The sequence below is a fragment of the Panthera onca genome, chromosome D3 (assembly GCF_046562875.1).
Source record: "Panthera onca isolate mPanOnc1 chromosome D3, mPanOnc1 haplotype 2, whole genome shotgun sequence".
Classification (NCBI taxonomy): Eukaryota; Metazoa; Chordata; class Mammalia; order Carnivora; family Felidae; genus Panthera; species Panthera onca.
In genome coordinates this window covers 29,627,035-29,771,213 of record NC_138350.1, presented here as the reverse complement: position 1 = coordinate 29,771,213, position 144,179 = coordinate 29,627,035, and the positions used below count along the sequence as shown (strand labels likewise).

Genomic DNA, 144,179 nt, shown 5'->3' with positions numbered 1-144,179 from the left:
CTGATTATGGCAGGTGATTATGTAGATTATGGCTACATCTACTAATATTAATAGAAATTAAAATAGAAAAATTTGAATGTATTAATTCATTAACAAATAATAAACCTATTTGTTATTAGTTAAGATGTTTGTAAAAGTAACTATTTTAAAACAAAAATCTTAGTGAAGAGAGTGGCATTATTTTACATTTTGGCAAATCTAATGTCAGGCTTTCTGGAAAACAGCTGGAGTCTCATTTCTGGTTCTGCCTTCAATCTGTTTTGCTGTCACGCATTATGAGTAGCCTCTGGAAAATTCCACTGTATTATCATGAAAGAACAAGAGTGAAAAAAGTAGATAACACCTTAAATAATGATGAAAATAGTTTGTTTTGCAGACTTCCTCAGAGGGAACTGTAGAGATCTGGAGACTACACTTGTAGAATTAATGCCCCAGAGTGGGAAAACTCCATGCCTTGAGCCTCACAAACAAGCTCTTGATACTATACTCAAAAGTATGCTGGATAGAGGCAGCTAAGGCTTCAAGGGTTATTTTATGAGAGGTTGAGGTGGCCTGGTTGATACTACCTTCCAAAGTTAGGAATGGACTTTAGAATGTTCATTCAACTGATTCATTCAATGTGTATTTATTTAGTACATATTCTATGCCAGGAACTGTTTTAGAGGCAGAAGATATACCAATAAACAAAATAGACAAAAGCCTTGCCTTCATGAAGCCTCCCTTCTGCTGAAGAAGATTACACAATGAACAAAATAGTAAAATATATAGTATATAGGAGCATGGTAAGTACTGTGCAGAAGAATAACGCAAAGAGGTATAGGGATTGTTGGAAGGATTTGCAAATTTCAGTAGAAGGGACAGAGAAGGACTCATCTGAGCAAAGGCAGCATTTGAGCAAAGACCTGAAGGAGGCGAGAGAGCCATTTGGTTATCTGGTGGAAGAGCTTTTCTAGGTATTTGAAAAATTAGTTTTTAAAATTTATTCTCACTTTAATTAATATGTATTCTTTAATCCGGCATCGATTATATCTGGCAGTAGCTGCAAGCATAGAAAATAAGATCTGAGAACTAATGTTCATTCAGGGTCTGTCATGGACCAGGTATTCTGCTAGGTATTATAGGTATTATATATGAAGCTTGGTACCTTCATTAATGTTTACAGTTTAGTGAAGACAAAGTATGCACGTACAATTCCTGCAGTTGTGGTGTAGCAGTTCTTAGGAGGAACAGTAGTCGGTTTGAAGTTGCACCAGCAGAGGCTTCTATGCACCTGATCTACCTGAAGTTTACACCTCTTACAGTGAACTGATGTGTGAAAGGTACTATTCTTTAATGTAGCAGAAAGTAAGCCAGGAAGTTAGTAACACCTAATCGCACCTTTTACAGAGCACTTGAGTTTACAAAGCGTGTTCGCTAATTAATCCATTTAATCTTCATAACCATTTTCAGAAGTGGGTATTCTTCTTAGAAGTATTATTGCCTTTGTGCCATGGAAAACAGGCTCGGAAGGCTACATAAAGTGGTTATACGGTATATTGCGGGGTCTTTGAGCACAATGGAAGCTCTGTGGTACAACTTAATACGTTTATTTAAAGTAGCACTGGGACGGACCTGTGGGCAGAAAGGGCTGTACTTTTGCTGTATGAGCCTCGTGGTTATATCCTTAGTGCTCAGGGAGGAGGAAACGCGCAGGGAGTATTCCATCATAAACGTTTTTCTCTGAATTTCTACTCATAAAACCACTTTCACAAGATTTCTCTGGTGATTATCATTCAGTTGCATATTTAAAAAAATTTTTTTACAACATTTATTTATTTTCAAGAGACAGAGTGTGAGCGGGGGAGGGGCAGAAAGAGAGAGGGAGACACAGAATCTGAAGCAGGCTCCAGGTTCCCAGCTGTCAGCGCAGAGCCCCGCGGGGCTCAAACCCACCGACCTTGAGATCATAACCTGAGCTGAAGTCTGACGCTTAACCGGCTGAGCCACCCAGGCGCCTCGCACTCCCTTCTATATTAACAATTTGTAAGACAGGCAGCCATGAAACCCTTTAAGAATGTAGCAACCAGCACATATTTGAACCTTATCAAAACTATGCTGGCTATACGTCACCCTTGTGGGCTAAAGTTGAACATATTTTTCCTTCTATCCCTCATCAGGTGGAGTTGGGGACTTAAGATAATCTGCCTTCAAACACAAAGCTTTTCCTACTGCAATGCAGCTGTTGTGAGCAGCTGCTGAAATTAAACAGCGTTGTGCTCTGCAACTCAGCCCTTTCCCAAGTATACCACTGAAGGGCGGTCAGGTTAGGACCGGGGAATACTAACAGGCGGCAAAGCAGGGCGAAATCACCCATGGCTCTTCCACTCTGCGCTTGCGCAGAGGAGGAATTAAACTCCCCGGAAAGACGCCTGGGACTCTGAGTTTGCGCCGGCGCAGAGCGTCCTCAAGGCGGAATTGGGGCGACCCGGGCTCCTGCAACTTAAACACCGGGGAGAAAGGAGGGTGGCAGACGTGCAGCGGTGCGCAGGCGCGGGCACTTCTCTCGGGTGAAGGGTTGAGAGCCGACCTGGGCGGCCAGCAGGGCTGAGAGCGGAGTAGGGTCAGGATGGACGAGGACGTGCTGACCACCCTGAAGATCCTCATCATCGGCGAGAGTGGCGTGGGCAAGTCCAGGTGAGGCGAGCCCGCGGGCCGTGACGAGCGCAGCGGGTCTCTTGCTGCCTCCGTGGCCTCTGTCTGCTGGGCCGCGACGGGAACGGTAAAGGCGGCGGGCCAGGCTGGGGGCGGGCTCCGCGGGTTCTTCCCGGCCTGTGGGCCGCGCGGTCCTGCGGCCCCTGTCCTCCCAGCGCCCGCCCGGTTCTCGGCCTGTGCCAGGCCCGACTTGTCTGGATCGCTTCTCCTCACGTCGCGCCGAATAAACAATTCCGAGGGCCGCCGCTCCGCCAGCAGGTTTGCTGCCGACGAGCCTAGGGCGTGGCAGGCGGGTTTGGCCCGAGTGAGGCCGAGTGCGAAGCCGGGTCTCAGCCCCTGGGGTTCGTGCGGCGGCGTGCAGCGGCGGCAAGCGACGGAAGCGTGCTGTGGCGGCGGCGTGCAGCGGAATGCGCGTCGGCGGCTGCCTGCGGCATAGTGCGAAAGAGGCGTGCGGCAGCGGCGGCGTGCGACGGAGGCGTGCTGCGGTGGCGTTCGGAGGCGGCAGCGGCTGCTGGCCGGAGGTGCGGGTTGGCTGCGCAGCGGGGCGTGACGTCACCGGGCGCTCGCCCCCGCCCTCCCGAGGTGCAGCTGCGGAGCCTGAGAGCGGGCACGTACGCAGTCTGGGCTGAGAACGCAGCGCGCGCGGCCATGGTCTCCGGAGCCTCCGCTAAGCGGGCGCAGGGCGCGGGAGTGGTGGGAGGGCAGCCCCGGTCCCCCGTCCCCAGCGCTTGGCTGACCGGCTGTCCCCTCCTCTCGTCCCACAGAGGCGGACACTAGACGGAGGCTGCTGCGAACCGTCCAGAAGGAGGTGGGTGCCGGAGGCGGGGGCGGGGTCGCGATCCTGGGGGAAGGGTCTCCGAAGGAGAGGTGGCCGGTGGTGGCGGCGGGAACGGCCATTTCCGGTTTGGGGCTCACTTGGCTGGGTATTTATCTGCCGCGGAACTGGAGGTGGGTGAGTTTGGGGGTTGGAGTATAGGGGGACTCTGGATGTTTTTATGCTGTGTGCAGGGGCGGGTGCAGCGGGAGGTTCCCCCGGGTGTGGGGCACCCTTGGATATGTCTGCCTAGGTCCTCCTCTTGTGGAGGAGCCGGTGGTTGGATCTCAGTAAGGTGAGGCAAGCGCCTGGGGGTGCTGACTGGGTGTATTGGGTGGTGGGGGGCTGAATGGAGCTGCAGAAGGAAGACCAGACTTCAGAAGGGGGGAAAGGTTCACTGTGGAAAAATGCCCCTCATCCCAGATCTGCCCTTTCCCGCAAATTCTCAGTGCTTGGAGCCACCCCCAGGACAAGAGACTCCCCCCATCCCCCATCCCTGAAAGCCCCTGGCAAGTGGGTTACTCCATTTGTGGGCTTGTCCCCTGCTGTTTTGGCAGGTGGGTTTCCCTTACCCCCTACCCCACCCCCACATGCAGTCAAGTGAGAAGCAAGCAAGGTTCAACTGTCCCTCTGCCCCTTCCCTCTCCTTGGGGCCAACTGGGAGCCCAGTCCAGCCTTTAGTTTGTAGCCCTGGACTGCCCGCAGAGGGGAGAATCCATACTGGTTGGTTCCTGGGAAGCGTTTAGATGCTTGGACTGTGTGTGTGCGTGTGTGTAAAGCATGCACACGCCTATGTGGGTGAGGACATGTGGCTGTGAGTGTGTGCCTCTGAGCATGTCTGTGCATTGGTCTGGAGATATCCAAGTATATCTTCTTTTTGCGTGTACATGGGTCTGTGTGTTTATGTGTTTTCGTGAGTATGAGGTGTATCTGTGTGATGCATGAGTCTCTGTGTACATGGGTGAGGCCGTGACCACGTATGTGTGATTATATGTGTGTCTATCGCCTTCCTTATGTCACTTCACATCCTGGGACCCCGTCACTGCTGACCTGACTCACCCCTGTATCTTGAGTCTTCAGCCTGAGACCACAAATGCCCTCAGACCTTGGGGGCTGGCCTCATATCTGTGCCTGTGTATGTGTGTTGAGGGTGTCCGCATCTGGTGTCAGCACTGAGCACCAAGAAGCCCCTCCCCGCCTGGTGGCAGACAGCCACCAAAGGACAGGCTTGAAGCCTGGACCTGTTGTTGCCCCTCCCTGCTCAGAAAGCTCAGGCATATGTCTGCATATAGGTCTCTAGGTGTGGCATGTCCCGCGTTGTTGAAAGAATCAGCTCCAGGGCTGGCTGTACATTCTAGCATTTCTTTTTTTTTTTTTTAACGTTTATTTAGTTTTGAGACAGAGAGGGAAAGAGCATGAATGGGTGAGGGTCAGAGAGAGAGGGAGACATAGAATCTGAAGCAGGCTCCAGGCTCTGAGACGTCAGCACAGAACCCAACGCGAGGCTGGAACTCACAGACTATGAGATCACGACCTGAGCCACAGACGCTTAACCGACTGAGCCACCCAGGCACCCCTCATTCTAGCATTTCTGAATAAGGTGGGATGTGTGGAATTCTTCAGAAAGGCCCAGATGTTTTCAGTTTAGCCCTCTTAGAGGCCCTGTGGGGACCTGAAGAAAGCTCTATGTAGATAGACCACCTTCCAACAAAACATACAGACCTACAGTATTCTGATGACTGTGTTAGGGGAGGGTGTCTCTAGCACCTCCCCCAAAAGCCTTCAGGTTAAAATCCTGCAGACTCTTTGTTCATTGTTTAACCAAAGCTAGCTGTAATATGTGCTCTGCAGATGTTTGCAACTGGAATGGCTGTGTTTTCAAGGAAATGGTTGGCTGTTCAACTGGGAGTGGGGGCCACAGGCAGAAGAATGTGTGAACAAGGCATCTGCCTCTGGGCAGGGCTCCAGCTGGGACCCTGGTCCCAGCTCTCCCAGCAGCTCCCTCGATGCCCTGGACAAGTCCTTTCCCCTCTCAAGGACTCAGTTTCCACATGTGGAGAAGGAGCGTCCTTGGAGGTCCCACCCATGTCAGTCTAGTTTGGATTATTGGCCGAGGGGTGGGGGGGGGGGTGGGGTGGGTATATTTGCCCCTGGTGACCAGAGGTGTGGGCCTGCATCCTCTCTCCTGGAAGCAGCCGAGTTTGGGGCATGGAATGAGCTTTCTGCCAGACATGAGGCCAAGGCCATCGCCTGATCAGAGGGACCTGTGTGGCATCCCCCTTGGTGCCTCGGGGGGGCAGGGACAGAACCTTGCAAATTTGAGCAAAAGGCCTCTAGCGCCCATTGACTCCAGATCTGCAGTCTTAAGGCACGGCTTACAGTAGTGAGTTGGTGGCTGATTCTGAATTCTGAATTTCTTGGGGTACATCGTTTCAGGAATCAGAACTTCCATTTCCTGGGGGCTACTCTGTGCCGTACCCTGTGTGTACAGGTAACTTTCTGAGGTGAGTGCGATTGTCCCCACTTTACAGACAGAGAACCCGAGCTTTGAGGGGAGGCGTGAGTTGCTCAAGAGCACACAGCCGACAGGGTGCGGAGCCAGGGACTTCACCCCCAGGTCTGTCTGACATCAGAGCCAGGCTTTTACCTGTCATAACCCAAGCGTGTCCATCCACATCTACGCAGCACTGCAATGTCAGCATGTGTGGTGCCATGATTTTGATCGCACGGATCGCCTCCACTATTGTCAACATCTTGCACGACAGTGGTCCATTTTTAGTAGTATATATTTTTCAGTTCCTTTCTTTAGTTTTGAGCGAGAAAGCATGCATGTGTGTGAGCAGCAAAGGGGCAGAGAGGGGAGAACGGATCCTGTGCTGTCAGCACAGAGCCTGATGTAGGACTTGATCCCATGAAATGTGAGGTCATGACCTGAGCTCAGATCCAGACGTGGACGCTGAACCAACTGAGCCACCCAGGCACCCTGACAACAGTGGTGCATTTTATATGGACACTAACTCATCATTTTCAGGCAAAGTCTCTAATTTGCATTAGTGTTCAGCCTTGGTGTTATATGTTCTATGAGTTTTAACAAATGTGTAATGATGTGAATCCACCTTTGTGGTATCGTGTGAAAGAGTTTCACTGCATCAAAAGTCCTCTGTGCTGTGCCCCTTTATCCCTACATTCACCCCAACCCTTACCTCCATAGTCTTGCTCTTTCCAGAGTGTCATATAGTTAGAATCATACAGTGGATATCTTTGAATGTTTAGAAAATTAAATTCCCCGGTAATTGAATGTAGGCATTCAAGATATTCTTTGCCCTTTGTTTTGTTTTGTTGCTCATCAGTAGAGGATCTGATGATATATGCCTTCCGTGAAAAACATGATTTCTCTAGATGTGTGTCACCTAATGGGGACATCATGAACCACTACATAGCACTCACATTGGGATCATCCTCCTGTGTGATGTGCGGTGGGTCTAGATAGACTCTCTAGCAATGGAAGGAGACAGTCTCAAGAGGTTAGAACTTTATCAAACTGAAATGCCAAATCCTTCTTCCTTAACTTCCCATTGGAAATAAGGCCAGGGAGAGTCTGTTTGCTATGGTTTGGCCATGCTGCAAAGTACAATAGCTATAGAGCACACTTTGTGAGGGGGTGTTTCGTCCTAAAACTGAACAGTCTGTACTGAAGGGCTGGGGAAGTTGTGCCGTGTTAGAGCAAAATGAAGATACTCTCTTTTAACTCCTCTAGTAGTGGAAGTCCAGAAAAATCATGCTAGTTTCAGTTTGACATTGTCAGCTTAGGATAAACATTCACCTAACGATACCATTTTCCTCCAACGTCATAGAGTCGGTCAGTGATGGTGATTGTAAACATCAGTTCACCTGTAGGTGTCAAATTCTGATAAAACCCATTCTTGCTTTTGGTCAATATAGAGGAGAAGGTAAGATTTCTCAGTGCTTTAAGCCTACCAATGGTATAATTACCATTCAGTGTAGTGTGGTTTCCAGGTGCGGTCCCAAAGGAATACGTTTGAACAAATCATTAGCCATACACTTGTAATTTCCTGTATTTTTCGATTGTTGATTTAACATGTATTTTGCTTTCTTCTTTAGGAGCAGATAAGAATGCTGAGGAAGACTCTATAACCAGGTAGGATTTTTATGGATTTGTAAAAATGACATTTGCTGGGGCACCTGGGTGGCTCAGTCGGTTAAGGGTGTGACTCTTGATTTCAACTCAGGTTTGTGAGTTCAAGCCCCATGTCGGGTTTTGCGCTGACAGCCTCCTTGGGATATCTTTCCCTCTTTCTGTGTGCACTCACTCTCAAAGTATAAAGGAATGAAATGAAATGAAACAGAAAATGAAATGAAAGGAAATGAAATGTATGAAATGAAAATTATGTGTTTCCTAAGGGAACGCAGAGAACAAAAGCAGTTGTTGAGTGTTCTACCCTGGACGAGACAGTATACCCTATGCATAACATCTGTTAAGTTATATAGTCATCGCATAGCTTTGCAAAGTAGCTGCATTATTGTAGCCTACTTTTTATTACTTTGGCAAAAGTGGTTCAGGGCAGTTGATTACTTGCCCCATGATTCCATAGTTAATGAGTAGCTGAGGGGGTTGCCCGTCAGCTTATGTAGCTTCCACATCCATTCTCTGGTTCCTCAGCAGCACTGAGATGAAGACACAGATCCTAGGGCAGATCACCTCAGAATGTCAAAAGTAATGATGTCGGAACTCTAATTTAGGTTTTCTTAAGAAACCAGGTTAGTGCAAGTATTTGCCCTTATATGTTTGACCGCTAGTGCTAACAAAAGTAATTAGTGCAGTGGTAACTAGTCCCTTGTTTTTACCATCAGAGATTGTAGGGTGGATGTCAGCTATGGCCATGGTGTCACGGCTTTTACATAATAAGCAAGATCTAGTCAGGCAGCTCCTTACATGTGGTGATATCCCCTCTTCTTGAGACAAATGAGTTTTCTGTAAGGAAAGGATATCTAGTTGTAGGCCATGTTTCGTTAATTAAATTCAGCCTTTATTTGGAGGATATTGCTTTATGATTCTCTGTTGCCTAAGTTCCCAGTCTGGTTTCCCTTTGGGCCAGTACCCTTGACTTGTTCTAGGAAACTTTTTCTTTTTTTGGAGATGTTTTTTCCCATGACTTTTCTGTACTGTGTTTTTGCCTTTTTACTTTCTTCTCTGGTTTTCTTGGTATTTCTCTTTTTTCCATTAATTTTTCCACTTCTGCCATCTAAGGACTCTCCATTTTTCCAGAGGCCAAATCAAAAGCAGTTAGAATCTCAAGATTTAGGGAACCTCAGAGATTAATTCATCAAAATACCCTCTTGTACTTCAGCCTATGTTTAACCTCCTTGCCCAATGGTTGTTTCCATGGAGAATTTGAAACTCAAAAGAGATTGAAGTGACCTATTTGGATATGATAAGTGACAGAAATGAGATTTAAATTTGGGTTCTTTTCTTTCTTTCTTTCTTTCTTTCTTTCTTTCTTTGATTTGTTTCTTTGTTTCTGTCTTCACCTTGCAGGCAAATGTTTCAATAATAGAAAGCTGGGGAGCGGGTCTAATGAATACAATGAAGGAGAGTAAGAATCGAATTAGCAGAGGAGACCAGGTTTCAAGAAGAACAACACTGAATTGGATAGGAATAAGAGTTTTAGAAAAGATGTCAGAATATGGGGGTTTATGCCAAGTGAGATAAAGGTGAATGACGGGAATGAAGGACCCAGGATTAGGGGAGATGCTTAGAAAGGCATATTCAAATAGAGAGTTCAAGAGGGTCCTGACCAGGTTTCTGCTTTTGTGTCTGTTGGTTTCATTGAAGGTGCGAGCATACTTCAGATTTTCTGTTGAGAGAGATTAAAAATCATTTGAGCTGCTGGGAAGAGTCTGTTTACAGCAAAGAGAAGTATGATATCATCTACTTCCACCCCCACTTAGGGAGGATGGCTTAGATCCTCTCAAGGAATTGGGGTTTGGATGTGGAGATTCTGAACAACAGAGATGTATGGCCCAAGGCAAGCTGTCTCCTCACTCCATCTCTATTCCTAAATCTGTGATGCCCTTCCCATGTATCTGTAGGGCTGGGCAGGGGTAGGACTGACTTGTCAAATCAGTAAGGGAGCTTCATCTGGATAGGTGATAACATGCCTATGTTGAGGTGACTGTGTGGATGACTGAGACTCCCAATTAGCTCCTGTTCTCCAGGAGCAGGACATGGCTCCTACCCTTGGTCATTTGAGCCCATCCTTGTTGTAGGAGTCTATGCCTTCATAGGCTAAAGATTGAAAGTTTGGAGAATGCCACTGAACCTTGCTGAAGAGGGATGTAGGAGTGGGAGCTCATAGGGAAGAAAATATTCAGGCCATGTATAGAGAAATAGAGGCACAACTACCGGGACCATTTTGATCACAGTCTCTCTCCTTGGGTAGCTGAATGCCACTGAAGGGTTGGAAGGTCTTGCTAGTTATTATGGACCTCAATAAGGCAAGACCACTGTAGGAACAAAGTTGGCCTTGGGAACTTTTAATCTTTTAATCTCTAGTTAGTACTTCCACTCATAACATAGAAACCTGAACCTTGGTATATTTACTTAAACATAGGTCTACCTGACACACAATGTAATGTGTGATGCAACAACTCTGGATGTTCCTCCATGCTCGCCATAAGTGTAGCTCCCGTCTGTTAATGTATAATGCTATTATGATATCACTGACTAGATTCCCTATGCTATACCTTTGAGCCTTGTGATTTATTCATTCTATGACTGGAACCCTGAACTTCCCTCTCCCCTTCACCAATTTTGTCCATCCCCCCACCTCCCCTCCCTTCTGGCAACAGTCAGTTCTCTGCATTTATGGGTCTGTTTCTGGTTTTTCTTTGTTTGTTCATTTGTTCCCTTTTTTAGATTCTACATAGAAGTGAAATCATATAGGATTTGTGTTTCTCTGTCTGACTTATTTCACTTAGCCTCATACCGTCTAGGTATATCCATGATGTTGCAGATGGCAAGATCTCATTCTGGTTTATAGCTGCATAATATTCCATTGTGTGTGTCTGTGTGTGTGTGTGTGTGTGTGTGTGTGTGTGTGTGTGTGTTTGTGTGTGGTCTGTTCATGTATTGGTGGACACTTGGGTTGCTTCCATATCTTGTCTATTGTAAATAATGCTATAATAAAGATAGGGGTGCATATATCTTTTCAAATTAGTATTTCCATTTCCCTTGGGTAAATAAATACCCAGTAGTGGAATTACTGGATCCTATGGTATTTGTATTTTTAATTTGTTGAGGCCCCTCCATACTGGCTTTCACTGTGGCGATACCAATTTACATCCCATGAGCAGTGCACAAGGGTTTTTTTTCTCCACACTCTGAGCAACGCTTGTTGTTTCCTGTGTGTTGAAACTGAGCCATTCTGACAGATGTGAGGTGAGAAGTCATTGTGGTAACTTTTATACATTTAATTTTCAACCATTTCAGAGAATTCCCTGCCTGTCACACTGGGTTGTGGAAACTCAGACTGGGTCTTCCCTGGAGATTTCACAGGTTAGGAGAGATGGAGGCAAAATAGAGAACTGAAAGATTTTTTAAAACAGGGTCCAAATTTTGAGACCTGTACTCTGGAAACCCTAAAACACTGATGAAAGAAATTAAAGATAATGGAAAAGAAGAGAGAGAGACATCTGATACTCACAGATGGGAAGAATGTATATTTTTAAAGTGTGTACACTACCAAAAGCAATCTACAGATGTAATGCAATCCCTGTCAACATACCAACAGCATTTGTCACAGAGCTAGACAAGCAATCCTAAACGTTGTACAGAACCACAAAGACCTTGAATGGCCAAGCAGTATTGCAAAAGTGGAAAACTGGAGGAATCACAATCTCAGATTTCAAGTTTTATTCCAAAGCTGTAGTAATCCCAACAGTATGGTGGGTACTGGCGTGAAAAATAGCCACATAGCTCAATGGAATAGAACCAAAAACCCAGAAAGAAATCCACAACTGTATGGGCAGTTAATCTTCCACAAACAGGAAAGATTATCCAGTGGGGAAAAGGTAGTCTCTTCACCAAATGGTGTTGGAAAAACTGGACAAGCCACATGCCAAAGAATGAACCTGGACCAATTTCTTTACCATAGACAGAAATAAAATCAAAATGAATTAAAGGCCTAAGAATTAAAAGCAAAAATGAATTACTGGGACCTTATGAAGATAAAAAGCTTCTGCACAGCAAAGGAAACAACCAACAAAACTAAAAGGCAACCAATGGAATGGGAAAAGATATTTGCAAATGACATATCAGACAAAGGGCTAGTATCCAAAATCTATAAAGAACTCACCAAACTCCACACCCGAAAAACAAATAACCCGGTGAAGAAATGGGTAGAAAACATGAATAGACACTTCTCTAAAGAAGACATCCGGATGGCCAACAGGCACATGAAAAGATGCTCAACGTCGCTCCTTATCAGGGAAATACAAATCAAAACCACACTCAGATATCACCTCACACCAGTCAGAGTGGCCAAAATGAACAAATCAGGAGACTATAGATGCTGGAGAGGATGTGGAGAAACGGGAACCCTCTTGCACTGTTGGTGGGAATGCAAATGGGTGCAGCCATTCTGGAAACCAGTGTGGAGGTTCCTCAGAAAATTAAAAATAGACCTACCCTATGACCCAGCAATAGCACTGCTAGGAATTTACCCAAGGGATACAGGAGTACTGATGTATAGGGGCACTGTACCCCCCAATGTTTATAGCAGCACTCTCAACAATAGCCAAATTATGGAAAGAGCCTAAATGTCCATCAACTGAAGAATGGATAAAGAAATTGTGGTTTATATACACAATGGAGTACTACATGGCAATAAGAAAGAACGAAATATGGCCCTTTGTAGCAACGTGGATGGAACTGGAGAGTGTGATGCTAAGTGAAATAAGCCGTACAGAGAAAGACAGATACCATATGGTTCCACTCTTATGTGGATCCTGAGAAACTTAACAGAAACCCATGGATGAGGGGAAGGAAAAAAAAAAAAGGTCAAACGGTGATTTTTCTAATCCCATCATTCCATCTACATTTCTTATTTACAATTCTGTAAGGAGGAGGTATCTTTTTTTGTTTCTTTCTATCAATATGTACTCACAGTGCCTCTAAATGTTTAGTCAGTTATACCAAGCATTACTTAGCTTTTGTGTGGCATATTAACATTTACCGATTTACTTTTATGTGTGTGAAAAGGAGTCATTTAAAACACTAGTAATTTAGGGACACCTGGGTGGCTTAGTCGGTTAAGCATCGAGCCTTCGCTCAGGTCATGACCTCATGGATCGTGAGTTCGAGCCCCGCGTCGGGCTCTGTGCTGACATCTCAGAGCCTGGAGCCTGCTTCAGATTCTGTGTCTCCCTCTCTCTGTGCCCCTCCCTGGCTCACACTCTGTCTCTCACTCACTCTCAAAAATAAAATAAAAACATTAAAAAAACATTTAAAACACTAGTAACTTAAAATCCATTTTAATTTGGCTTTTATATATTACTTGTTCCTTTAAAAAATTGGTAGTAAAACTTCATTTCACTCAGAACATGCCTAACAATGGATAGTGAGGAGAAGGGTAGTAACTGGCAGGAAAATAAATTTGCCTAGAGTTAAAGTTTTACTAAGGGAATGATCCATATATAATATAAAGCCATCTGTCCTCATTTCAAACCCAATTGGAATCTGGGGACTATGATAAATTATGTGTTGTCCTTCCTATTAAAAAGACTTTTTCTGTTTTAAAAACAAATACTGAGATTGTGGCATACTGATGAGTATATACATAATTTGTTCCCCAGAGGGCCCTAGGTCTTGAAAAGTATCTTTTACATTTAGGCATCAGATTATTTTCTGCCTTAGGTTATAACTAACATACACATGAGTTTTTAAAATAAAAGCAATTAGCCCATTTGCTATAATGACCTGGTAAAAATTAGTGCATTGTGGAAAATTAGTATCTTACCAATAAAATAGTAAGGAAAGCATACTTTCATCTTTCAGTAATATGGTGAGACACTCAAGTTTTTGTCTTGTATAAAATATCCTAACATATTTGTTAGATTTTGAGTCTGAGGATGGTACAATAAAGTTGGCGTTTTCTTTTTTTCCTTTCTGGCAGTTGGCCAGAGTAACAACAAAGAGAGGGAAAAACTAAAACACATACGCTGTATTCCACTAAACTAGAAGAGAGCTAAAAACCCTAGGCCACAAAATAGGCGGAATGTCTGCCAAAAGCAGCGAGAATAAGCAGGCTGCATGTGGGAAGTGGAGCGAGGATACCACACCTATAGAGCTTGGAACCAGCAAGAGATGCTTCATGAAACCGAGAGGCCCACCCTGAGATGCAAAACCAAAATCCCTTGTTTGCAAAAACAACGTGGGCTTTTAAAGCTGATGGCAGGAGTTTTCCTGTACCTGGTTTGATTCTAAGAAATTGGGGCGATGAAGCCAAACAGCCTTTTTTTGTTTTTGGCATTTTTCTGTCTCTGTAGCAGTGGGGAAGAGATGTCTTTGCATCCTGAAAACCTCAGGGCTGCTTGTCTCCAGTGGCTGTTGAGAATTAAAAAAAAAAAAAAAAGATTCTCATGGAAAACCCTGAATCAAGACAAAGTTTTTCTGGTCAGGAACTGGAGTCACTATGGCCTTCTTCATGAACCTCTTACCAATAGCTTATCCAAAAAACCCCCAACCTCCTTTAAAGATGAATTAACAAAAAGATTTCAGCTGAAAGGCCACTCCTACCTTTCCAGAATCAAAAAGGAAGAAAGTAGCAGAAAAACCAAGGACAGATAAAGCATACTCAACAGAAAAAATACTTCTGTAAGGGAGTTGAAAATCATGTCCAACCATTTTGTTAATTTAAAACACTTTTTGGAAGTATTTAGCACTGAGAGCACAAAGCAGTAATAGAAGAGGTCAGGGAGGAGATAGTGTAGCCACATGAGAAAATTCAATGTAAGCTGATTGAGCAGAAAGAAAAATAAGGTAAGAAAATAAAACCATCGCTGAAATGAAGGTGAAATTAGAAGGATCACAAGGGACAGTAGAGACTGGAAAACAAAATAAAGGACAGGGAAGCTAGAAATGGAAAAAGTGGGTGGCATTTATCAAAGTGAATACAAATCTTAAAACACATTAGAGAAAATGATGTGGAAATCAGAAAAGGAGATTCAGCATATGTGTATTTGAATCTTAAAAGAAGAGATAGAATGAGGCAACAGATACAAAGGTATAACCCAAGGTAATTATTTCTGACATAAAAATAAATACACACACACACAAAATTGTAAGAATATATTGAACAGGTTTTTTGTTTGCTACGTAGGGGTGTTTGAAAGAAAAAGGCATAAAGTTTCTTTTTCTGCTGTGGTGAGGCCATATGATGGTACTTAATTGGCTGCATAAATAGAACTAATTGAAATGTAAGCATCGGTTAGATCTTGTAGAAATTAGTTACACTAATTTCATATAATTTGATTACATGGGCAAAATTTGCTTCATGTTAAAGTTTTTATTTTTATTTTTAATTTATTTTAAGTTTTTGTTTTTTAATTTACTGTTTTAGGTAACTTACCCTTGAGTAGAAAAAGTGCTTTAAGTAAAACTTTTTTTCAAATGAAAAAATTAGAAAATTTAAAACAAGTTGTCTACTTAAGATAGCTCACAAACTGTTCCTTAATCTGGTTGTAAGACATAATTGCTAAAATATATGAAAATGGTTTGAGGTTTGATACATTTCAATGTAGACAAATTTGGGTTGTGATTGGTTGACTTAGGTCAATGATTCTTATTACTCCCTTGTTAAGCTTTTAAAAATATTAATGAGTGTGCCCTCATATTACCTGTGTTTGGCTTCTAAGGACAAGCGGTCAAATCTGTTCCATCCACAAGTTACCTTATGGTTTGGGCTTACTTAACAAAATGACAATTTATTTAAAATAGTGACTTTATATATCTTGTTTAATGCCATAACACAAACTTGTTAAATTATTTGGAAATATTAGGTAGTTAGAAGAAAAATGTAACTATTCTGTTTCATGTAATTTCATTCAGTTAAACATTTTAATTGGAGTAAAGCAATAAAGAGGGCTCTAGTATTTCTGTATTTAGAATAATGACAAATGGTCTTCATCATATGTAAATAATTTCTTTTTTTCTCTTTTACTAAGGGTTTTATTGGGAGAGAGTATGACTTTTTTCATATGCCTTGTCAGCACTGATTAATGGTTGATAGACTTTTTAATACGGAAGGGTTCTTGCTTTCCTAGATAGGTCTTTGCTCATATTTTTGACATATTTCTGGATTATGTTGACTAATAGTTTAGGATTTTTACATCTGTTTTTGTACACAAGATAGTCTTTATTTTTTTAAAAAACAGGATTTTATATTAAAGTTGTACTGGTTTATAAAATGAACGTTTTCTATTTTTTAAAATTGTCGTTGTTAGCTTCAATATTGGAACTATCTGTTCTGTAGAGGTTACATTTTAACTGTGAATCATTCTGATCCTTCTCCCTTCTTTACCATTTTAACCACTTCCGGTTTTCTATTTCTTAGGACAGCTTTGGGAGTGGAACTGGGAAAGCCTCCCAACTTATCTCTTAATTGTTTATGTTTTTCCTTCATTTCTAAACTTGGATGTTTTTGTAGTCTGTCTTTTCTTAGGAACATATTTATTTAATTGTTTGAGAAATTGCTTCATTTTTTTTCCTTCTTCCTACTTATCTTTTGGTTTATTTTGTTAGTTTCTTATGATGAGTATTAAGTTGCCTTCTTTTTAGTTCTTATTTAATAAAGATATTCTGGAAGAATAAGTTTGCTGTGCCCCATAGGTTTTAGTAGGGTGTCTAGTACTTTTTCATTGCACACTAGATAGTTTGAATTTTCAGTTTAGCTTTCTTTGAACATTTGAATTTTTTTATTTTTATTTTTATTTTTTAAGTAGGCTTCATGCCCAGTACAGAGCCTAATGCATTGTTTGAACTCACGACCCGGAGATCAGGACCTGAGCTAAGATCAAGAGTCGGATGCTTAACTGATTGAGCCACCCAGGTGCCCCAAACATTTGAAATCTTTGATTTAGTTGATTTAGGGATGTGTTTCCTAAATTCCAGGCTATTTTGTTGTCACTACACAGACCTGTGTAGACTCGGTAAAAGGCCTAGCGCCATGCACGCACCACAATAGAAGCCCAGGCCTCTGCACACGATCATAGATGGGTATACGTGTAAGCAAAGCTGCCCAGAGCCACGCATGCATACAGGCCCCAGAGGCCTCTCCACACGGTCACGTACATGTGTACACAATCCCGGCTCAGGTACACGCAGGAAGGACAACCAGGACCGGGCACACACCATAACACAGATGTACACGCCCATGCACTCCCGGGAGCTGTAGGTCACACAGTCCCATGCACACAGCAGAACATGGGCGCAAACATCCACGCACACACCAGAACCGGACACGCGGACCCTGGCACACGCCAGACACACACACACACACACACACACACACACACACACACTGACCCGCCCCACATGCCATCGCACACACAGCAGCTCAGGACTAGCCTGGCCATGGGCCAGCGCATGCACGGTCACAGGCAGGGGGGCGCATGTGCCCAAGCACACACGCACACGCGCGCGCACACACACACACACACACACACACACATTTGATTGCACACGCAGGAGGCACAGAGCAGTGGCCAGAGACTGCGGCCTGAGGCGCCCAACGGCCCAGCCCAGCACGGCTAAGGGAGGGGAGGAGGACCCGGTGGGGGGTGGGGAGCTCCTATAGGAGCTTGAATGAATGAATGAATGAGTGAGTGAATGACTTTCAGCCCCAAGGAGCATCCCTGTTCTTTTACCCATTCCTCCTCCCTTTCCATCCCTGTGGGAGGAGACGGACCCTCCAGAGGGTAGCCTCACACCATGGAGGGATGGTCACAGGGAACCTGCTTGGCCACACCTGCCAGAAGGGCAGGGGAAGTGAGGCTTTGGGCGGGGCTAAAGGAGGCATGGTAGAAGAGTAGTGGACCACCCACCTGTGGTCTAGAGTGGGACTGACATGGGCCCACAGCCCTGCCTGTAACCCAGGAAGTTAACGGGGTCCCAAAATACTTTTTCTTGCACCGCCCCAAAATACTTTTTCATGCCTGGATGCCCAAGACAACCACGTCACTGGTGTCCTGGCCTCCAGGGCACGCTCCTTGTGGCCCACTTATTTTCGTTTTATCTAGAAAAATAAAGTTGGAAATAATCATTCACACACCCTAATTACTCCATTGCTTTCTGAATTTAGAGCCGGTTTGGCTCTAGACTTTGGCTCCTGCTGAAGGAGGAATCCTCTGGGAGGGGCAGGGTGAGGGCCAAGGCAGGAAGCCAGAGTCTGCACTGACACTGGGGCCTCCTCGGGGTCTGCCCTCCACTTGCCCTCTCCTAGCAGGCTGGGAACTTCCCAGAAGCAGCAGCCCAGATGGGGGTCTGAGCGAGGGAGGGTGGCCAGAGGCAGTCTCCAGGATTCTGGTTTACCGAGACCCATAATGGATGACTTCCCAGGCTGTTCTACCCCACCTGGACCTCTGAGTCATAATAATTTGCTGCTATTTATCGAGCACTTACTATGTGCTGGGCGCTGGGCCAAGCACTTTGTCTGCATCATCCCAGCTATGCCTGCTAACTTCCCTTGAAGCAGGTACTATTATTCTCCCCATTTGGCAGTTTGAGGGTGCCTGGGGGCTGGGGCTCAGGACCGGGAAGTGGTGGGGCTGGGATTGTGCCCAGCCTGTAGGACCCCCAGAGCCCAATGGGGCCCCCTGGATGGGCGCCTCGGTCACTCAAAAGGGAACGGTCTCTGAAGCCTGGACGCCCAAAACAACCACGTCACTGGTGTCCTGGCTTCCAGGCCACCCTCCTTGTGGCCCTGATTGCCACTCCCTTCTCCCTCATAGTCCTGGGGCTCTGTCTCTGGAAGCCCCGTGTAGTCTCACCTGGGCGGCTTGGGGAAAATACAGATTTCCCAGGTCCTGCCACACCCTGCTGACTCATAATCCCACTGCGGGAGAGGGGGCTGGAAACCCAGATTTTAAAATGTTGTCCTGGGGATAAAGAGGCCTGTGGACTCCCAGAACCACTGCCCGGCCCAGTGGAGTTCAGGCAGCTTTAAGAGACTCCCTTGCACTTAACCCAGATCCCTATGACCCTGCCCCCGCTTGTGTTCTCAGCCTCTGCCCCCTGCTACCCTAACCCAGCTCTGCACACACCACACCACACTGACCCCCCACGCCCCAATTTGCCTTTATCCAGGCACCTGCTGCTGCTGTTTCCTTCTGGAAACAGGTCCCAGCTGGCCACAGACCCCACAGAGCTTGTGTAATACTCTGGACTGGTCGATCGCGGCCCCGCTCTTGCTAGCCCGGGCCTGGCACGCAGCCTGGGGGAATCATGGTGGGTGAGTGATGGTGGCCGGGGAAGGCGGAACAAGGGAGGGCTGCCCATGACAGGTGGGGCTTCTAGGCTGGGCGCACAGGCACTCTCTGGGGGCCGGCACCAGCCCTAACATGCAAAAGGCATTTGATGACTTTCTTAACTGCTTAATGAATGGTGATGAGTCGTGTGACAGGTGAGGGCCACGTCCGGAAGCAATGCAGATTGGCCGGTTGAAGTGAAAGATGGAGAAGGTGCCTTCCAGGCCATCTCAGAGGACTGTGAATATTAATGGTCCTAACTCATTTATGTCTCGGATGGGAGTGAGGGGCTGGTGTTTTCTTGCTTGATTTTATTTCAGTATCTCAGGAGCTCTGGGAGGGGGTGCTGATGTAATCCTTATTTTGTTCAACAGAAACTGAGCCCTAGACAGGTGACTTAGTAGGGTCACACAGCTGGGAGGGGGTCCTGCAGAACGGAGCCTTGCCCGTTGTGCGAAAAAAAATCAATGAGTCTGCACTCTACAGTTTATGAAGCAGTAACACATTATCTCAGTTGGTTCTAGCTGTGGCTTGGAGGTGTGGCTCTACGTTTTCACCTATGCCCACATCCCAGGGTCAGAAAACCTGCATCCAGGGGCCTTCTGTGTCTGTAAGGGGTGGTGGTGGGAAGAGATCCCCGCCTCTGCGCTGGCGGGAGAGAGAAACAAAGAGGCAGTGTTGGGGGCTCTGGCACATAGTAGGTGTTTGGGGACCCCTGTGGTCAGTTCAGGCAGAGCCAGCTCTGGTCCCATCTGGACCTTGGAACAGCCCAGATCAGTCTTCAGTCTTTGAGCCAAGGCCCACAGGGTGTGGGTGACGGGTCCAAGGTCATACCTGCCATAAGAACTAGAGCAGAGGGTGTGAGGCTCCTCCACCACAGTGGGGAGGTCCAGGGAATGGGTCAGGGGGATTCTGTCTGTGCGGGATGACCTCTGTCGGAGTCAATAAACCACAGAGCCTGGCCCCAAAGGGTCCCCAGGCAAACCCCTCTCGGGAGTGTCCAGGACTGCTGTGGGGCCTGGCGTGTTATTGCTGTCACAGAAGTTTGGGGCCATACCTGAGTAGGGGCAGTGGTCCTGCAGCCACCAGTGGGGGATGTAACAGACTCTGTGGTCTGCCTCCAGGCACTGGCATGTGGGGAGGGCAAAATGCACCAGCACCCCACCCAGACTAGAAATCCAGGTGCTGGCTTCCCCCACACACACCTCCCTCACCCCGCCCCGCCCCGCCGCCAGGCCTTTGCAGATGCTATCCCTCTGTCTGCAGTGGCCTTCCCCTCCTCTCCTGGCAGGTGCTGGCTCATCCTTTAAGACCCCTCCAGGAAGCCCTGCCTGACTCCCACCCCAAGGGCCAGGCTGATCCGCCCTGCCAGGATTTCCATTTGGCTGCTCCACAGGATGCTGAGAACCTTGAGGGCCTGGTCTGAGATGCCAGTGGAGTGGACAGGGAAAGCAGCTGTAAGGTGCAGCCCAGTTCAGGTGACTGTCCCTGCAGCCCACAGAAGAGACCAGGCTGGGGAGCCTTGAGGCCAGATAGCTAGCCAAACATGCCCATTTCACAGAGGGAACGTTGAAGGCCTGAGGTGCTTGGGACTGACCTAGAGCACCCTGGGGAGTGGGTGGTAGTCCCTTTGTGGCTTGTAAGAGGAGAGCCCAGTGCTGTGTGGCCGTACTCCCCCCCCACTCCGGTCCCCAGCTGGAGCATTTGTCTACAGGATCCAGGTCAGGTCTGGGGGGGATGGGAGAAGCCCAGGAGAGCAAAGTCCCCAGGACTCAGGTCTGCCCTCGGTCTTCCCATGTGGAGGACAAAGCTCCTTAGAGAAAATGCTTGCTGTCCTAAAGCTGGCAGGAAATGCACATCGATAGCTCATTCCAGCAAGAAGATGCGCGGGGGGAAAAAAAGCCTGTGAGAACTTAGGCCAAAATGTTAGCCCCGGGGATGGTGGGCGATATTAGCCTTCTTACGCTGTGATTTTCACATTTCCTAGGTTGTAGGTGAAACCTTTATAACCAGAGAAATGAAGTTACCATGGAAAGGAGAGAGGTCTAAGAAAAGGTGCCCTGAGAATAGCCAGCTCCCCATTCATGAGATTCTGGGGTCACCATGTGTGAGTGGCTTCCAGAGGGACCCTGGCCCCGGGCCCATCCCCCAGAACAGGCGCGCCTGGGGCAGACAGCTTAGCCCGTGTGTCTCTCTTTCTCGGAATTTGGGTCAGCGAGAGTCCAGACCTGGGGCTACTGGGATGTAGAACACCCAGAATTCCATTCGAACCTCTGCTGTCCTTCCTGTCGTGTGGGTTAGGCCTCAGGGCCCTCGCCTTCCCACTTCCACCTGGAAAGCCAGCCCACCCCACCCCAGGCTGTCCTCTGCCCCTCCCAGCCAGAGGTGGCCCTAGGGCTATTTCCTTCACCTCCATCTGGGTGCCCAGGTGGGTGCGTAGCACTGTTGACAGCCTTCCTTACCGACTCCGGCCCCGAAGTGCCTTTCCAGGGGGTCCTCCTACAATGTAGTCAAGTTCGACCTCGTGCAAATGGTCTTTGGAATCACAGCTGAGCCCTGATTCTGGGTGAGGATTGATCTCCGTCCCCCATATACCTAGTACAGAGCCCTCATTCATTCGGTCAGCTGTTATTCAGCCAAGTACCAGGGCCCAGGCTAGGTGCCAGGGGCATAGATCTGCTGACTTGAGGGTGTAACGTGTCTGTGTTTTTGAGCACGTGTTTTGTGCGCATCACCTGCACGCACACACAGCGTGAGCATCTCTGTCATATGTGAACTCTGGTCTTTGAGGCTGTGACAGTGTGTAATCCTGCCGGGACTCTGGGCACACCTGGTTAATTCATTCTGCAAGTGTTTAACAGACACCCACTAAGGAAGTACCAGGCTCTGACCCCAAAGAAAAATGACCCAAGGTCTCTGTCCTCGGGAAGTGCCGTCTTGGGGGTTGTCGCAGTGCGGACTGGTGGGGGCAGAGGCCGGCAGGGCTGGGGGTGGTCAGAAACGTGGTCCTGGAGACACGAGGAAGGGTGTTCCTGCCCAGCCGTGAGGATGATCTCCAGTATCCTCTTCAGACCAGTGATCTGGGGCCTGGGGCAGGCCTCCCCAGCCATTTTCATGCCCTAAAGCAGCCCCAAGGGCCGACGGAACCGGAGCTCCAGGTGGTGACCCATGGGCCCCGACTGCTGGGGGCTGGGAGAGAATACAGGGAATGAAAATGAAGCATGTTAGCTGGAGAACCTGCCTGGGCTGCAGACCTTTCTGAGAGGCGAACTTGGGGACCAGGCACCAGAACACAGCACCTGGAAAGTAGAACCCCGTGATCCAGACCAGAGAAGCGGGATCATGGAACTTAGAGGAGGAAGATGGAGCAGCAGAACTAGAATGTGGGCCTTCTAGAACCTGGAACACTCAAGTCAGCCAGAAGCTGGAAGATCCAGTCTGTGCCCCCGGTAGTCAGTGGGGGAAACTGAGGTCCGGCAGGAACGGGGAGGCCTTGAGCATTGGGTGAGCTTCAGTGGCACACACGCGGTCTCTGCTGAGCCAGGACCTCCCTACAGCTGGCTGCTGCCTGACCTCGGGCGAGTCCTGTCCCCTCTCCAAGCCTTTCCCCCTCTGTGAAATGGTCACGTGATGGTGAGACAAGATGGAGTACTTCACCTGGTGCTCAGGCTCTCCCGGCAAGCTAGTGGCATGGCTAAGGCCTGGACCCTGGCCACCTGACTCCTGAATGACTCTGTCCCCTTGTGGTGATGGTCTGGTCACTGCTGTTCCTTTCTCTTTTTTCTCACACTCAGTGGGACATTTGGGCACTTGCGGCCCTTTTCCGGAATGCTCTCGGGATCTAACAGAGGGAAAAGACTAATCAGAGGAGCAAGAACAGACTGGCGGCTCGATATGAAGGAGCAGGGGCCTGGTGCCTACAACCCTGCGTGGTGGCCTGTGCCATTTGGTGAGAGCTTCTTGAGTGTCCCCCGGTGGAGACGGTCGGGTCCTGAGTCAAGGGTGCCGCGGCCCCTCGAAGGCAGGGGTGGGCAGAGGTGGATTGGGAAGGGAAAAGAGAAAGGGCTCATTGTTCCAGCACCATGGAGGCTCTCCAGGTGCACCTGCTCCAGGCCACCTCTCCTGAAGGAGGTGGATGACCTTGCTTGGGCTCCCAGAGAGCTGGAGCTGTAGGATCTGGGCCAGGAGCAGCCTGGTCACTTCCCCAGATCCCTTGAGGCGGCGCTACCAGCCCCCGCTTTTCTGCCTCCAAGAGAGCAGGATTCCAGAGTTGGGGGCGGGGGGCGTTGGAGCCAGGGTTCCAGCCCATCCTTTGAGGCAGCAGCAGCCTGGCATGGTGCCAGGCATTGAGCACCCAGGGGGGAACTGAGATCCCTTCCTGTTTCCCCTCCTTCCTTGCCGGGTCTCCTCCGGACCATCAGCCATCTTGCTCAGAGAGCTTGGAAGGCTGGAGTCCTTCCCCGTGTCTCTGCTCTCCACCCCTTCCCTCCCGTTATGGGGGACCCGTCGAGTTCCTGTACATGAGCCACCTCATCGGGGTGTGCCTTGCCCAGGCAGGACTAGATGTTTTCCAACCCCAGACCAGTTCTGAGAGCCCAGCAGCACTGACTGCAGGTGCAGGTGTGTGGATTTGGGGACGGAGGGGCGGGGTGTCGTTTATTCATTCAACAGGCCAAGGTCAGCGCCTCCTTTGCATCAGGCTCTGTGCTGGGGCCCCAGGAGAGTTGGGCAGCACGACCCAGTGTGGGGTGAGGAGCCCTGGGGGGAAGGCCAGGGGTGAGGCAGCTCAGTCCTTCCTCAGTCCGGGGGAAGTGCAGTTCAGTTGAGCCTCCCTGGGCGAGAGTGAAAGATTACATGGAAACTTGGAGCCTCCTAGAGGATTTGGACTTTATCCTGGGAGCAGGTGTTCCAAGCTGAGAGGAGCAGCATCAGATGTGGCTTTTTGCTTGGCTCAAGCCAGGAGCCCCTTCCCTGGCAAGGCTGCTGTTGTCCAGGTGAGCGTGGATGGTGGCGCAGGCAGCGTGGGCCAGTGGCACAGGGGGCCGGGTGGGCCTCTTTGGGGTTTTCCATATAGAGTATCATGTCATCTGCGAAGAGGGAAAGTTTGACCTCCTCCTGGCCGATGTGGATGCCTTTTATTTCTTTGTGTTGTCTGATTGCAGAGGCTAAGACTTCCAATGCTATGTTGAGTGACAGTGGCGAGAGTGGACATCCCTGTCTTGTTCCTGACCTTAGGGGAGAAACTCTCCCATTTTTCCCCACTTAGGATGATATTAGCGTCGGGTTGTTCATATATGGGTTTTAGGATCTCGAGGTATGCTCCTTCTCTCCCTACTTTCTTGAGGGTTTTTGTCAAGAAAGGATGCTGTGTTTTGTCAAATGCTTTCTCTGCGTCTACTGAGAGGGTCCTATGGTTCTTGCCCTTTGTTTTCTTGATGTGATGAATCACGTTAATTGTTTGGCGGATATTGAACCAGCCCTGCATCCCAGGTATAAATCCCGCTTGGTCGTGGTGAGTAATACTTTTCATGTATTGTTGGATCCGGTTGGCTAATATCTTGTTGAGAATTTTTGCATCCACGTTCCTCAGGGAAAGTGGTCTATAGTTCTCCTTTCTAGTGGGGTCTCTGCCTGGTTTTGGAATCAAGGTAATGCTGGCTTCATAGAAAGAGTTTGCAAGTTTTCCTTCCATTTCTATGTTTTGGAACAGTTTCAAGAGAATAGGTGCTAACTCTTCCTTAAATGTTTGGGAGAATTCCCCCTGGAAAGCCATCTGGCCCTGGACTCTTGGTTTGTGGCAGAGTTTTGATTACTAATTCGATTTCCTGACTGGTTATGGGTCTGTTCAAATGTTCTATTTCTTCCTGTTTCAGTGTTGGTAGTGTATATGTTTCTAGGAATTTGTCCATTTCTTTCAGATTACCCATTTGATTGGCATGTAATTGCTCATACTATTCTCTTATTATTGTTTTTATTTCTGCTGTGCTGGTTGTGATCTCTCCTCTTTCATTCTTGATTTTATTTATTTTGGTCCTTTCCTTTTTTTCTTTTTTGACCAGACTGACTAGTGGTTTATCAATTTTGTTAATTCTTCCAAGGCACCAGATTCTGGCTTGATTGATCTGTTCAACTGGTATTTTTGTGGGGTTTTTTGTTTGTTTGTTTGTTTGTTTGTTTCGATAGCATTAATTTCTGCTGTAATCCTTATTATTTCCTGTCTTCTGCTGGTTTGGGGTTTTATTTGCTGTTCTTTTTCCAGCTCCTTAAGGCATAAGGTTAGGTTGTGTATCTGAGATCTCTCTTCCTTCTTTAGGAAGGCCTGGATTGCTATCTATTTTCCTCTTATAACCACCTTTGCTGCGTCCCAGAGATTTTGGGTTGTGGTGTTATCCCTTTCATTGACTTCCATATACTTTTCAATTTCCCCTTTAACTGCTTGGTTGGCCCATTCATTCTTTAGTAGGATGTTCTTCAGTCTCCAAGTATGTGTTACCTTTCCCAATTGTTTCTTGTGGTTGACTTCGAGTTTCATAGTGTTGTGGTCTGAAAATATGCACGGTATGGTCTCGATCTTTTTGTACTTACTTAGGGCTGATTTATGTGCCAGTATATGGTCTATTCTTGAGAACGTTCCGTGTGCACTGGAGAAGAATGTATATTCTGCTGGTTTAGGATGAAATGTTCTGAATATATCTGTTAAGTCCATCTGGTCCAGTGTGTCATTCAAAGCCATTGTTTCCTTGTTGATTGTTTTGATCAGATTATCTGTCCATTGCTGTGAGTGGGCTGTTGAAGTCTCCTACTATTATGGTATTACTATCGATGAGTTTCTTTATGTTTGTGATTAATGGATTTACATATTTGGGTGCTGTCACATTTGGCCCATAAATGTTTACAATTGTTAGGTCTTCTTGGTGGATAGACCCCTTGATTATGCCATAATGCCCTTCTGCATCTCTTGATACAGTCTTTATTTTAAAGTCTAGATTGTCTGATATAAGTGTGGCTACTCTAGCTTTCTTTTGTTGACCATTAGCATGATAGATGGTTCTCCATCCCCTTATTTTCAATCTGAAGGTGTCTTTAGGTCTCAACTGGGTCTCCTGTAAAAAGCATATAGATGGACCTTGTTTTTTTATCCGTTCTGTTACCCTATGCCTTTTGATTGGAACATCGAGTCCATTGACATTTAGAGTCAGTACTGAAAGATATGAATTTATTGCCATTATGATGCTTGTAGACGTGGAGTTTCTGGTGGTGTTCTTTGCTCCTTTATGATCTTTGTTGCTTTTGATGTGTATACATATACATATATGTATATGTATATGTATACATGTATATGTATATATATGTATGTATGTATATGTAATTTTTTTTCATCTTCCCTCAGAAAGTCCCCCTTAAAATTTCTTGCAGGGCTGGTTTAGTGGTCACAAATTCCCTTAATTTTGGTTTGTCTGGGAAACTTTTTCTCTCTCCTATTTTGAGTGACAGCCTTGCTGGATAAAGAATTCTTGGCTGCATTTATTTTTTATTTTATTTGTGTAATGTTTATTTTTCAACGTTTTTTATTTATTTTTGGGACAGAGAGAGACAGAGCATGAATGGGGGAGGGGCAGAGAGAGAGGGAGACACAGAATCGGAAACAGGCTCCAGGCTCCGAGCCATCAGCCCAGAGCCTGACGCGGGGCTCGAACTCACGGACCGTGAGATCGTGACCTGGCTGAAGTCGGACGCTTAACCGACTGCGCCACCCAGGCGCCCCGCGTAATGTTTATTTTTGACAGAGAGAGAGAGAGAGCATGAGCAGAGGAGGGGCAGAGAGAGAGGGAGACACAGAATCCGAAGCAGGCTCCAGGCTCTGAGCTGTCAGCACAGAGCCTGATGGGGGGCTCGAACTCACAGACCGCGAGATCACGACTAGAGCTGAAATCGGACGCCTAACCGACTGAGCCACCCAGGCGCCCCCGCACATTTTTCTGCTTCAGCACACTGAATATATCCCGCCACTGCTTTCTGGCCTGCCAAGTTCTTGTGGGTAGGTCTGCTGCAAACCTGATCTGTCTTCCCCTTTAGGTTAGGGAACTTTTTTTTTCCCCTTGCTGTGTTCATGATTCTCTCCTAGCCTGAGTATTTTGTGAATTTGACTATGATATGCCTTGTTGATGGTCGGTTTTTGTTGAATCTAATGGGGGTCCTCTGTGCGTCCTGGATTTTGACGTCTGTGTCTTTCCCCAGGTTTCGTACATGTTTTCCGCTATGATTTGCTCACATTACCCTAATACCCCTATTTCTCTCTCTTCCGCTTCTGGGACCCCTATGATTCTGATGTTGTTCCTTTTTAATGAGTCACTGGTCTCTCTAATGCTTAAATGGTGCTCTTTTGCCTTAATCTCCCTCTTTTTTTCTCTGCTTCGTTATTCCTTCTAAGTTTGTCCTCTATATCGCGGATTCTCTGTTCTGCCTTGTCCATCCTTGCCGCCACTGCATCCATCCGTGATTGCAGCTCAGTTATAGTATTTTTAATTTCATTCTGGCTATTTTTTACGTCTTTTATCTCTGCAGAAAGGGATTCTAATCTATTTTGGACCCCAGCTAATATTCTTATTATCGTGATTCTAAATTCTGGGTCAGACATCTTGCTTCTATCTGTGTGGGTTAAATCCCTGGCTGTCGTTTCTTCATGCTCTTTCTTTTGGGGTAAATTCCTGCTGAATTCTGTGGTTCAGGTTGTGCAGATTGTTGTGTTAGTCCTCCAATCAGTGTTCTAGGTGTGTAGGATGGTTTCGTGTTGGCCTGGCTGTATTTCATGGATGGAAGACACACACAAAACTTCCATGGTCTTCTGCCATCTTGGCCCCTCCCCCATTCACAAATATTTTAAAAACTTATCTCAGAGTGCCTGGGTAGCTCCCTCGGTTAAGCATCCAACTTAGGCTCAGGTCATGATCTCACAGTGTGTGAGTTTCAGCCCCACGTGGGGCTCGCATTGGGCTCGCCACTGTCAGCGCAGAGCTGGCTTCAGATCCTGTCTCTCTCTCTCTCTGCCCCTCCCCTGCTGGCTTGCTTGGTCTCTCTCAAAAATAAACAGTTAAAAAACCTATCTCAATAGATGTGAAATAAACATCTGTTAACATTCAATATTCATTCATGACAGAACTTAGAAAACTAGTATTATGAGGGAACTTCCTCAATATACTTGTAGCAGAAAGACCCTAAGTGACTCCATAATATCTGCCCTTTAGTGTTGTCACCTTTTGTTTATAATTCTTTTCTCTTAAGATCTGTGACTTGACTCTAGCTATTAGAATATGGCAAATGTAAAGGAATGTTGCAGACATAATTAATTCAGTTAATTCAGAGTCAATCAAAAGGAGGATTATGCTAGGCAAACCTGATCTGATCACGTGAACACCCTTCAAGGAGGACTGAGCCTTCTCTGAAGTGACATTCTCCTTGCTGGCCTCCTAAACTAAGCGGCCACATCAAGGAAGTCTACGTGGCCACGAACAAGGAACAGCCTTGCTCTAGGCTGAATATTGTGTCCCCACTCACCAAAACTCATGTGTTAAAACTTAATGTTCAACGTGATAGTATTTAGAAGTGGGGGATTTGGGAAGTGATTAAGTCATGAAGGTGGAGCCCTCATGAATGGGATTAGTGCCCTTATAGAGGAGGGCTGGGAGAGCTCCCTTGGCCCTGCGCCAAGCAGGAAGACCAGCGTCCATGAACCAGGAAGCAGGCCGTCGCTGGACACTGAATCTGCCAGTGCCTTCATTTTGGACTCCCCATCCTCCAGAACTGTGAAAAATAAAACTTTTTTTCACAAGCCTATGGTATTTTGTTAGAGCAGCCCAAAAGGACTAAGACAAGTGTCTGGGAATGCTTAGGACCTAAGCCTCCAACTAGCCGACAACTAGCAAAGAGCTGTGGAAATGAGTCCAGTCATACAGTCACAAGGAAATTCTCTTAAAAACAAACGCAATGGGCTTGGAAGCAGATTCTTTCCCATCGAAGCACCCAAATGGGGAAGCGCCGTCTAGCAGACACCTTGGGAACAGCCTTGTGAGAACCTGAACAAAGGACCCAGCTAAGCCATTGCTCAGCTTCTGACCCATAAAAATGTGAGATACATGTGTGTGGCTATAAGACACTGTGTTGATGGTGCTCTATTGTAAACGGCAAGAGCAAACCAAGAGACTGATAAAAGATATACACTTAAAAAAACCCCACTATCTACATAGTTGTAGAAAACTAGTTTTACATGTTGCAATTTCAAGAAGACATGAACACTCACTATCCTCACATTTACTCGTCATTCTTGTAGTAGGAAAGGAAAAAAAAAATGAAAGCTCTAGGAATTGGAAAGAAATGAAAATGCCACTATTTATAGATTGTATGTCACTACATGCCCCAAATCCAAAGGAATCTGCAGATAAAACACTCAAGTAAGAAACAATATATTGTGGGGAATAAGCTTAGACAATTAAAAGACTAGTTGTTTGGAAAAATCAGTATAAGAAATGTCTTTCCTTACAAACTATTGGCAGATTCAATGCAATTCCAATGAGAAATGGCTTTGGAGAGCTTGCCAAGTTGATTAAAGAAGACCTGTGGAGCCCTTCCTTCCTTTCTTCTTTCTCATCCCCAACAGTTTAGTTCTCAGTCCTAGAAACAGAGGCATGGAGTTGTGGGGGTCCAGAGTGAGGTACTGGAGCTTAGACAGAATGGGGAAGGCATTACGTGTGGGACAGTCACCCTGCACAGTGTTGGAGCTCAAGTGAGAGCATGCCTGAAAAGTGAATGATATAGAATAATGAAGTATCACAGACTGGACAGGGTGGGGAGGCATCTGCACAGGGGAAGAATAGCCCAGCGTGGGTTTTCAGAACCTGCAGGGGGGCAAACCATCTGCAGAAGAGGTGGCCTGGCACAGGGTGTCTGAGAAAGGAGATATGTACATGTCTCAAAGTACTTCCCCACAAAATACTAAATAATTGGAAAGCGGAAAGTTAACATTCCAGGCGAGAAACCTGGCAGATACTACCTCTGGTGGCCAACATTAACATCACCAGTATTGGGACAAATCAAAATTGTAGGTCACATGATAGGATGCAATGAAAAGAGTAGGTTGTAGCGATACTCTTGCTAAAAATGTATGATCTGAATTTTACCGTAAGGAAACCTAAGAAAAATCCACATTGAAAGACATTCCACATTACTGGAATTGACTCGTCAAAAGGTTAAAAGTCATGAAAGTCAAGGAAAGACAAAGGAACTGTTCTAGAGTGAAAGAGACTAAGACACACAACTGAATTCAATACATGGCTCTGAACAGGACCTTCCTTGGTATTGCGTATACTACAGATAAGTGAGCAAACTTAAAAAGAATTATGAGGAATAAATGATAGAATTATACTGAACCCTTGAACAAAAGAGTTTTAATGGGTGCACTGACTACATACAGATTTTTTTTCAGTACTGGAAATGTATTTTCTTTTATAAATTTCTTCATGGTATTTTTTTTCTGTAGCTTTATTTTAAGATTATAGTACGATACATATCATATACAAAAGATCATTGGTAGTAGCAGTGGTTAAGTCTTTGGGGGTCAAAAGTTGTTCATGGCTTTTTGACTGGGGGGGGCAGGGGTCAGAGCCCTTAACCCCATTGTTCAAGGGACAAGTGTATTAGAGTTAATGTTCTGATTGTGAAGGTTGTATGGTAGTTATGTGGAATGTACTGACTTGTAGGATTTAAATGCTACAGGAATCAGGCATCCCATTAGCAATTTACTTGCAAATGGCTCTGGGGCGGGGAGGGGGGGGGAGTTCTTTGTTTGTTTGTTTCTCTATTTTTTCTTTTCTCTAACTTTGTTTCCAAAAAGCAAATCAAAAATAACTAACTAAATAAATAAATGAAAAGGTGAAAAGCCTTAGGCAAATCTTACTTCTCTATGTGGAAAGAGCTATGAATCAGTGTTGACAAGTAAAATTATAAATAGGTTTTATGGCACTATAAAAAATTGTAATATGTACAAACATTGGCAATAGCCATAGCAGGAATACATCAAACTAACGTCTAAATCTTTAGGCCCACATATAGTGATAAAAATTGGAAAATACAAAAAAGCCATCCATGAACACTACTGAAGTATTAATGACAACTTCGTTGTTTGGGTGCTGTTCAAACAGCAGGGAGTGGAACAGTCTGATGTATGTCAAACCCTCTAGTGCTGGTTTCCACGTACAAAATGTGCTTAAAAGTTAATGAGATGCCAAGAAACATAGTTTAAAATATTATACAGATTTTCATTACACACATGTAACACAAAAACATTTTCCTTTAATCAAGATTTTGCCATATAGTGTGTTCAATTGGGAAACAATGAAAATGTTTTGTAAGCATCCAGTAAATTTTTTCTATTTATTTTTCAAATCATATAATTTTTGTTCAAAATCTGTACATATTCTCGTGATGCTTTCCATACTGGATCTTGATTTAGAATTGAATCATCAGTAGATACTAAAGGAGTTCTACAGGATCCTCGTTCAACTTCGGTAGCAGCTGAAAAGGAAAAGAAAGAATTATCTTCTTTCTCCAAAATGCTTTTCACTACAAGTCCTTAAAAAAATAAAGGAAAGGAAAGGAAAGAAAAAGAAAAAAAGAAAGTTGGGGCCTTTATGAAAAGGTGTTAAGAAAATTGAAAAATAACTACGTACAACGGCAATATGAAACCCAAGATTAGTATTAAATATATTTTGCTCAGGGTTGCACACTGAATTAATTGCTATTGTGGATAAATATCAGAGTTTCTGGTTTTTTCTTTTTTTTTTTTTTTTTTTAAATTTTTTTTTTCAACGTTTTTTATTTATTTTTGGGACAGAGAGAGACAGAGCATGAACGGGGGAGGGGCAGAGAGAGAGGGAGACACAGAATCTGAAACAGGCTCCAGGCTCCGAGCCATCAGCCCAGAGCCTGACGCGGGGCTCGAACTCACAGACCGCGAGATCGTGACCTGGCTGAAGTCGGACGCTTAACCGACTGCGCCACCCAGGCGCCCCATCTGGTTTTTTCATTACAAGGTGAAATCACAAGATGAGGACACAGTCCACCCTGAACAATCATAAACTATAAACTGAAAAATCAAACAGGCATTTCCCAACATTTCTGAACAGGACCTTCCTTGATATACAGATGAAAGTGACAGGTATAAAACACAGCACTACTGGAACATACAGAAGGGACATCCCAGTTTTGCGTCAATATTGTCTGCTTTTTGGTGAAGGTGATATGTAAGCTGACACCTGAAGGACAAGGAAATAGTATGCTAGGTAGAGGGAAGAAGCACATACAAAGAGCTAGATGTGAGGAAGAACACTTGTGCAATTATGAGTAGTTTAGTTTGAGAAGGTGCTAGAGCAAAGCAGCAGAGTAGGGCAAATAGTGAGACAAGGCTGAATAATCTGGCAAGAAGCAAACTGATTTGGGTGTTTTCATTCCATGCTAAGGAATTTGAAGTTTTACGCAAGGGCAAAAGCAACGACAAAGTCAATGAGTGAAGATTGAAACCTGTTACCTGTCAAGTGACAGCTATATGACCTCTAATTACTTAATCAAGCATTACTAAGACGACTTTGGCTTTTTGGGTCTTCTATCACTAGGGGAAACAACAATTTGATAAAGCACACCTTTTCTGAGACTTGTGCAGGTTGACAGTTCCATAGGGATGGCACCAGTGAAGGAAGATTATCGCCAGAAATAATAACAGATATATAGACTTAGGGAGATTGAAAAAACTTCTTTAACGTTTATTTATTTTTGAGAGAGAGGCAAACCACAAGCGGGAAGGGGCACAGAGAGAGGGAGACACAGAATCTGAAGCAGGCTCCAGGCTCCGAGCTTTCAGCACAGAGCCCTCTGTAGGGTCTGAACCCACCTGAGCTGAAATCAGTCGCCCAACCGACTGAGCCACCTGGGTGCCCCTAGACTTTTGGGAGACTTTAAAAGAGCTATGAAACATGAGGACTAAATGAGGAAGAAGTGTGTTCTTCATTATGCTCATGCTTTTACATTTTTTATTAGATATGTACAAAAAAAAATGTGAATGCGGTATCCATTATCCAAACAATGGAAAGGGATGCCATTTACTATTTATAGTTTATTTCAGAAATCAATGATATCTAACTTCATACATTTTTGGCAACATACCTTCTTCTAGTGCTCTGGTTACTCCTTCCTCCAACTCCTGCTGCATCTGAAATAAGTCAAATATTATTTTTTTTTTCAACGTTTTTATTTATTTTTGGGACAGAGAGAGACAGAGCATGAACGGGGGAGGGACAGAGAGAAAGGGAGACACAGAATCAGAAACAGGCTCCAGGCTCCGAGCCATCAGCCCAGAGCCTGATGCGGGGCTCGAACTCACGGACCGCGAGATCGTGACCTGGCTGAAGTCGGACGCTCAACCGACTGCGCCACCCAGGCGCCCCTGAAATAAGTCAAATATTATTTAGAATGTGTAAGGTAAACAAAAGACATTGTACGAATTATATATAGCTTACGACATGCGGTCTTAAAACAATACTTGTAGAGATTAAACCAAAGTTAGGGATTGCTTACATAGAAAGACAATCACATGAATAAAATAAATTCCTACCTATTTTATGTTAGTTTTAGATAATTGAGAACAGATACATACATACATACACACACACACACGTATATATGTGTATATATAAATATATATATGTGTGTGTGTGTGTGTATATATATACGTATATATAATATGTGTATATTATATATACATATATAATGCTATTTAAGTGAATCTGATAAAAAGCACAATTAATATTGATCTATTGAATGTGTATAATCTCTGAAAGGTGATGTTTGATCTTACTGGTACAAAAAAGTTTAAACAAGAATCATATTGTATACTGAATTATTATTTGGAAATGATTAGAAAATCTGCCATTTATGAAAGTTGAATCAGTTTTTTACCTTAATGAATTGTTCCTTAAAATGGGCTTTCCATTCTTTCACTTTTAGAAAAACAAAATTTGAAGGAATGCTTTTGCTATTAATTTTTCAGGACTGACTCTTAAATACATATAAAATGAAGAAAGTGGGACTGTCATACTGTCATGTGGAAATTCTACTGGCAAAAAATTGAGTAATAATATTTTGCTATCTGTATTATGACTAAAACACTTACTTCTTTTCATATGCACACAAAGATTTCAGAAAATCTCTTTGAAGAAAGGAAAAATAGAGGGTTACAACAGTTTTCAAACTTAGCATCTGATTTATAACTTTCTCAATTAGAGATAAGGAAAACAGTACACAATTTTCAATTGTAACTTTGTTTCCTTTCTCCAAATTAGGACCAAGTTTGGAAACACTTGACTTATTAAAGTTATGGTTATCTACTTACTTATGAAATGTGTACAAATATTTCCAACTACAGGTGACCCTTGAATAACACAGGGGTTGGGGTACGGTCAAAAACCTGCATATAATTTTTCATCCCCCCGAAACTTAATTACTAATAGCCTACTGTTGACTGGAAGCCTTACCGGTAACATAAACAGTCGATCCGTACATGTTTTGTACAGTAGAATAAGCCAGGGCACAAAAATGACATTGAGAAAAACAGAAGGAAGAGGAAATACACTTACAGTACTATACAGTATCCAAAAATAATCCATGTGTAAGTAAAGTAGACCCGCACAGTTGGAAACCATGTTGGTCAAGGGTCAACTGTATATTACAACTGTTCCTGTCTAGAATGTTCTTATTTAGATCTTTCTTATACAAGGTAGCCTCTCCCTGAATGCCCCAAACGGGCTCCAAAATAGTGTACTGAACATAATCAACACTGGTGATAAGGATTCCAATGTCTTTACAAATTTAGGTGTGAGGACAAATGTTTTGGCTGACATGTTTCCCAATATTTTCAGAGACTGTTTTCCCTAATACCTTTTTTTAATTGAAGTATAGTTGACAGACAATGTTACACTAGTTTCAGTATACAAATTCAGATTGGACAATTGTAGACACTATGCTATGCTCACTACCGTACGTGTAGTTACCCTCTGTCACCATACAACATTAATACACTATTATTGACGATACTTCATATGCTGTATTCTTCATTCCTATGACTTATCTATTTTATAACTGGAATTTATACCTCTTCCTCCTCTTCACCTATTTTGTCCTTACACTCTACCCACCTCCCCTCTACCAACCACCAGTGTGTCCTCTGTAGTTATGATTCTGTTCGTTGACTTGTTTGGTTTTTTTATATTCCACATGTAAGTGAAATCGGATGGTATTTATTTGTCTTTCTCCAATTTATTTCACCTAGCATAATATCCTCTAGGTCTATCAGTGTTGTCACAAATGGCAAGATCTCATTCTTTTTGATAGCTGAGGTATATTTCATTGTATACATATTACACATCTTCTTTATCCATTCATCTATCGATGGACACTTAGGTTGCTTCCATATTTTGGTTATTGCAAACAATGTTTCAATAAACGTAGGGATGCACACAACTTTTCAAATTAGTGTTTTCATTTTCTTTGGGTAAATACGCAGTAGTGGAATTAATGAATATCTATTTTTAAGTTTTTGAGGAACCATAACATCTTTGACAATAGCATTATATTCAGGCCTTATAAAATGAATGGGACAACATTACTATACCAGACTTATAAAATTAATAACAATACCAGATGATGGGGGTAGGCTTTATTCAAACAATTTTATATTACCATTAATAAATACGATATAAAATATAAACCACGTTTTTTACATGACATGACTTAAGGAACTACCAAGGTAATGTTGCATCTTTTCCCCAAAAGTTCTTTTCCTAAATAGGTACCTCTGTGACCTTTATGCTTATTTCTAGGTAAAAACTGTGTTTTGATGGTGAAAATAGCTTTCAAGTCCATGAATAAGGACACATGTGTACTTTTATGTATACCTTTCCATTTATCAGAAATATAAGAGGGTGAGAAAATTATACACAGAAAAACTATATATCAGCAAATTTTAATTCAAAGAACATTTTTAAAGAATTTTTAATTAGAAGGATTTTCTCATTAACTGTTAGCATTCAAATATGGCCCTTAGAAATCTAAGGTTCGGTTGGAGACACCGCAGGATTGAGGGACAAGGAAGTCACAGCCATAGTCTCCATCTCTCCTTTAGTTAGACAGCTCTACTTCTCTCTGTTTTACACAATACAGTTTAATGCAAAAAAAAAAAATTATGTTCTATTCTTTGAAAAAAATTATTTTGAAGGTATAAAAGTCACTAATTTAGTCAAAATCCCGAATTTTGCGTAATAGACAAAAAGGGCTCAGAGAGAGTGTACTTTGCCTGCGGTCATGAAACCAACTAGATGCAGATCAGAAATACACTTCTGGTCTTATCAAGCCTAGAGTTCTATGCCAGTTACTTCCTCATAGTCAGGAAAAATACGTATATTTTAAGTATAACTCAGAGAAAATGAATACATAAAACTTTGTCATGTGGCTCAATAATGTTTAGGTATGAGGCACACAATAGTAGCTCTCTAACTAAATTACAAATTTTAAAGTCATGAATAAAAATAAAGGAACAGAAATTATGTTAACTCCTTTTAGTAGCAGTCAATTTTTAAGCACAACTTTTTTAAACCACAGGACAGAGAACTTGAGAGAGAAAATCTTTAGGTGAAGCAAGCAAGCTGAAACTGAGGAAATTCTTCCTGAAAGAATGATTTATTTCTTCCAAAGAAAATTTGGCTTATCAAAATCAGTCAACAAATGAGTGAACCCATTGTGTGGTTATTTATAGCAAAATTTAAAACCCAACACAGATTTCTCTTTCCCATCTAGCATGCTTCTGTCTAACCTCTCATCATTAGTTGGTATGTACAAAAGACACAATTCACTTTATTTATAATTTAAATCCAGTCAGAAATAATAGGTGAACCTTCACTTCTCACATTTGGACTTATCTCTCTCTCCCTCCCGACAGGAAGGGAGACTTACCTAATGGGTGAATTTGGGAGAAGGAGCTAAGCAGTGCTTATGTGTTTCTGAATCTCCTCTTTGAAAAGATGTGCCTGCCCACAGTAACATGAATTTGGGTCAGCTCTCAGCTCTGTGGTAAGCACCCTGCCCCCAGGGTGGGTGTCAAGCATTTGTTTCCTCAATTTACAACTGTGTGGGGAAGTGCCCAGTTTGGGAGGAAGCCCAATGTGGCTAACATAACCTAAATCATATCCTCCAATTTGTTAGTGTGTATTAGTAATAAAGCTACTAAGTTTCTCTCCATCTCCCTGTCTCCTGTGTTCTGAATTTAGAAAGAGAAGAGCAGTGTTACTTGTCGCCTACCCAGTGTCACCTGTCACAGCTCCACCAAGAAAAATGACTAGACAACACTTACAGAAACATTCTCTTCTTCCTTGGCTTCATAACCAATGTACATTGTTCAAAAGCAACGCCCACTCAAAAGAGAGAAAAAATTGAAAGAAACCATTTTAGAAACAAACATAGAAAGTCAGACAAACTGAGGACACAGAGGAATACCTTCCAAATGAAAGAACATGACAAAACCTACGAAAAAAAAACACTAAGTAAAACAGAGATAGGTGATGTACCTCATAAAGAGTTCAAGGGAAAGGTCATAAAGATGCTCAGTGAACTTGGGAGGAGAATGAATAGATCCAGTGATAACATCAACAAAGAGATAGAAAATATAAAAAAGAACCAATCAGAGCTGAAGGATACAATAACAGAAATGATAAATACACTAGAGGGAATCAACAGCAGATAAGAAGATGCAGAAGAACAGATCAACAATTTGCAAGACAGGGTAGTAGAAATCATCCAAGCTGGAAAACAAAAGGAAAAAAGAACTTTAAAAATGAGGCTGGGTTAAAGGACCTGTGGGACAACATCCAGTGTAATAATACTTGCATTCAAGGGGTTCCAGAAAAAGAAAAGAGAAAGGGGCAAAGAACTCATTTGAAGAAATAAAAGCTTCATTTTAAAAATTCAAATATTTGCTTGATTTAGCTATTTATAAAATGCTCTACAATCGCTCAGCAAGATATTTTATAAAAATTGAAACAAAGGTGCTATAAGTCAAAAAAAAAATGAAAAAGAAAAAAGAGTGCCATAAGTAAGAAAGCAATTAAAGATGCATTCTCATGTTAGAAAATAGCAAAAATTTAACTTAAAAGAGAAATTAACCTTTTTAGTGTTACAAGTTGATTTAATTCATAAAAAGGACTTACCGTGGATTCTTTTTTTTTTTTTTTTTAAAGTAGCCTCCATGCTCAGTGTAGAACCCAATGCAGGACTTGAACTCATGACCCTGAGATCAAAACCTGAGCTGAGATCAAGAGTTAGACGCTGAAATGACTGAGCCACCCAGGCACCCCCTTGGATTCTTTTAAATCGTAAACATTCATATGTCGTTAAGTGTTTGGAGGACGATCATTCACTGACATACAGGGGTGCAAAAACTGGATGATAGCAAAACCTTCAAATGTTTATGAACCACTGCCAACTGAAAATAAGTTCAAGCATCTAAGTGTACCTGTGGTCAGCAGGCAATAACATTTACTTTCTAAAATCAAATGTAAATGAAAGCTTTTCAAGAAACTTAACATGGGTCAGTTTGGTTATATTTATTGAATACAGTTAATACAAGGTGTCTCTTGTGGCGCACCTAGGTGGCTCAGTTTTTTTCAGTGTCCAAATCTTGATTTTGATTCAGGTCATGATCTCATGGTTTTGAGACTGAGCCCCACATTGGGCTCTGCTGAGCATGAAACCTGCTTGGGATTCTCTTTCTCCCTCTCCTTTTGCCCCTCCCCTGCATGCACTCACTCATTCTCTCGCTAAAATAAAATAAAAATAAGTATCTCTTGGAAATGAGAGATCAAGGGACTAACATATATATATATATATATATATATATATATATATATATATATATGTGTGTGTGTGTGTGTGTGTGTGTGTGTGTGTATATAGATATAGATATAAAATTTACCTCAGTTCTTTCTTAGCACAGATAATTATGACTTTTACTTCGTATGTATTAGTTACTTAAACAACTCAGAATTTCACCAAATTAAAAGCAACAATTATATCAGATATCTGAAACCCAAAGTAAAACAGATAATATAACTAACCTTCCACAAGGAAGTCTCCCAGTAGTCATGGGACGGCCGTGGGTTTAAGGTAGGAATCACTAAGTTTCCTCTTGGAGTAAGGTTTCCATTGAGCACTGAATTATTTTCAAAATGTCCACAATAAGGTGTTTCCAGGCCTGAGCTCATAGTAAGAGTCCTGAGTAAAGTTTGATGCTGCTGTCTCTCCGCAAGAAGTTTTGTATTGCTCTCTGACAGTCTCTCGTTAGTCCTGCGAAGATTAAAAAACACAAATACATTTTCTTTTTCCCTAAATCATTCCTAAATGACTTACATCTTTTTAAGTTTCCATAATAGTAAATAGCATTTGCCATTGAACAGTGTTTTAACACTGAACATGTGACAGAGCACACCTACTATCTAAAATTATACTTTTAAAATTGTTCTAAAGAAATATTTGTGTTTCCAGGGGGATCTCTAACTAACAATTCAAATTAGGGAAGGGAGAGAAGTGGCTATCAGTGATGTACATGGCTTAACGAATAATACTTGCTGTCTTCTGGAATGGCTGTACTGACAGGATCCTTCAGGATGCCAGTATATATACATACTTATATTTAGTAAGCCTGTTTACAGATATAAAAATAAACCATCCCTCAAAGACATTTTCAAGCGTTTGCTTTCACCACTCTTGTACATTTCACTTACTATCTCAAAGAAACTGAGCATTTGACACCGAGGAATCAGTGAGACCAACAAGCTCTAGGGGAGATAGTAGATGGCAGAGGTGTGATCAGAAAGAACTAAAACAGCTACAGAGGCAATTAGCTTATAACAGTTACCAAGGCACTGGAGGCAGAATCTGCCCTTTCTGTCTTCAGCCTTCCACATACCTCCCTCCCACCATGGTGTTCTTTTTAGCCACTTTGGGAACTATACTCCCCTTCAGCCCTGTGTGAGTCTTTCTGAATTTCGCATGTGTGCCATTATGTAAAGTAGAAAAACCATAAAGGATAGTTTGTCTCAAGGCCCACTCTAGTAATAATACCAAAGTTCACAATCAAGAGAATAAATGTACCAAGCTGCCAGGATGAGTAGTAGTAGTACTTGACCTTTTAGGTTAAGGATGTCATCTTTCAAAAATGAACTCATTGACATTTCTATTTAGGGTATTTCTGACAAGCAATTTTATAATAATATGCTTCTAAATGAGAAAGCTTCAAACAATGCACTTAAAGACTAGCAGATCCGATCATTGGAAAATATACAGGGCAGGGGGTGCAGGGGTGGGTGGGAGAAGAGGTCCTGTAAAACCAAAAAGAAGAGGAGGGATGCAAACTGTCCTGGACTAACATTTCAAAGGTAAGTTCACTTAGAAACATCATTTTCTAAAATTACACGATCTAGTTGGCTTTCACTTCCTATTCATCTCATGAACTTAGCTCCACAGAAATTATGCTTTAGAGGTAAATTAATAAGCTAAATTTCTTGTCTATGATTCTGTTTTGGCTTACCTGTTCAGCTTATTTCTCAAGGACTTTCTAACTTTTAATTCTTCTAGGTAGAGTTGCCTGTAGGTTTCCAACTCTGTTTTAGTAGAATCTTCTTGAGACGTCTTCATTGTAGAGACCTGAGATTCCAGATCTTTAATTCTAAGTTCCATTTGACTTCTCGTTGAAGCATGAGCATTTTCTCTTAACTGGTCCAAGTTTTCTTGAGCTGCTGCTTGTGCCTAAAGCAAATTAACGGGATAGTTTTAAAATAGCTATAATCTGAATAATTAATTATACCTGTTTCCTTTAGTTCTGAGTCAATGATTCAGAGAGCAATTTTAAATGAAAAAAAAAAGCTCAAGTGTAAAATATTTATCATCAATGTCAACTGAATTAAATATGATTTATAAAATTAAAGTTCAATCATTCTTGTATTAGTATTTACGCAATCTGATAATTCAAATAATAGAATCAATGACAAAATTTTAAAAGTCAACAATAAACTTAAGAATAATCCAAGTACAGTGCAATTTTTAAATCATAATTTTTCTTTTCCTCTTAATAGTGAGACTAGTTGTTTAAATCATCATTTTTTCTTTTCCTCTCGATTTAGTAGGATCAGTGATGAAAACTGAAATCTTTAAAGGGAGGAACAAATGCCTCCAGAAATCTACAAATTACCATAAAGCAAGTAGAGGAAACCCATACAGTACATCTATCCAAGATGTAATTTGCAGTGAAATGAATGAAAGCACATTAAAGATCAATCAATTAACCTGTAAAAACAGGTTGACTTCGTGTAATTTTTCTACTATGTCCAGTCGTGCTCTTTCTTCAATCTCCCATTTATACTGTTCCACTTGACTGCGTTCTACCATATTCATTTCCATAAATTGTTTCAATTTTACTACTACTTGTTTTAACTTCTTGTTATTGCTCTCTAGTTTTTCACGTTCTTCTTTGAAAGCTTTCATTGATAATAACTCTTGTTGAAGAATTTGATTTTTTGCATCCAGGTGTAGACATTTTGAAGATGTAGTTTCCAGTTCTGTTGTAAGGACATCAGCCTGCATGAATAAAACACTATAGTTTGGAAGTGGAGTGAAAAGAGTCTAACTCAAAACTACTATCAATTTTTTTTTTCAGATTTTAAGTAATCTCTAAGCCCAGTGTGAGGCTTGAACTCACAATCTCAAGATCAAGAGTAACTGAGCCAGCCAGGCACTCAAAATTTTAAATAAACTCATTTGCAATAAAATGTTACCTGTCTTAGAATGTGGAACCTTAAACAACTCAGAAAATCAAGAGCAAAGTTAAAGCCATCAGGTGTTACTGAAATAGATCTTTGCTATCGTTGTCTTTACTACACGACATTTGCACTTGATCCTGTACTTTTATTTTTCTATCATTCTTTCATATCTTTCTTTCATAAAATAAGTCCCCTCTTAGGAGAAAGTCTCTTAGCCCTTCCCCCATCTTAACACTCCATAATTTTTAAAGAAGTTTTAGCAATATCATATTGACTTATGTATGCCCGAGTCCAAAAATACGTCCCAAGATAAGACTCTGAAAATAAGACTCTAATTCATGAATCTATAAGTAATGATTCTAATGCCACGGCCTTTTTCGGAGCTGCAAATGTTTTAATGCTAATTTGAACTTGAGAGGCCTAGGCGAACTGAAACTTAACCAGTTTGTTCCGCTTCTGTACAGAGCTTGAGTTACGGGAAACTAAAACCTAACCAGTCTAACCAGCTTGTTCCACTTCTGTACAATTGCTTGGTGCGCCCACGTATTCCTGACCAATCATTAAGATACCCGTACCCCCACTTGTGGTTAGACCTAAAGGCTGGAACCAATCAAATTCTGCTAAGTGTTCAAATTTAAATGTCAACCAATTACGGCCCTGTAACTGTGGAAAATTCCTAATTTCCCCATGACTTGTTTGTACCTGTCTATAAAAGGGCTGTAAAAACCTCACTCGGGGCCTCTTAGCGTCACCAGCAACGAGTGCACGGAGGACCGGGTTCGAACCTGCAATAAAAACGACCCTTGCTGCTTGGCTTTGACTCTGGACTCTGGTGGTTCATTTTTGGGGTCTCTTGAACTTTGGGTGTTACAAATTGCATTCCCAGGAGAAATGATTCTCCAGGTTAAGAAATCACATCTCCCAGTATAAAACTTTAATTGGATAATCCACATATTTTTTTGAGGCAAAAAAAATTTTAATTCAATACTGTTGTCTTGTAATCCTTTGTTACTTTCTAGAAAATAAGAGATCATACTAAACAACAACAACCACAACAACAAAACTGGCTGGAGTTTCAGTGATGCTGAGTTGGGAAGGTCTTCCATCCATTATATATGATTGGTAAGACAAGGTGAGTGGATGTGGTCATTTTATAAATTTGTTGATACTTCTGTGAAAATCCCGCCCCTTAAATATATGCTGGCTTCAGTAACTGGTTTCTAGTGAACAGAATATGCAGAACTGCTGTGATTTTTAAGGCCAGCTTCGAAAATGCGATACAGCTTCCATCTGACTTTCTTTCTCTAGGGAAGCTCACCCTTAGAACCCAGCCACCACGTTGTGAGGAATCCCAGGCTACCTAGTGAGTCTTCATGTAGATACTCCAGCTGAGACTAGCCAACGTCCTAGCCAAAGGCCAGCCTCAACAGCCAAACACGTGCATGAACAAGCCTTTAGATGATTCTAGTCTCCAGCTTCCAGTTATGCCAGCTGATGCCAAATGAAGAAGAAATGAGTTGCCCTACTCTGCTTTGCCTAAACTAAAGATTGGCGAACAAGATAAATGCTGTTTTGAACTACTAGGCTTTGAGGTGGCTTATTATGCAGCAGTAAATTACTACCACAGATACTGATACTAAAAACGGTGTGCTGCTATTGAAAAAAACCTAAAACTAAACTTCCTTTGAACCAGGAGGTAGGTGGAACCTGGAAAGATGTAGAAAAGCATAAGAGTGAGACCCAAAAAGGGCCTCCACGAGACTCTTAGTGGAAGCCTGATGGCCTGTGAAGAGGCTGACCGCAAGGGTTTCTAAGCAAGTGAAGGAAATGACACTGGAGGAAAGGGAAGTCATGCTACAAAATACCTGAAAGTAAAACGGATAGGAAAGAGAAACTAAAGAAAGAGTATGCAACTGAAAGGAACCAGGACTTACTGGGTTCAAGTATCTGTTTCTCATTTACAGCCTCTCTACATGTGGAACTGTCAAATAATGCTAACATGAAGAAATGGTTTTTGGGTTATGAGAAAATCCAGGGTGCTACCAGGAAAACAGAAAGATGTAAGGTATGCCTCCAATTTCTTTAGGGATCTTAAGAGTATAAGATTTTTTTTTTAAATTAGGTTCCACACCCGACATGGGGCTTAAACTCAGCACCCAGAGATCAAGTGTCACATGCTCTACCAACTGAGCCAGCCAGGAGCCCCAAGAGTAGACGAATTTTAAAGGCATTGTCATATAAGAGCTTCACAGGAAACCTGAAGCGAAAAGCTGATCTCAAAAGGACTTGGGAGGGTCGCTTTGCTACAACACGGCATGAAATCCAGTAATATTTATAGAAAACTAAAAAAGGTAAGAGATTTATAGTAGCAAACATACTATTTGCTAGCTTGGACAAAAAGAGACCAAATCGTGCAAAATGAAAAGAGGCCTTTGGGTCTTAGAAGTCCCACAGGGAGGAAGCAGGATGAAAAAACAGCTGCAAATACAGGTCATTACTTATGAAAAGGAAGGAACCAAGAGCTCAAAAAGTAAAGAAAGGGAAGAGACATGGAGAAAGTATTCCCGTGGTTAGGACTAAGTCTTAACTTAAGAACTGACAGCATGCATCAGGCTATATTTCAAAACTCTTATGGACTAGGGTGCTTCCCATCTTCTTTTTCTGAATGGGAGAGTCTTCAGCAGTTGACTAGAATGTTGCATTTGTGAGTGGTAAATAACTGTCTCTTTCGTTCTCAAGTCCTCATATTGAGAACCCTTGCACTCAAGGGGCTATACTTTAGATACCATAACCCAGGCAGCTTATCCCCACTGCACCTGATTAAGATGGTAAGATCTTGGACTCAAGCCCTGAACCTGATGCCATGATAACTGAGACTTGCAGGAGGTCTTGTAGGGGGAGGGGAGTGAATGTATTTTTCAGGTGGGAGGAATACAAACATTTGTGGCCAGTGGGTAAATTATACTGCTTTTTAAAGGTGTCCATAGGTTTCAAATATTAATTCCATAAAAAAAAAAAGACCATGGAACAACCTTAGTGACTTGCTCCTAATGAACAGAATATGTGACTATGATGCTGTGTGTATTCCAAGCCTAGGTGACAAAAGGCGATACAGCTTCTGCCTTGCTCTGTATCTCAGGCTGCTTATTTGGAATCTAGCTCCGCATCTAGTGAGGAAGTCTAGGCCACAAAGAGGGTCTAGGTGTGTCAGTTTAAGTGTTTCTGCTGCCTTCTGAACTGAAGTCCCAGGCAACAGCCAGCATCAACAACCAGATGTTAGTGAACAAGTCTTCAAATGGATCCAGCCCCAAACCTTTCAGTTGCCCCACCTGAAGCTGAGCGGGGCAGACACTAGCTGTCCTGGCCACACTTTTCCTAACAGATTTGTGAACAAAAGAAATCTAACCTTTGGGGAGTTTGTTAAGAAAGAAACAAAAATGATAAATGGAACAGTGGATGAAAAAAAAAGAGATAAGACACATAAACTTGTATAGGAGAAGTTGGTCTCCATTAAAGTAGGATGTAATAAATGTTAAGATTAATTTATTAACAACCAACAGTGCTAATGAGAAGAAGCAGATAACTAGAAGCAAGATCTAAGAAGTTTTTCTCTCAGTTTTTCCCCAGTTAGGATCATATTAGCTGTTCATTTTCCATATGTGGCCTTTATTATGTCGAGGTATGGTTCCTCTAAGCCTACTTTGTTGAGGTGTGCTGCTCTCCAAAACATCCATCATGACCATATGATCCTGTCAATCGATGCAGAAAAGGCCTTTGACAAAATTCAGCACCGTTTCTTAATAAAAACCCTTGAGAAAGTCGGGATAGAAGGAACATACTTAAAGATCATAAAAGCGATTTATGAAAAGCCCACAGCTAACATCATCCTCAATGGGGAAAAACTGAGAGCTTTTTCCCTTAAATCAGGAACACGACAGGGATGCCCACTCTCACCGCTGTTGTTTAACATAGTGTTGGAAGTTCTAGCATCAGCAGCCAGACAACAAAAGGAAATCAAAGGCATCAAAATTGGCAAAGATGAAGTCAAGCTTTCACTTTTTGCAGATGACATGATACTATACATGGAAAATCCGAGAGACTCCACCAGAAGTCTGCTAGAACTGATACATGAATTCAGCAAAGTTGCAGGATACAAAATCAATGTACAGAAATCAGTTGCATTCTTATACACTAACAATGAAGCAACAGAAAGGCAAATAAAGAAACTGATCCCATTCACAATTGCACCAAGAAGCATAAAATACCTAGGAATAAATCTAACCAAAGATGTAAAAGATCCGTATGCTGAAAACTATAGAAAGCTTATGAAGGTAATTGAAGAAGATATAAAGAAATGGAAAGACATTCCCTGCTCATGGATTGGAAGAATAAATATTGTCAAAATGTCAATACTACCCAAAGCTATCTACACATTCAATGCGATCCCAATCAAAATTGCACCAGCATTCTTCTCGAAACTAGAACAAGCAATCCTAAAATTCATATGGAACCACAAAGGGCCCCGAATAGCCAAAGTAATTTTGAAGAAGACCAAAGCAGGAGGCATCACAATCCCAGACTTTAGCCTCTACTACAAAGCTGTCATCATCAAGACAGCATGGTATTGGCACAAAAACAGACACATAGACCAACGGAATAGAATAGAAACCCCAGAACTAGACCCACAAATGTATGGCCAACTTATCTTTGACAAAGGAGGAAAGAACATCCAATGGAAAAAAGACAGTCTCTTTAACAAATGGTGCTGGGAGAACTGGACAGCAACATGCAGAAGGTTGAAACTAGACCACTTTCTCACACCATTCACAAAAATAAACTCAAAATGGATAAAGGACCTGAATGTGAGACAGGAAACCATCCAAACCCTAGAGGAGAAAGCAGAAAAAGACCTCTCTGACCTCAGCCGTAGCAATCTCTTACTCGACACATCCCCAATGGCAAGGGAATTAAAAGCAAAAATGAACTACTGGGACCTTATGAAGATAAAAAGCTTCTGCACAGCAAAGGAAACAACCAACAAAACTAGAAGGCAACCAACGGAATGGGAAAAGATATTTGCAAATGACATATGGACAAAGGGCTAGTATCCAAAATTTATAAATCTATAAAGAGCTCACCAAACTCCACACCCGAAAAACAAATAACCCAGTGAAGAAATGGGCAGAAAACATGACTAGACACTTCTCTAAAGAAGACATCCGGATGGCCAACAGGCACATGAAAAGATGCTCAACGTCGCTCCTTATCAAGGAAATACAAATCAAAACCACACTCAGATATCACCTCACACCAGTCAGAGTGGCCAAAATGAACAAATCAGGACACTATAGATGCTGGCGAGGATGTGGAGAAATGGGAACCCTCTTGCACTGTTGGTGGGAATGCAAACTGGTGCAGCCACTCTGGAAAACACTGTGGAGGTTCCTCAGAAAATTAAAAATAGACCTACCCTATGACCCAGCAATAGCACTGCTAAGAATTTACCCAAGGGATACAGGAGTACTGATGCATAGGGGCACTTGTACCCCAATGTTTATAGCAGCACTCTCAACAATAGCCAAATTATGGAAAGAGCCTAAATGTCCATCAACTGATGAATGGATAAAGAAATTGTGGTTTGTATACACAATGGAGTACTACAGGGCAATGAGAAAGAACAAAATATGGCCCTTTGTAGCAATGTGGATGGAACTGGAGAGTGTTATGCTAAGTGAAATAAGCCATACAGAGAAAGACAGACATCATATGTTTTCACTCTTCTGTGGATCCTGAGAAACTTGACAGAAACCCATGGGGGAGGCGAAGGAAAAAAAAAAAGAGGTTAGAGTGGGAGAGAGCCAAAGCATGAGAGACTCTTAAAAACTGAGAACAAACTGAGGGTTGATGGGGGGTGGGAGGGAGGGGAGAGTGGGTGATGGGTATTGGGGAGGCCACCTTTTGGGATGAGCACTGGGTGTTGTATGGAAACCAATTTGACAAAAAATTTCATACATTGAAGAAAAATAAAAATAAATGAAATGAAAAAAAAACATCCATCATGAATGGATGTTATAGTTTGTTATAGTTTGTCAAATTCTTTTTCTGCATCTATTGCAATGATACGGTTTTATGCTTTTTTGAAAATTAATATGAGGTATCACATTCATTGATTTGCAAATATTGAACCACCGTGCAAACCAGGGATAAATCCCATTTGGTTATAGTGAATGATTTTTTTAAATGTTTATTTATTTTTGAGAAAGAGCACAAGCAGGGGAGGGACAGAGAGAGAGGGAAACACAGAATCTGAAATAAGCTCCAGGGTCCAAGCTGTCAACAGAGCCTGAAACTGGGCTCAAACCGACGGACCATGAGATCGTAACCTGAGTTGAAGTTGGATGCTTACCTGACTAAGCCACCCAGCTGTCCCTGCCCCTGGTGAATGATTTTTTAATGTATTGTTGGGTTCAGTTTGCTTATTTTCTTGAAGATTTTTGCCTGTTCATCAGAGATGCTGGCCTGTAATTCTCTTTGTGGTGTCTTTATCTGGTTTTGGTATCAGGGTAAAGCTGGCATAGAATGAATTTGGAAATTTCCCTTCCTTTTATGTTTTTCTGGAACAATTTGAAAAGGACAGGTTAAGCTTTTTCTTTTTTCTTTCTTTCTTCTTTCTTTCTTTCTTTCTTTCTTTCTTTCTTTCTTTCTTTTTTTTGGTATTAGCTCTTCTTTACATGTTAAAATTTACATCTGAAGTCATCTGGTCCTAGACTTGTGTTGGTTGAGAGTTTTTTGATTCTTGATTCAGTTTCCTTGCTGGTTATTGATTTTTTTTTTTCAAATTTTCTATTTCTTCCTGTTTTTGTTTGGTAAGTTATATGTTTCTAGGAATTTATTCATTTCTTCTAAGTTGTCCAATTTGTTGGCATATATTTTTTCACAATATTCTCTCATAAATGTTTGTATCTCTGTGGTGTTGGTTCTTATTTCTACTCTCACATTTGTGGTTTTATTTATTTCGGTCTTTTCTATTTTCTTGTTGATTACTCTGGCTAACGCCTTACCAGTTTTATTAATTTTTAAAAAGAACCAGCTCTAGGTTTCATTGATCTGTTCTAGTTTTATCTGGTTTTTGTTTGTGTATCATTCATTTCTGCTTTAATCTCTTTTTTTAATTTTATTTTGAGAGAGACCACACATGAGTGGGGGATGGGCAGAGAGAGAGAGGGAGAGAGAGAATCCCAGACAGGTTCCATGCTGCCAGCAGAGAGCCTAACACGGGGCTCGATCTCACTACTGTGAGATCATGACCTGAGCCAAAATCGAGAGTCAGACACTTAACCAGTGAAGCCACCCAAGGGCCCCCTGCTCTGATCATTATTACTTGCTTTCTTCTGCTGGCTTCAGGCTTCATTTGTCGTTCTTTTTCTAGCTCCTTTAGGTGTAAGGTTAGGTTGTTTGAAATTTTTCTTGCTTCTTGAAGTAGGCTTATATTGCCTTGTACTTCCCTCTTAGGACTACTTTTGCAGCATCTCAAAGGTTTCAGACCATTGTTTTCTCATTTCCATTTGTATACATGTATTTTTTTTAATTTCTTCTTGTATTTCCTGCTTAACCCATTCCAGTGTAGTAGCACGTTATTTAACCTGCATGTATTGTTTTTTAATAATTAAGGCCTGTTTTTTGTTTGTGATCCATTCTTGAGAATGTTCCATGTACACTTGAAAACAATGGGTATTCTGTTTTAGGATGGAACGTTCTGAAAAAATCTCTTAAGTCCAATCTGGTCCGCTCTGCCATTCAAAGCCATTGTTTCTTTCTTTCTTTTTTTTTTTTTTTAATATATGAAATTTATTGTCACATTTGTTTCCATACAACACCCAGTGCCCATCCCAACAGGTGCCCTCCTCAATACCCATCACCCACCCTCCGCTCCCTCCCACCCCCCATCAGCCCTCAGTTTGTTCTCAGTTTTTAAGAGTGTCTTATGCTTTGGCTCTCTCCCACTCTAACCTCTTTTTTTTTTTCCTTCCCCTCCCCCATGGGTTCCTGTTAAGTTTCTCAGGATCCACATAAGAATGAACACATATGGTATCTGTCTTTCTCTGTATGGTTCCAAGCCACTGTTTCTTTGGGGTTTTTCTGTTAAGATGTATTTTTTGGTGATTTTTTTAATTAAGATCTATGGATGTAAATGGGGTGTTAAATTACCCTATTACTGTATTATTATCAATTAGTTCTTTTATGTTGGTTATTGTTTTATGTACTTGAGTTCTCTCATGGTGGGGGCATAAATATTTACAATTGTTAGATCTTCCTATTGGATTGTACGCTTTATTATGATATAGTAGCATTCTTTGGCTCTTGCTACAGTCTTTGTTTTTGGTTAAGTTTATTTATTTTGAGAGAGACAGAGTTGGGGAGGGACATAGAAAGGGGGAGAGAAAATTTCAAGCAGCCTCCATGCTGTCAGCCTGGAGCCCAACATGGTGCTCAAAGCCACCAGCCATAAGATCATGACCTGAGCCAAGACCTAGTCGGTCGCTCAAATGACTGAGGCACCCAGGTGCCCCACAGTGTTTGTTTTAAGGACTCTTTTGTCTAACAAATGTATCGCTACTTTTTCTTTTAACGTGATAAATTTTTCTCCATCCCCTCGTTTTCATTTTTTTTTAATAGAATTTATTGTCAACTTGGCTAACATACAGTGTGTACAGTGTGCTCTTGGTTTTGGGGGTAGATTCCTGTGGTTCATCACTTATAGACAACACCCAGGGCTCATCCCAACAAGTGCCCTCCTCAATGCCCACCATCCACTTTCCTTTCTCACCCCCCCCCCCCCCCCATCAACCCTCTATTTGTTCTCTGCATTCAAGAGTCTCCTATGGGTTGCCCCTCTCCTTCTCTGTTTCTAACTATTTTTCCCCTTCCCTCCCCCACGGTCTTGTGTTAAGTTTGTTAAGTTCCACATATGAACGAAAACATATGACATCTGTCTTTCTGTGACTTATTTCATGTAGCATAATATCTTCCAGTTCCATCCACATTGCAACAGATAGCACGATTTCACTCTTTCTCCTTGCCAGGTAGTATTCCAGTGTATATATAAACCACATCTCTTTATCCATTCATCAGTTGATGGGCATTTAGGCTCTTTCCACAATTTGGCTATTGTTGAAAGCACTGCTATAGACATTGGAGTACATGTGCCCCTATGAATCAGCACTCCTGTATCCTTTGCATAAATTCCCAGTAGTGCTATTGAGGGGTCATAGGGTAGTTCTATTTTCAATTGTTTTGAGGAACCTCCGCACTGTTTTCCAGAGCGGCTGCACCAGTTTGCATTACCACCAATAGTGCAAGCATCTCCTCACTTTTAATCTGCAGGTATCTTTATGTCTAAAATGAAGTTTTTATAGGCAGCATACAGATGGGTTGTGTTTTTTAATCCATCCTGTCACCCTAGGTCTTTTGGTTGGAGTGTTTATTCCATTTATATACAAAGTAATTATTGACAGGTATGTATTTATTGTCATTTTACTACTTGTTTTGTGGTTGTTTCTGGAGATTTTCTCAAATCCTTTATTGTTTTTCTCTCTTTGATGTCTTTCTAATTTGCTTTAATGATATATTTGGATTTCTTTCTCTTTATTCTTTGCATGTTTATTAGTGGGTTTTGGTATATGATAAGCATTAATCTGTATATCGCCTCCTCTGCGTGTAGCAGTCTCTATTAAGTTGATGGTCAATTAAGTTAGAACTCATTTTTTTTTCTCCTCCCCATGGTTTGGATAAGCTATTATATTGTATATCCTTTTTGGGGGCATTCCTTGACTGATTTTTTTTTACAGAAATATACATTTTTACTGCTTGTACATTTTCTGCCTTTATACTGTCACTTTTGATCTCTCCTTTCCACTCAGAGTCCCCGATAATATTTCTTACAGGCTGATTTAGTGGTCACAAACTCCTTCCATTTTTGTCTGAGAAATTCTTTATCTCTCCTTCTATTATGAATGATAGCCTTACTGGATAGAGTATATTTGGCTGCAGATTTTTCTCATTCAGCACTTTGAATATATCATGACTTTTCCTTATGCCTTGCAAAGTTTCTGTTGAAAAATCTCCTGCTAGCCTTGTGGGTTTCTCCTTGGAAGTTAATGACTTGTTTTGCTGCTTTTAAGATTTGTAGCAGTGGGGCGCCTGCGTGGCTCAGTCGGTTAAGCATGACTTGATCTTAGCTCAAGTCGTGACCTCACAGTTCGTGGGTTCAAGCCTCCAGTGGGCTTTGCACTGACAGCACAGAGAGTGCTTGGGATCCTCTCTCTCTCTGTCTCTCTCTCTCTCTCTCTCTCTCTCTCTCTGCCCCTCCCCTGCTTGTGTCTGCGTTCTGTCACAGAAAAATCAAAAGCAAATCAAAACAAAAAAAAGAACAAAACACTAAAAAAAAAAAAGATGTTAGCAGTATATTTTGCAAATTTAATTACAACATATCTTGGGTGTTGATTTTGATGGAAGTTCTCTGTGTCTCCTGGATCTGGATGTCTGTTTTCTTCTCCACATTAGGGAATTTTTCAGTGATTGTGTCTTCAAATCAATTATCTGTCCCCTTCTCTCTGTCTTCTTCTTCTTCTGGGACTCCTATCATATGAATGTTTTTACATTTGACGGAGTCACCGAGTTCTTTAAGTCTATTCATGCATTGGATAATTCTTCTTTGTCTTCTTCAGCTTCATTGTTTTCCATTACTTTGTCTTCTAGGTCATTAATTTGTTCCTCTGCTTCTTCCAGCTTGCTGTTCATTTTACTGCACTCTTCATCTCTGATCCTTGAACTTTTTTATGTCTGTGGTAAGGGTCTCACTGATGTCTTCCATTCTTTTCTCAAGTCCACTGAATATCCTTATGATCATGGTTTTAAATTCTCCATTAGGCGTGTTATTTACATCTGTCCCATTTCGGTCTCTGGCCATGGCTTTATCCTGTTCTTTCATTTGGGATAAATGCCTCTGTCTTTTCATTTTGTCTAAGTATCTGCCAGCTTCTGTGTGTTAGAGAAGCCAGTTATGTCACCTGCTCCCGAAAGTAATGGACTTAGGAAAAAGACGTCATGTAATGCCTAGGGTCTAGCACTTCAGGGAGTGTCACCAGTGTGTGCTGCCTGTGTCCTGCTGTTGTGTTCTGGCTATGCTAACCTTCAGGCCAGTCGTCTGCAGAGGCTCTCCTTGCCTGGTCTGGTGTGTGTTTGGTCCCTGGCCTGAATGTAGCGAGTTTTAACTAGGTGTGCTCTGGTCTGCTTATGAAATGAGACCTGTCACCACCTCTACTGGAACTGAGGCCAAGGGAAACTCTCTGGTTGGGAGATGTGGTGTGGGCAGGCGTTTGTCCTGGTCTTCTGGGGGAGGGGTCTGCTGTGCTGGAACTCAAGCAAGAGTGATTGAGAAGGGTAGTTCCACCAGAGTGCAAGGGGGTGGTGCTTGGTGTAAGCAAGTTAGGTAGCCAGTGATAGCAATGCACTGCTTCCTGCAGGTGGCTTTATGTTTGTGGTGAGGGGCAGGAGAAGGAGATGGTGTCAGCCAGCGGCTTTGTTCCTACAGACAGGTCTCTCTGAACTTTGCCTCTGAGGGACGTGCTCTGAGAACAGCAAATAATCTCCCCACTGTGTGCCCCAGGCACTCTTCAGATCACTGTATCCATGCTGTATGCTCCCACGTTGTTTGCCTGCCCTCTGTCCAAGAGCAGTGCAGTACCTCAGGGCTGTAACCCAGCTAAACCGGATGCCCTTTAAAACTCCAGACTTTAAGCACTACTGGTGGCAATGACTCACGCAATGCAGCCCCTCTTGTTTTCCAAGCCAGTGGGTATGGGGAAATGTTCTCTTTGTGCGTTCCTCTCTCTCACCCTTATCCACAACCTTGACTCCCTCCCCTCTGCAGCAGCCAGGATCTGTTTCTCTTCTAGACGACATTTCTGCATCAAGGACCTTCTTTGATGTGGCCTCTTCTCTCCCTTTTGTTGTGGAGTTTGTTCTGTCAGTCTTCAGGTCGATTTCTGGGGTATTTAGGGTGAGCTGATTGTTATCTAGTTGTATTCGTGGGATGAGGCAAGCCTAGAGTCCTCCTACTCCTCTGCCATCTTCCTGTGTCTAAGATAGTTTCCTAAGATTCCCTTCACTTACAACAATTCTTACAAGTAGGCAGGAATGCCTCTTTAGAATTTCCCCTCAGGTGAAGGTAGAAGCACAGAGACATATGATTTGAAGCACAATAGTTGAAAAACTAGAAAGAGTCAATCTGATAACCAAAATTGGGCCTTTGATCTGATTTCAATTAAAGGAAATAGGCAGCTTTGAGTATTTTTTAATCCATTGAATACTCAATCTTCATTCTCCTTCCCTCAGTGAGGAAATAAAGAGAATGTTATGAAATCATTTTTCATCTTCTCAGTAGCACAACAAATGTACTGTCCTTTAGCACTACTTCAATTAACTGCACATTCTCCTTTACCTTACTCCAACCTTGTCTGTGGGGGGAGGTAAGACCATTTCATCTTTGTGTTGTCCCACAATGTTTCTCCGTATCATACAAGTTGGCTTCAAAAATTTTTTGTCATTCAAATTACCAATCTACTATTTGTCTCTGATAAATCAACTTAATACTACCTCACTTTGTACAACTGTATTATTTGAATGATGTAATGTTTATTCCATTAATTATACGCTGAGCTATAACGCATAGCTATGCATATCTTTCTATTTAAGTGAAAGAAGCGATACAGGCTACTGTGTTTTCCAAGAATGTAGGATCTGTGCCAAGAACAGGATTAACACCAGTGTTACACACAAGAACCAGGTCAGAAGAGGATCTCATTGTGAATTGCAAGATGATGGATTAGCAAGATTGCTTAACAGGAAAGAGGAATACCCCAGAGTTAATCTTTTCCTTCCTAGATGGTGAAAAGTATGGGTGAGTCTATGCATTATAATGAGAGAATAAAATATAATGAAGTAAACGGTAGACTGAGTCAAGACATCCTATGGCCAAGATTTGATGGAAATGAAAGTGGGCAGCACTGACTGAGAGACTAAAAGTTTGCACAGGCGGGGAACATGGGTGGCTCAGTCAGTTGAGCCTCAACCTCTCAGGTCATGATCCCAGGGTCATGGGATCAAGACCCCTGTCAGTCTCCACACTAAGTGTGAAGCCTGCTAAAAATTCTCTCTCTTTCTCTCTCTCTCTCTCTGTCTCTCTTTTTCTCTCCGGCACAAACACACCCCCACATTCTGCTTGTGTATGCTCTAAAAATAAAATAAATAAAAATATAAATAAAGTCTGAACACACTAAAGAAAGAGCATTTTATCTTTTTGAGCCTGACTTCACATCAAGTCATGGGGTCAGCAAGGCATAGGCTGGTGAAAGGGTCCTTCAGGAAGCAAAAATCTCTATAGGAGCAAAGTTAAGTTCTACTACATTGGCTTTTTATTATTACATAAGTGACTGGTCATTTGCAAGATAACTAGGAAAAAGTTTTCATAAAATTTGATATGGTACTGGCATAAGGACAGATCAATGTATTAACATTGAGAATCTAAAAATAAACTCTCACATTATAGTGAACTGATTTTCCACAAGGGTGCCAGACAATTAAATGGAATGAGAATAGTCTTTGTAACAAACGGTACTGGGACAAATGGATATCCACATGCAAAGTAATAAAATCAGACCTCTACCCCATAGCATATTTACAAAATTAACTTAAAATCTAAGAGCTAAATGATAAAACTCTTCGACAAAAGCTGACGTGTATATGTTTGTGACTGGATTTGGCAATGATTTCTTAGACATGACACCAAAAGACAAAAGCAGATTAAGTTTACTTCATCAAAATTAAAAACTTCTATGCTTCAAATATGACCATCAAGAAAGTGAAAAGGCAAGTGACTAAATAGAAAATACCTGAAAATCCCATATCTGCTAAGGGATTTGTATGTAGGCTATTTATATAACCCTTCCAATAATGAAAAAACAATCCAATATAAAAACGGGCAAAAGAATGGATTAGTTCTTTAAAGACGATATAGAAATGGATAATAATCACGTTCAAAGGGAGATGTTCGGGGTGCCTGGGTGGCTCAGTCAGTTAAGGTTCTGACTTGGGCTCAGGTCATGATCTCACTGTTCGTGGGTTCGAGCCCCGCATCGGGCTCTGTGCTGACAGCTCGGAGCCTGGAGCCTGTTTCAGATTCTGTGTCTCCCTCTCTCTCTGCCCCTCCCCTGCTCACACTGTCTCTCTCAGAAATAAAAGAGACATGTTCAACATCATTAGTTATAAGAAAACGCAAACCAAAAACCACAAGATGCCATTTCATACCCACTAGAATTGCTATCATAAAAGCAACAGATAATGACAAACATTGGCAAGAATAAGGAAAATGGGAACTCTCAAAAATTGCTGATGAAAATGTAATGTTGCTGCCACTTTGGAAACAGTCTGGCAGTTCCTCAAAAGGTTAAAGTAGAAAAACAATTTTTCTAAACATATTTGAGAGAGAGTGCACAAGTGGGGTAGAGGGACAGAGGAGAGGGAGGGAGAGAATCCCAAGCAGGCTCCATGCTCAGAGCAGAGCCCAATGTAGGGCTTGATTCCACAAACCCTGAGATCATGACATGAGCTGAAATCAAGAGCTGGCCACTCAACCGGCTGAGCCACCCAGGTGCCTGCCCCTCCTCAAAAGGTTGAAAAAACAAACAAACAAAAAAGGTTTATTGAACAGAGCTACCATATGAACCAGCAACTGTATTTATAGGTATATACCCAAGAGAAATCAAAACATGTTCACATAAAAAGTTGTTCATTACACAAAAAATAACCTCAAAATGGATGAAAGACCTCAATGGAAGACAGGAAGCCATCAAAATCCTCGAGGAGAAAGCAGGCAAAACCCTCTTTGGTCTTGCCTGCAGCAACTTCTTATTCAAAACATCTCCGGAGGCAAGGGAAACAAAGGCAAAAATGAACTACTGGGACCTCATCAGACTAAAAGGCTTCTGCACAGCGAAGGAAACAATCAGCAAAACAAAAAGGCAACTGACAGAATGGGAGAAGGTATTTGCAAATGACATATCAGATAAAGGGTTAGTATCCAAAATCTACAAAGAATTTCTCAAACTCAACACCCAAAACACAAGTAATCCAGTGAAGTGACGGGCAAAAGACATGAATAGACATTGCTCGAAAGAAGACATCCAGATGGTCATACAAATCAAAACCACACTGAGATACCACCTTGCGCCTGTCAGAATGGCTCACATTAACAACTCAGGCAACAGCAGATGTTGGTGAGGATACAGAGAAGAGGATCTCTTTTCCATTGTTGGTGGTAATGCAAGTTGGTGCAGCCACTCTGGAAAACAGTATGGAGTTTCCTCCAAAAACTAAAAATAGACCTACCCTACAACCCAGCAATTGCACTACTAGGCATTTATGCAAGGGATACAGGTGTGCTGTTTCGAAGGGACACATGCACCACCATGTTTATAGCAGCACTCTCAACAATAGCCACAGTATGCAAAGAGCCCAACTGTCCACCGATGGATGAATGGATAAAGAAGATGTGGTATGGGGTGCCTGGGTGGCTCAGTCAGTTAAGCGGCCGACTTCGGCTCAGGTCATGATCTCGCGGTCCATGAGCTCGAGCCCCGCGTCGGGCTCTGTGCTGACAGCTCAGAGCCTGGAGCCTGTTTCCGATTCTGTGTCTCCCTCTCTCTGACCCTCCCCTGTTCATGCTCTGTCTCTCCCTGTCTCAAAAATGAATAAAACGTTAAAAAAAATTACAAAAAAAGAGAAGATGTGGTATATAGATTCCATGGAGTATTTCTCGGCAATCAAAAAGAATGAAATCTTGCCATTTGCAACTACGTGGATGGAACTGGAGGGATTATGCTAAGTGAAATTAGTCGGAGAAAGACAAAATTCATATGACTTCCCTCGTATGAGGACTTAAGAGTCAAAACAGATGAACAAAAGGGAAGGGAAACAAAAATAATATAAAAACAGGGAGGAGGACAGAGGAGACTCATAAATATGGAGAACAAACTGAGGGTTGCTGGAGGGGTTGTGGGAGAGGGGATGTGCTAAGCGGGCAAGGGGCACTAAGGAATCTACTCCTGAAATCATTGCTTCACTAAATGCTAACTAATTTGGATGCAAATTAAAAAAAAAAAAAAAAACTAAAGATACAACAAAAAGAATAAGGCCCCCCACCCACCAAAAGTTTCTCAACCCAGGAAGCCTCTGGTTTGGGGATTCACGAGATAAGGACCTTCTAGAGAAGTCAGAGCTATGGAATGAGTTGGCTGAACGCTAAGTTTTTGTTTCACAGGGAAGACTTTAAAGTGGCAGATAATTTCATGCCATAACCCTAATTCCTTTCTATAGGCATCTACAGAAAATCCCTCATTATTCTTTACTAAGCTTCATCAGTATCGGATATTCTTACAAATTTTAGTTTTAGAGACCTTAAAGATTTCTTTAGGACACAGTAGCAGGACGTCTAGCACTCTCATTCATAGAAGACTGATCAACGGAGTGTCATGTTACTCGCATGAAAAGTTCCCTAATACAATGTGACTCATTGATAAGAGGTCTAGAAAAGAAAATAATTTTCAGTGTCTCTTCAGCCAAAAAAAGGACCAGTCAACAGAATGTTCTAGTTCCCCTGACGGGTATAGCTGTCTAATGAAACTTGCATGTATATTATATAGCTTTTGTGACTGACAGAAATGAGTTGGTCAGTGTATCTACCTCATTGCTCCCACTTAGGATTTACAATGTGAGTCCTACAAAGGAGGGTGAGAGTGGGATGACATTAACTGTTCTGCTTGGAAAATATTTGGGGTTTCACTACATATCGATAAATTAGAATCCTGAATGGCACATTAGTCTTTTCTGAGATTGAATTGTGAAATCTCTGAAAGGCTGATTAACTCAAGTGAATGGAAAAAAAAAAAGAGTTTCTGAACTTGCAATGGTAGGAGCCCTATGTTTCTAGGTAAGGCCCTGACTGAGCAGCCATTTCTACTTTTTCACTGGCATTTCTTTTCCTTTACAAAATCCAACAAGGAGAAAAGTCCATTCCTTTGAGAAGGACGTTTGCGTAATGACCTCTAGTCATTGTTGATGAAGAGAATAAATTGCAGATTTGTAATTACAAATTACAACAAATCATCATTAAAATAACCCAACTCAAACTCTCACTGAAGGGATGAGATTACAAGAGGAAGTCAGAATTCAAGATGAAATGATCACTCAAAGATTGGGGACGTTTGAAACACGCAGAGAAATATTACCAGGGACTCGCACACCTGTATGCCAACGTTCACAGCAGCATTATTAACAGTAGCCAAAGGTGGACTAAACCAAACGCTCACTATGGTATATATAAAATGTTGGTTTTTTTAGACTCTCACAATGTTTTTTATGAAAATCTCACTATAAACATCATTACTTTATGAATTCAATCAACTTCATCTATATAGAAGAATTACATCACTAGTAGCAAGTAGGAACAATATGAACCTACTATTTTGATCTGTGAGATTTTTCATATGATCCAAAACATTCTTTTTTTTAAAAAAAATTTTTTAACGTTTTTATTTATTTTTGAGACAGAGACAGAGCATGAAGGGGGGAGGGGCAGAGAGAGAAGGAGACACAGAATCGGAAGCAGGCTCCAGGCTCTGAGCCATCAGCCCAGAGCCCGACGCGGGGCTCGAACTCACGGACCGCGAGATCGTGACCTGAGCTGATTTCGGACGCTTACACATTCCAAAAGTAAAGTCTTTTCTCTGAGAGCATCTCTTATGTGATGGAGCTCAATTTCCAGGGCATTGAATTTACTTTCATCTTGAGAAAGTTGCCGAGAAAGAACTTCATTGTTATCTTGTAGTTTAGACACATCAAAATTCATCTTGTCCTGTAAGTGAAACCATTCATCTCTTGCTCTCTGGAAAGCAAGTTCTAGGTCTCTTCTTGATGTCTGACTCTGATCATGATCGTGTACAGCAGTAGCCAGTCTAGCACGGTATGATTCAACTTCTGCTTCCAGGCTCTCTTTATTTTGTTTTTCATTCTCCAGTTTAGACTTTAGCATCGTAATCTCAGCAGTCAGAACATTAAGCTGTCCACTATATCGGAATATTGTTTTTGATAATGTTTCCTCATTCTGTTTTATGGTCTTTTGAAGATTGTCATTCTTTTCCTTTACACTTTCAATGTCTTCACAATATTTCGTTTCCTTTCTCTGGTTCTGATTTTTTATGGTGTCTCTTTCCAGTCTTAGCATGGCGATTTCATCCTGCAACATGTGGTTTTTATGCAACAGATCTTGTATTTTCTCACGACTATCAGAAAGCTAAGTAAAACAAAGGACATTTTCATATCACATTCAATAAAATGACATTATCATCCTTTTCTTTGAAATTAAAGCATAATCTATGTTTAAACAATGAAAAGGTTACAGGAGGTGCCAGGGTGGCTCAGTTGGTTAAGTGTCTGACTCTTGATTTTGGCTCAGGGAATGATCTCACATTCTGTGGGTTCAAGCCCCACATCAGGCTCTGTGCTGACAGTCAGGAGCCTGCTCAGGATTCTCGCTCTCCCTCTCCCTGCCCCTCCTCTGCTTGCGTTCTCTCTCTCTCTAATGAATAAAGAAACATAGAAGGAAAGAAAGAAAGAAAGAAAGAAAGAAAGAAAGATTACAGTAAGTGAATATCCAACTGGAAAAAAATGAAGTTGGCTACAAATCTCAAATTTTATACAAGCATAAGTTCCCAAAAGTTCAGAACTTTAACTGAAGATAATGAAGGCATGAAAGTAAAAAAGAATTCGTGAGAAGTTTTCAGAATCTCAGAATTGGAAAAGCCTTTCTCTGATTTACAACAAACCAGAAGGCCTGAAATAAAAGATTAATAACTCTGACTACACTTAAAAATTGAGTTTACAGTAGATATCAAAAACACAGCTACCCCACAGTAAAATCGTTAGCTCTGCATCTACTTGGACAGATTAAATTTCCTAAAATTCTTTTTTTTCCTGAGAATATTTCATAGATGTCTACTTTGCTAACATTTCTATATTCAGTTATAAGAATAGATCTATTGATAACTGACAAATCTAGGCAATGTATTATAATATAAACACTTCTCCATATATCAAAGAACTCATTTGGTTATCACAATTCTAGAATGGAGAGATTAAAACGGTGAGCTGCAGGACTCTCCCCAGGTCTTCTCACTCCACAACTAGTGCTCTTGCACCAACCACTGCTACTTCTCTAGTGTAAATACACAAATATGAAAGAAGTCTTGAATTTCAAACTACTGATAGGAAATAAGGTGAAATTTATACATCTCTTAGAAAATCATGAAATTATTTACTGCTGCAATAACTTGTATTTCCTCTTCATGTTGAAAATAGTAATAAATATAAAAGAGGGGAAAGACACTCCACTATTTTATTAGGAATAAAATACCTATCAATAAATTGTCATTAAGTGTATACCATAGCGTACCATTGTTTTCAAAAGTTCCTTGTAATGAAAGAGGATGCTACTTGAAGCAAACTGTTACTTCTCTCAAAAGTAGGAGACTTGATACCGAAAATATGATCTGGGAACTGGCTATACTCGTCCTCCTGTCCATTAGCAGAAGTGTTCAACTGATCTATTAATATATCAAGGCAGTGAAGTAACTGTTCAAAACCAAAACACATGTTGCTAGTAGCAATAGTTTTGAGATTAGGGAAAGCTCATCGATTCCTACAGAAAGTAATAAAAGCCTCTCCTTTGAATGAGGACATTATGAATGTCACTAGTTGTTGCAGACAAATGCATTTAATCAAGAATATTATTTTATCCGATGAAACAAAAAATGCCGCCGTCCCCCATGCCCCTCCCCAAAAATATATGTGCTTTTAAAACCCTCTATAGTTTCCATGATGTACAGTGTTGGGTTTTTAAAATTTATATATACATACATGGAGAGAAAGTAATAATAATTTAAAAATAGAATGTATACAAATACATACACACATGTACTTCAAAATGACTAAAGAAGATATTTCAGAATTCGTTTTCTTATGAGCCATTTCTAGCACCTTTTGCTTGTAAAAGTGATTGTTTAGACTTCCATCTTGTAATACTCTGGCCTTCTGTTCTGGAGAAAGTTGCCACTGTCACTGCGCTTTTCTACAACCTGGAGATACGTTTCATCACGATTTTGGTCTCATACCGTTAAAAAAAAAAAGTCAAAAGCTGAAGAGGAAAACTTTAAAAAAATGTTCCAAGGAACATGATCCCATGTTTTAATTTATTTTAAACCTAAATAATATATATTGAATCAAAGGGATACCACAGAATATATGTATAATACACTATATAATATTGATGGAAATAAACAATTTTTTATCAAAAAGTAATTTACCTGATTCAAATTATCTTTTGTGGCCTTCAATTCCATGTTTACTGTTATAAGAGCGAGTTCAAATCCTTGTTTTGTTTCAACTTCTTTCTTATATTGGTCTTCTATTCTTCTTAACTTCTCCCTAATTTTTTCATACAACATATCAGCATTTCTTCTTTTTTCTTCCTCTTGTTTTAAAGTAAATCTGCAATTAAATGTGCTTATTTTAAAATTTGTTTTGTTAGAAATAAAAAGTTCCTCTTATGATCTGGCTTCACATATATTGGCTTACTGTCCAAATGAAATTTCTATGTTCTCAAGTTTTTTTTTTTTCCTTTCTAGGGCTCATGTTTTTAATTTGTCACTTTAATCTCTTCCAAAACATATATACCGTTGAAAAGAAGCAAGGAAAAAGCATTATGCAACTTAGTTACTTTTAGTCAGTAATAACTCTGGTAGATGTTGTAGGAAAGAAGTTTGAAATTATTCAAGAAAGTGAGAGTTGAAAATTACCCCTTTTCCCACAGGTATAATTATTCCTCCACAGGACAGATAATTCAGTTACTCATTAAAAAGAGAAGTTGCTGTTTATAAACAAGTTTATCAATTCACTGGAAATACATTTACCACTTGACAAAACATTACAGGTACCTCCAAAAATGATGTGCAGTGTAAGAGAGCATCTGCGGATGTTGTTTACACAACATACACATGCAGATTACTGTCATCCAAGTCTAGGCTAGCAAGTCTAATATCTGTTGCCCTATACATTTGTTTCTTCTTCCACAACACTTGCAACTTACCTTGTTGAAGATTACCTACTATATGAATCACTTAAAAATCCCTTCTAGAACAACACAGGATACATATCAATTAAGTAAACAATAGAGAGTAATATGAGCTTTCAGCGTACACTTTTGAATTAATTTTATCTACCTATGACAGAGATGTTGGAAAAACTTATCAGTAATCACTTTCCGTATTACTTTTTTTAAAAATGTTTATTCATTTTTGAGAGAGAAAGGGAGAGCCCATGCAAACAAAGGAGGGGCAGAGAGAGAGAGAGAGGGAGACAGAAAATCCGAAGTGGGCTCTGCACTGACAGCAGAGAGCTCAATGCGGGGCTCGAACTCACAAACCCTGAGATCATGACCTGAGCCAAAGTCAGACGCTTGAATGACTGAGCCACCCAGGCACCCCCATTTTCCTTTGTTTAAATTTTTTCTTGAGGGAGAAATGACACAAGTGAACGAGGGCAGAGAGAGAGAAAGAGAGACAGAATCCCACGAGGGGCAGAGAGCGAGGGAGAGACAGAGAGAGAGAGAGAGAAGAGGGGCTCACCCGAAGTGGGGCTCGTGCTCACCCCAAGCAGGGCTTGAGCCCACCCAAAGCTGGGCTCAAACTCACGAGATCATCACTTGAGCCGAAGCCAGATGCTTAACCAACTGAGCCACCCAGGCACCCCCACTTTACCTTTTAACCCCTGCATGTTAAGAATCAAATGGAATCAATTTTCGGGAATTTTACTGTCTTGAGAAGAATGACCACTTTATACTCTGTTGGTAGGTACAGAAATTAATATAAGCTTTCCTGAGAACAATTTAAAAATATGGATCAAAGACCTTTATTAAAATTTTTATACTTTAACCAAATTATATTGTATTGAAGAATTTATTCCAAGTAACCAGAAATGTAGAAACAGATTTGTATAAAAGACATTCTTGACAGCACTAATTAAAATACAGAAAGATGAAAAACAAGCAGAATTCAATCGGTTAAATAATGATGTTTCTTGGACTATGGTGGACTTTTACATGGCCATTAAAATTGTGATTTGGAATAGACATTAAATTATTAGAAGTATTCACTGTTAAGAACGTGCTGTGTTATTTCCAAGAATCTCACACTTCACAACACTAAAGAAGTTTTCTTTCCTGGAAAATCCTATAAGGTTAAGTTTGCAGTTACAAAACTGCCCCTACACTTCTGTCGTGCAAAAGTAAAGAGTTCAAATATTTATTTAAAACCGAGATGCTATACCTCAAACTGCATACTTCATGTTCCCATTCCACTTTTTGATGCTCTAACTGTGATATCACGTCTTTGGCTTCTCGTAGCTCGTTTTGTAGTGCACTAACCGTTTTTTCCATTTTTTTAATTTTTCCCGTAAGTAGTTTACAGTGATTTTTGTTACTTTTCCTTAATCTTTCATGGGAAACAAGTATATTTTGGATTTTTAAGAAGCCAGCAGAATCTGCATCAGAGAAGAAACAGAAACAGAAATAAAATATATGAGTACTTCTTGCATATACAGGACTGTGCATCTTCAATTCACTCATTCACAGATTGAATAAATATATACCTTCATGGAAGACATTATACTCAGCTCTACAGATACACTAGAGAAGACCCCTGGTTCTCGATTAGCTTAAAGTTTAGTGAAGGAGAAAGACAACTCAAATGATAAGTCTAAATTCAGATAGTTCCTATTAGGAAACAGAGTTCTGTGATCATAACTTGATCCAGATTGGGCCCAAGAAAGATAGATTTCCCTGAGGAAGAGGTAACTATACTGAGGAATGAAGGATGAGAAGGAGTCAATTAAGCAAAGGAGGAAGACAAGCACTCTCGACAGTCTAGAGCATGTGCCGAAGTTCCACTGTAACCTGCTTCTGGCCGACATGGAGTAACACGTACTGATTGATCTTCCTACCTGAAGCAGGCAAAAACAGACAAATTAGAATCTTAACATGATTTTCAAGACACAGAACTTCAGACAATGAAGGACAATGATCCCTGAAAACAAAACACGTTAGCCTAACACATGCCCAAGCTCACTGCCTTGAGAGAGTTTTCAGGCTACGACCCAGGAGACATAAATAATTTAAATAGATTCCACCAGACTCCTTGAGTCGAGGTGACGAAACTGAGAGTCTGGTGAATTCAAGGCACATAGAGATGACAGGTCAGCATCCAGGAGAGGAGAAAGCAGAACACAGAAAGAACCCTGGACATCTGCAGAGGGTCCCCTTTGGCTACTCAGCAGAGTAACAACCAATGCATACATGGAAGGAAGTCATCAAGGGAAAAAAATCTGAAAATATAGAGGAAACACTGCCTGGTGCTCCCACAGCACGAGGGACAGTATCTATTCACATTAGCTAGGATAGAAAAACTCATAATTTGCTTTAGGCTGATCACCTCTCTGGATTCATCCAATAATTCATAATAGCAACACTAAAGGATCCATCTGTTTGTAAGCAACCTAACTATATCTCCAAACAAAGCATGAAAAGATAACTAGAGGCATAGAAAATATTCTTTTAAAAACCAAATAGCACTTACAGAGATGTAAATTATGTTAGACATGAACAATACGATGGACAGGAATAAACACATTTTAGACATCACAAAACAAAAGACTGAAGTTTAACATTGGAAACCCGGGAGAAAACTTCAAGGGGGAAATATACAATTGCCCAAAGAGGCAGGGGAAAGGGACAGGAAAAAAAAATGGCTCAAATCTTCCTAAACTTCATGAAAACTATAATCCCACAGACCCAGGAAGGATCTGTCTAGGAAAGAAGAAATGGAAGTAAACTATTGTAATTTTCCTAAACTATATACGATGTGGTATAACATTAATGGAAGCTAGACTGTGATGTTTAACCCACAGACTATAAAACCTAAACCAACCACCACAATAGCAAAACTGAAAAGTTCTAGCTAGGAAGCCTAAATCAATAAGTGAATAAGTGAATAAATAAATAAATCATAAATGGATAAAACTGAATCATAAAAATGACTCGATTAAAAGAAAGCGGAAAAAGAAGAGAACAGGAACAAGGAGCAGATAGGACAAATGCAAATACATTCAAACAGCATGATGACAGATTCAAATCAACTATATCAATAATCACAGCAAATGAAAACGGTCTAAAAGCCTCAACTAAGACGCAGAGTGTCAGAATGGATAAAAAAGGAAGACTCAGCTATATGCTACCTATACAAAATGCACTTAAAATGTCAAGACAGAAATTTGTTCAAAAGACAGAAATATGATATAGCACACTAACACTTGACCAAAGAAGGCTGAGCTAGTGTGGCTATATGAATACCAGACAAAACAGTTTCAAAACAAAAAATTATTACCAGCAATAAACAACAGGTCATTGTATAATCATAAAAGGGTCAATGAATAGCAATCTTAAATGTTCATGGATCTGTTAATAGCTTCAAAGTACCTGGAGCAAAAATTGATAGAACTGAAAAGCGAAATAGGCAAATTCACAATTATAGTCTGATATTTCAATAGGCACAACATCAGCAAGGACACAGTAGACTTGACCACCACTCTTCTTTCCAAGGATCCATGGAACACTTACCAAAAAAGACTATACTCTGGGTCATAAAATAAATCTTAATAAAAGGAAGAAGTCAAGAGGCCTGAAGTCATAAAAGTAACCCTAACCCTAACCCTGACCACAAAGCAATCAAATCAGAAATCAAGAACAAAAATATCTCTGGAAAATACTCAACTGTTTGCGAACTACAGAACACATTGAAATATCCCCTGGGTCAAAGAAGTAATGAAAAGAGAAAAAAACTAGAAAGGATTCTGAACTGAATGAAAATGAAACCACAGTAGAATTTGTAGAGTCCTGCTTTAGTAGCACTCACATGAAGACTGATGGCACTGAATGTATACATTAAAAAAGAAGAGGGAAGTGCAATGCTCCTTGCTGCCTTTGTGGCTCCTCTGCTGCTTCCCAGGCGCCTCTCCCCACCCTGCCCCTGTGGCAGTTGGAGAGCTAGAACTTTCTTCACCTGCCCACAGAGCTGGCTTTCAGCCTGGTGGGGGCGGGATGCGCCACCTGCCCGGAATTGAAGGTGGGGGAGTAGCTGCAGGAGGTGACCACCCTACCCTGAGGTGGGCAGGGGCTGGACCACCCCGCCCCCCGCTGCCCCAGCCCCCGCCCCCCGCTGCCCCAGCCCCCGCCCCCCACACCCACGCCCCCCGACGCCACTCCCCACCCCCGCCATCCCACCCGCACCGACCCCCGCCCCCGCCAACCCTCGACCCTGCCCCCGCACCCCCAGCCACCAGGCCCCTGCTGCCCCCCCACCGACCCTCCCGCCATCCCCACCCCCCGCCCGCACCAACCCCTGACCTTGCCACCGCTTGCCTCCGCCCCCGCCACACCCCTCCCCCCATGCCCCCCCGCCCCCCCCACCCCACCCGTGCCAACCCCCGCCACTGCCAACCCCCCCCACCCCGCCCCTGCCGCCCCCACCCCCATACCCACCCTCCCCCCCCCCGCCCCTGCCACCCTCCCCCCCTCTGCTGGAGCCGGAGGCCGCGACAGTGGCGGAGGCATGGGCCCTTCTGGAAGGGAGAGCCCAATGTCTGTGAGCCTGTCTCCCCTCCCTTCCTCTCCACCCCTGCCATGGGTTTTGTGTTCTAGCTCCCCATCTTTTTCTGATTACCTACATCATCACCCTTCTTCCGGCCGGCCTCATTTCCCAGCTTCTTGCCACAGTTTCTCTCACTTAAGACTCGGTTACTCAGGCTCTTTTTACCCTAGTCCTGCCAGACACTTCGCACAACCAGCAGCACTTAATAGTCTCTTTCATGGGATGTCCCCGTCCTTCCCCTGTCCTCACATCCTATTCGGGGCTGATGGCAGCCAGGAACCCTTCCTATTGCATTTACCGGCAGTTTCCACCTGGCCCTGAGGCTTGGCGCAGATCAAGTCCACCACGTCCATGCTGCGAAGGACCCCTAGGAGAACCACTTGTCCCATGGTGGTATTGGACAAGATGTTCTCTGTTTTCCTGGGGTTGTTTATTTTAGTCTGAATATTTGTTACTCTCCACCGCTATACTTTACAAAGGTATGTTCTGGTTGCATGACAAGGAGTTAGAAATGAGCCAGAGACCATTTGCAGGTAAGGAGAAGACTTCGACATTTAGGATTAAAGGAAGAAAGGAGAAACAGAATGTTAAGAAAGTTAGATTTCTCAAAGTATTTTGATATCTTTTGTGATCTGAGGAAGTGCAGATTACTGACCCTACACAGATTGACACTTTGGGAGAAAATTTCATGATGCTTGATTCGCTCTTGGAGTAACGTAAACACAAGTTCTCAAACCTGCATATTCTCTCATCTGGTATATCTGAATGTTCACTTCCATCAGAACTTGTATAAGAGAAAGAATGGGAGTCTGGTTCAACAAAAATGACTACATCCGGGACCTGAAAAGGGTCATTCTGTTTCCTAATAGTGTATACGGCCATTTTAGTGGGCACAGATCGGGATTTTTACAGTTTACTTGGAGTATCCAGCACTGCAAGCAGTAGAGAAATAAGACAAGCTTTCATGAAATTGGCATTGAAGCTACATCCTGATTAAAAAAAAAAAAAAAAACCACGAATAACCCGGGGCGCCTGGGTGGCTCAATCAGTTGAGCGTCCACCTTCCGCTCGCTTGGGTCATGATCTCACAGGTCGTGGGTTGGAGCCCCGCATCGGGCTCTGTGCTGATGCCTTGGAGCCAGGGGCCTGCTTTGGGTTCTGTGTCTCCCTCTCTCTCTGCCCCAACCCACTTGCATTCCGTCTCTGCCTCTCTCAAAAGTAAATGAACATTAAAAAAATAATAAATAAATAAATAAACCAAACAAATGAATAACCCTAAAGTACAGAGTGATTTTTCAAAAATAAATAGAGCATATGAGGTACTCAAAGATGAAGATCTGTGGGAAAAGTATGACAAATATGGAGAAAAGGGACTTGCAGATAATCCGGCAAATGGCCCGTATGAAAGCTGGGATTATGGTTGTTATGATTTTGGTATTTATGACGATGATCCTGAAAGCAGAACACTGGATGGAAGAGAACTGGATGCTGCTGTTAATTCTGGAGAACTGTGGTTTGTGAACTTTACTCCCCAGGATGTTCACACTGCCATTAATTCGCTCCCACATGGAGAGACTGTGCGAAAGAAGTAGATGGATTACTTCGAACTGGTGCTGTTAACTGTGGTGATGATACAATGCTTTGCCGAATGAAAGGAGTCAACGGATCTCCCAGCCTCTTCCTTTTCAGGTCTGGAACGGCCACAGTGAAATATCATGGTGACAGATCAAAGGAAAGTTTGGTGAGTTTAGCCATGCAGCGTGTTAGAAGCACAGTGACGGAATTATGGACAGGAAATTTTGTTCACTCCATAGAAACTGCTTTTGCTGCTGGCGTTGGCCGGCTGATCATTTTTTGTTGCAAAGGAGGAGATTGTTTAACTTCATAGACACGACTCAGGGTCAGGGGCATGTTGCATAGTGTTTTTAATGTAGGATGGATGGACTGTGCCACCCAGGACAAACTTTGTAAAAGTTTGGTATTATGACAAGTACTACTGCCTATTTTCCTCCTGGCGCCACATTAAATAACAGAGAGAAAAGCAGGGTTTTGTTCCTTAATTCATTGGATGCTAGAGAAATATATTTGGAAATCGTGCATAGTCTTCCAGATTTTGAACTGCTTTTGGCAAATACACTAATGGGTCGATTGGCTCGTCATTGGTGGCTCTTATTGTTTAGTTTTGGAAAACATGAAAATTCAAATGATCCTGAGTTGAAGAAACTCAAAACTCTACTCCAAAGTGAACATATTCAAGTTGGCAAGGCTGACTGTGCCTCTGCACCAGACATCTGTAGTAATCGCTCTATATTTCAGCCATGTCTAGCAGTATTTAATGGACAAGGAACCAAAGAATATGAAATTCATCACGGAAAGAAGATTCTATATGATATACTGGCCTTTGCCAAAGAAAGTGGTAATTCTCATGTTGCCACGCCTGGACCTCAAAATTTTCCTGCCGATGACAAGGAACCGTGGCTTGTTGATTTGTTTGTGCCATGTTGTCCACCATGTCGAGCTTTATTGCCAGAGTTACGAAAAGCCTCAAAGCATCTGTGTGGTCAGCTTACGTTTGGTACACTAGATTGTACGGTTCACGAGGGACCCTGTAACACATAAAGCATTCAGGCGGATCCAACAACAGTGGTATTGAACCAATCCAAGGTTCATGAGTATGAAAGACATCACTCTGCTGAACAACAGATCTTGGAATTCATAGAGGATCTTAGGACTCCTTCAGTGATCTCCCTGACGCCCACCACTTCCAATGAACTAGTTAAACAAAGAAAACATGATGAAGTCTGGATGGTTGACTTCTACTCCCCGTGGTGTCATCCATGTCAAGGCCTAATGCCAGAATGGAAAAGAATGGCCCAGACACTAACTGGACAGTTACTGTGGGCAGTATAGACTGCCAACAGTATCGTTCTTTTTTGTGCCCAAGAAAATGTTCAGGGATACCCTGAGATAAGATTTTTCCCCCAAAACCAAATAAAGCTTTTAAGTATCACAGTTACAATGGTTAGAAGAGAGATTTGGGGTCTAGGATTTCTACCTCAAGCATCCACAGATCTAATGCCTCAGACTTTCGATGAAAAAGTTATGCAAGGGAAAAATCACTGGGGGATTGAATTCTATGCTCCTTGGTGTGGACCTTGCCAAAATTTTGCTCTCGAGTTTGAGCTCTTGGCTAGGATGATGAAAGGAAAAGTGAAAGCTAGAAAAGTCGACTGTCAGGCTTATGCTCAAGCATGCCAGAAAGCTGGCATCAGAGCCTATCTGACTGTTAAATGTTATCCCTATGAAAAAGCAAAGAGAAACATTTGGGGAGAGCAAATAGATGCCAGAGATGCAAAAGCGATCGCTGCCTTAATATATGAAAAACTGAAAAATCTCCACACTCATGGAAAGAGAGAGAAGGATGAACTTTAATGATGTGAAGATGAAGAAAAAAGAGAAAAGGAATTCTAACACATGACATCAGAGGATCATCTTTGTAGGATGTTGCTACATTCTGGGTCAGAATAAAGGAACACTATCTCAGAAATGGAATCGCACCGTCTGAATTCTGTACAACATTGGTATAAATGAAGGGTCTGCAAGCTTTTTCTGTAAAAGGCCAAACTGTAAATATTTAAAGCTTTGTAGACCATGTACATTTGTCACATAGTCCTTTGTTTTTGCTTTGTTTACAACCCTTTAAAAAGTCTGAAAACTTTTCTTAGCTCAGGGCCATACCCAAACAGGCCAAGCCACATTCAGTCCATGGGCCATAGATTGCTAAGCCCTGGAAATGATACTAAAACTGCCTGGCTCAAACAGGAGCCTGCTCTGTCACGTACAGACACGTCTAGGGTCTATTCCTTAAAGTTTTGTGGCTGGCCTGAAAGGAAATAACTTGGTATTTAGTTACCTGTCTTAAAAATTGTGTGAAATGGCCACAATGTGGCCAGCAGATACCTGATTTTCTGCTGTATTTTAGTGAAGAGATTTTCTTCTTTTTTCTTTCTAAAGGTTGAAGAACTGAATTTAATTTTTCACAATTGAGAAAAATTTTGGTAAAATAACTCCAATAGATTTCTACAGCATCTGGAAGAAGAAGAACGAAGAGGAAGAAGAAGAAGAAGAACAAGAAGAAGGAGGAGGAGGAGGAGGAGGAGAATGGGAGGGGGACGAAGAAGGAGAGGAGGAAGAAGGAGAGGAAGAAGAGGAAGAAGAAGATGAGGAAGAAGAGAGGTCTGTTGGTTCCACCTTTAGAAACTAGAACAAGAAAACAAATTAAAGCCAAACCAAGCAGACAAAAGGAACTAATAAAACTCAAAGTCAAAATCACATGAAAGAAAGCAGAAAAATGATAGAGAATAATTGATGAAACTAAATGCTTTCAGGAGGTGAAAAAAAGGGATAAATTTCTACCAAGACTGATCCTGAAATGAAGAGAAACAAAGGAAATATTAACAATATATCAGAAATTAGTAATATACCATTACTAGACATTCACAGATACTAAAAAAATAACAAAGTAATATTATGAACTTTATATAATTAATTTGACAATTCAGATGCAGTGGGTAAATCCCGTGGAAGACAGAAATTAGCAAGCTCAATCAAGAATAAGGGGTACCTGGCTGGCTCAGTTGGTAGAGCATGTGACTCTTGATCTCTGGATTGTGAGTTCAAGCCCCATGTTGGGTGTAAAGATTGCTTAAAAATAAAATAAAGTAAAATGAAATGAAATGAAATAAAATAAATAAAATAAAGGAAAAAAAAAGAATAGATTAGCTAACTAACTCTATATCTATAAAAGAAACTAAAGTCTTAGTTAAAGATCTTTCCACACAAAACAATTCCAGGGCCAAGTGGCTACTCTGGTAAATTCAACCAACATTTTAGGAACAGATGTCATCTAGTCTACACAAAGTCTCCCCAAAAAATGGAGAGGAGAAATATTTCTCCCCTCATTCTATAGTGCTAGCATTACCTGAAACCAAAAGTAGACAAAGATACTATAAGAAAGAAAATTCTGTCATAAGCATGGGAATAAAATTTCTGAAGAAACCATCCACAAATCAAATCTAACACCACATTAAAGAGGGGGTGAGTCAACATGACAGAGAAGCAGGGGGACGTGAAATCACCGAGTCCCTCAAACACAGCAGTGAGGCAAGAAGATGTGGAAATCTAGGAATCCGGGCTACAGAGTGACATAAACATCTCCAGGGGCCCAGGGGGACAACTTGCCAGGTCATGGAGACTTTTAATCTATTTTTTCTGCACCTCTTCTGTATCTCCTTCTTCTTTATTTTCCTCTCTCTCTCTCTCTCTCTCTCTCTCTCTGTCTCTGTCTCTCTCTCTCTCTCTCTCTCTTCCCTCCTTAGATTAAGTTGTATAGTTTCTCTGATTCTCTGCCTGGTCAATTTTTTGTCTTCTTCTCTTTTCCCTTGCCCCTGTCATTTCTCCCTTTGTATGGGATAAGACATCTTCCATCACCGCCTCCCCAACTCTTTAAATTCTTTTCCAAGGTTACATTATGAAGAAATCTAAGCACACCTAGTGGAATGGCCAACCCACCAATAGGAGTAGGGAAATAAAGCAACCAGAATCACAACAACAGAGAGCATGAAACACACTCCAAAAATACCTGTTGAAGGGCCAGGCCCTGGACAGTGTATGACCCCTTTTTAAAATAGTAGTAGGGGCGCCTGGGTGGCTCAGTCGGTTAAGCGTCCGACTTCAGCTCAGGTCATGATCTCGCGGTCCGTGAGTTCGAGCCCCGTGTCGGGCTCTGTGCTGACAGCTCAGAGCCTGGAGCCTGTTTCAGATTCTGTGTGTCCCTCTCTCTCTGACCCTCCCCCGTTCATGCTCTGTCTCTCTCTGTCTCAAAAATAAATAAACGTTAAAAAAAATTAAAAAAAAATAGTAGTGCTCTCAGGTGCAGGACACATGACAACTAGGAAAACACATAAAATACTGAACACTGATGAAATGGAAGAATTCTCCTCAAAAGAAACTCCAGGAAGAAATGACAGCTAAAGAACTGCTCAAAACAGATATAAACAATAAATATATCGGTTCAAGAATTTAGAATAATAGTTGTAAGATTAACAGCTGAGCTTACAAAAAAGCATAGAAGACAGCAGAGAATCTATTGCTGCAGGGATCAAGGAACTAAGAAATAGTCACAATTAAGAAATATTGTAAATAAGATGCAAAATAAACTAGATGCAGTAATAGCAAGGATGGAGGAAACAGAGGGGAGAATAAGTGACATAGAAGATGAAATTATGGAAAATGATGAAGCCAAGAAAAAGGGTGATAAGAAAATATTAGACCATGAGGGGAGTATTAGAAAACTAAGTGATTCAATGAAATGCAGTAATATCGATATCATCAACGTTCCAGCATAAGAGAGAGAGAAAAGGGCAGAAGGTTTACCTGAACAAATTATAGGTGACAACTTCCTTAATCTGGAGAAGGAAGCAGACAACTCCCTTCAGATTCAACAGGAATAGGTCTGTGTCCAGCAGGCACAGACAACTCCCTTCAGATTCAACAGGAATAGGTCTTCTCCACAGCATATCATAGTGAAACTGGCAAATTACAAAGAGAAAGAGAGAATTCTGAAAGCAGCAAGGGACAAACGGGCCTTAACCTACAAGGGTAGACACATATGGGTAGTAACAGACCTGTCCACTGAAACTTGGCAGGCCAGGAGGGGATGGTAGGAGAAAGTCCATGTGCTGAACAGGAAAATATGCAGCTAAGAATCCTTTCTCCAGCAAGGCTGTCATTCAGAATAGGAGAGATAAGCTTTCCCAGAAAAACAAAAACTAAAAGGGCTCATGACCACTAAACCAGCCCTGCAGGAGATCCTCAGGAAGACAATGTGAATGGAATGTTGCCAAGTCTACAAAGGACCAGAAACATCACCACAAGCATGGAACCTACAGACAACACAATGACACTAAACCCATATCTTTAAATAATCACTCTGAATGTGAATGGACTAAATGCCCCTATCAAAACACACAGGGTATCAGAATGGATTAAAAACAACAACAACAAAGTCCATCTATATGCTGTCTACAAGAGACTTATTTTAGACATGAGGACACCATTAGATTGAAGGTTAGGGGATGGAGTACCATGTATTATGCTACTGGAAGTCAAAAGAAAGCTGGAGTAGCCATAATTAGATGAGATTTCAAACTACAGACTCTAACAAGAGATGAAGAAGGGCAATATGTCATAGTTAAGGGATCTATCCATCAAGAAGAGCTAACAATTGTAAATGTTGGTGGCCCCAACGTGAGACCCCACAAATATATAAATCGATTAATCACAAACATAAGCAATCTTATTGATAATCATATGGAAATTGTAGGTGACTTTAATACTCCCTTACAACAATGGACAGATCATCTAGGCAGAAAATCAATAAAGAAACAAAGGTTTTGAATGATACACTGGACCAGATGGATTTGACAGACCTATTCAGAACTTTTCATCCAACAGCAGCAGAATACACATTCTTCTCGAGTACACGTGGAACATTCTCCAAAACAGATCACACAGTGGGTCACAAAACAGCCCTCAATAAATGTAAAAGAACTGAGATCATACCATGCATATTTTCAGATCACAACACTATGAAACTTGAAATCAAACAAAAGAAAAAGTTTGGAAAGCCTCTGAACGCATGGAGGTTAAAGAACATCCTATTGGAGAAAGAATGGGTCAACCAGACGATGAAAAGAGAAATTTAAAAAATATGGAGGCAAATGAAAATGAAAACATGACAGTCCAAACCCTTTGGGATGCAGCAAAGGCATCCCTAAAAGGAAAACACATTGCAATCCAGGCATTTCTCAAGAAATAAGAACAATCCAAAATACAAAATCGAACCTCACACCTAAAGAAACTAGAAGAAGAAGAGCAAAGAAACCCTACAGCCATTAGAAGAAATAATAAAGATTAGAGCAGAAATAAACACTATAGAATCCAAAAAAAACCCCAAAAAACAAAACACAAAACACAAAAGGGTAGAACAGATCAGTGAATCTAAGAGCTGCTTTTTTTTTTTAACGAAGCTAGCATTACCTTGATTCCCAAAACAGATAGAGACCCCACTAAAAAGGAGAATGCCAGGCCAATGTTCCTGATGAACATGGATGCCAAAATTCTTAACAAGATACTAGCAAATCCAATACGGCAGTGTATGAAAGAATTCTTCACCATGATCAAGTGGGATTCATTCCTGGGCTACAGGGCTGGTTCAATATTCGCAAATCAATCAAAATGATACATCACATTAACAGAAGAAAGGATACGATCATCCATATGATCCCGTCAATAAATGCAGAAAAAAACATTTGACAAACTACGGCATCCTTTGTTAAGAAAAACCTTCAAGAAAGTTGGGATAGAAGGAACATACCTTAACATCATAAATGCCATATATGAGAAGCTCGCTGCTAATAGCATCCTCAATGGGGAGAAACAGAGAACTTCCTGTCCCCCCCCCACACACACCGGAGATAAGGAACATGAAAGGGATGTCCACTCTCACCAGTGTTGTTTACCATGGTGTTGGAAGTCCTAGCCTCAGCAATCACAACAAAATGAAATAAAACTCATCCAAATTGGCAAAGAAGTTAAACTTTCACTTTTCACAGATGACATGATACTCTACATGGAAAACCCGAAAGACTCCACCAAAAAGCTGCTCGAACTGATACATGAATTCAGCAAAGTCACAGGATACAAAAATCAACACACAGAAATTGATTGCACTTCTATATACCAATAATGAAGCCACAGAAAGAGAAATCAAGAAACTGAGCTCATTTACAATTACACCAAGAACCATAAAATACCTAGGGATCAACCTAACCAAAGATATAAGAGATTTGTATCCTGAAAACTATAGAAAAAATATCAAAGAAATTGAAGAAGACACAAAGAAATGGAAAAACATTCCATGCTCATGGACTGGAAGAAGAAATATCATGAAAATGTCGATACGACCCAAAGCAATCTACACATTCAATGCAATCCCAATCAACATTGCACTGGCACTCTTCTCAGAGCTAGAACAAACAATCCTAACATTTGTATGGAACCACAAAAGATCCCAGATAGCCAAAGTAATGTTGAAAAAGAAAACCAAAGCTGGAGGCGTCACAATCGCAGACTTTAGCCTCTACTACAAAGCTGCAATCATCAAGAGAATATACTATCGGCACAAAAAGAGACACAAAGGTGAATGGAATAGAATAGAGGATCCAGAAATGGACCCACAAATGTATGGCCAACTAAACCTTGGCAAAGCAGGAAAGAGTATTCAATGGAAAAAAGATAGCCTCTTTAGCAAATGGTGCTGGGAGAACTGGACAGCACCATGCAGAAGAATGAAACTGGACCAGTTTCTTACACCATACATAAACTCAAAATGGATGAAAGACCTCAATGTGAGAGAGGAAACCATCAAAACCCTAGAGGAAAACACGGGCCACAACCTCTTTGACCTTGGCCACAGCAACTTCTACTCAACACATCTCTGAAGGCAAGGGACATAAAAGCAAAATTGGACTATTGGGACCTCATCAGGGTAAAAACTTCTGCACTGCAAAGGAAACAATCCACAAAATTAAAAGGCACCAATGGAACGGGAGAAGATATTTGCAAATGACATAAAGGATTAGTATCCATACTCTATAAAGAATTTACCAAACTCAATACCTGAAAAACAAATAATCCAGGGAAAGAATGGGCAGAAGACATGAATAGACACTTTTCCAAAGACAAAGACACTTTGTCTTCCAAAGAAGACATCCAGATGGCCAACAGGCACATGAAAGGATGTTCAACGTCGCTCATCATCAGGGAAATACAAATCAAAACCACAGTGAGATACCACCTCACACCGGTCAGAGTCGATAAAATTAACAACTCAGGAAACAACAGATGCTGGTGAGGATGTACAGAAGTGGGAACTCTCTTGCACTGTCGGTGGGAATGCACGGTTGGTGCAGCTGCTCTGGAAAACAGTGTGGAGGTTGGTTCCTCAAAAAATTAAAATAGAATTACCCTACAACCCAGGAATTGCACTACTAGGCATTTATCCAAGGGATACAGGAGTGCTGATTCATAGGGGCACATGTACCCCAACGTGTATAGCAGCACTATCAACAATTGCCATATTATGGAAAGAGCCCAAATGTCCATCAACTGATGAATGGGTAAAGAAGATATGGTTTATCTATATGATGGATATTACTTGGCAGTGAGAAAGAATGAAACCGTGCCATTTGCAACAACATGGATGGAATTGGAGGGTAGTATATGAAGTGAAATAAGGCAGTCAGAGAAAAACAGATATCCTGTTTTCACTCATATGTGGATTTTGAGAAACGTAACAGAAGAACATGGGGGAACAGAAGAGGGAAAAATCATTTCAGACAGGGAGGCAAACCATGAGAAACTCTTAAATGTAGAGAACAAACTGAAGGTTCATGGAGGGGTGGGGGAAAGGGGAGAATGGGTGATGGGCATTGAGGAGGGCACTTGTTGGGATGAGCACTGGGTGTTGTATGTAAGTAATGAATCTTGGGATTATACTCCCAAAGCCAAGAGCACAATATATACACTGCATGTTAGCTAACGACAATAAATGATAATTAATTAATTAATTAATTAAACTATAGCCATGGGGGGGGGTGGAATCTAACAATACACTAAGGGATAATTTGTTATGACCAAATGGTGTTTATCCAAGAAATGCAGAGTTGGTTTAAGATTCGAAAACCAATTAGTGTTATTCACCATATTAACAAACTTTTAAAAAAGGAAAATTATATGATCATCTCCATAGGTAAAATAAGTCCCTTGTCAAAATTCAACATCCCATTCCAGATAAAAACTTTCAGCAATCCTGGAATACAAGGGAACTTCAATATGATTTAAAACAAAACAAAACAAAACAAGTCATGATAACTCTACATCTAACGTTACATGTAATGGTAAAAAACTGAATGCACTTCCTAGATCAGGAAGAAGACAAGTAGGACATGCACTGAATGACTTTTTCTCTTCAGCACTATACTAGCAGTTCTAGCCAATGCAATCAAACAAGAAAAAGCAACAAAGGACATCCAAATAGAAAATGAACTGCAAGTGTCTCTATAGCAATGCCATGGTCACAAAATAGAAGTTGGCAAACTCCCACCAGTGGGCCACGTTACTTGTTTTGGTACATTAAATTTTATCAAAATACAGCCATGTCCATTAATGTATGCAGTATCTATTGACTGCCCTTATAGTACAATGGCAAAGCTGTTTAGTTGCGACAGAGAATGTATTGGCTACAAGTCTACAATATTTACCATTGTTAGTAAAATAGTAATTAAAAGTGAATTTTAATGAACTTTGCTTATGTAGAAAATCTGACAGAATTAAGAAAAATGCTACTAGAATTAATGAATTTATAGTGGCACATGGATGACTCAGTCGGTTGAGTGTCTCTTGATTTCAGCTCAGGCTATGATCCCAGAGTCATGGGATGGAGCCCTATGTCAGGCTCGCACTGAGCATGGAGACTGCTTAAGATTCTCTCTCTCTCTCTCTCTCTCTCTCTCTCTCTCTCTCTCTCTGTCCCTCTCCCCTACTCATGTACTCTCTCTAAAATTAAATATATGTATACATATAAATTTATCAAGGTTGGAAGATACAGAATCATTACACAAAAATCAACTGTATTTCTATATACTAGCTATAAAGAATCAAAAATAAAATTTCAGGGCACCTGGGTGCCTCAGTTGGTTAAGCGCTGGGCTCTGGCTCTGGTCATGATCTCACCGTTGGTGAGTTCAAGCCCCACGTCGGCTCTGTACTGACAGCTTGGAGCCTGGGGCCTGCTTCAGATTCTGTATCCCTCTCTCTCTGCCCCTCCCCAACTCATGCTCTGTCTCTCTCTCAAGGGTAAACATTACAAAAAAAAAATTTAATTTAAGATATATTATTTACAACTGCACTGAAAATAAAAAATAATCACAGTTAATATCATAAAAGACAGAAAGACCTATACATTAAAAACTACAAAATATTACTGAGAAAATTTTAAAAGACCTATATCAAGGGAGAGATATATCCTCTGTTCAGGGGTTAAAAAATTCAATATTGTCAAGAAGTCAATTCTCCCCAAATAAATCTGTAGATTCAACATAATCTAAACTTCATTTCCAGAAGACCACCAGAGTTGGGGTTTTGTTTGTTTGTTTGTTTTAAGAAACTGACAAACTGATTCTAAAATTCACGTGGAAATGCAAAGGATCCAGTGTAGCAAAAGAACACTGAAAAGAACCAAGCAGGACGACTAACACTACCTGATTTCAAAAATTCTTATAGACTGGCAGTGATTAAAACAGCATAATATTGGTGCAAAGATGGCCAAAGAGATCAATGAGACAGAATAGAGCCCATAAATAAACCCACACATATATGGCCAACTGATTATGACCAGGGAGCAATGGCATAAAGTGGAGAAAACACAGCCTTTTCAATAAATGGTGCTGGAACAACTGGATATCCATATACAAAAGAATGAACTTGTATCCATACTTTATATCATAAAAAAGAATATAAAATGGGTCATAGATCTAAATGTGAGACCTAAAACTATAACACTTCTAAAAGAAAGCATGAGAGAAAAACTTTGTGACCTTGTGCTAGGCAAAGATTTCTTAGATATGAAAACCAAAAGCAACAGTCATACAAGAACAAATGAATGCGTAAACTGGACTTCACCAAAAAGAAAAACTGCTCTTCAAAAACACTGTTGAGAGAAGGAAAAGTCACAGACTGGGAGAAGAAAAACCTTGCAAAAAAAAAAAAGAGAGGTGATAAAGGAACTGTATCTAGCTCTTTCCACCATCTTTCTGTGCCACCATCATGATGCATGTGAATGTCGTGGCAGATGCTCCCCAAAGCATAACAATACTGAAAAGAGAAGCAGACGCCAGGTTCTTACGAGGCCGTGCTCCAAAGACATTGTCCACTTTCTAACTGTGATGATGAAGCATGGTTACACTGGTGAATTTAAAACCATTGATGATCACAGAGTTGGGAAAATTGTTGTGAACCTCACAGGCAGGTTAAGCAAGCATGGAGTGACTGGCCCCAGAACTGATGGACAATGCAAAGATCTAGAAAAATGGCAGAATAATCTGCTCGGTTTGGTTTCATTATACTGACCACCTCAGCTACAGTCATGGACCATGAAGAAGCAAGATGAAAACACACAGAAGGGGAAATCCTGGGATTATTTTTCTAGGGATGTAATACGTATGTGCAAATAAAATGCCTCAGTGGAAAACAAAAACAAAAACAACCACAAAAAAAAAAACAAAAAGAAAACAAAATAAGAAGGAACTGTGTCTAGAATATACAAAGAATTCTGAAAACTCAACAAGTAAGAAAACAAACAAATTTTTAAAATAAAAAACAATTTGGACAATTCAAAGAAGATATACAGATGGCAAGCAAGCATGTGAAAATATGGTCAACATCGTCAGTTATTAGGAAAATGTATATTCAAACCATAATGATATATAAAATATCCATCTGAATGGCTAGGATTTAAAAAGCTGACAATACTAAGTGTTCATGAATATGTATGCAGGAATTGGTGCTCTCACAGACTGCTGGTGGGAATGGAAAACGGTACAACTCCTTTAGAAAACGATTTGGCAGCTTCATAATAAGGGAATATAAAGGGACATGAGATTTTTAAGGGTGATGAATATGTTAACTGTCTGGATTGCGGTTATCATTTCATACGTGTAAACATATGTCAAAACTATCAAATGACTTCATATATGTGCAGTTTACCTAACTAAAGCTGTTGGAAACGAAAAGCTCTTTCACAGGAAGAAACGTCTAAAACAGTGGATAAGACACAGATGGAAAGAAGGATGTCAAACAATACAAGATGAAGCCAGAGGACTGTGGCCTTTTAACCTAATAGCAATGAGAAGTAACAGCTAAGCTTTAAGCAAGGAGGTAACATGATGAAATACACATTTTTTTGAATATGTAATATTTATGGTTGCAGTGCAGACCAAGGTCCTGGGAGGTTGAACGGCAGGGAAAACGGTCCTGAGGTTATTTCAGTCATCTAGGAGAAAAATAATGACCTGACCTGGGTGAAGGCACAGAAGAGAAGCAGAGTTAACAGACACGTTAGATGTGCCATTCCCACTAAGAAAGGTACAGTAGAAATGATGACTCTTTGGCTGAGAGGATACAATAGTTCTCCTTTTATTTTAATATAAAACATATTTCTGAGTTGAACAGCTCTACAATACAGCAGTGTTCTATGGTGCAGTACTAGGCAAGGTGTGCACATATTACTACAGCCATATACGTAAAAAGGCTTCCTACCTTTACAATCCATGCCAAGTTGTTCAATCAGCAACATGAAATTCTTAGAGTAAGGCAACTCACAATCCTCTGAGGCTGTTTCAGATGACTGAATGAAGTCGACAAGGTCATCCATAGAAGTAATTTGCTTTTTGACCTACAAATAAAGAATACCATTTCAAAATGTCCCCCAAATATTTATAAAATATACAAGGTGTAGAGAAGCGATAAATACCCATCTTTTTATAAAAGCAAACACAGGGGCACCTGAGTGGCTCAGTCGGTTGAGCATCTGACTCCATTGTGGCTCGGGTCATGACCTCAGGGTTCCTGAGTTTGAGTCCCATGTTGACCTCCACAATGTCAGCATGGAGCCTGCTTGGGATTCTCTCTCCCCCTCTCCCCCTGCCCCTCCCCCACTTGTGCGTGCTCTCTCTCAAAATACATTTTAAAAATAAGTGAATAAACATTTAAAAGAGACTTTTTAAAAGAACGGATTTTTATCAAAAAGATACCGTTATCAATAGCTAGTATTTCTAAGTAACTTTTTCACAGCAAATGTCTCTACAACAAAGGAAGATTTTCTATTTTTTCACTACATCTTTCATAAAGTATTTTTTTTTGGCCACTGAACAATATCTCTAATAAATATTTATCAAAATAATATAATAAAATAAAAATAAAATAAATAAATAAAATAAAATTACATTGTCTATTTTTCTTACCTTGTTCTTTTTCTTAGAAATTTTCTTTGCAGGTCTGAAAAAACCCAACAACTCTTTTCAGGCAAATCTTAAATACTTAAAATACAAAGAATATTTAAATCTATTGTTTCTGATATAAAATCTCTGCATTTGAAACTAATTTTCTACAAAGGGGATTAAACAATAGAGTAACATTAAACAGCATAGAAAATATACTGCTACTAATATTAACAAAGGATTAGACGTATCCAGGTGTAATACATGTGCTGCTGAAGCGAGAACAACAAAGTACTAAATTTAGATAAAAACTAACAAAAGCAAAGGAAAATCCTAATGCTACTTGCATTATTTGATAGGCATGATACCATTGTTTTTGTTGTTGTCATTTTTACTAAAAATAAGCTTTTACTAGCACTAAAACCTACTTGGAAAGTGCAAGTTAAGTCCCTATATGAAAGGACCCCTTTTGAACAATCGTGATATTAACGTGTTGAAGACTCACTGTGCAACTACTCTCTAGGCATTACTATGAGCACTTTACATGTCTTCAAGGCATTTGAAGCCCCACAACAATCTTATGAAGTAGGTTAGTATAGTAGGTATTTTACACAGGAAGAAAATGAGGCACAGAAAGTCGAAGTGACTTGCCCAAGAGGCCCTAATCGCTGGCCAAGAACAGACCCTGAATTCAAACCCAGGAATGTGCCTTCAAAGCATGTGTTTGATAACATGTGGTTAAAGTAATACTTAAGTGTTTCTAACTAATATAATAGCAAATGAATCTACATTATTATTCTATTTCTAGCTATAGCTGTACATAACAATTTGAATCTTACACATTCTTTTAAGAGACTTTATACCTAGGCAATATTGGAAATCTACTTTCAATAAACTACAGATTTGCTTCTTCTAGAGAAGTTCATCAACAGGCATTCATTCGTTCATTCAACTGTTTATTCCCACATTCAACACATACTTATTGAACATATAATCTGTGTCAATGACACTGCTGGTACAGGAAGCATGGTTTTTGTAATTTAGAGCTTTCCAGTCCAAAAGGAATAATCTGTGATGGGTTACTAGTTTATTTTCCAATTGTAAATAAACAAAATCTTCCCCTTTCCCCAGAACGTAAATAAATATTAACTTGATATAACCAGATACTTTCAAGTCCCTAACAAAATCATAGCTATTCGTGATGCTATCAAAGGCACTGAATACCTGAAATCATCAAGGAAGGATTAGTTCTATTCAGAATGGCCTCAGTGTTTGCATACATTTATTATAAGTGTGAGTGTATATATATACACACACATATACTTATATATTCATATAGAATTCATACAGAGGTATATATATATATATATATATATATATATATACCTGCATACATGCATATATATATTTTTAAATCTGCACATTCAATTATAGGAGAATACCCCATTGTGGAACCAATTCTGAATAAACCAACTTCTTCCACAAAATTACATGAATAGGAGTACTAAAGACAATTACTATAATCTTTAAAAGATACTGTAATACACTCAACAAAGTTCCTAATGTTTGGAAACGCAAACAAAATTAAATTAACTAACCATGTCTATCTCTATTGATCATTTCCAACAGCATACATACTCTAAAATCTCCCATCTTAAAATAAGAAGAGCAAGACAATGCCTTTGCAACTCACATTCTTTTTCAGTTATCATCCATTTCTCTATTACCTTTCCCAATTAAAATGCTCTAAGGAGTTGTTTACACTTACTCATCTTCCATGCTTCCATGGTGACTACTGAAACTGCTCCTTGACAAAGTCACTTACCCTCATCATAACTTTTCAAGCAGTGTGTTTGATATGTTGAGTATTTCTTGCTTTAGCTTGGACCTACCTACACTACAGCATCGTATTTCCACAAAAGGTAATCACGGCTAAAATTCCTTCACAGGCACATAAAGAATTTATAGATTTTACCTGCTTTCATGCTGATCCTTTACACTGAAATGGCTGCCATCATTCTTTTGTAGTGGACCACCAGTTAGGGAATCGGCCTTCTTCAACACTGGTGTGATCACAGCTCCTTTTGATGTCCCTGTTTCATTTTCACCTTCATTTAACTTCTTCATATGTAAACCAGGTTCACTCCTTAAAAAAAAAAAGCCATAAAAAAGCCAATGTTTTCTAATAATTTTACTGATAAAGAATAAAAAGACATTTTCATTAAGTTCTGAATTTTACCCATCTGACTTAATTTATTAATTCAGAGAACAGTGCTGAAATACCAACAATACACAAGGAAATACTCATCTGTTGCTTCAAACACAGATAAGTATACAATTATAATACAATGTGATTTGTAAGAATTGACATGTGAAAAGCTGTAAGTGAGGACAAGAAAGGCTTTATTGAAGAGGGAAAATAAACAGGAGAGGTCACCAGGAAAAGAAACGGGAGAAAACCATTTTCTTAGAGATTAGAATGTAAGCACAAAGATTACATAGATGGCATCTAGGTGCCTTGAAAGGAAAAGTATACTTTTAGGAACTTGGAAAAAAAGCATAAGATACATGGAACCAAGTAGTAAGAGTCAGGAAAGAAATTCTGACTCAGACATGGGGAGTAATAACTAGATTTGTGCTATATTTTCGGCTTTTCTTTTAAATATAAAAATGCTTCATTTCAACAAAGTTTTAAAATAGCACGAGGTCCATATAACATGAAAGAAGAAATCAGGGAAATATCTTAGGGGCAAAACTACTTTTAAAATACCCATATGTCAGAGCGATATCAGTATCATAGCTGAGTAAGATATACCTTGTTGTGTCTCCCCACCTACAACAAACTGGCATCTTATCCACCCAAGGGCAAAACTACCTTTGCAGGAGCTGTGGGAATCTAGCACCATATCCCAAGGGACCGAGGAAAAGTCTTGCCTACCCGTGCATCAGGTAACAGGCATACATACTACAGTCTAATCTGTGGACCTAGCAATAGCCCATAAAGTGCCTCCAGTCCCTCCCTCTCAGCTACATCTGGGAGTCCCTCCCTAGAAAACACTGTCTAGGATAATCACCCAGGGATGAGAGAGCCTATTTGGAAAACCAGGTGTCCTGCAGAGAATTTCCAGCATACCACTGGAGCAAAAAATCAGGGTTGGACACACTGAAGAGGTAGTCATTAAAGACTGGAGGAGGTGACTGCTACTTCAAATGCAAAGAAAGCAATGCAAAATTGCAAAGAATATGAAATATCAAGGAAATATGATACCATCAAAGGATCACAATAATCTTCCAGTAATCAATCAGAAACACATGGAGATCTGTAATTTATTCAAAAGAGAATTCAAAAACAGCAGTTTTAAGGAAACTCAGTGAGTTACAAGAAAAACACAAAAAGCCAACTCACTAAAATCAGAAAAAACACTCTATGAACAAAATGAGAAGCTTAACAAAGAGCTGGAAATAGTAAAAACTGACTAAACAAAAATCCTGGAGCTGAAGTGTATAATGAAGGAGATGAAAAAAGCAAGAGTGATCACTGACAGGAAATGGATCAAGCAAAAACAAAAACAAATGTGAATTTAAAGACAGGAACTATCAAATTATCCAGTCAGCAGAGAACAAAGTAAAAAGAATGAAAAAGAGTGAGGAAAGACTATGTGACTACAAGTGAACCCTCATAAGGGTATTGGCAATTTCTCAGCAGAAACCTTACATACCAGGAGGCAGTGGGACTATACATATTCAAAGTGCTAAGAGAAAAAAGACTACCAATCAAGAATACTTTACTCAGCAAAATTACCCTTTGGAAATCAAGTCAAATAAATACATTTGATACACCGCATTAACAGGATAAAAAAAAATCATATGATCATCCCAGCATGTGAGGAAAAAGCATTTGACAAAATTCAACATCTTTTCAGGATAAAAACTCTCAATAAAGTGGGTACTGAATTATCACACCTGGACATAGTGAAGTCCAATATGATAAGCCCATGGCCAACATCATATGCAGTGGTAAAAAACTGAAAGCTTTTACTCTAAGTTCAAGAACAAGGCAAAGTTGCCCACTTGACCACTCCTATTCAACAGGATATGGGAAGTCCTAGCCAAAGCAGTCAGGCAAGAAAAGGAAATGAAAGGCATCCAAATCAGAAAAGACATAAAACCGTCTTTGTTGGCAGATGATATGTTCTTATATATAGAATATCCTGAAGATACCACCAAAAAGCTGTTCAAAGGATGAAGGATATAAAATGAACATAAAGATGCAGGGGTGCCTGGGTGGCTCAGTCAGTTAAGCTTCTGACTTCGGCTAAGGTCATGATCTCGTGGTTTGCGGTTCAAGCCCTCTATTGGGCTCTGTGCTGACAGCTCAGAGCCTGGAGCCTGCTTTGGATTCTCCCTCTCTCTCTCTCTGCCCCTCCCCTGTCCACACTCTGTCTCTTTAGCCTCTACTACAAAGCTGTGATCATCAAGACAGTATGGTATTGGCACAAAAACAGACACACAGACCAATGGAATAGAATAGAGACCCCAGAAGTAGACCCACAAATGTATGGCCAACTAAGCACTGACAAAGCAGGAAAGAGTATCCAATGGAAAAAAAAAAAGACAGTCTCTTTCTCCTGGGAGAACTGGACAGCAACATGCAGAAGAATGGAACTAGACCACTTTCTTACACCATAAACACAAATAAACTCAAAATGGATGAAGGACCTGAATGTGAGACAGGAAACCATCAAAACCCTAGAGGAGAAAGCAGGAAAAAACCTGTTTGACCTCCACCGCAGCAATTTCTTACTCGACACATCTCCAAAGGCAAGGGAATTAAAAGCAAAAATGAATTATTGGGGCCTCGTCAAGATAAAAAGCTTCTGCACTGCAAAGGAATCAATCAACAAAACCAAAAGGCAACCGACAGAATGGGAGAAGATATTTGCAAATGACATATCGGATAAAAGAAGGGCTAATGTCCAGAATCTGTAAAGAACTCACCAAACTCCACACCCACAAAACAAATAATCCAGGGAAGAAATGGGCAGAAGACATGAATAGACACTTTTCCAAAGAAGACATCCAGATGGACAACAGACACATGGAAAGATGCTCAATGTCACTCCTCATCAGGGAAATACAAATCAAAACCACACTGAGATACCACCTCACGCTGGTCAGAGCGGCTAAAATGAACAAATCAGGAGACTATAGATGCTGGCGAAGATGTGGAGAAACAGGAACCCTCTTGCACTGTTGGTGGCAATGCAAACTGGTGCAGCAATCTGGAAAACAATGTGGAGGTTCCTCAAATAATTAAAAATAGAACTACCCTATGACCCAGCAATAGCACTGCTGGGAATTTACCCAAGGGATAAGGAGTGCTGATGCATAGGAGCACATGTACCCCAATGTTTACAGCAGCACTTTCAACAATCGCCAAATTATGGAAAGAGCCTAAATGTCCATCACCCGACGAATGGAGAAAGAAGATGTGGTTTATATATACAGTGGACTACTACTTGGCAATGAGAAAGAGTGAAATCTGACCATTTGCAACAACGTGGATGGAACTGGAGGGTATTATGCGAAGTGAAATAAGTCAGGCAGAGAAAGACAGATACCATATGTTTTCACTTATATCTGGATCCTGAGAAACTTAACAGGAGACCATGGGGGGAGCGGGGGGAAAAAAGTTACAGAGAGGGAGGGAGGCAAACGATAAGAGACTTGTAAACACTGAGAATCAACTAAGGGTTGATAGGAGATGGGGGAGAGGGGAAAGTGGGTGATGGGCATTGAGAAGGGCACCTGTTGGGATGAGCAGTGGGTGTTGTATGGAAACCAATTTGACAATAGATTATATTTAGTAAAAAAAAATTACAAAATCAACATCAAGAAATCAGTTGCATTTCTACACAATAACAATGAAATAGCTGAAAAAGAAATATAAGGAGGGGCGCCTGGGTGGCTCAGTCGGTTGAGTGTCCGACTTCAGCTCAGGTCACGATCTCACGGACCGTGAGTTCGAGCCCCGCGTCGGGCTCTGGGCTGATGGCTCAGAGCCTGGAGCCTGCTTCCGATTCTGTGTCTCCCTCTCTCTCTGCCCCTCCCCCATTCATGCTCTGTCTCAAAAATAAATAAACGTTAAAAAAAAAAAAAGAAATATAAGGAAAAAATCCCCTTCCCCAAAACATCAAAAAGACCAAAATACTTTGGAATGAATTTAATCAAGGACTTTCTGAAAGATAGGTACAGTAAAGACTACAAGACATTGTAAAAGAAACAGCAGAGACATAAACGAATGGGAAGATACCCCGTTGTTTATGGATTAGAAAAATTAGTATCATTAAATATCCGCATTACCTGAAACCACCTACAGAGTCAATGCAATCCTTGTCAAAATTCCAATGACCTTTTTCACAGAAATAGGAAAAGCATTCCTCAAATGTGTAAGGAACAAAAAAGACCCCAAATAGCCAAAGCAATCCTAAGAAAGAAGAACAAAGCTGGAAGCATCACACTTGCTGGTGTCAAACTATTACAAAGTTATGGTAATAAAAACCGTATGAAGTTGCACAAAAACAAACACAAACATGAATGAAACAGAATCAAGAACCCAGAAATAAACCCATGCATAAAGTCAACTAAAAACCCATGCATAAAGTCTCTTTGTTAAGCGACCCGAGAAAACTCAAAAGAGAAAAGGTAATCTCTTCAATACATGATGCTGAGAAAAGTGGATATGAACATGCAACAGAATAAAACTGTGCCTCTACCTTACACCACTCACAAAAGTTACCCCAAACACAAATAACGACTTCCATATAAAATCTTAAATCATAAAACTCCTAGAAGAAAACACAGGATAAAAGCTCCTTGGCATAGCTCTTACGAATGATTTAGGATAGGACATCCAAAGTACAAGCAATAAAAGCAAAACAACCAATGCAATCAACAATGTTTCCGCACAGCAAATGAAACAAGCAACATGACGGAAAGGCAACCTATGGAAAGGATGAAAACATTCACAAGCTACAAATATGAAAAACGTCAATATCTAAAATGTGTAAGGAATTCGTACAACTGAACACCTAAAAACAAATATAATTAAAAACTGGGCAAGGCACCTTCATAGACGTCTCTCCTCAGAACATATTCAGATGGCCAAGGGTACACAAGAAGGTGCTCGATATCACTATTCATCAGGGCAATGCAAATCAAAACTGCAGTATATAGATATCACTTTGCCCTATTAAAATGGCTATTGTCAAAACGACAAGAGATATCGTTGGCAAGGATGTACAGGAAAGGAATTCCTTGTACTGCTGTAGGACTGTAAATTGGGACAGCCACTATGTAAAACAGTATGGTGGCACCTCAACACACTAAAAATGGAACCTCCGTATGAGCCAATAATCCCATTTCTGGGTATATATCTTAAAGACATGACATCCTTACCTTGGAGAGATAGCTGCAGCCCTCTGTTTATTGCAGCATTATTTACAATAGTCAAGAAACAACCTAAGCATCCATCAATGGATCCATGGATTAAAAAATATGGTATATATTTACAATGGAATATTTTCAGCCACAAGCAAGAAGGAAATCCTGCCATTTGTGACAACGTGAGTGAAACTTGAGGGCTTTATGCTTAGTGAAAAGAAGTCAGACACAGGAAGACAAATACTGTATGATCTGACTTATATGTGGAATTAAAAAAAAAATTGCACGGAAAACAGAACAGATTGGTGTTGCCAGGGTTAGGAAGCTGTGAGAAATGGGTAGATATTGGTCAAAGGGTACAAACTACCTGTTACAAGATTAATAAATTCTGGGGATTTAATGTGCAGGATGGTGATTACAGTGGACAGTAGTGTATCATATCATTTGAAAGTTGCTACAAGAGTAGATCATCACAAACAAGAAAGGATAATTATGTGAGGTGATGGAAGTATTAACACTATTGTGGTAATCATTTGACAATATAAAAGTGTATCATATTAATACAGGTATACCTTACAGTTACACAGATGTATGTTACTTATATCTCATAAATCTGGAAAAACTTCAAAAATTCAAAAGTACTCATATGTCATTATCTATCGCTCAAAAATAGCAATCATCTGATTAGTTATCCTTTTGTTTAAAAAAAAAAATGGTTTGCGGTGCCTGGATGGCTCAGTCCGTTAAGTGTATGACTTTGGCTCAGTTTGTGATCTAAGGGTTTGTGGCTTTGAGCCCCACATCGGGCTGTGTGCTGACAGCCCAGAGCCTGGAGCCTGCTTCAGAATCTTTGTCTCCCCCTCTCTCTGCCCCTCCCCCACTCTCACTTTGTCTCTCTCCAAATGAATAAACGTTTAAAAAAATTAAAAAAAAATGATTTGGTAACTTTTGTATACTTTTAGCCTAATATCTAGTCCTGATAGAAAATACAGGGAGATTCACCAAAAAGAAAATTATAATTCTTTTTTCATGGACTAAATGCATGCAACAGAATATTATTACCATACAGCTACGTACATTTCCAAAAAGAATGAAATTTCCCACAGATTATTTAGGACTTAAACATGAGCCCCGAAGAGCACCAAAAACAAAAACAAAACTAGCAATTGTGTTTTTTTCAAAAAAACTGTTATACAGATAACTTTTCTTGTTGAAATAACATCCAAGAAAAGAAGAATCTTTCTGAAAGCAATTATCAAACAATTCCTCTCGACCCAAACTTCAAAAATGAATCTGTAATTACAGAATTTAAAATAGCTTTCATTTTGAACCCAGTCAATAGAAGCAATTTTTAAGTAGAAAACATCTGGTGAAAGCCACCTCAAACTTAGAAAAAACAAAACAAAACAAAACAAAACAAAACAAAACAAAAACCCCCTAACACGTAGCCATGGTAACAAGAAGCCACCAGAATCAGTTTTAAACGTGTTAATCAATGCCCACCAGCCCTACTCACCAACCAATCCATTTCAGCTCCTTCCTTCTGAAAGACAGCCAATAAAGGACAAAAATCACTCCAAAGCACATGCTTCAGCCTGCCAACCAATCCACACCAGTCTCCAAGCACCCGAATAAGCATGGTGCTTCAAATGATGACAAACCATTTAATTTTCTGAAAGTCCCCCAATCCTTAAACTCCACTCTTCCCCAAACCCTGTATAAGAATAGCAGACTCCTCTGTTAGAAAAGACTATACCTAACCAGCATAGCTCGCTCTTATTTGTAAGCGATAAATGCCAACTTCATCTTTTTATTTCAGATCTTGAGGGCTCAGAATCCTTTGGCAAGAATCTTTAAAGTCGTATAATAATTTGCCACATTTTAGTTTCCTTCATAAATATAAAGGAAGTTTGCTATTCCTTTGATACATTTCACCATAATTAAAACTAACATAAATACAACTAAAAGAATAAGTAGCAAGTAAACACAATATTGGGCCGCCCAAACCCCCCCCCCCAAAAATGTATATAACTGGCAGGTTTAGTTGTCAGAATGAACCCACGCCAAACTTTGTAAAAGTGAGGACTAGTATTATGTTAAAAACAATACACACAGGTTAAACTCCGTTCACTCAATAAACATTACTGAATAAGTGCTGTATAGACTAGAACATTTTCTAGGCACTGAGGACATAGCAATGAACACATAACAATCCTACTCATGAGTGAAGTAAACCTACAATAACAATAAGCTACACAGGCCAAACATACAGTATTAGAGGAGAAAAACTAAAGCAGAGAAATCACAGTTTGAGGTGTTATAGGGAAAAGGGGAGTTGAAGTACTAGTCAGGATGGCCAAGAAAGGCCTTGCTGAGAAAGTGACTTTTAAGCAAAAACCTGAAAGAAAAAACAAAAAAGGAAAAAGCAAGCCATGAGGTATCTGAGGGAAAGCATTCCAGATAGAGTCAACAGCAAGTACAGAAGTATGTCCGAAGTACTGAAAGAGTAGTGAGAAATTCAGTATGGCTGGACAGAATGAAAGGGGTAGAAAAGAGTTCAAATCAGAGAGAGAGAGGAGGAGACACCTGATCATATATACGCCTTGTCGGCATTAGGAAGAGTTTTGGCATGTACTCTGAGTGAAATGGGAGGCAATTAGGCTTTGAGCGGAGGAAGGACACAATCTGACTTACGTTTTACTAGATCCAAAGTGTTTAGAATTAACGGAAACAGAGGAAAAACAAAAGAAGAAACAAACAAACAAGAAGACCAGTTAGTTACCTAGTACTCCAATATAAACAACAGATGATAGTCTCTTGGTCATGGAAGATGTGTTTGGATTCTGGGGGCGCCTGGGTGGCACAGTCGGTTAAGCGTCCGACTTCAGCCAGGTCACGATCTCGCGGTCCGTGAGTTCGAACCCCGCGTCAGGCTCTGGGCTGATGGCTCGGAGCCTGGAGCCTGTTTCCGATTCTGTGTCTCCCTCTCTCTCTGCCCCTCCCCCGTTCATGCTCTGTGTCTCTCTGTCCCAAAAATAAATAAAAAAAATAAAAAATAAATAAAAAAAAAACGTTGAAGATGTGTTTGGATTCTGGATATATTTGAAGGAAGACTGGACAAGAATCGCTGACAGATGAGATGTGATGTGTATGAAAAAGAAAAAGAAAAGAGAAAGAAAAAGAAAAAGAAAAAGAAAAAGAAAAAAAGAGAAAAAAAAGACAGGACTCAAAGATGATACCAAGTTTTTTAGCAGAGCAAATCATAGAACTGTTATTAACCCAATTAGGAAAGACATGAAAGGCAAATATTAAGAAAGAATATCAGGAGTTCAATTTGGGACATGTTAAGTTTGCAACAGCTATCCAGAAAGAGGTATCAAGTAGGCAGTTTGATATGCGGGCCTGGAATTATGGAGAGAGATCTGGGCTGGAGATATAAACTTGAGGATCATTAGAATATACAAGATAGTAAAAGTCAAGAGAAGGAAAATCAAAGGCCAATTCCTGGAAGACATCAATGGGTTAAAAGGTGGGGGATGAGGAGAAACAAGCAAATCAGGCTGAGGTGTACAGACTAGAAAGGCAGCGGCAAAATCAGGTGAGTGAGTGATCTCCTACAAGCAACATGGAGACAGAATTTGGGAGGAGAGAGTTTTCCATTGGGTCAAATATTGCTGAAAGCTTAAGTCAAATGAGATGTATGAAATTATGTTTAGATTTAGTAAAGTGAAAATCGGTGGCAACCTTGAAAAAACAATTCTGGAGGAGTGAGAGGGAAAATTGCTACAATGAATTCAAGAATGGATGGGAGGGAGGGAAATCAGGATCAAAGAGTGAAGAAGGCTCTTGAAGGATTTCATAGCTAAGTGAAATGGTCATGGTTGATCTAATTTTCTATTATTGCTGTAGTTTTCAATTGTTACATAATGATTAGGTAGTATTTTTGTAATATTTGGAAGTCTTAAAAATTGCATATATGTAACACTAGTTTTTTTTTTTTTTTGCTTTTTTTAAATGCCACACCAAGGTACCAAATAACTCACAAAATTATACAATGAGAAGACTCCTTAAAATTTTTCTAGATATATAACATTATATAAGCTGATTACCATTTTTCTCATGCTTAGAAAGACCACAGAAAAACTAAGTTTCAAGGGCAGTATTTTGTGCTTGATAAAAATTATTGAACTCTAAGGGCACCTGGGTGGCCCAGTCCATGAAGCATCCAGCTCTTGATTTTGGCTCAGGTCATGATCTCTAGGATCTCTAGCATCGAGCTCTGCACTGACAGCATGGAGCCTCCTTGGGATTCTCTCTCTCCCTCTCTCTTTGCCCCTCCCCCACTCATGTGTGCATGCTCGCTCACTCTCTCTCTCAAAATAAACAAACACTTTTAAAAAGTCACCTAACTCCAGGCTATTATATACTATCCAAAGTAATTAGTCACATTAAAATTTTATACACAGAAGTAAAAGGGGGTGGGAATGCAGAAAATAGTCCTACTTTGTAAACTGAATTGTCATCAATTGTAGAACATGAAGGCACTGTTGAAAAATTTGGTGTGGTGCATGATGAAATATATTCTCTAAAAAGGCAGGATAATGGCATGCAAGCAAGGTACCTTTATGAAAACGATTCACTGCATTATCAGCATCTTGGTTTACAGCACACGGGTCATGAAATGTTTATATAGAATATGAGACATGTTACCACGTGAAACCTCTTGGCAATATTCAGATTAAGCTGAGGGTCCAACATTGGAGCACTCATGCACTGGGAAACAAAGCCAAAAATCTAATAACTAGCAATTTTGTTGGTAATGAAGTAGACTGCCAGTGTAGTAAGGAACTTCCTTTTGCAATTCAGTAGATATTAAAAGTATTCTAACAAAATGTGCATAAGACATGACATCAAACCAAACCAAATGCTTTAAATATACTTTGTTAAACCATCAGGACACATAGACCTAAATTCATTTTTTAAAATGGTCACATATTCCATTACTTTATAGAAGTGAAACTTAACTTCCTTATTAATGAATGGATATTTAGCCTATCTCTGGGGCACCTAGGTGGCTCAGTCTGGTGAGCATCCGACTGTTGATGGTGGCTCAGGTCATGATCTTGTGGTCATGAGATCGAGCCCTGTGTTGGCCTCTGCACTGTTAACGTGGAGTCTGCTTGGGATTCTCTCTCTCTCCCTCTCAGTCTCTGCCCCCCCTCGATGCCTGGGCTCCTGAGTGTGCACATTCTCTGTGTGTCTCTCAAAATAAGTAAATAAGCATTTAGACTATCTCCAAATGTTTGATATGGGAATGCTATAATAAATATCCTTCACATATACATGTAACATATTTATATAAGTAACCTTAATATATCTGTCCTATTTTGTATATGTAATAATATATAATAAATGCCCTTACAGTGTGTGTGTGTGCGTGCGTGTGTGTGTGTGTGTGTGTGTGTGTGTGTGTGTTTGCATGCACAGGCGCACGTGCTTGCTTATAGAAGTCACGTATTTCAGAAGGACCCAGTCCTGGCAACAAAACCATTGGAATAAAGGGATGACCTACCTGAAATATTTTTCTCATGTTATATTATTTATTTTTGACAGTGACAGAGACAGAGCACAAGCAGGGAAGGGCCAGAGAGAGAGGGAGACACAGAATCGGAAGCAGGCTCCAGGCTCTGAGCTGTTAGCACAGAGCCTGACGCAAGGCTCGAGCTCGTGAAGTGCAAGATCATGACCTGAGCCGAAGTTGGACACTTAACCAACTGAGCCACCCAGGTGCCCCGACATATTTCAAAATTTGAAATACACCGTTAAATCACCTTTCAAAAAGGAGTTACCAATTTCATCCAGCCACAGTGTCTAACAATGTCATTTTCCTCACATTTCCTAACTGGTTATTTTTTTAATAAAATATTTATCACTATGACTGCAAAAAATGGTATCTCATTGGTATTTACATTTTTCTCATTAGCACGTAGGATGCAATATCTCCACGAAAAATACGAAATTTGTTCATCGTGAACATTAGCTCAAACTAGAAAAGTTTGTTGCATAGGAAAATAACAATGACCTACTATTTAAATATTGCTATAGGCTTACCTATCAGAATCTTTTTTTTCTGTAATAGGCAATTGATGGTTATCAGTTTTTCCATTCTGTCTTTGTGGAATTAATCCAGCAGCCGCAGCATCATGTATGTTTTCTGATACTTCCATGTCACTTCCTCTGTGCTTCTTTTTTTCTTCAACCTTTAATGGAACTTGATACTAAAGGTAATTGTTACTTTAGTCAATAAAAAGAAGTTTTTTCATTAATTTTATCAGCTGACACTTAGTTTGTCATAAATTCAATGGAGGAAAATATTTTGTGTTTACTTTATCATTACAAGTAACTAATTTTTATAAACTCTGCTTCATTTCTGTTGAAATTAAAAAAAAAGCAGAAGTTACCAATATTTCTAAAAGGGCTTTCTTAATTTTGTACTCTTATTCATATCCACACTTTGCTACCGAGAATTCCCCACCCACCCCCACCCCATCTGACCAAGAGATACAAAGAAATAAAAAGACAAAAGACAAAATTTGTCCTTTTCTATCCTTACCACCTGGGTTTTACACAACAGCCAGATTTAAAACATGTGACATGGAGGTGCTAGAGTAACAAAAACAGGGAACTTTCCTCTCTCTGCACGGAGCTTTTCTTTCCCTTTTTCTTTTGGATCCTAAGGTTCTCAAAAAAAGTGACAGTGTCCCCTAAAATTTATGAACCAAAGTTTGCCACAACACAAAAGGAACAAAGTGAAACGGACGTTAGGGTGGAATTCTGGGAAATTAGTAATGCTCTCCGAATCTCACATTCAATAACCATAACATTTTATAGGGAGAGGGTATAAACGTAATGATCACCTTTAATTCCATTTGCTACTGATAACGCGAGTAAAACTCGAAAAGGTTAAATGATTTGTCCCAAGTTCCTAAAGTGGCATTACCTAGCATTTTATGGCACCAAAAGAGATGATACAATTCTTGAATGCTGACTCAGAGAAATGACCACAAATTCATTAAATTAATGAGATGCATGAAAAGTGTGCCTTTGGCACAGTAAATTAATACCTTGATAGGGGACGAGGGGATTAGCTACTTATTCTTCTAAAGGAGGGTATCTCTAGGTTTTGTCTATTTCTTAACTCCACACATCTCAAAACTCAGTTTTCTCCCTTGGCGTTACATACTGAAGCTTTGCTGAAGGTTTATGCTACCTACATGCTAAAAATCATACAGGCCAAAAGGTATCATACTTTATTGAACATAAAGTGAAGGTTTGACTCAACAGAAACATCTGAGAATGATGATTTTAAAAATGTGGGGAAAAAAGCGGTGATAATACAAATAGCTGTTATTAAGCCTATCTCAAAGGGGTCATGTTGAAATTCTAAGTTCCAAGATTGTGAGTAAAGCAGACAAGACTGCATATATTTGTGGGCAATAAGTTTAGGAATTCCCTGAGCCTGCACTGATGAGTTAACCAGGCATAAAATATTACAAAGCCATAGGATGCTCACACCCAAGTTTGGGTAAACAAGATTAGGTAACTAAGTAGAGAGAGGGCGGGGAAAAGGCTCCAAGACAAAGGTGTGTGAGGGAAACCAGATTAGATATGCAGGAGGACACACTCCCCAATTTAGTACTATGGCAGGAAGCTGCTTTCACAGGAAGGAAGGACCAAATTAGGTAAACAGGTAAATAGGGCTATAGGCTGTAGGCTGCAGGGTGAAGATGCCCAGAGGGGAGCTAATTAGCAAAAGAAACGTGCCTTGTGGATCCTGAGGTAGCATCCCTCTTCTCCCCTAGACTAGCTAAGATAAACAGAGAAGCTGCCTCAGGTCTGCTGTTAACAACCATCTGCCAGGCACAAGGATTTTGTTTTATATTGACCCAAACCCCTAAAACCCTATATCTTCAAAGCCCCTTTCCCTCATGCCCATGAGTTCATGTTCACAGATTGATTGTCTCTTTGTGCACGTCCATCACCATGTTTGGAAGCCTTCTGATCCTAATAAAAACAGCGCAAGGACCCTTAATCCGGGCTCCTGTGTTCTCCCTGACATTAGCCGTCTCTCCTATTGTAATCCTGCATCCCGCTGCTGTCTTGCTAGACAAGCAAGAACCCTAGACCCAGAGTCTACAGACACATACTGAAGCAATAAATAGATTGCTTTAGCTGGGAACATTTCTGTATATTCCTTCTCTTAGTTATTGCTCCTTTCCCATTTTATTGTTTATGGAAATGCAATTTATATTTAAGCCAATATTTTTTTAAAAAAAACCTGGAGATTATTATGTTTTTTAAGCAGTTTCTTTATGGTTATTCTGGTTCATGAGGTCACATGGTACTTACATAGCTAAGTTAGTTTCCCAGTTCATATACTACTTGGAAGACTGACACAGAAACTTTAAGGAAAACAAATCATAAGAATGTTTTCCTGAACTCTTATTTGTTAGATAGCAGAAATAATCTATTTCCAGACACAATTACTTATTTAGACGATTCCATTGTATGCACACTCTTATTCTCTTGAGTGGAAAATCAGAATGGATCAGATAATTGCTAAAGAGAAAAAACAAGAGTAATAGCAAGGCGGACCTCTATCTCTTTTGGAGGTTGAACTTTCTCTCTTTCCAAAGACAGGAACTCTACTTGTGACATGTCTATCGCATTCTTAAACCTTTGCATATCTTGATGTAATTCTTCACTTAGATATACTTCAGATGCTGGAAAACTAGATGCTGAAGAAGAACTCACAATTTCTAATTCAGAATCAATACTTTTATAGTTATGAGTACTGGCATTATCTGCATATAATGGCTTCTGGAAAAAAGTCTTGTACTGGTTAGTTTTCTCGTGTTTGTGACAACAGAAATATCATCCCTTTTTGTTTGAACCGTGTGTTTCATCACATCGCAGCAGGCAAGCCACAAATCAAAAAGGCTCTCTGAATCACTAGACTGAGGTCTAATTTACAATCGGTGGTATTTTGGTCCATATTTTTTGCCATTTGCATGTCAAACTCTTGGCCTTCTTTTACTTTAAATGTAACTAGTGGGTTCCTTGCTTTTTTTATGTTCTATATAATTTTAAAAATCCTCATTGTTGTTAAAAAGATGCTCAATGTCTGGTTTGTTCTCATTTTCATAGTCTGTTTTACTTTCTTTTTTTTAATATGAAATTTATTGTCAAATTGGTTTCCATACAACACCCAGTGTTCATCCCAACAGGTGCCCTCCTCAGTGCCCATCACCCACCCTTCCCTCCCTCCCATCCCCCATCAATCCTCAGTTTATTCTCAGTTTGTAAGAGTCTCTTATGGTTTGGCTCTCTCCCTCTCTAAGGTTGTTTTTGTTGTTTTTTTCACTTCCCCTCCCCCATGGTCTTCTGTTAAGTTTCTCAGGAACCACAAAAGAGTGAAAACGTATGGTATCTGTCTTTCTCTGTATGACTTATTTCACTTAGCATCATACTCTCAAGTTCCATCCACGTTGCTACAAAAGACCATATTTCATTCTTTCTCATGGCCAAGTAGTATTCCATTGTGTATATAAACCACAATTTCTTTATCCATTCGTCGGGTGATGGACATTTAGACTCTTTCCATAATTTGGCGATTGCTGAAAGTGCTGCTATAGGGGCACCTGGGTGGCTCAGTCGGTTAAACGTCCGACTTCAGCTCAGGTCATGATCTCACAGTCTGTGGGTTCGAGCCTCACGTCAGGCTCTGTGCTGACAGCTCAGAGCCTGGAGCCTGCTTCGGATTCTGTGTCTCCCTCTCTCTCTGCCCCTCCCCTGCTCATGCTCTGTCTCTCTCTGTCTCAAAAATAAATAAAAACGTTAAAAAAAAGAAAAAAAAAAGAAAGTGCTGCTATAAACATAGGGTTACAAGTGCCCCTACGCATCAGCACTCCTGTATCCCTTGGGCAAATTCCTAGCAGTGCTATTGCTGGGTCATAGGGTAGATCTATTTCTCATTTTTTGAGGAACCTCCACACTGTTTTCCAGAGTGGCTGCACCAGTTTGCATTCCCACCAACAGTGCAAGAGGGTTCTTGTTTCTCCACATCCTCGCCAGCATCCATAGTCTCCCGATTTGTTCATTTAGCCACTCTGGACCGGTGTGAGGTGATATCTCAGTGTGGTTTTGATTTATATGTCCCTGACGATTTGCTTTCATTTAAAGAATGCTTAGAAGATGACTGACAAGCATATTCTGGGGACCCAGAGTATGAATGAGAGAGAATGACATTTTCAAGACTAGGCTCTTTTTGTTCAGGAAATGCCTGAAATACTACCGAGACAGACACTCCAAATGCATCTTCTTCCGTATTTGTCCAATTCGAAGGTATTTCCTTTCAGTTCATTCCTTGTTAGAGTGACCCTGTGGTGGTTCTTCTTCAAGATGAGTAGGAATGCTGTATTGTTAACAAATTTCACCAAACTTCTGCTTTCACTCACTGCTGATGAGTTTTAAGCTCTTTTTCCAGTCTAATTTGCCTTATTTGATCCACATTTCCTCAAAGTTTTGCATAGAAGCATGTCTTAAATATACAGATATATCATGCTCCCTAACACATTCCTTATCCATTGCTGGTTCTTGAGTCACTTTTTGCAGTTGCAAAAACGGATGGTTAATTTCCTTGTTTTGATTTTCACATGAATTTTCTGCCAGGATACATGTTTGTAAAAACACCTTATCCTTAAGTAATCAAGTACGGACAAAGAAAAATGAGAAAATAATTACAATTTTACTGTTAAATTTCTTAATCTATGTTTAGTTGTTCCCAAGTCACTGGATTGTAACTTCCTGTAAGAAGTGAAAACTAACTTGCCTTAGCCTAAGACAGAAGAAAAATATGAACTCATGAACTTAAGCTTGTCAGTTTTTGGAACTAAACAATTCATTACATGTTAAATCGACCAAAAAATTAAGTTAGATGTTTTTTAATGTTACAAACCTTAAAAACTATTTAGCTTACCATCCCTTATAACGAGCACTAAAGTGCATTTGAGCACTTTTTAAAGGTTAATAACTAGAGAATTGGAAAACTTCAAATTATTAGCAGCCAAATCAATTAATATCAAAGAGAAAGAAATGCGCTGGCAGTGTGAATCGGCTTAAGATTCTCTCTCTCACCCTGCCCTCACCTACCCACGTGCTCTGTCCTCACTCTCTCTCTCAAAAGAAATAATGAAAAGAAAAAGAAATCATAAGGAACAGAAAATACATTTACAGGATGGTACTCTATTTACTGAAAAATATCTGTGTGTAAGTGGACTCCCACAGTCCAAACCCATCTGGTTCAAGGGTCAACTGTATACCTATATGCTGTCTCCACTAAGAGCTTACAGGAACTTCACATAGCCCCAGATTAGAAAATCAAACACCCATTCCTACTTTCCCATTCTTTTCTGGACACTACTGCCATTTTATTGGCCTTCAGACATCTTCACATTTAAAACAAGTATTCTTGGGGGGCCTGGGTGACTTAGTCAATCAGGCGCCCAACTTTGGCTCAGCTCATGTTCTCACAGTTCATGAGTTCAAGTCCTGCATTGGGCTCCTTGCTCTCAGTGCAGAGCCTGCTTTGGATCTTCTGTCCCCCCACCCCCCTCTCAACAATAAACAAACATTCACCAAAAAAATTATCCTCAATATTTACTAAGTCAATACATGCCACTGTGATCATTTTGTCTTCTATTTCTATAGCACCCTTTACAGGTTACAAAACGTTGCCACATTTGTTCATTACACATAACCAAGAGGTGGGTATTAGTGCCATTTTTAGGAACGAGGTCATTGGCATTCAAGCAAGTTTTTCCAAGGTCCCACAGCTAGGAAGTGACAGAACCAAGATGCTAGCATGTCTTTTGATTTCAAATACAGTGCTTGCAGCATTATGCAGCAGCTGCCTGGGCCTAAGACATCAGGACCTTTTTACCTCCTTCCCTAGTTGTCACCTTAGAATAGGTCATCATTACTTTACTTATATTACTACAAGTATGACTGCGATATTATTTTAATTATCCAAAAGTCAAAGTCAAAGCACCTCGTGGACGTTTTAACATCACTCCTCCATGCTTATACTTAAAAATAAGAAGAAGATAGTACCTCAGGAAGAGAAGGTGATTCTACATCTTCCTCTTCTCCCAATTCTAATGCTGACATCATATCTATAGGATATGGTCACAGATAAATTAATGTGTTACAGATAAAACATGTGTTACTATGAATTTTAAACACATACACAAGTCTATCTCCATTCATGACTATTTCAATAAAATAAAAGCAATAGCAGAAAAGATGTTCAGGGGGTTCAAGATTTTCCGGAAGCACAAGGGGGCAGTACTTGGGATACTTATAAAGAAAGATAGCTACAGAAAAATATCTTCATGAAAAAAGGATAATATATTTGGATCTACATACTTCCAGATTTTTCTCATACTAGCATTTAATCATAGGAAAACAACTCACAGAGATTCACTAGCTTACCACTTCTGTAATTTTTATGCACTCCAGCAGCAGAAGTCAAACTGTCATTAACTGTTTGCTCTGGTGGCACATTTTCAATAATACCAACACCATCTTCCTTTGCTTCCATTGCTGACTTTGCTGTTCCTTCCTAGAAAAACAGCACAAAACAAAAACCCAACTTCATAAAAACATCACATTAATTCCTTTGGTCACGCACTCACCCACTCAGAAAGACAAGCACATACTGTATCTGTCAAGTCATAGCCACGATCCGGGGACGAGCTGGAAATATAAATAAAAGACAGAGTCTGTTCTATACGCTAGTAGTGGTAGAGATGCATGAAAACAGGTAAGGACAGAACAATACCATCCACTAGTTCTGCAAGGGAAGTGAATCACGTACAGTGAACGCACAAAGGAGAAAACACTTACATTTGGGAAGCTCAGCAAACTTCCCAGCTCAGCTGGAAAGATAGGGCTGTATCTTAAAAGACAGACAAAGTGCATGGGGAGGGTGTGAAGGGCATTCTAGAATGAGCAAAAGGATCAACTATGAAGTAATATAGTAAGTGACAACACCTATGCAATATGGCAAAACTGGAACAGAGTTATTGGGAATGGGTAGATAGAGAGATATTACTGGAACATCAGGACGAAACCAAAAAAATAAATAAATAAAGAGCAGTCTTATGCTAGAACATGAATTTTCTCCTTCAGGTAATGGGGATCCATTGAATAAGCAGAGGAGTGACATCGTCACAAGTATATTTTAGAAAGGTCACTCTGGCAGCAATGTAGGATGAACGTAAAGGAAGCAAAACCAGAAGAGTACTGCAAAATTATAGGTGAGCGAGTGAATTACAGGAATAACATATGAAAAATGGTAAGCAGGTACAAAATATCGAATGTGGTGAGTGACTGGATGTGGTCATTTCAGGGAAGTTCGGAGTCCAGGACTTTTCCTGTTTCAGGGCTGCTATTTTTTAGGCTAGGGAACACAAAGGACAGAGCACATTACAGTCAGGAAAGAGGAAAGGGAAAGAGTCAGAAACAATGTCTTGAAACTAGGGCATATTACATTTAAAGTGCCCAGGGGACTTCCAAAGAAAATGTTAGGGCCGCCTGAATGCCTCATTCAGTTAGCACCTGACTGTCGATTTTGGCTCCAGTCATGATCTCACAGTTCAAGGGTTCAAGCCCCCTGTCTGGTTCTGCGCTGACAGTGCAGGGTCTGCTTGGGATTTTCTCTCTCACCCTCTGTCTCCCTACCCCTCCCCACGTGTGCTCTCTCTGTCTCTCTCTCCAATTAATAAATGAATAAACTTTAAAAAAACAAAAAGAAAATTCAGATCAATGAAGTTCAAGTAAGAAAAGGCCATCATAAATATCTATAAAACATATTAAACTGATAGAATAATGCAATCCTACACAGAACTGTGAAATTGTGAAAAGGAAAGTAAAAGGAGGCGGGAGGAGTTAAGATGGCAGAGGAGGGGGATCAGAATTTCCCTTGTCCCTCAAACACAGCAGTATTGAGGTCACAACACTTGGAATACCAGCAACACAGGCTGCAGAGGGACAGGAAAATCTCCACAGGTGCAAAGAGACAGCTTGGCGGGACAGAAGGGTGTGTATGTGAATTGGGAGAAAGAAAATGGGCAGCGCAGGCATGGAGTGGGGGAAGCCCTTTGGTGCAGAAACGAAAGGAAGAGAGAGAGAGGCTGTGGGAAGTGTATTTGATATGAGAAAACCTGTCCGGACCACAGACCAAGGAGATGTCCAGAGAGCCAGTTTCTCCTTTGCAAAACAGACTTAGAAGCTAAAAAACAGAATTTTCAAGGTTGCCAGGCTTTCTCTAGACCAGAGCTGCCACCTCCCATCCCTGGTGGGGAGGGAGCCGCCCCTAGGCTCTCAGGGCAACACTGGGAGAGAACATCTTGAGTATGGTGGAAAGAGGAGGTATTGCCCTCCCCAAGGGAGAAAGAACCTGCAGGCACGAGCCAGAGGCCCTTTGTCCACTGTGCAGAGTGGCGCTACTCCAGAACCAGGTCTGAGCAAAGCGGGATCCTACAGGGTTTTGAATCCCAGCTCAGCGCTCAGGGAGCACAGGAGACTGTGCAGCAAGGCAAGCTGGCCTCCCAGGCTATTCTGTGAGGACGGCCTAAACAGTGAGTTTTGAGACACCTCGTGTGGGCAGGAGAGATTGGGGTGTTGCCATTTCTCTCCCCATGACCAACATCGTGGGGCTTCAGGGAACGGACAGTGAGCCTCAGTGGAGCCAGGCCCATTACACCAAACCCTGCCTCTCTGTGCCTGGTAACTGCTTCTCTATGGGAGTGAGACTGACACTGATGGGACCAGACAGCCCCTCCCCTAGACCAGCACAGCCACCAGTCCCAGGCACCAATAGACAACGCTCCTCTGGTTTTCTATCTTAGTTCGTTTGTTTGTTTTCATTTGAATTATTCTTTTTTCTTTTCGTTTTCAATGTTTATTTCTTTATTTTGAGAGAGAGAGAAAAAGTGATCAAGCAGGAGAGGTGCCGACAGAGGGAGAGAGAAAGAATCCGAGCAGGATCCATGCTCTCACTGCAGAGCCTGATGGGGGTTTCGAACCCACCTACAGCGACAACATGACCTGAGCCAAATTCAAGAGTCAGACGCTTCACCAACTGAGACACCCAGGTGCCCATCTTTTCTTTCCTTTTCTTTCCTTTTCTTTCCCTTTCTTCTCTTTTCCCTTTTTTCTCTTTCTACTCTCCTCTTTCCTCTCCTCCCTTGGGAATCAGCCTAGTAGTCTCGGGTTGACTTTGGGTCAAAGCTATTTATATGTATTTATATTTCCCCTCTGTTCTTCTGTTCTGGTTCTTTGTTTGTTGGTTTCATCGGGGATGTTCTCTATACTTTTCCAGATCTCCTTCTTCATTTTCCTCCCTCTCTTTCTGGATTAAGCCCTATAGCTCCTTTGAGTCACTGCCTGGTCTTTTCTTCCACTCCTGTCATTTCTCTCTTGTTTGGGCTAAGGATTCTTCACCACCCTCTTCTCCTTTTTTCCAAGATTACTTCAACAAACAAATCAAAGCACACCTGGTGGAAGGCCCAAACCACCACTCCAAGTAGCGAGAAAAGCAGCCAAAGACGCACCAACAGAGTGCACACGACACACTCCAAAAACACGTGTTCAACTGTCAGGCCCTGGAGAGTGTAGGACCCCTTTGTAATATAGTAGTACTCACAGGTGTGGGACACAGAACAAGCTAGTAAAACACATAAAGGACAGGAAACTAGCCAAAACGACAAATCAGAAGAATTCTCCCCCCCCCCAAAAAAAAAAAAAATTCCAGGAAGAAAGACAGCCAGAGAAGTGCTCGAAAGAGACAGAAACAATATATCTCATCAAGGTTTTGGAATAACACTCAGAAGACTCATAGCTGGGCTTGAAACCAAGCTGCTTCAGAGATCAAGGACCTAAAGAATCATCACGATGAATGCTGAAAATGAAATGTTGTAAAGGAGATACAAAATAAGCTAGATGCAGTGACAGCAAGGATGGGAGAAGCAGCAGACAGAATAGGTGAAATAGAAGATACAATTATGGACAAAGATGAAGCAGAGAAAGGAAAGAAAGGAAATTACTAGACTACGAGGCAGGTACCAGAGACCTAAGTGATTCGGTGAGATGAAATAATAGCCACATCACAGGAGTCCCAGAAGAAGAAGAGTGAGAGAAAGGGGCAGAAGGTTTATTTGAACAACTTATAGCTGAGAACATCCCTCATCTGGGGAAGGAAACAGGCATCCAAGTCCTGGCGGCACAGAGAATTCCCTTCCAAATCAACAAAACCAGGTCAACACCATGGCATGTCATAGCGAAACTGGAAAACTACAAAGATAAAGAGAGAATTCTGAAAGCAGCTAGGGACAAACAGGTCTTAATCTACAAGGGAAGACACATAAGGGTAGCAGCAGACCTGTCCCATGAAACTTGGCAGGGCAGAAGGGAGGGGTAGGAAACGGTCAATGTGCTGAATGGGAACATATGCAGCAAAGAATCCTTTCCCCAGCAAGGCTGTCATTTAGAATCGAAAGAGAGAGAAAGGCTTTCCCAGACAGACAAAACCTAATGGAGTTCATGACCACTAAACCAGCCCTGCAGGAGATCCTAAGGGGCGACTCTGTGAGTGGAAAGCAGCAGAGACTAAGAAGGACTAGAGGCCTCACCTAAAGCATGAAACCTTCAGCTAACATAATGTCGCTAAATCCGTATCTTTCACTAATCACTCTGAATGTGAATGCACTCAATGCCCCAATCAAAAGACACAGGGAATCAGAATGGATAAAACACAAAACAAAACCAAAGAACAAGATCCATCTACACGCTGTCAACAAGACACTGATTTTAGACCCCAGGACACCTCCAGATTCAAAGTGAAGGTAATGGGAGCCACCTATCATGCTACTAGAAGTCAAAAGAAAGCTGGAGTCATCATACTTCCACCAGACAGACTAGATTTTAAACCAAAGACTGTAGTAACAGATTCAGAAGGGCATTTAATCATAATTAAGGGGTCTATCCATCAAGAGGAGCTAACAATTGCAAATGTTTATGTCCCCAAAGTGAAAGGCCCACATAGATGAATCCATTAATCACAAACATGAATAAATGTATACATACAAATACCATGGTTGTAGCCGACTTTAAGACTCCACGCATGGCAATAGGCGGATCATCAAGGTAGAAAATCAGTAAGGAAACACAGATCCAATGTGTCATTGGACCAGATGTATTCAGATATACATAGATATATATTGGACTTAACATATGCATTTAGATACATGGATATCAATACAGATGTAGTGAGATCTTTTCATTTAACAGCAGTAGAATGCACATTCTTCTTAAGTGTACATAGAACATTCTCCAATATCAATGACATCCTGGGTCACAAAACAGCCCTCCACAAATATAAAAGGACTGAGATCATACCTTGCATATTTTCAGATCACAACAACGAGCACTTGCTCATTCTTTCCCTCTCTCCCTCCCTTTCCAAGAGAAATACAAACATTACAAAAACATTTAGCTCAGCTCCTTCCAACAAAGAGGAAAAAAGAATAATAAACCTTGTGGGGCAATGAGTCATGGACGAAAACCACACACAGACCGTAGAATTCCATAACCAATATGTTGACAATGGAGTTGACAGAAAGTGATGTACTAAAAGAACAGACACTAAAGAAATGGTTTCTGCAAGGAAATATTAGGCTACGGGTAAACGATTAAAAAAGAGCATGGTGGGGGAAACACATAGGTGGCTCAGTCAGTTCAACGTCCACCTTCAGCTCATGAGTCATGATCTCACGGATTGTGGGTTTGAGCCCCACATTGAGCTCTGTGTTGACAGCTCAGAGCCTGGAGCCTGCTTTGGATTCTGTGTCTCCCTTTGTCTCTGCCCCTACCCCGCTAGCTCTCTCTCTCTTTCTTTCTCTCTCTCTCTCCAAAAAAATAAACTTGAAAAAATTAAAAAATACCTTAAAAAGCATGGGGGGAGAAGAGGAAAAAAGGAAAAAAAATAAGACATGACCAATCAATCAAGCATGAGCTTAAGACAAGGAAGAAAAGGAAAAATGTGAGCAAAATAAGGTAAGTGGAAACAACATACACTTTTCAACAGGTACATAGGTAGGATTGGGAATATGCTATGAACAATAGTGTCTTTTAACCCTTTTAAAGATATATGTGTGTATATATATGCATATATGTATATATGTGTGTGTGTGTGTGTGTGTGTGTGTATATATATATATATAGTGTATACATAAAACAGAGTCTTTGATTCACAGAATACCCCTGATAATACTGACTTTTATCACTCTACAATTATCTGCTTATAAATACTGTAATAAAGAATTTAATTTTTTTGACTCTAAAAGAAATTGTTCAATTACTGGCATCTATCACTTCCTAAGAGCTATAAATTATTACTACACTAACAAAAGAACAGAACAAGAAAGGTTCCTAACACATCAACTTTCACTATGGAGAAAGAATTGGGAATGAGAATTCTAGGAAGAAATGTGAACCTTCAAAGGATGTATGTAATGGGACACAGATGGGGTTAACAAAACAAAGGCTGAGGAGTTTTTCTCTGCAATTCTAAGCTCACAATGGGAGGATACTAAAAATATACTGTAACCTTCTTTCTTATGTAACTGCTGATTTCCTCAATAGAATTCATTTGCGTTTTTACATATAAAACACCAAAACGGAATATAAACTGAAGCCTTACTTTTTAAATTCACATATTTAATTGTGATATATCATGTGTATTTCGTTACTCTTCAAATTCCATTCTACGGAATTCCATTTCCCTACTCATTTATTCACATTCAAAAACTATGACATTGCTTCTTCCAAGCAAGACTTTATTCTAGGAGCTCCACGAGTCAAAAAAGTATGTTTCCTAACCTGCAGTAGCTTCTAATGATTTAGGGGCTTTGGAATGAATATTTAAATAAATATCAGATGTCTGAAACTTTAAATTTTAGAATCTGACACAAGGACTAGGAGGAGATCGTTTTAAAAGCTAGAATAGGAAAGATTTCTGAAATTAGAAATTTGACAACTTGGCTATGAAGAGCCTCTGCTCATAGAGCTACTCTTTTCAGCAAAATACGTATTCTTCAGGGAGATGCACAATTGTAACTTCGTGGAGTTATTTCAAAAATACAGGGGAACACTTTTGTAAGGTAAATGTTGAGAAATAATGTAAACATCTAAATTTCTACATTTTCTAATATTATTTTAGGCTAAATGTAGAACAAAGGATAGAGACAAAGGAAAATCCTGTATCTCACCAAAATAAAAATTGCCTGGGGCAGAGGGCAACCTACAATAGATACTTGGATCTAATAAGATTTCATTTAGGCATGAGTATTATCAGTCATGTTAGTATCACAGTAAGAATCCTCATCCTTAACCAAATGTCATATTTCCTCCATTATGGGAAAGCTTTTCCCAATATAATTTCACGGTCATTATATATTTTCCAGCCCATTCTTTGATCAGCCTCCACCTCTAGGATTTACCAAAGGAAAACCAAACAAAACAAAACATTCAACGCGTCATGTATCTGTAAAGTGGTTTGTTCTTGCTAACTTTCCATTACACACGTAAAATGATGATACACAGGCTACTGTGTAAATTTTCAGAGTAAATAAGGGAGAAAACTAAATTCAGAGCAGGAAAGTGAGTTTCACAGGAGGGTACTTTACCTTGGTACCAAAACCAAAGTCTTGGCTAGCTGATGTAGGCCATGAATCATCAGGACCAGGTTTGTCGGAAAGCCTTTAGAGCAAAAATATACAACAAAAACATGTTCATTTATTGAAAAACAAAATTTCAAAAATTAAGGGAAAGGTCAGGTATCTGTTTCTTCAACGAAGTTTCTTGGTATAATTAAACGTTGGCCTCTGTTGTTTTCATTAAGTTTTACTTTAATTCCAGTAATAGTAACATCCAGTGTTATATTACTTTATGAATATAGTGATTCACCAACTCCATACTCACCCTGTGCTCATCATGACAAGGGCGCTCCTTCATCCCCATCACCTCTTTCACCCCTCCCACCACTCACCTCCTCTCTGGGAACCATCTGTTTGTTCTCTGCAGTTAAAAGCCTATTTCTTGGTTTGTCTCTCCCTTTTTTTTCTCCCTTTGCTCATTTGCTGTTTCTTAAGTGCTACATGAGTAAAATCATATGGTATTTTTCTTTCCCTAACTTTGCTTACCATACTACTCTCGGGCTCCAACCAGGTCATTGCAAATGACAAGATTTCATTGTTTTATGGTTGAGTAATATTCCAGTGTGTGTGTGTGTGTGTGTGTGTGTGTGTGTGTGTGTATGGATATACATATACACACACATACATACATATAGGACTTCTTCGTTCACTCGTTTGTCCATGGACGCTTGCGCTGTGTATTGGAAATAATGCTGCAATAAACACAGGGGTGCATGTGTCCCATGGAATTCGAGTTTTTGTATTCTTTTGGGTAGTATCCAGTAGTGCAATTACTGGATCATAGGATAGTTCTGTTTTTAATTTCTTGAGGAACCTCCATACTGTTTTCCACAGGGGCCGCACCCATTTGCATTTCCACCCACAGTGCAAAAGGTTTCCTTTGTCTCCACATCCTCGCAAACACTTGCTTCTTGTGTCTTGGAGTTTAGCCATTCTGACAGGTGTGAACGTGGTATCTCGATGTAGATTTGGGGAGCATCTTTTCATGTGTCTGCTGACCATCTGCATGTTGTCTTTGGAAAAATGTCTGGTTATGTCTTCTGCTCATTTTTAAACTGGGCTTTTTTGGAGGGGGGGATGTTGACTTGTCTCAATTTTTTATACATTGTGGATACTAACCCTTTACAGGATTTGCAAAACATTTGCAAATATGTTCTCCCATCCCAGAGTTTGCCTTTTAGTTTTGACGGTTTCCTTCACTGTGCAAAAACTTTGTAGTTTGATGTAGTCCCCATAGTTTATTCTTGCTCTATTTCCCTTGGCTCAGGAGACATAACTAGTAAAATGTTGCTACAGCCAAACGTCAGAGAAATGACGGCCTGTGCTCTCTTCAAGGATTTTTCATGGTTTCAGGTCTCACACTTAGGTCTTTAATTCATTTTGAGTTTATTTCTGTGTATGGTAAAGAAATTGGTCCAGGTTCATTCTTTGGCATGTGGCTTGTCCAGTTTTCCCAACACCGTTTGGTGAAGAGACTGCCTTTTCCCCACTGGATAGTCTTTCCTGTTTGTGGAAGATTAACTGACCATACAGTTGTGGAGTTCTTTCTGGGTTTTCGGTTCTATTCCATTGAGCTGTGTGGCTATTTTTTACACCAGTACCCACCATACTGTTTGGATTACTACAGCTTTGGAATAAAACTTGAAATCTGAGATTGCGATACCTCCAGTTTTCCTCTTTTGCAATATTGCTTTGGCCATTCAAGTTTTTTTGTGGTTCTATACAACGTTTAGGATTGTTTGTCTAGCTCTGTGGCAAATGCTGTTGGTATGTTGACCGGGATTGCATTACATCGGTAGACCGCTTTGGGTAGTGTCGACACTTTAAAAATATGTATTCTTCCCATCTGTGAGCACTGGATGTCTTTCTCTTTCTTTCAATCATCTTCAATTTCTTTCATCAGTGTTTTACGGTTTCCAGGGTACAGGTCTTTCATACTTTGGGCCCCTGCTCAGCCCTACAGGTACTTGGGAAGGGCATCACAGATTTAGGAAAAGAGGTGGAGTGAGGAGACAGCTATCCTTGGGCCATACATCTCTGTAGTTCAGAATCTCCACCCCCCACCCCCAATTCCTTGAGAGGATCTAAGCCTTCCTCCCTAAGTGGGGGTGGAAGTAGATGATATCATATTTCTCTTTGCTGTAAACAGACTCTTCCCAGCAGCTCAAATGATTTTTAATCTCTCTCATCAGAAAATCTGAGGTATGCTCGCACCTTCAATGAAACCAACACACACAAAAGCAGAAACCTGGTCAAGACCCTCTTGAACTCTCTATTTGAATATGCCTTTCTAAACAATTCCCCTGATCCTGGGTCCTTCATTCCTGTCATTCACCTTTATCTCACTTGGCATAAACCCCCATATTCTGACATCTTTTCTAAAACTCTTATTCCTATCCAATTCAGTGTTGTTCTTCTTGAAACCTGGTCTCCTCTGCTAATTCAATTCTTACCCTCCTTCATTGTATTCATTAGACCCACTCCCCAGCTTTCTCTTATTAAGACATTTGCTTGCAAGATGAAGACAAAAAAGAAAGAAAGGAAAGAAAGAAAGAAAGAAAGAAAGAAAGAAAGGGAAAGAGAGAAAGAAAGAAACAAAGAAAGAAAACCCGAATTTAAATCTCATTTCTGTCACTTATCATATCCAAATAGGTCACTTCAATCTCTTTCAAGTTTCAAATTCTCCATGTAAACAACCATTGGGCAAGGAGGTTGAACATAGGTTGAAGTACTAGAGGGTATTTTGATGAATTAATCTCTGAGGTTCCCTACATCTTGAGATTCTAAGTACTTTTGATTTGGCCTAGAAAAATGGAGAGTCCTTAGCTGGCAGAAGTGGAAAAGTTAATGGAAAAAAAAAAAAGAAATACCAAGAAAACCAGAGAAGAAAGTAAAAAGGCAAAAACACAGTACAGAAAAGTCATGGGGAAAGAAATCTCGAAAAAAAGAAAAAGTTTCCTAGAACTAGTCAAGGGTACTAGCCCAAAAGGAAACCAGACTGGGAACTTAGGCAACAGAGAATCATAGAGCAATATCCTCGAAATAGAGGCTGAATTTAATTAATGTAACATGGTCTACAACTAGATATCCTTCCCTTACAGAAAACTCATTTGTCTCAAGAAGAGGGGATATCACCACATGTAAGGAGCTGCCTGACTAGATCTTGCTTATTATGTATAAAGCGTGACACCATGGCCATAGCTGACATCCACCCTACAATCTCTGATGGTAAAAACAAGGGACTAGTTACCACTGCACTAATTACTTTTGTTAGCACTAGTGGTCAAACATATAAGGGCAAATGCTTGGACTAACCTGGTTTCTTAAGAAAACCCTAAATTAGACTTCCAACATCATTACCTTTGACATTCTGAGTTGATCTGTCCTAGGATCTGTATCTTCATCTCAGTGCTGCTGAGGAACCAGAGAATAGATGTGGAAGCTACACAGGCTGATGGCCAAACCCCCTCAGCTACTCATTAACTATGGAATCATGGGGCGAGTAATCAACCTCCCTGAACCACAGTTGCCAGAGTAATTAAAAGTAGGCTACAATAACACAGCTACTTTGCAAAGCTATGCGATGACTATATAACTTAACAGATGTTATGCATATGATATAATGTGCAGTCAAGGGTAGAACACTCAACAACTGCTTTTGTTCTCTGCGTTCCCTTAGGAAACACATAATTTTCAGTTCATTCATTTCATTTCTTTTCCTTTCATTTTCCATTTCATTTCATTTCATTCCTTTATATTTTGAGAGTGAGTGCACACAGAAAGAGGGAAAGATATCCCAAGGAGGCTGTCAGCGCAAAACCCCACGTGGGGCTTGAACTCACAAACCTGAGTTGAAATCAAGAGTCACACCCTTAACCGACTGAGCCACCCAGGTGCCCCAACAAATGTCATGATTACAAATCCATAAAAATCCTTCCTGGTTATAGAGTCTTCCTCAGCACTCTTATCTGCTCCTAAAGAATAAAGCAAAATACATGTTTAATCAACAATCGAAAAATATAGGAAATTACAAGTGTATGGCTAATGATTTGTTAAAAAGTATTCCTTTGGGACCACACCTGGAAACCACACTACAATGAATGGTAATTATACCATTGGTAGGCTTAAAGCACTAAGAAATCTTACTTTCTCCTCTATATTGACCAAAAGCAAGAATGGGTTTTATCGGACTTTGACACCTCCAGGTGAACTGATGTTTACAATGACCATCACTGACCGACTCTGACACTGAAGGAAAATGACATCGTTAGGAGAATGATTATCCTAAGCTGACAATGTCAAACTGAAACTAGCATGATTTTTCTGGACTTCCACTACTAGAGGAGTTAAAAGAGAGTATCTTCATTTTGCTCTAACACGGCACAACTTCCCCAGCCCTTCAGTACAGACTGTTCAGTTTTAGGATGAAACACCCCCTCACAAAGTGTGCTCTATAGCTATTGCACTTTGCAGCATGGCCAAACCATAGCAAACAGACTCTCCCTGGCCTTACTTCCAATGGCAAGGTAAGTAAGAAGGATTTGGCATTTCAGTTTGATAAAGTTCTAACCTCTTGAGACTGTCTCCTTCCATTGCTAGAGAGTCTATCTAGTCCCACCGCACATCACAGAGGAGGATGATCCCATGTGAATGCTATGTAGTGGTTCATGATGTCATTTTTCTCAACCCTCCCCATTAGGTGACACACATCTAGAAAAATCATGCTTTTTTTTTTTTCATGGAAGGCATATATTATCAGATCCTCTACTGATGAGCAACAAAATAAAACCAAGGGCAAAGAATATCTTGAATGCCTACATTCAATTACTGGGGAATTTTAATTTTCTAAACATTCAAGATGTCCACTGTATGATTCTTACTATATGACACTCTGGAAAGAGCAAGACTATGGAGGTAAGGTTTGGGGTGAATGTAGGGATAAAGGGGCACAGCACAGAGGACCTTGAAGGCAGTGAAACTCTTTCACACGATACCACAAAGGTGGATTCACATCATTACACATTTGTTAAAACTCATAGAATGTATAACACCAAGGCTGAACACTAATGCAAATGAGAGACTTTGCCTGAAAATGATGAGTTAGGGTCCGTATAAAATGCACCACTGTTGTCAGGGTGCCTGGGTGGCTCAGTTGGTTCAGCGTCCAAGTCTGGATCTGAGCTCAGGTCATGATCTCACAGTTCATGGGATCCAGTCCTGCATCAGGCTCTGTGCTGACGGCACAGGATTCTTTCTCCTCTCTCCCTCTGCCCCTTTGCTGCTCACACGCTGCATGCTCTGTCACTCAAAACTAAACAAAGGAACTGAAAACAAGATACTACTCAAAATGGACCACTGTCGTGCAAGATGTTGACAACAGGGGAGGCTAGGCGTGTACGGGAGCATGGTATGGTATATGGAGACTCTCTGCACTTTCTGTTATATTTTGCTGTGAACTTAAAACTGCTGTAACAATAAGGCTCATTAAATGTAAAAAACAACAACAAAACACGGTATCCATTGAAGCTACTCTTACCATATATTAACGCATGATACAGTCACCTTGAAAATTAAGATAGATATGAAAGTAACACAGTAGGGGTACTGTCTCCCATATGGAATTATATGAAAATACATAAGGCAACATACAAAAATACAAAAGATATTTGTATACTTAGGAAAGAAAACAATTGGTGAATAGGATCAAATATCTTATAACTATAAACAGGAATTCAGCACTATATGAATCAAACCTGGGTTTTGCATATAATTAAGAGATTTTATTCTAATTTTAAATAAAAAATCATTATGTTGATCGTATCTAAGAATCATAAGGAAAGCTTAATCACATCAAAGAAGATTATAATGACCTAATATTGCCCTAGTCTTTTTTGTACAAATACCTACTTCATATGGATGATGAAACTGAAACCAGTACCATGGTAACCATCATATTACTTGCTAGTAAAATAAAATTTTAAGACGCCACCAAAAATTAAGTCAGGGCTATAATTCCTATGCAGAACAGATTTCATCCAGCAGGCCAAAGATGGCTACCCTCAGAACATCCTCCTTGAATGACTGGCCCTTGGTTGTTCCCTGGGATCTTGGACTTAAGGAGGGTTCCCACCATTTCCTAGCTGGTTAAGAGTGGCTCACTGTGCCTAAGTGCTGGTACAATCAATGTGCTTAAGGCCGTACACTTGATTTCCTTCTGGAAACCTGGAATTTTGGCACATGCTAAGGAGAAGATGCCTATGTGATTAGCGTTTGGTGAAAACCTTGGGTACTGAGTATCCATAAGCCTCGTCTGGCAGACATTTCACTTGTGCTGTCCTAATTTCATGCTGGAGGAATTAAGCACATCCTGCTAACTCCATAGAGAAAGGATTCCTGGAAGCCTGCGCTTGGTCTCCTCTGGACTTCACCCCATGTACCTTTTCTCTGGGCTGATTGGCCTTTCTAGCCTGTCCCCATACCAAACCACAGGCATGAGTACAACTATATGCTGAGTCCTGTGAGCTCTTCTAGTGAATAATCAAATCGGGGTGTCGTTGGGGTACCTCTAACACAACTGCGTTATATGAAATTTTTATTATTTGGGTTGATGACACGTGGTTACAGTCAGAAGGTTATGCCACAGAATACCTGTCCTGGAATCTCTTTTTCTTGGTGTTTGCCTAGAAAATTCCTACATTCCTATATATCCATTTGAAGAAAGGTTTCAAAGGAATAAGTGAAAGCATGATGTCAGAAAGTGTGAAACAAGCAACAATCCTATTTTACTCAGAAAAACAAAAGAGAGAGAATCCTGGTGGTTGCCACTATGTTCTACCATATACAAGTTCCTCTCAAAGATGAAAAATCAGTTCATTTTCTCCAACTCACTAGGACTTAGTTCATTTTTCTGGCAGATAGGACTCAAAGAAGTAACAGGGATCGTTCTAGAAAAAACAGAACTATCAGACCCAGTATAAAAACATACTACCGATTATATAATTTTTTTTTGTTTCTTTTCCTTAATTTCTTAGAAAATTAAAAATATAGTTCACCTATTAAAGGCAATTATTGCCAAAATAATCAAAAAGTCATAATTACTGTGTCCAAATTGTCAGGGGAATTATCCACCCCACCCTGAAAACAGCAGATTTGAGCATTAAAGATCAATAGGACCCATTTGGGGGAAGGCAAAGTGAGTTATCTTCTATATAATTGGTTCAAAACTTGGTATTCCATTTGGCCATATATTCTTGTTAAGTCACAGCTTACCAATTTCTGAAAAAAAATATTAAAGCAGTTCACTTTAAAACTGTACCCTACAAAAATTTCTACCTGACAATCCAGAAAATGCTTTCAATCTTGACAGGACATCATCACGGACAGTATCACTATCAGTGTGTGTACAGGTAGAAAGTCGTTTTGCCTAAGAAACTCATAAATATGACACAACTTTGAGATTAGGTAGCCCAATGCCTTAGAAGGAAATATACATATATGTTCAACATGCATATGGTGGAAATGTATTCTAATAGTAGTAGATTCCAAGATAATTTTCCTTAGAGCTTTCTTTAGGGATGAAATTCAGAAAGGCAGACTAAAAGGAGAGATATCAGAAGAAGGACAATCAAAAGAAAATAAAGAGAGACAGCACTAACAACATACAGTCAGGTATTCAAACATAACAAAAAAGACACAAGCAAAAATAATCCCGTATTGACTTTGTTACTGACATCACTAGAATTCCCAAACTACTGAGAACTAGTAGATTCAGTGCATCACCTGACATTTTCTCCTTGTTATGGTATTAGTTTTCTGCAATAACATAAGGACACGAGGTCAGTTTCTCCACTCTGCTGCTCTGGAAAGTATTTCTGATCAAAACTTTAAACTATTAAAAATACAGCTGTCTCGGGATTCCATTCCAGAGACAGGGCCTGACAGTGGCTTCCAGCTGTTGCTGCCAGATTTTTGTCTCAGTAGTCATCCAGAAGAGTTCATCAAGGACTTGAGGAAAACCTCAAGTACTCCCACAAGAAGCAGGTAAGAACGACAACACTTTTCCTCACACTTGACTCCTAGGTTTTGACAGTTATGGAAAAATGCTGGGCAAGTATACTCACCAGGCTAGACCATTTTCCCTTGACCCTGCCTGGGTAGGTGTTGCATTTGCAAAAAGTTAGGACCTTGGTGGATATGTTATTTTTCCACATTTGGACACCGAAAGCACCAACCACATAAATAAAAGGCCTTACAACTCACAAATTGTTCTTTTGAAAAGGTTACCACCAGAGAACTTTTAAAAGTTAAATCCAACTTTCTTTGTAGTAATTTGATAAAATACTCCTGCTTGAAATTTTTAAAAATTTTCTCAACATCACTTCCTCTAATTCCTCGCCTACTTTTTCCCTAGCACTCCTCAGTCTTCTTTACTAACTGCCATTCTTCCATCCATTCTCTCTAAATTGGTATTCCCAGGGTTTGTTCACTGGCCTTCACATTCTCCATGTTCTCCATCATGAACAAGCTCAATCTTTATCCAAGCTATGACTCTGCCTAATAATTCTCAGCAGATTATTTCAAATCTGCACCTCCAATCTTGAAGGTCTATCTCCAGCTGGAAACTCCTATTATTCAATTATCTAAATACTGAGAATATCCTACATGGATATTCCATCAAAGTCAACATATACAGGGGCGCCTGGGTGGCGCAGTCGGTTAAGTGTCCGACTTCAGCCAGGTCACGATCTCGCGGTCTGTGAGTTCGAGCCCCGCGTCAGGCTCTGGGCTGATGGCTCGGAGCCTGGAGCCTGTTTCCGATTCTGTGTCTCCCTCTCTCTCTCTGCCCCTCCCCCGTTCATGCTCTGTCTCTCTCTGTCCCAAAAATAAATAAAAAACGTTGAAAAAAAAAAAATTTAAAAAAAAAAAAAAGTCAACATATACAGAAAACTACTGGTCTTCCTCATTCCTGCTGCTCTCCTCTGTTCATCTGATAAAGTCCTACTCATTCTTCCTGTCCAATTTAAATGCTGGCGCACAACCTGGAAACCTCTGAATCTTCTGAGAGTTCTCTCTCACCCCCTAACTTTTTATGTTCAGGAATCACAAACTCATATTAACTGTACTGTTTCTGTCTCTGCTTTATCTTTCCCCTGCCACTGCCCTAGTCAAACATGAGTTCTTAACTGATGATTTTCACAGGGAAAAAAAAAGCCACCAAATATTATTGTTATTTCTTAACGATTAAAAAAAATTTCAGCAAAACAAATGAGAAAGACACAAGGCCCAGAAAAAAAAATTAATGGAATAAACTGAACCCCCTTACGTTTTCAATCTACACAGCTGAAAGTTTCACAATGGACTAATACCAGGCTAAGAAAACAAGAGCTTCCTTTGCCTCCCAGTCTCTTTATGTGGTTTCCTATAACCTATCTTCCATACGAGGGTTCAGCAAACTACGGCCACAGGCCAAATCCAACCTGCCATCTGGTTCTGTAAATAATGTTTTATTGGGGCCTAGTCCCAGGTGTTCACTTACATATTGCTACGGCTGCTTTCACACTACAAGGGCAGAGCTGAGAGACCACATCACCTAAAATATTCACTGGCTCTTTAGGAAAAAGGCTTGGTGATCTGTATTTTATGCCATAACCAGAGTGTCCTAACTCAAATCTAATCTTCTTAGTCTTCTGCTTCAAATTCTCCAAAATCCCTATATCAAATACTGCTGCCTCCCTCCCTAAGAGCCATTCCATATTCTTCATTCTTGCTAGAGAATCACAACTTTATTTGGATATTACTGTCTCCATACACAAAGAAGGTGACCTCACCCTGGCCTCAAAAAGAGAAAGGATTATTCTAAGCTAATCACAGTACCTGGTTTACCAGGGACCAGTTTAGGAATGAGTATGTGATGTAACCTAGTCTTTAAAATGCTAGAGGAAGGCTACTGCAAGACTCTTCCTAGTGAAAAGAAACACCTAAAGAAAAGCAGTCCTTCCCACCCACTGGATGTTGCCATGTGAGAATATGATACCTGGAGCAGTTGCTAATTAGCCATCCCGGAAAGGAGAAATAAAAACACCACCAACTCCAAAACTGAACAAGAGACGACTGGGATCGTGATGACATCACCGAACCATCAAAACATTTCTGGTTCCTACTGTTTTCGTCACTGTTAGAAGTCACCTATTATTTGCCGCTAAAAGCAGTCTACCGAAGAAACTTCCCAAGGCCTATCGGGTAAGATCTACTCCTCTCTATAGCACTGACAAACTTCCATAAGCTTGTCTTACCTAGGTATTCACCTCATTCCCAACCATTCCCATAGCACACGTTTTCTACAAGCAAAACCCAACTGCTCATAAATCCTGCTAAGTTCACTCATACACCTTCGCCTCTGCACTGCTGTGTACTCCGCCAAACACGTAATCGTGACAGTTTACAAACATTGTCAAACATACAAATGTTGGTCCTGCCAAACATTGTCATTCTGCCTCTCTACCTGGCAAACTGAACTACTCACCCTGCATGCTTACCGTAGATTCTACCCAGTCTTTGAAAACTCAGATTCCTCACCGTGAACATACGGTAACTGGAACAAATGCCAATACAAAATAACAATGATATTTATAAACTCTACGAGACTCTGGCACCTAGTAAGCACTAAAGAGAGTAAATAATACAAATGACAGGGATAACAACAAACTCCTGGGGTTCAGAGACTGGTTTTTGAATGTTTGTATTCTACAAAAACAGGATAACACTTAGTATCTAAAAGGCACTTAAGAGTGACTTGTGAAGTGAACAAATGGACATGAATAAAAATGATTCCTTTGAAAATTATTTTTAAAAACCACAGAAAATTTTCTGTTTCAAAAACCGCAGGGACAGCTCTATTCTGTTATGAGCACCTTTATGATCCAAACGCTGTCTGCTCGATCTTTGCCTTTCCTGTAACTTCCAAAACTAGCCTACAGAAGGTCTTTGGTAACAGTCTACCAAGTTAAAGCTTTCTTCCTACTTTTCAGATTGTACAGTGCACTAGGTGCCACAACTAGGGAGCAACAGTAGCTCTTTTTTGTGATTGTGAAACATCTTTGTGCTGTTATAATTTATGGAGCCCAAGTTGCCCTATTTGAATACTTATGAATATAAAATTTTGACTAATGGCAACAGACTATCTTATTCTAACAAAATTATAGTGTCATGACAGTTCTCCAAGAAACAGAAGAAAACGTTGTTCTAATGAAATCAACATATCTCATTCTGAATTTCTTGTTATTTTTAAATGTTTATTTATTTGGAGAGAGACAGAGCATGCATGTACAGGGGAGGGGAAGAGAGAGAAGGAAAAGGGAAAATGCCACACAGGCTCTGAGCTGTCAGCAGAGCCCAACAGAGAAGTCTCACACAGGACTCCAACTCACCAACTGTGATATGATGATGACCTGAGATGAAGTCAAGAGTTGGACACTTAACCGAAACAGCCACCCAAGCGCCCCTCTCTTTCTGTTTTGATTTATGAGGAGTGAAGTTGATAATGGTGAGACCTTGTTGATACAATATGTGAAATAACCTACGCCTCTCAACAAGGCATTGCTCTTCTTCAGTACTACTGGCAGCTATCTGTAAAAAACAATCTCATTGGCATTGCTGCACACTAGCTAAGTTTTGCAGTTCTTATTTTTTGCCATTTGTTTATGGTACCAGGAAAGTACTGTAGAATTCCCAGTTTTAGGGCTGGTTCATTTTTTAATGAGACAAATCACTAGGTAACAATATTTACTAAATATAATCCACTTGTAAACATTTTATAAAAGATCCATTTTTATAGCAAGTGCAATTTGGTATAATATGTTTATGGAGGAAACATAAAACATACTAACTTAAAAATCTTTTTTCCTCTGGGCACCTGGATGGCTCAGTTGGTGAAGCATCTGACCTTGGCTCAGGTCATGATTTCGCAGCTCACGAGTTCAAGCCTCACTTTGGAGTCTCTGCTGTCAGTGGTGGAGCTGTTTTGGATACTCTGTCTACCTCCCTCTGTCCCTCTCCTGCTGACTCTCTCTCTCTCTTTCTCTCTATCTCACTTTCTCTCTCAAAATTAAATAAACAGTTAAAGCATTTTCGTATTTATTACACAAAGACGTCACATGGTATTTTAGGGGTCATGACTAAAATAATGAATTTCTTTTCAGATAATACTGCTTCATATTTTCAATTACCTAAAGTTAACTTCTTAAATCATTCTGATCATTACACTCTAAAGAAAGAAATTAAGAAAGAAAATACACATGCAATTTACACATTGGTGTTCTTTTCTTCATTGTTCTTTCATTATCAAAACACCCTTACTCTGACTTTACCTATGTTAGGACCACCAAGAGCAATTCACTATGTAAAGTCTTACCTGGATTGCTATTTTGCAAAGAATTTTTAAGCATGATTTCTTCTTTATGGTGGCAAATTATTTTGTAACTGCTATGTATAAAAAAGGGTCATAAATAATATTACTATTTAATGCTCATATGAAAAACATTTACCAAATACATCAAATTCTTAGAGTATTTCAAATAATATCAGAGCAAATATCAAAACTTGAATTACCCCATATACTTCAAATTTGTATGTTCTAGAAGCTTTTCATTAAGTCTGTACTTAAAGAAGAAAAAAACAGGAAGATGAACCAGTCATGAATTGAGGGCATTCTAGCTTAGTAAATTAGAACTAGCTTGCCCAGGGCACCTGGGTAGGTAAGCGCCCAACTTTAGCTCAGGTCATGATCTCACGGTTTATGGCTTTGAGCCCCACGTCGGGCTCTGTGCTGATAGCGCAGAGCCTGGAGCTGGCTTCGGATTCTGTGTCTCCCTCTCTCTCTGCAACCACCCCCCACCCCAGCTCGTACTCCGTCTCCCTCTATCAAAAGTAAATACGCATCAAATAGTAATGAGAATAATTAGAATTCACTTGCCAGAATGGAAAGTGTTTGGAACTCAGAAGTCCTAGCTCTATAACCTATAGCTATTTGTTCTTGGAGAAGCCACTTCTCTTTGGCTCAAAATCCTCCTCTATAAAACAAGGGAAATTACTGCCTTAGTTTACAAGGTTGATAAGAGGATTTAATGAGATATTATACCCAAAACATGGCCTCTCAGGCCATGGCCTCTTAGGTGATGCTCATTACTCTGGGAAGGGCAAGATGAGACCTTCCATGACCTCAGAAAAGATGCTCCACAGAATTTAAAGTGGTGGTCCAGGGGCACCTGGGTGGCTCAATCTGTTGGGCATCCAACTCTTGATCTCAGCTTGGGTCTTGATCTCAGTCTCGTGAGCTCGAGCCCCATGGTGGACTCCACGCTGGGCATGGAGCCTACTTTAAAAAAAAGGCAGGGGTACAGATCTACTAACAAAGGAGAAAGGGAAGTCCGATCTCTTCCTGCAGCATCATTTGAACCTCTCTGACAGCTTAGAATGGTACCAACTAACATCTTCTGGCCAAAAAAAGACAAACAAGATCCTCAAAGAGTAACTCATAAGGAAAGTCTAGGCTAAGATATGGGTTCCACATAAGGTCTCTGAGCGTGGAGGGACAGGGGTGTATGGCGAAAGCCAGGAGGCCCAGCTGCCCCAACAGGATGCTGGTGCTTTGGGATAGCTGCTGAGCATATGTGCATGTGCAGTGAACAAAAGAAACTTTGAAACTTTGAAATCTAAGTGTGGATCACCATGAAGACTGAAAAATCTGGATCAGCCAGGGAATCCTGGGAGCAAAGGTCAATCACGACCAGAATGCAGCACCAGTTTCAACAGCAATGTCGCAGAAACAGAATCAAAGGAAACCATAGAATGATCAGGATGTCCTTTTGTCCCCTCCAAATGACTTGTGAAAGAGGACTGTCTCTTTGGTCTTAGGGTGCTCCTTAGGTTCTTGGAAAATTCAAGGGACAGAGTACAGGAGTTAGCCCTCAAAGGAAAGTATAGGGTCTTCTACAAAACTGAACATTTCAAGACCCAAGTTACTAGTTCGAAAACACAGAGATGTAACATTATTTGTGCCCCATGCAGAGGGGTTATACCTGAAATGAAATGCATAATCCTGGAGGATAAAGGTCTCAAAAGTCCTGAGATAAAGAATCCTGCACACATTCCTACTTCCAACTAGTCTAGTCCTTTGCTTGATTTCTGGCTCATGTTGTGGACTAATCGACTGCCATTCCAAAACTGCCTGACCAAACTACGAAATCCCATCTTTACATACGAAGTTAACAGTTAAATTATTTTAAACCTCAGTTTAGTAATAACTAGCATTTTAATACAAACACTTACAGATTAAAACCCTTAATATAAGCATATTCATCTGCAGTGCATCCATATACATCTTGAGGAAAGGGTTCAATACCTTGCTGAAGAAGTAGCCTGACTAAATTTGTTGAGTCATAATTTACAGCAAGCACGAAGGCTGTTATAACAGAGATAACTTCACTCTTAGGAATTTAGAGTTAAACAGCTAATTTGATATACGTTATCAGGTTAATATCTTGCCTATGTGTTCAGAATCGACCATTTACATGTTTCAGTGTTCATATTTGTAAATGATCTCCAAGACTAAAATGAAGGAACAAAAAGGAAGCTTCTTGTCCCACTTGGGTAACGTATTATAGAGTTGCTAATTTAAAGTCCTTTGATAAACAAGAAACTATGCTGAGGTCACTTATCTGAATAGGTAAAGATTTTAAAAAAGAATTCCCCATGTCTTCCTTAATCTGATACAGTGCACTTCAAAGGCATCTAGAGAGGTCAAGTAAGTATAGAAACTATCTGCAGGCTTAAAATGATAATATTTTAATGCGAATGCTAACAAAATAGGCATAATTGTAGTTAACGATGCTGATAAGCATATGGTAGGCACTAAATTAAATGCTATGTATATAAAATATTATTTATGCACAACCACCCTTGCAGGATATATTATCATCCTCCTTTTCATATCAGGAAACATATTTAGGGATGATACGTAACGCTCCCAAGGTCACAACACCTAGCCAGTAGGAAAGCTATGAATCAACCTAGTCTTGTGTGAATCTAAAGCACATCTCTTCCTTCTTTATCACCCATCTATAACTTATCCTCGTTAAAGGAAAAGTCTATTCAGTTAAAGTTATCTTTCATCTTTCTACTCCTACCAATTAAAAATAAAATCAAAAATACATATACTGGACATGAAAAAGGGTAAAACCTGATGAGACCTGGTAATAGTAATTAATCATCACTTAGAGATCACCTAACGACATCAGTATTCCTCAAAAAAGAAAAAAAAGCAATTTAAAGAAAAGTGTCATCCAAAAGACAAAACAACTCCTATTTATGTTTAATATGCATCTTTTTTTTTTAACATTTATTGGCTTTTGAGAGACAGAGCTCAAGCAAGGGAGAGGGAGAGAGAGAGGGATACACAGAACCCAAGGCAACTCTAGGCTCTGAGCTGTCAGCACAGAGCCCAACGTGGGGCTCGAACCCACGAACCGTGACATCATGACCACAGCCAAAGTCATAGACTTAACCAACTGAGCCACCCAGGCACCCCAATTTACATCTTTGAAGGACAAATGTATATGAAGTAGAATTTCTTTTTTAAGTTTACTTACGATTTATTTTGAGAAAGAGAGACAGTGCACCCGAGAGTGTGGGCAAGGGGCAGAGACAGAGAGAGAGAGAGACAGAGAAAGAGAGAGAGAGAGAGAGAGAGAGTTTGAGAATCCGAGCAGGTTCTGCACTGTCAGCACAGAGCCTTATGTGGGGTTCAATCCACAAACCATGAGATGATCACCTGAGCCAAAGTCGGTTGCTTAACCAACTGAGCCACCCAGGTGCCTCTATGAAGTAGAAGTATAAAAAAATATCATAAAAGGGTTAAGAAGGCCAATATTGTGTCATAAAGTAAATTAAGAGCTGAGAGTCCACCCTTTATAAAACTGATATGAAATCCCTTTAGTTAACACAAAATCATGTGCAGAAAAAACAAACAAATAAAAACCATTGCAGGAGCAACTGGGTGACTCAGTTGGTTAAGCATCAGACTCTTGACCTCAGCTCGGGTCTTGATCTCAGAGTCATGAGTTCAGGCCCAGCGTTGGACTCCACGCCGAGCATGGAACCTACTTAAAAATAAACACTGCAAATGACACGAGTCAACATCATCAAGGAATATGAATTCTGCTATACCCTGTTCTTCATGTGGCCCAGTCAGAATAATTGCTTTCTGTCTAACTGGTGATGTGTTGACAGTTTTCACTATATAATTATAAATTAATCTTCTTCTTCTGAAGTTAATCTTCCTGACTTGAATAATTATTACCACTCTAGAACCATACTAAGGTTTAAAAGAAAACTACTGCACCTTTTTGATTTATCCTCTGCATGTATATTTGCTGCCTTTTCTACTAAAACTTCCACTATTTGCTGTTTGTTTTCATTTACAGCAACTAGAAGTGGTGTGAAGTTATCCTGTAAAAGAGCAAAAACAATTTAGAATTTACAAAATTACACCTTTCCATACAGAATTTTAAAACATACAAAAGATCCTCTAAACTTAAACATATAATACAAAAAGTAAATAAAAAATGGCCTCTTCCTTCCCACCCCTGTGCTTTCACCTGCTGCTGCTCCTCTTTAAAATAGCCCTCCTCCACTGGGGCACCTGGGTGGCTCAGTTGGTTAAGTGACCAACTGCAGCTCAGGTCATGATCTCAGGGTTTGTGAGTTCGATCCCTGCATTGTGCTCTATGCTGACAGTGCACGGCCTGGAGCCTGTTCCAGATTCTGTGTCTCACTGTCTCTCTCTCTCCCCTCGCTCTCTCTCTCTCTCTCAAAAAGAAATACACATTAAAAATTGTTTTTGATAAAATAGCCCTCCTCCACCTTCTTCAACAGATTATATGCAGTCATTCTCCCAAATTCACTTCAAACACTGACTGGTTCCAAGATCGTTGCCTGTATCACATTACTTATGATGGTATACTGTAGTTATTGTTCCCTGTCTAAACCAAGAGCTTCTTGAGAGCAGGGGCTATTTCTTATCTCTATATCTCCAAACTCCAAAACGCAGCAGTAAATGCTTTACGTACTTTTACTGAATTAATAACCTAAATGATGATCTCTGGAGTAGTGTTTCTTAAATTATCTTCCAAAGAATACATACTTTGCCAGAAGGTAAGTACTATGTCCCAATGGAAAGATTTCATGATCACCTATGTTTGAGAAATATTATAAAACTGCATTATATGTCTGGCATTACAGAAATCCATTTAAATCTGCTCAATCCCCATTTGACAATCCTTTTTGTGGCAAACATTCACATTTGAGGAATCAGAGTTTCAGGGATATAGTTTGGAGAACTTTCTGATAAAAGGTGAAGCTTTTTCCAAAGTTATACAAACTTGCTTGTCTTCTGTCAGTGGTATCAGGATCCACTGACATCCGAGATGTCAACATAAGGCATTCCTGCTCCAAATGGGTCACTAAGGAGATGAGCTCAGAACTCCAAGAGATAAGCTTCAAATGAACTTTGATTCCTTAATATTAAATAGCCCATGGCCTTTCTCCTATGATAAAATGCTAAAGTTTTATCTTAACTGTTAGGAAGCTCAATATGAAATTTTATTCTCAATTATAATAATCCTGGGACCCTAATGCATATCTACTTCTAAAAAAATCTGTTTGTATTCTAGTTGCATTCCAGTTTCCACTGGAATAGCTACTTACTTTATATTTTAGGCAAAATATAAATCGGAAATAAAAATATAATGGTTTATCAATAAAAATTCAAACACTGGTTTCTACAGATCATTTTTAGCATAATGAAAGTGACTACATTATTTGCATTTTTAGGGAACAATGCTGACGAGAAAGAGAATATTGTCTGCAATAGGCATAACCTATTCAACTGTAACCATGATTAACGTAATACGGTTTGCAAATATTCCAATAGGAATACGATTATTCAAATTTTGTTTTTTAAAGTTTATTTATTTTTGACAGAGAGAGAGAGACAGAGCATAAGCGGGCAAGGGGCAGAGAGAGAGGGAGACACAGAACCCAAAGCAGGCTACAGGCTCTGAGCTGTCAGCACAGAGCCCCACACGGGGCTCGAACTCACAGACCGCGAGATCATGACCTGAGCCGAAGTCGGACGCTCAACCGACTGAGCCACCCAGGTGCCCCAGGAATACGATGATTTATAGTACACAGAAGGAAAAAGTGTCTTCTTTTCAAACTAACTTACGGGGCACCTGGGTGGCTCAGTCAGTTAAAAGGCCGACTTCGGTTCAGGTCATGATGTCATGGTTTGTGAGTTCAAGCCCTGCATCGGGCTCTATGCTGACAGCTCAGCCTGGAGCCTGCTTGGGATTCTGTGTCTCCTTTTCTCTCTGCCCCTCCCCCACTCATGCACGTGCTCTCTCTCCTTCAAAAATCAATAAACATTAAAAAAATAAATACAATACAAAAACAACTTAGAAAGTCGAACTTGGAAAATTCAATCCTATTCCGAAGACATTAACATAAAATACAAAATATATATTTTAAATCAATATGGATTGCCTTGAAAACCTTGAATCTTTATCAAAATAGACCATAAAACAGAGGTGCCTGGGTAGCTCAGTCAGTTAAGCATCTGACTCTTGACTTTGGCTCAAGTCATGGTCTCGATTCATGAGTTCAAACCCAGTGCCTCCTAGGGATTCTCTCTCTCTCTTTCTCAAAATTAACTTTAAAAAAAAATTACCAAGGTTTCTTTGTGTCCCAAAAGAGATCTGATTAGCACAGTCTAAACTTATGTATATATATATACATATATATGTATATATGTTTATACGTATATACCTATGTATATGTATATGTGTGTGTGTGTATATATATGTATATGTATATGTATAGATAGATCATAAAACAGTAATTGCAAATGTAATGCTTATGGAGGCAAAGTAGGTGACTCAAGTAAGTGAAGGCCTAAGTGGGGACAGTAGCAAACTGGAGACACACACGCCTCATATAAAAAGGGCAGCCGCTGGAATGCATACCAAACAGTAGTATGGGCTCAAAGTACCAGGTATGATTCTGTACGAAAAGTCTGAAATCCAGATTTCTGCATGAGTGTCATAATTTTTAACGTTGATTCAATTTATGGAGGAAACTAAACACATCCACGGGCCAAATTTAGTCAATAGCCCACGGGTATTTTGGTTGTGCATAAAGCAAATATTTGTATGTAAATCTTTCCTGAAGTATGAGTATCACGTTTTACCAAACACTTAGGCCCCAACAGGTAATAAAAATTGCTATTAAGAGTCATAAGAGGGGAGCCTGGGTGGCTTAGTCAGTTGAGTATCTGACGCTTGACTTCAGCTCAGGTCATGATCCCAGGGTTGTGGGACTGAGTCCTGCATCAGGCTTGGCACTGAGCTTGGAGCCTTCTTGAAGTTCTCCCTCTCTCCCTCTGCCCTTCTCCCCCACTCGCACTCTCTCTGTCTAAAAGAATCACAACAAAAAGACTCGTAACACCCACTTTAAGATTTTTCCCAACGCTTATTAAAACTGCAATCTATCTGTGTTTAATTCTCCCTGACTGCTAATCAAATAGACCAATTAGTTCACAACTATGCTGAAACTAAATTATTAAAACAATTCCCAACTGTATTGTCACTAACTACATTTCCATGTTTAAAACTACCATTTGGATTATGCCAGGGCTATATGAACTTAACAGACATCATAAGACAGTCTGTCACATAGCTTCAACTAATAAAAAAGATTCAAGATTTTCTCCTATTGCAATCAGGAAAACACTGCTTATAATAACCAAATGGCTATGAATAGGAGAGAGAGAGAGAGAGAGAGAGAAAGAGAGAGCAAGCGTGAGCGAGTGGGGGAGGGGCAGGGAGAGAGACTCTCATGTGTCTCTGCACCATCAGTGCAGAGCCCAATGTGGGGTTCGAACTCACAAACCATGAGATCACAACCTGAGTGGAAGTTGGACGCTTAATCAACCGAACAACCCGGGTACCCCTCCCTTCAGTAGTTAGCTTTTTTTTTTTCTTTAAATGTCCACTTATTTGTGAAAGAGAAAGAAAGAGCACGAGCAGGGGAGGGGCAAAAAGAGAGGGAGACTACAGAATACGAAGCAGGCTCCAGGCTCTGTCTAAGCTGTCAGCACAGAGCCCAACACGGGGCTAGAACTTGTGAACCGTGAGATGATGACCTGAGCCTGAAGTCAGACGCTTAACCGACTGAGCCACCCACACACCCCAGTAGTTCTTAACCAAGAGTTGTAGCACAGTCTCAAAAAAAAATATTTCTAAATATCCATGTCTATGTATACATGTTACTAGACTTACTCAAACTCTTCAGGGAAGAGTTTAGGCTTGTAAAAAAAAATTGAAACTTCCCCAGGGCACTGGGATTCACCACCACGATTCTAGCTGAGAGCTGGTGCAGCAGACAATCACATCAGTCTCATCTATGTGGCCAACTCCCTCTATCATTTGAAGATTTAGCCAAAAGAATGACTTCAAAACTGCATTTAATTTCCCTGAGCAGAGGTAGAACAGGGACTAAATGTAAAGTCAAAATGCAGCTTGATTTCATTACTTTTAAGCTTCTTACTTCCTATCAAGATATTCTAGATTTCAGAACGGAGTTTAGACTCTTATCTAAGTGGCTGTTTCTGCCAGAATAGGATTATATGACAGTTAATTATTTGTTCTTTCCTCTCCTTGCCCACTTCATCAACCACCTGTTCACTGCCAATCTGATTTCCTCTGAGTCCTCCTACACTTGGTCTCTAGGCAGGTTTACAACTCACTCTTTCCCTAAGTAACAATTATTCCCCTCGAAAATTGAAGACTCCTTGACTAAACATATAAACTGAAGGGAAAAAAATAATAAAACAAACAGCCTCTTCTTGTTATTTTCTCTCATTTGCCAAATTTCCAAATTGGCCCACGTAGTTCGGACTGCTCCCTCCTTTCCCCTTTTTCCTCTTAAGCCTTGGCCAATAAAAGATAAATCCCATTTTTATAAATCACTTTTTTATCAAATGTGAACTTGTCAACAGCAGCAACATTTTTTATTGTAAAATACATTTGTTTTCTTTGAGTTTTAAGACAAAGCCGAGGGCAAATTTTGCTTTCCTGTGTTGTTTTTCACTAATAAAAAAAATTGGATGGGAAAAAATATTTGAAAACAAAATAAGTTTTACCTTTAACAAATATATTGTTTTCATAAATATTTGCCATAAATACATAAACCAAAGCAGTATTCTCTAATGTTTCTTTAGAAGTATCCTTATTTAAAATGAAATCTTAGGGGTGCCTAGGTGGCTCAGTTGGTAGAGCATCCAACTTCGACTCAGGTCTTGATCTCATGGCTCATGAGTTCACGCCCTGCATTGGGCTCTGTGCTGACAGCTGGGAGCCTGGAGCTTGCTTCAGATTCTGTGTCTCCTTCTCTCTCTCTGCCCCCTCCCACTCTTGTTCTGTCTCTGTCTCTGTCTCTCTCTCTCTCAAAAATAAATAAAAAATAATAAGAAGGAAGAAAGAAAGAAAGAAAAAACAAAAGAAAGAAAGAAAGAAACGAAAGAAAGAAAGAAGAAATCTTAGATAAATAAGTTGTTTCCAAATATTTTCATTCAGGGAATACTTGAACTTCCAAATACATAAAATTGACCCAACCTATGTCAACCAAGGGTGTTCCTTTAGGGGCTTCAGCAGTGAGAGGTAATGCATGTCAAAGAAAAGGCAGGTGGGCCAGCAAGTGTGGCCATCATCTACTCCCCATGTACAGCTACAACCCTGCTGAGGAGCTACACAAGGTTGAGCGGGAGCTACTCTCTTAAGTGGGACACCCCAACATGGTACATGGCTGGCCGAGTGGCTACCAACACAAGTAGATGCCTTGCTGGATGTCAAGACATGACCTGACCCCAATGCCCTCATCTTCAGAGCACCGGGGCCTGCAGTGCCCAGCATCTACAACCTGCTGCTTTCTCCTCCCGCATGCACACATCCAAGCTCTCCCTGCTGGGTCTGGGTCTCCATTCCTCCTCCCACCTATCCCCAGCAGCACCCCTTGCCTAAGCCCCTGCATAGCACCCAGCCTCCATCATCAACTCACTCCCCTCACTAGACCTTTAGTCCTTTATGGGCTCTGAGACTACCATCCACTTATAGGCACTAATGGAAACATTTTCTTGCTGGGGTGGAAGGGTGGCTGGGAGATACAACTTTGCCCTTTCTGTGGGCACTACCTTTTTCTAGATCTCCCTGACTTGGCATTGGAGTTATTTCCATGATGACAGGGCCTGATGGATAGAATTCAGTGAGTGAGTGTGTGTGTGTGTGTGTGTGTGTGTGAAATAAAACATTTTGAGGCTAAAATATTCATGTATATATATAAAATTTCAAATAATGTATAAATTAGTTCTTTACCTTATTTCTTGCTTCAGTAATCGCATTGTATAGCAGCAGCTTCTCTATTATGGATATATTATCACCAAAGGCCGCATAGTGGAGAGCAGTGTTGCCACTCACATCCCTAATATTTGGATCGGCACCATTTTCCAATAGTAGGTTTACACATTTCTCTTCTTGGCACTGTACGGCCTGTCAGTGATATGCCAAGAAACAGAGTGTAAATTCTGAGAATTTAAAGTAAGCATGCCACAGGTTTCACCGATTCGTTTTGTTTCAAGGCAATAACTTCATTTCATTCTAAGTAATGACATCAAATCCATCTCAGGCAGACATAACTGCTACTACACACCTTCATGAGAGCTGTCCTGTTTTCATGATCACAGAGGTTAAGATGGCATTTCCTCTCTACTAGGAGGGTCACCACTTCTGGATGGCCATTGGCACAGGCCAAATGGAGAGCAGTCCTAAAAAAGTGAGAGGACTTTTTAGGAAATGATAGTGCACTCTCTCAAAACATGCAGTTAATTCAGGAAATTGTAAACATTAAGTAGCATGTTATTCCTATGCCTCCAAAACAAAGATTCAGTTTTCCTCTGGAGAAAGTACAATATTTGGTAGTGATGACTCCTCACACTAATAAAAGAGCAGCCTGTTTGAAGAGAAAGAGCATGACCTCGGGATTCAGCTCCACTTGGGTTTCAATCCTAGTTTAACTCTGCCACTCACTAGTTATTGCTTAGACTTATCCTCAATGTCCTCAACAAAAGGGGATAAAAATAGTAGTTGTCTCGGGTCCCCTGGCTAGCTCAGTCTGAAGAGCATGTAACTCTTGATCTCAGGGTCGTGAGTTTGAAGCCCTACAGTAGATGTAGAGATTACAAAAATAAAAAATAAAAAAATAATAATAATAACAAAATGAAATGAAATGAAATGAAATGAAATGAAATGAAATAAAATACATAGTAGTTATCTCACAAGACCTCTTTGTGATGCTTAAATGAGGATCTATGCAAGTATTTAGAACACTTCCTAGCACAAACAACATCTCAATAGTTGTTGGATAATATAATTTTTACCATTACTACCGCTTTAAATAGACAACACTTCAATTAGGTACCTTGATACAGTTACACCTACTTTGCAGACACGTTTTAAGGATTAGCAAGAATACTGCAACCAATGATTCTAAGATGCTCATTTTGTCACATTTTAATATCTCTGACATTGGAATGCAATTTATAACTCAAAATGTCTTACAAATGTAACTGGCAGGACTTTAAAAAAAATTTATTGGTACATAAAATAGTGGGACACCATAGAATCTTGGTGCCTTCCATTATGTGAAATGATGGTATATACAATAGGTCTATTGCAGTTCTAGTCATATGATTGGCATTTACATAAATTTTAGTTCTGAAAAACATTATAGGAAAAGAGGACTAAATTAACAAAAGGAAAACATTTTTAAGGACTTCTTACTTTGCCTCTCAAGAAAGTTTAAGCCAAAGGAAACTCAGGATTCCAATGACCAGGAACAGCTCATTTTATTAAATATTGAGGTCTACAGATTGTACGAAAATCAAGTATTTCCAATGATCAATATTAGTACTTACTCCTCTCATAAATTTCAAAAGGGCAGGTAAAGGTTATCTTTTACAATTTCCTATCTTCAGAAACTTTGAAAGGAAGGAGGAAAACTTCCATTGAGATTAAGTCCTAATACTTCAATGTAAAATTTCTCATCTTAGGGGTGCCTTGCCGGTTCAGTCAGTAGAGCATAGGACCTTGATCTCAGGGTTGTAAATTTGCCCCACGATGGGTGTAGAGATTACTTAAAAATAAAATCTGGTGCAGAGCCTGCTTTCGATGCTCTGTCCCTCCTCTCCCTGTCCCCCTCCCCCTGCTCATGCTTTCACCCTCAACAATAAACAACACTTAAAACATAAAGTAAACAAGATAAAAGCTGGGGCACCTGGGTGGCTCAGTCTGTTAAGCGTGCAGCTCTTAATTTGGGCTCAAGTCACGATCTCATGTTCACTGGCTCAAGCCCCGTGCTGGGACTCTTTGAAAAGTGTATTGGAAAAGTTCCTGCTTTCAGCACGGGGTCTGCTTGGCATTCTCTCTCTGTCCCTCCATTCCCCCCACCCCCACCCCCACCCCACCCCTCTCAAAAAATAAATAAATAAACTTAAAAAATAAAATCTTTAGAAAATAAATCAATAAAATTTCTCATCCTGCTCATACTGTGCAAAATGAAGTCTTTGAGAACAAAAGGATATTGGGTAGAGTATGTCCACTATATAATATATGTGCAGGTTCTAGTTGATAAATAAATGGATGGAAAGAGTGGATAAATACAGTTGGAGAGTTCAATAGTTTTAAAGAAAAGGTATATAAAGGAAAGCATACTTCTGAAACAGTAAATAATCACTTATATTTGCTAGGTCTTATTTTTTCATAAGCACACAACTAATATATTTTACTTTCATGATTAATATAAATCATTTACCTATTACATGTAATAAAGCTACCTATAACAGAAAACATATGTATATGCTTAATATATGCATAATAAAATCTACAAGTGCAAATAAAAATTCTCCCTTTACTTCTGAAGAGCCAAAAGTTGTCCAGATATGCCAATCCTCAAAAAACATTTTAATTAACTCATTTTTCTTATTTTACATCCAAAAATATTTTTAACACAAAGTGAGAAATTATTTTTATGTATATAAGATTCATATTCTTGCTCTTCTCCAGGATTACTTCAACGATAATAAACCTTTCTGCTGATAATAAACTTTTAATAGGACCTTTATACACCTTTTCCTGTAGAAAGCACAGATTTTCTTTGAAGGAAAAGAAAAATGCATGTAAATACAAAGGCTCATAAATCACAAATGTCATCACATTTTGTGCATTTTTGGGCTTAACATAAAACCGTAGTCAGCTTGTGTGTACCTATGATCACACTGATTTTTGTTCTCAATGATCAACTAAAGCACAGCTCTGCATCTCTGTGTATGTCTATTATCTATGCCACCTTCAATGATCACATATCCATCTTATGGATGTAATGCCAATTACTTATAAAAGCCATTATATGAGTTCTTCTTAATACATTGCTATTTTAAATAGTGCTGAGAAAAACAAAATGTATGTTATTTATCCCTAGTGATTTCCTAAAGATACTTTAGTAGAAATAAAATTGATGGGTAAAAGGAATACATATTTTTTAAATGTGGTACTTACACCAAATTGTCTATTGGAAAGTCGAAAACAACTTAAACTTTAAGCGGCAGTATAAGCCCCATCACTCTATTTTCACAAAGGTTGTAGATGGAAAACGGTATTTCAGTCCCTTTTTAACTTAAATTTCTTTTTTCCCAGGGACACTATATTTCCCTATGTCCACTGGTCCCTTGTAAATGTGCAAAGAAGTACTTTGCACGATTTCAAATTACAGATTTTTGTTTGTTTTGATTTCAAAGACTTCCCTGTAAAACGAAGATATGTTTTGTTGTCTGATACAAATATGTTGTAAATATTTGCAAGTGCATTGTCTTTTATTTTAATAATATTATTTTCTGATAGAGGCTTTTAGGTTTTTATGTTGCTAAACCAATCTCCAGAATTCTTGATTTAAAATTTTTTAAATATTTGTTTATTTTTGGGAGACAGAGACACAGCGTGCAAGCAAGGGAGGGGCAGAGAGAGAGGGAGACACAGAATCTGAGCTGTCAGCACAGAGCCTGAAGCGAGGCTCGAACCCACAAAGCATAGGATCACGACATGGGCCAAAGTCAGACCGCTTAACCTACTGAGCCACCGAGGGGCCCCAATTTTTTTTGAGAGAGAGAAAGAGAGAGAGAGAGAGAGAGAGAGAGACAAGACAGAATCCCAAGCATGCTCCACATGGACAGCAGGGAGCCTGGGGAAGGGCTTGAACCCACGAACCCCTGAGATTATGACCTGAGCCGAAATCAAGAGTCAGAGGCTTAACTGACTGAGCCACCCAGGTACCCCCAAAAGTCTTGCTTTTCAAGTCATTCTTAAGATGGGTAAATAGGCATTTGTGGGGTTTTTTTCTGTCACTTTTCTTATTTTGCATATTATAATTTTTAAATTTATATCCCATCTGGAACTTACTTTAGGGAGATAAAAGTCTAACAAGTTTTCTCCAAATCGGCTGTTCCTCCACTACTTACGAATAATTCACCTTTTCCTACTAATATGAAAGGTCACCAGTATCAAATTCTAAAGTCTTATGTATATTTGAGCGTTGGTCATGTTCTACTCTGTACCACTCCTTTATCTGTCTTTTCAGCTGTTTGTAAATGAATAATTTGTGGAAATTTAAGGTACATTTTGATATCTGGGAGGGAAAATCTACCTCCTGTATAAAAACATAAGTTCTTAGGTTAATTCCAGTTCATTAACATACAGTGTTCTATCAGTTTCAGATGTACAAGACAGTGAGTCCAAAAATTTCCTTAATGACATCACAAGAAGAGCATGTGTAGCTCAAAATTCTTAAAACCAGGATGCTTTCATTTGCTTTATCTAAAACTGACAGATACAGGAAGGGTACACATTTTGAGAAAAAGGAGTCCTCTTATTCAGAGCCATCTTCCACTTCAAAATGTCCTTCCAAGGTCCCTCAGTAAATAGCACACATACCTAAGTGTACACAGACATAAACTGGATACTGGATTCTGTCCCAAGAATTTCTAGCCCAGAAGTTGATTACAGGAATTATTTCTCCCATTACGCACTTTTCTATGTATGACATTATGGTATGAAAATGAGTCCATTAAAAACAACATGTTGTCAACACTTAATTTTGTGTGTATTACTATTGAAATTTGGGTAAATCACGTCAAACTTGAGAATCAAGTGGTCTATTCAGGAATTAACATGTACGTGCCAGGGCAGCTGAAGATTTTGTTTTTGCCGCTCACGCTGTCGGCCTGGGTGCTAGACCACGCAGGGTTCCCACAACCGGGGGGCAGCGGGACCTCAGGAGGGAAGAGAACCCAGCTCCCCCAGAGAGGGCTCGGATGCACAGGTAGAGCTAGGCCAGGTGTGCTTTTGTCCCAGGTCCGTCCCGCCTCCTCCCTGCCAGCCTCCAAGCCCCTATTACCTGTTCATCTTGTCTCTATCATCCACGCCATTTTCCCCCAAGAACAGAATCTGGTGCACTTGCACTACGTTGCCCACGCAGGCAGCCTTGTGGATCTTTCTGAGATCTCTGTCTCGGATGTGGTAACCCAGCAGCAAGTTGTCAATTCTATTATTCTTCTGCCCAACGCCCCTGCCCTGCCTCTGCAAGCCAGAAGCGAAGCCCAAGGGCGACACGCCCTTCTCCCTCCCGAACCCCCAAACCCTCTTCATTGCGAAGCCTGCGGGCTCCACAGAGACTTCACCCCGCCCTCCCTTTCCACTACCTCCCGAGCCCAGCACTAGCTCCGGAGATAGGCCAAACCCGCCTGGCCACAACACCCCAGCAGTGAGGATCTGTGTTTGGGTGTCTGCCACTTCTCAGTAACCGGAGGCAAGCAATACCGCCAAACACAAGCGCGCTTGCGCACTTCAGAAGAGGCAATCACTGCGCAAGCGCACAGAGGCCTGACTGTCAAGGGTACCCACAGCTCCGACGCTCCCCCCAGGCCCAGCGCAAAGCAACGAACGGAGGGGAGGGGACTCCGGTGGGGGGTGGGGCGGGGGCCCAAGCCGGAACCCAGCACACTTCTTGCCCCACAGCGCCTCCCGGGGGACCCCTCCCCCGCGCCGCGGCCCGGGGTGCAGCCAGGCGGCTGTTCCCGGACCGCGGGAAGGGGTGGAGGTGGGGGCGTGAGGCGGGGATAGGGACCGGGACCGGGGCCGCAACGCCCGCTAAGCTGGGAGCCCACTGCAGCCGCTACCGGATCCCGGGATGGGGCGAGAGGCTGCGGCGGAAGCCAGCATCTCCCAGCCTGGGGCCCCGGTGGCCGCGGAGCCAACGCCGCCGCCGCTGCCTCCGCTGCTGAGACCAGGCTGGAGATGAGTGAGTTAACCCTGACGTCACGGGGGACCCGCGCCACAGCCCCTCCATCCCCGCACTCCTGGCCTTTCGCCTCCATCTCCTCGCTTCCAGCGCAACCCCTCCCCCCCACGCCGTCAGGGCTCCCACAGCCCCCTCCCTCCATGAGCGTGACCTTAGGGGCGGGAGCAGGAGATATGGGCCAGGGGGTTGGGGACATGGAGACAGGGAGATGGGGGCGGGATGCCAGGGAGACTACTCAGCTCAGACGCACCCCCCAGGCCCAGCGCGGCGCAGCGAACGGAGGGGAGGGGGCTCCGGTGGGCGGTGGGGCGGGGGCCCAAGCCGCGGAACCCAGGGGGAGCCAGCACCTCTGCTCGCCGCGCTCGGGTCTGGCCTCGGCACCCTTCTTGTCCCACACGCGCCTCCCGGGGGGCCCCTCCCCCGCGCCGCGGCCCTGGGTGCAGCCAGTTGGCTGTGCCTGAACCGCGGGAAGGGTCTTCATTTATCACCGATACTCATAGCAGCACATAAGCAAGACCTCTGCTTCATTGTGACTGATCCCCCAAAGCAGGAACGTGGCCTGTTCTTCATTATTGTCCTTTGAATGTTTCTCCACTGAGCCACTGAGATAATTACACTTTCTTTTCTTTAATGTTTATTTATTTAGGAGAGAGAGAGGGAGAGAGAGATGGACAGGGTGCAAACAGGGGAGGAGAGAGAAAGGGAGACACAGAATCTGAAGCCAGCTCCAGGCTCTGAGCTGTCAGCACAGAGCCCAAGGCAGGGCTCGAACTCATGAACCGTGAGATCAGGACCTGAGCTGAAGTCAGACACTTAACCGAGTGAGCCACCCACGCACCCCATAATTACACTTTCTTAATGTGTTTGTAAGTTCCTTTTCATTTTCTTCCCCAAGTCCACACACACGCGCACACACACACACACACACACTCACATGCTTTTTATCTGGGTAAAAGCCATTAAAATACCCTTCTTCCCTCATTTACCTTTTTAAGACATTTATAAAGAATTTCAAAAAAAAAAAACACAAAAGAATTTCAAATAGTCCTCATAAATTTTCTAGCAGTATGAATCATATAGTAGGTGCAGAGTATATATTCCTTGAGTTAACTAACTGGACGTTTGCTCAAAGGTAGGAAGATAATAATAGGTCAGATGGTATGTGGGAGCCTTGTGTTTGCTCCTGTGTCCCCCTGCTTCCCTTTGCCCTTCACTCATCTCTCGCTGCCTGACTGAACCAACACCTGCTTATCCTTAGGGGCTACCTACCAATGTCAGCTGATACCATGGAGACTTGCACAGATTCCCTCTGCATAATAAAAAATGCTCTCTTCTCACCTACCACTTATACCAGCCACAATTGACTTTACCAACAACACTGTCTTGTTTAAGGGCTCTGATTTCACTCAGCCCAGTGAACACCTGAGAACATACTAGAAAGATCAGGGCAATGCTATATTACCCACAGAAAACTCAACTGCATTAGGACAATGAGTGAGACCCTCTCTCAAATAACAGGATTGCTCATGTTTGTGTTTCCACAGAAATTATCATGGGGGAAAAGGAGACCAGTAAACCAAGAAACATACTCTTAACTACAGAGAACAAACTGATGGTTACCAGAGGGGAGATGGGTGGCGGAATTGGGTTCTATAGGGGATGGAGATTAAAGAGTGCACTTTGTGATGTGCACCGGGCATTGTATGTAAGGGTGGAATTACTGAATTCTACACCTGAAACCAACATTACACTGTATTTTAGCTAACTGGAGTTTAAAACTTTAAAAAATATTCTATATTAGCCATAAGGAAAGGCCCTGTGCTTAAGTGTCCAAAGCATCACTGTGCTTCAAATGACATTCTTGTCCTTCATACACAATAGAGTAACACTTTCCCCACATTTCTGTGTCCACACTTGTGCTTTACTGCTGAAAAGCACCCTTTGCTCAAAGAGGGTTTTAGAAAGCTCCTTGGGGATCTGTAGTCAGAAGTGTTTTTAGCCCTTGAGAAGCACTAGGAAATGGCCTAGAATTAGGTGCCTAAAAGTACACTGTGGTAATACATTCTTCATGTAGCTTTCAGTGTATATCTAGTAGAAAGTTTTGTTTAAACACTCTCTATTCATATAAGGGAATGTCCATACTCTTAACTCCCAGAAAAGCGCTTTTCTGAAAGCATTTGTGAATTAGCTTCTCATAAACATCCAGTAAGAAGTGAGCTTACAGCCATCTGTATAAGCACTGTATAAGCACCCATCTGTATAAGCCCAGGTGCTGAACTGACTGAAATAGTTGTGTTCTAAATGAGGATTTCAAATTCCTTTTACATACACTGAATTACAAGTGTTAAACTTCTCTGTATAAAAGCTATGGAAGGGACTTTTATCTGAGTGCATAACTACTCTGTGCTTCATAGTCTTCCTTTGGTTTTTAACGCATCTAGTTGGGTAGTTTGTTTAAAATCTCTATTATGAAAAGGGATTGGCCATACACTTTATTGCCACAAATGCCATTGTGGCTTAAGGCATATTTGCGTTAGCTTCTTAGAGTCATCCAATGAGAAGTGTGCTTGAATTATTCTAAATAATCTCTAGGGAATGTACAGGTGCTTAGCTGCCTGAAACAGTCATGCACTGAGCAAAATCCCCAAATATTTTTTAAATATAGAAAGTAACAAGTGTTCTTAAATTATTTTGTATAAACACACTAACGGCTTCGAACTACCGTTTTGCAAGACTGACTGATGACTTTCAACATATGCAAATAAACTCATGCAAACACTATATGAGGAATAAGAAATAGCCAAGTGTTTAACTGCTTAAAACTACAGTGTTCTTCAAAGGTCTTTCATGTAGCATTTCATGCACAGGTAATAGGACCATTTGTTTAAATACTCCATATTTGCAAGAGGGTAATGGCCATGTGTTTATCTTCCTAAAATTAAAGGTTGTGTTTCAAGTGCCTTGCATAAGCCTCTTACACCGAAAAAAAAGTGCTTAAAGCACTAGAGAATGGACATGGCCTTAACTCCCTGAATGTGCCATGTGCTTAAATGCAGTTTGCATTTTAGTTCAATGTAGGAAGAAGTGCTCTTAACTCCTGTGTATACAAACAGGGAAGGGCCTACTGCCTGTATAAAACTACTTACCTCTGAAAGTGTCTTACATATAGCTTTTCACATACGTCTCATCAGAACTTTTGTTGAAACACTGTATGTTGGCAATAGGAATGGCCATGTGCCTCACTGCCTAAAACCACACTGTGCTTCAAGAGGCTTTCTTTTACCTCTTTAAAGTCTTTTTTTTTTCATTTTTGTATTATTCCTTCAATTCCATTTAGTTAAAATACAGTGTTCTATTAGTTTCAAGTGTACAATAGAGTGACTCAACAATTCCATATACACCGTCCAGTGCTCATCACGACAAGTGCACTACTTACTCTCCAACAACTATTTAAGCCATCCCACCATCTCTCCCCCTCTGGTAACCATTAGTGTGTTCAGTATAATTTAGAGTCTATTTCTTGATTTGTCTCTCACTGCCTTTCCCTTTTGGGGGTTATGTATGTTTGATTCACATCCAATATATGTATCTGCTATAGCCTTGTCCTGTTCTTTCATTTGGGATAAATATCTCTGCCTTCTTTCTCTAACTCTCTGTGCTTGTTTCTGTGCAATATAAATATGTTAGCAATACAGAAAATCCATATACTTAACTGCTAGAAACAACACTGTACCTAAAGCATCTTTGAGTCAGCTTCTTTGATTTTACCATTGTTTAGGGTGCTTACATAATTCTGTATAAGAAGTAGGAAATGTCTGTGTGCTTCACTGCCTGAAAAAGCTGTGTGTGCAATGAGGATTGCATTAGCTTTTAAGTTCATGCAGTAGCAAGTCTTCCTAAACTTCTCTGTATACATAAAATGGAAGTGTCTTATGCTTTATCGCTTAAAACTAAAGTTTTTAAGGGTGTCAAGGGATCACTTAGACATTGTTCCAATGGCCGTGATCACAAAAGCCTGAATTTGCAATGTGCTAAAAGCAGATTTCAATTAGTGTTTCAGATAAATGTAGTAAGAAGTGTTCTTAATCTCTCTCTGTAAACTCTAGGGAGGGGTCTTGGGCTTGTCTGAAACTCCATTGTGCTTATAGCATCACTCATGTAGTCCTTACATACATATCATTGGATCTCTTGTTGAAACACTATTATGGGTAGAAAATGACTATGTTCTTAACTGCCTAAAAACTACCTGGTGTTCTTCATGTAGTCTTTTACATAAGTGTGATAGGAGCTTTTGTTGAAACACTGTATGTGCAAAGGGAATGGCCATGTGCTTCTCTGGCCAATGATGCTGTGCTTCAAACTTAGTTCAAAAAGAATTTTAAATACAGAGTCATAACTATTCTGACTCTCATGTAGAAGCACTGGAAATGCCTTTGCTCTTCAGTGTCTAAAACTACACAGTGGTTAAGGCATCTTTCATGTCACTTATAATGGACATCTAGTAAAAATTTGGTTTAAACTTTAATACTCTTGTGTTTAACCGAAGACAAAAGACTGCTTAAAGTAATTTTGTGTTAGCTTCTTGGATTTATCTTGTCACTAGTGTGTTTAAATCCTGGCAAGCGCTAAGGAATGCCCATGTGTTTGTTTACCTGAAATTCCTGTGTTCTCAAGGAAGTTTCCAAATGTCTCCTAAATACAAATGTTATTAAACTTCATTAGCTCAGGAATAGGGAAGGGCCTTCTGTTGAAGTGCCTAACACTACACTGTACTTCAAACATTTTTTAACAGTCTTCATATTTATCTCATAGGCAACTTTGTCGAAATGCTATGTATTAGCAATAAACAATGGCCCTTTACTGAAGTGCCTAAAACTACGCTTTTTCAGGCCGCTTGCATGGAACCCTTTCCATGTAATAAAACTCCTCCTTAAATGTACTACAGAAACAGAGGAATTCCTTGTCTTTACTTTAAGTACATTTATTTATTTTGGGAGAGGGAGAGAGAGGAGAGAGTGCACAAGTGGGCAGGGGCAGAGAGAAAGAGAGAATCCCAAGCAGGCTCCACACTATCAGCACAGAACCCAATGCCATCAGCATAGAGCCAGATGTGGGGAATGAATGCTCAAATTGTGAGATCATGAATTGAAATGAGATCAAGAGTTAGATGCTAAGCCGACTAAGGCACCCAGGCACCTGAGAAATGCATTGTCTTAACTGTCTTGAACTCCACTGTGCTTAAAGCAGCTGTCAATGAGCATTTTAGATGAATGTAGTAAAAAGTATTCTTAAACCCTCTGTATAAACCCTAAGAAAGAGCTTTGTCCTTAACTGTCTAAAATGACACTGCATATTAAGCATCTTTCACACAAGTCCTGAGACAGCCAGATTGCTAGCAGAGTCCCTTCCTTCTCAACAATCTCCAATTCTCATCTGTCATA

The 144,179-nt window shown here is 40.7% G+C and overlaps 1 protein-coding gene and 2 pseudogenes across 1 annotated transcript; 2 read left to right on the top strand and 1 right to left on the bottom strand.

The window, feature by feature from the left end:
- Window positions 1–33,206: 33,206 nt before the first annotated feature.
- LOC132665715 (ankyrin repeat domain-containing protein 26-like) lies at window positions 33,207–138,118 on the bottom strand. The gene is made up of 18 exons (XM_081790851.1): window positions 137,836–138,118; window positions 133,042–133,156; window positions 132,708–132,881; window positions 126,581–126,729; window positions 103,168–103,204; window positions 102,941–103,070; window positions 102,560–102,621; window positions 96,500–96,666; window positions 84,921–85,091; window positions 82,970–83,003; window positions 82,266–82,401; window positions 64,452–64,665; window positions 62,433–62,616; window positions 59,774–60,364; window positions 41,483–41,773; window positions 40,728–40,945; window positions 39,256–39,484; window positions 33,207–33,305 (listed from the first exon to the last, which is right to left on the bottom strand). The coding sequence occupies exons 1-18, from the start codon at window positions 138,084–138,086 to the stop codon at window positions 33,222–33,224; spliced, it is 3,237 nt and encodes a 1,078-aa protein (XP_081646977.1). The 5' UTR covers window positions 138,087–138,118; the 3' UTR covers window positions 33,207–33,221.
- Window positions 68,628–71,286, top strand: LOC132665713 (endoplasmic reticulum disulfide reductase DNAJC10-like; annotated as a pseudogene).
- Window positions 80,775–81,156, top strand: LOC132665716 (small ribosomal subunit protein uS8 pseudogene; annotated as a pseudogene).
- Window positions 138,119–144,179: the final 6,061 nt, after the last annotated feature.

What these genes read in the sequence shown, in the direction of transcription:
- LOC132665715 (XM_081790851.1), bottom strand. Translation starts at nt 138,086, where the DNA reads ATGAAGAGGGTTTGGGGGTTCGGGAGGGAGAAGGGCGTGTCGCCCTTG. An exon ending in AATCACCTTCTCTTCCTGAG is followed by an intron (nt 96,667 to 102,559) that starts GTACTATCTTCT and finishes AATTACCTTTAG; the next exon opens with TATCAAGTTCCATTAAAGGT. An exon ending in ACTTGGCATGGATTGTAAAG is followed by an intron (nt 64,666 to 82,265) that starts GTAGGAAGCCTT and finishes TCTCTGATGCAG; the next exon opens with ATTCTGCTGGCTTCTTAAAA.